The sequence below is a fragment of the Dendrobates tinctorius genome, unplaced genomic scaffold (assembly GCF_039654945.1).
Source record: "Dendrobates tinctorius isolate UK_male_01 unplaced genomic scaffold, ASM3965494v1 ptg000211l, whole genome shotgun sequence".
In the NCBI taxonomy this organism is placed as follows: Eukaryota; Metazoa; Chordata; class Amphibia; order Anura; family Dendrobatidae; genus Dendrobates; species Dendrobates tinctorius.
The window spans coordinates 26,048,965-26,193,143 of NW_027361878.1; the positions used below are offsets into that span (position 1 = coordinate 26,048,965).

Consider the following 144,179-nt stretch of genomic DNA (forward strand, 5'->3'; position numbering starts at 1 on the left):
TACAAAAAGCAGGTTTTGCTGAGTTTTTGCTGTGTTTTTGTTGCATTTTTATTGTCTCTTGTGCATGTTGATAAAGTCTAGTGGCGCAAAAAAAAAAAAAACAACCCGATTTAACTGATATCTGCATTTTTTGCTTCATTTTTGCACTTACCCATTGTTTCCTATTAGTGAAAAAATAAACACTGGAAATACGCAGAAAATAAAACCAATGTGTGTGCATGAGATTTCTGAAATCTCATAGTCTTTACTGGTACTGTAAAATGCAGGTTTAAAATTGGTATTATAAAAATGCTACATGTCAACATAGCCTTAGCATAGCTGTATACACCTCTCCTCTTCTTTACCAGCACACAGGGGCAACTCCATTCTGAACAAGACCATCCAAAAAAAAGGATTGTTAGCCGAGACTGTGATAGACTTCCTTTACAGCTTTGTCAGAAGTTCTGACCCTGCAAAACCGCTGACAGCACTAAATAGGAGGTGTTTAAAGCAGATTTTACAATGCAATGTACATGCATTATAATATAGATCACATGAGGCTGGTGTACTTACTGTACTTTGAAGATCATTGTAAGAATTGATATATTATCCTTAGTGAATATTGCTCTGCCTAATATTTAAATGCTTATTTAATATAAGGATGATGCAACCATTTTGACATGGAATTTAAAAGGAATCTGTCACCCTATTTTTCGCCTATCAGCTGCGGGCACTGACATCAGGGGCTTATCTACAGCATTCTGTAATGCTGTAGATAAGCCCCCAATGTAACCTGAAAGATAAGAAAAATGAGTTATATTATACTCACCCCGGGGTGTTCTGGGTCCGGTTTTGGTCCGATGGGTGTCACGGTCCGGTCCGGCGCCTCCCTTCTTCTAACTGTGACGTCCTCTTCTTTCCTTCCTGTCGTGGCTCCTGCGCAGGCGCACTGCTCTGCCCTGTTAAGGGCAGAGCAGATTCCTGCAGTGCGCAAGTGCCGGCAGAGGTCCGGTGCCTGCGCACTGCAGTATCCTGCTCTGCCCTCAACAGGGCAGAGCAGTGCGCCTGCGCAGGAGCCACGACAAGCAGTTCGTATGAGCAAATAAAATTGTTTCCACAATCAAAATTAAACCCCAATCACGACACCTCATTTTCCAATATCTCACGTATATATCTCTTTAATAAAAATCCATTTAAAAACTGGAAGTCAGTAATTAAACATATATCTTTATATACAGTAAGCAGTAAAAAAAAAGTGCTTTGGAAGGTAAAAGGGAAGGTGCATTCTGAGGACATAGCAGGATCAGGTATAAGGATCGATGGCACGTGGCTCTCACGTCACCAGGCGCAGCTTTCATGTTAGTTAGGTTTTTGCACTATTGATAGATGTGACTCGGTTTTGGCATTGTTTGCATCTAATGAGACCCTATGGGACAGAAAGCTTCACGTTTCTGAGAATACGTTGCAGGATTGTCTACAGTGCAATTATTGATAGCAGTATTTCATAAAAATCTGTTATGGACGTGTCAGCACCAGATAAGAGTTTTATGGTTGGTCACTAACATTAATGCCCTTTAATATACATCTACATCTTCTCTACTTCACTCTCTTAGAAAGCTTACACTGTGTCTGCCCCTGGTTACTTACACTATATGTACAAATGACATGACATGAGGCACGTTGGGGGTTTATTACTGCAGGACGTGGTGGGTTTGTGCTTCAGTAGTTACAATGGCGTTAAGACCTATGGCTCAGCCTAGAGCAGTATGGCAGGTGTAGGGGAATAAAACGGGAGTGTAGTCAGCAAAAAGCAGGGCTGGTAGCATGTCTGATCGACTTGCGGAGTTGTACCATAATAACCTTTCTGATATTGTGACATTGATTGCAGGTCGTTGTGTCGGCTCCATTCGTAGAAGGTACTTGTGTGACATCGGCTCAGAGTTACCTTACGCGGCTTTTACTGATAAGGTAACAATTAGTGATGAGCGAACGTGCTGGGATAAGGTGTTATCCGATCATGCTCGGGTGCCAACCAAGTGTCTTCTACGTGCTTGAATAATATGTTCGAGTCCCCATGACTCGCTGCATGTCTCGCGGCTGCAACACATGAAGGGATTGTCTAACAAACCGGCTATCCCTGCATGTGTTGTGGCTCTCGAATAGTCATGAGATATGCAGCCGCGAGAACTTGAACATATTATTCGAGCACGCCGAAAACAACAGGTTAGCACTCGAGCATGCTCAGATAACACCTTATCCCAGGATGTTCACTTATCACTAGTAACAATGAATGTTGGCAGATTTAATACTAAGTTCAGGTTATGGTTTCCGGATCTTTGTCTTAGTGTATTGGGAGACGTCTCTTAGTGAGCAGCTTCTAGCGATGACGTGGAGGACAGCGACTGGCTGCGAGGAAGGTTTCCAGCTTTCACAACTCTCCACTGGAAAATGCTTGCATCCTTCCCACCTAATGATATGAGGTAGCTATCACTGTGCGTGAAGCGGACGTTGGTTACATGACTTCCATGGCCAGAGTAGACATGGCTTGGTGCCTATTGGAGAAATATGCAAATTAATTACAGACGTTTTACATTATATTAGCAGCATATAACATCTACTATATAATTGTCTAATTCTGTCTGTCTGTAATGGAAATCCCGCCTTGCTGATTGGTCACGGCAGTTAGGCAGCGACCAATCAGCGACAGTTGCTTAGTCGCGGCAACACGGCCGCATTGCTTATTGTACAGGCACATTACAGCCGTTAAAGGCATCACTGCTGCGTCGCTCATTACACAGGCACAGTCCTGTACATATACTGGATTACAATACATTAGGTAACAGCAGAAAAGGGACTGCAGCTCTGGGTGTAACTGGAGTACAATACATTAGGTAAGATCTGAACAGTGACAGCAGCTCTGGGTGTAACAGGAGTATAATACATTAGGTAAGAGCAGAACTGTGACTGCAGCTATTGGTGTAACTGGACTACAATACATTAGGTAAAAGCAGAACAGTGACTGCAGCTCTGGGTGTAACTTACGTACAATACATTAGGTAACAGCAGAAAAGTGACTGCAGCTCTGGGTGTAACTGGAGTACAATACATTAGTTAAGATCTGAACAGTGACTGCAGCTCTGGCTGTAACAGGAGTATAATACATTAGGTAAGAGCAGAACGGTGACTGCAGCTATTGGTGTAACCGGACTACAATACATTAGGTAAAAGCAGAACAGTGACTGCAGCTCTGGGAGTAACTGGAGTACAATACATTAGATAACAGCAGAACAGTGACAGCAGCTCTGGGTGTAACTGGAGTACAATACATTAGGTAACAGCAGAACAGTGACTGCAGCTCTGGCTGTAACTGGAGTACAATACATTAGGTAACAGCAGAACAGTGACAGCAGCTCCAGGTGTAACAGGAGTATAATACACTAGATGGTGGCCCGATTCTATCGCATCGGGTATTCTAGAGTCTCTGTTAAAATAAAAAATAGTTATATACTCACCTTCCAACAGCCCCCGGACTCTGTCCCGCCTCTCACCATGCTCTCGGCATCTTCCGGTCCCAGTAATGCTCAGCAAGAAGGGCCGGAGATGACGTCACTCTCACGTGAGCAAGACGTCATCAGCGGTGTTTCGCGCAAAGCATTACTGGGACCGGAAGATGCCGGGAGCATGGAGAGGAGAGAAAGATTCCGGGGACAGTCGGAAGGTGAGTATATAACTATTTTTTATTTTAACAGAGACTTTAGAATACCCGATGCAATAGAATCGGGCCACCATCTAGTGTGCAATAATTGTGTTAGAATGTAAGTGCTATACATCACTCGGCTTCATACCTTAGGCTTATTACAAGGATAGCTAAAGAGGTGAACCTTGCAGAAATCATCTGCGACGGAGATCATGGTCATGCCATGGGAGCGGGAGAGAGCATTAATATCTGTCCCATCAGATCCTTCTGGCCAAACTCCTATTGAAAGAAAAAAAGTAAAATTTACGGTCCTCTGCTATACACCATTGGTATGTACAGTCTTCCTTACTGTTAGATCAGGTGGGCACCCCACAGTGCACCCCACAGTAGACACACAAATGTACCCAGTTAGCACTAAAGATCCTGGTGGCACCATGCACATATTAAAAAATGGTGTGAACGTGATCAATAGGCTGCAGGTCAGACACTGTGCATGTGTGTGACTGGCGCCCTAAACCAGCCTCATCCGCTGTCAGTGGAGAGATTAAAGGTTGAACACTACCTATACGACCCCTTTTTAAACTAAGTAGTCACCCACTTAAGATAAAAATAACACATACTCAACTCGTACCAGTTGTGCTCCAGGGCCTGTAGCGCCGGTGTCCATGATATCGTTATGCTACGTGAGCCCTGAAGCCAATCATTGGCCACTATTGGCCTGCTTCGCCCTCAGAAAAGTGGAAGGAATCTTTAGGAGAGTCCCGATACCGACAGTGCTGGAGATTATTTCTTATATTTATTTTACAGGGGGGGGGGGTTCTATTTAATTTAAAAAGGGGTAGTCCAAGTAGTGGCCTGATCCTTTGTGAGGTTTCTTGATTATGTTTTGCATATTCACCGTTCATACAAAAATAATGCATGCTCAAAAGATTTTAACATGCATGCGTATGGAGAGCATAGCCCCCAAACTGTCTGTGAAGTATATCATATGGTATATGCATATTGTGCTCCATGATGGATATATACATAACCCTGCTCCTTCTTAACCAGTCAATAGTGACTCCAGCATCTGATGAGTTTGACATAAAGAGAGATTTGAGAGTGGTACCTCATATTATGGCAAGCTTAAAGGGATGTGTATTATGGAAAAACCCTTTAAAACTCCAGAAAGATGTACAATTGACAAGGAGCCCATTGCTTTGAGTGAATACTTGTCTGCTCATCGAGAATATAAATTATATTGTCATGCATTAATCATTACTTACCAAAAACATGGTAGCCCAGTACACATGTGTATGTTGCCCACTCGCGATCTTTATTTTTATATCTGTTTCTAAGAAGTTTGCAGCCTCCGGTGATATCCCCTTGATAGGAATAAGTGATAGGCAGAAAAGGTAAGACAAAAAAAGTAAAATTAGAAAAAAAAGTTAAATATTATACTGTAGTATAAGTATGTGACAAGTGAAAGCATTCCCCAAAATTAGAAATTATTCTTTCTACAGAATATATTATTATATATAAAAAATTAGGAGGAATCTGTAAAAGTGTCAAATGACATTAGATGACAGGTGGCCAAGCCAAACAAATTATCAACTGAGCCTTGAGGCGTCACAGCTGCTCCCCATCAGCAGATATTGGGGGGGGGAATCATTGATCCTATGTCCCTGCTAGAGATAAGACCCCTCTGGCAGAGGCTTATTCCCCTCTCTCCATTGAACACATGTACACTGGGCCACGTATATCATATCAGGACGAATAGTTGTTGTCCACACTTATACATTACATTTTCTATATTGTGTATAAAAGTACCATAATGGCCCTAGATAATTGCTCAAGTTATAGAGAAGACTTCAGAAGTGTAGTCTAGGATTAAAAAATAATAAATATAGTATATACCATATATATATATATATATATATATATATATATATATTTTTATTAGCTGAAGAGCCCGGCGCTGCCCGGGCATAGTAACTAACTGTAGTTAGTTATAACAAATTATAATTATCCTCCATCCCATAGGCCCGTGCCCATATACCCATCATACATATCCTCCATCCCATAGTCAACCATTATGACATCATAATGAGCGGCAGGGCTTGCAACCTATGATGACATCAGCGTCGCCATGGCAACCATTATGACATCATAATGAGGGGCGGGGCTTGACACTTTTTCCCCCCATTATGTAGATAGGGGCAAAATTTTTGGTGAATTGGATCGCGCGGGGTTAAAATTTTGCCTCACAACATAGCTTGGGACGCTCTCGGGGTCCAGACGTGTGACTGTGCCAAATTTTGTGGCTGTAGCTGCGACGGTGCGGATGCCTATCCCAGACATACACACATACATACATACCCACCCACATTGAGCTTTATATCTAGGAATTAAAAAGAAAAACAAAATAAATATACACACATATATATATATATATATATATATATATGTATATTTATTTTGTTTTTCTTTTTAATTCCTAGACAACGCTTTTGAAGTCTTCTCTATAGCTTGAACACTTATCTGCTTGCCATCATTCATAGCAATATATCTTAAAAATGGCTGTGGGCAGCACAGTGGCTCAGTGGTTAGAACTGTAGCCTTGAAGTGCTGTGGGGTCCTGGGTTCAAATCCCACCAAGGACAACATCTGCAAGGAGTTTGTATGCTCTCTCAGTGTTTGCGTGGGTTTCATTCCAAAGACATACTGATAGGGAATTTAGATTGTGAGCCCCATCGGGGACAGTGATGATAATGTGTGCAAACTGTAAAGCGCTGCAGAATATGTTAGCGCTATATAACATAACTTATTATTATAAGCAACAAAGATTTCTCAATGCCCACACACTTTTCGATGCATTCACATTTTGGCACATTTTGTTTAGCACCAACATATTCCACAGCACTTTCTAATTGAGTGAGGACATGTACAGATAATAAAGACAATACAGAGTAACACATAGTTCACAAGTTACAGGAAGAGTGAGGTTCCTGCCCGCAAGCTGACAATCTATAAGGAAATTGGGGAGGGGGACACAATAGGTAGAACGCGCTTGTCATGTACGGTCCACCATCATTATAACAAATAAGGGTTTTCATATAAAGGTACATGATCCGGTCATTGGCCAGAAACTATCTAAGTGCAGTTACAGTGTGCAATTGGGTGCATGGGAGAGTTAGGTTTGTGAGTTGAGGTGATAGGCCTATCTAAACAGGTGTGTTTTTAAAGCACGCTTAAAAACATGGGGGCTTGGTATTAGCTGGATCTTTGGGGTACTGAATTCTAGGACACTGGTGCAGCACGAGAGAATTTTTGGAGATAGAGGTGCGAAGTTCGGATTATGAAGGATGTTAGTCTTAACCCCTTAACCCCCAAGGGTGGTTTGCACATTCATGACCGGGACAATTTTTACAATTCTGACCACTGTCCCTTTATGACGTAATAACTCTGAAACGCTTCCATGGATCCCGGTGATTCTGACAATGTTTTCTCGTGACATATTGTACTTCATGTTAGTGGTAAAATTTCATTCATATAACTTGCGTTTGTGAAAAAAACGGAAATTTGGTGAAAATTTTGAAAATTTCACGATTTTCCAACTTTGAATTTTTATGCCCTTAAATCACAAAAAACTTAATAACTAACATTTCCCACATGTTTACTTTACATCAGCACAATTTTTGAACCAAATTTTTTATTTGTTAGGAAGTTATAAGGGTTAAAAGTTGACCAGCGATTTCTCATTTTTGCAACACCATTTTATTTTTACGGACCACATCAAATTTGAAGACATTTTGAGGGGTCTATATGATAGTAAATACCCAAAAGTGACACCATTCTAAAAACTGCACCGCTTAAGGTGCTCAAAACCACATTCAAGAAGTTTATTAACCCTTCAGGTGCTTCACAGGAATTTTTTGAATGTTTAAAAAAAATGAACATTTAACTTTTTACACAAAAAAATTACTTCTGGTCCAATTTTTTTATTTTACCAAGGGTAACAAGAGAAATTGGACTGCAAAAGTTAGTGTGCAATTTGTCCTGAGTACGCTGATAGCTGATATGTGGGGGGAACCACTGTTTCGGCGCATGGCAGAGCTCAGAAGGGAAGGAGCGCCGTTTGACTTTTTCAGTGCAAAATTGGCTGAAATTCAGATCGAACGCCATGTCACGTTTGGAGAGCCCCTGATGTGCCTGAACAGTGGAAACCCCTCACAAGTGACCCCATTTTGGAAACTAGACCCCCAAGGAACTTATCTAGATATGTAGTGAGAACTTTGAACCCACAAGGGCTTCACAGAAGTTTATAACATACAGCCATACAATTAAAAGATCATATTTTTTCCACAAAAATGATCTTTTCACCCCCCAATTTTTATTTTCCCAAGGGTAACAGGACCCCCTAAAGTTATTGTGCAATTTGTCCTGAGTACGCCGATACCTCACATGTGGGGGTAAACCACTATTTGGGCACATGGCAGAGCTCGGAAGGGAAGCAGCGCCATTTGACTTTTTTGGCTGAAATTGAGATCGGACGCCATGTCGCTTTTGGAAAGCCCCTGATGTGCCTAAACTGTGGAAACCCCCCACAAGCGACACCATTTCGGAAACTAGACACCCCTAGGAACTTATCTAGATGTGTGGTGAGCACTTTGAAACCCAAAGTGCTTCATAGAAGTTTATAACGCCCAGGCGTGAAAAGAAAAAAAATCATATTTTTTCCACAAACATGATCTTTTAGTCCCCAATTTTTTTCTTTTCCCAAGGGTAAAAGGAGAAATTGGACCCCAAAAGTTGTTGTCCAATTTGTCCTGAGTACACTGATACCCCATACGTGGGAGAAAACTACTGTATGGGCACACGTTGGGGCTTGGAAGGGAAGTAGTTTTGGAATGCAGACTTTGATGGAATGGTCTGGGGGTGTCATGTCGCGTTTGGAGAGCTCCTGATGTGCCTAATCTGTTGAAACCACTACAAGTGACCCCATTTTGGAAACTAGACACCCCCAAGGAACTTATCTAGATGTGTGGTGAGCACTTTGAAACCCAAAGTGCTTCATAGAAGTTTATAACGCCCAGGCGTGAAAAGAAAAAAAATCATATTTTTTCCACAAACATGATCTTTTAGTCCCCAATTTTTTTCTTTTCCCAAGGGTAAAAGGAGAAATTGGACCCCAAAAGTTGTTGTCCAATTTGTCCTGAGTACACTGATACCCCATACGTGGGAGAAAACTACTGTATGGGCACACGTTGGGGCTTGGAAGGGAAGTAGTTTTGGAATGCAGACTTTGATGGAATGGTCTGGGGGTGTCATGTCGCGTTTGGAGAGCTCCTGATGTGCCTAATCTGTTGAAACCACTACAAGTGACCCCATTTTGGAAACTAGACACCCCCAAGGAACTTATTTAGATGTGTGGTGAGCACTTTGAACTCCCAAGTGCTTCATGGATGTTTATAACGTAGAGCCATAAAAAAAAAAAAAATCTTTTTTTTTTTCCACAAAAATGATATTTTTACCCCCCAAATTTTTATTTTCCCAAGGGTAACAGGAGAAATTGGACCCCAAAAGTTGTTGTGCAATTTGTCCTGAGTAGGCTGATACCCCATATGTGGGGGTAAAACACTGTTTGGGCGCATGGCAGAGCTTGGAAGGGAAGGAGCACCATTTGACTTTTTCAATGCAAAATTGGCTGGAATTGAGATCAGACGCCATGTTGCATTTGGAGAGCACCTTATGTGCCTAAACAGTGGAAACCCCCCAATTCTAACTCCAACCCTAACCCCAACACACCCCTAACCCTAATCTCATCCCTAACTCTAGCCCTAACCCTAGCCCTAATTGGAAAGTACCTTACGTGCCCAAACAGTGGAAACCCCCAATTCTAACTCTAACCCAAACCTCTAACCCTAATATCAACCCTAACCCTAGCCCTAACTCTAACGGGAAAATGGAAATAAATACATTTTTTTATATTTTATTATTTTTCCCCAACTAAGGGGGTGATAACGGGGGGTTTGATTTACTATTTATGGTGGGTTTTTATGTTTGGCGGCTGTCACACGCTAAAAGACGCTATTTATTGTAAAATAGTTTTTGCATCACCACATTTTGAGAGCTAAAATTTCTCCATATTTTGACCCACCGAGTCATGTGAGGTCTTATTTTTTGCGGGACGAGTTGACAGTTTTATTGGTATCATTTTTGGGCACGTGACATTTTTTGATCGCTTTTTATTCCGATTTTTGGGATGCAGAATGAACAAAAACCAGCATTTCAAGAATTTCTTTTGGGGGGGTGTGTTTACACCGTTCCACGTGTGGTAAAATTGATAAAGCGGTTTTATTCTTCAGGTCAGTACGATTACAGCGATACCTTATTTGTAATTTTTTTATGTTTTGGCGCTTTTATGCAATGAAAACAATTTTATATAAAAAATAATTATTTTTGCATCGCTTTATTCTGCGAGCTATAACGTTGTATGGCAGCTCGTTTTTTTGCGGGACAAGATGACGTTTTCAGCGGTACCATGGTTATTCATATCCGTCTTTTTGATTGTGCATTATTGCACTTTTTGTTCGGCGGTATGATGATAAAGCATTATTCTTTGCTTTGTTTTTTATTTTTTAAGGGGTTCACTAAAGGGGTAAACTAGTGGGACAGTTTTATAGGGCGGGTCGTTACAGACGCGGCAATGCTAAATATGTGTACTTTTATTGTTTGTTTTTTTATTTCCAAAAAATGAATTTATTAGGGATTATTTTTTTCTTTAATTTTTTTAATCCGGGGTCCTGCAGGGAAGGAGACAGTCGAAGCAGCGCAGCACATCGTGCTGCTCCGGTGGTCTCAGGGAAGCACGGAGGGAGCCCCCTACCTGCCGATGCTTCCCTAATCCCCCGGTACACTGCAATCATATTTGATCGCAGTGTGCCAGGGGTTAACGTGCCGGGGGTGGTCCGTGACCGCCCCTGAGACATAGTGCTGGGTGTCAGCTGTGATAATCAGTTGACACCCGGCCGCGATCAGCGGCGCTCCCCACGGGGGGGGGGGGTGCCGCTGATCGCTATGACATACTATCCCGCCCCCGGTCTTAGGGGCCCGGGTACCGTGGACGGGATAGTACGTCAGATGTCAGAAAGCGGTTAAGTCAGTTACAGATCGGAGGGCACGGGTAGGGTGATAGACAGAAATGAGGGCGGGGATATAAGGTGGTGCAGAACTGTTTGAGTGCTTTGTGGATGAGAGAAATGCGTTTATATTGGATTCTGTTGCAAATGGGTCACTAGTGTAATGGCTGGCACAGGATGAAGGTATCGGTGTAGCGGCTGGACAAAAATCCGATCCTGTTCCATCCGGTGTCTCCTCAAGCCTTTTTCTGGGTAGCTCCAAGAAAAACCCCTTGCGTCTTTATCAAGTGGCCCCTGAGGATGTATTGCTTCCCCTCTCAGCTTTTTTAGGTGATCGTCCACAGAAAGTGAGATATTCTTTTGAATATATTCTAATAGGGTATTTTTTCTCTACATTTGCCAATTGTTATGGTCCAGGCCAGGTTTTGTATCCTGTCTCCCTTTCCCGGTCTGATCATGTTAAGGGTTAACTTTTCTCTGCCTCGTTCTGGCGCCAGGCTGGCTATTTCTCTTCACTGTATCCTGCAGGCGGTGTCAGTTATAGTTTCTGCCTACAGCGTGAGTAGCTGACTCCGTGTATACCCCGATTTGTCCTATTGCTGTTGCTGACTTTGCCCGTGTGTTTTGTTCCCCTCATCCTGTCCCGACTCTGTGTTCCCCTTTCATGTTTTGGACTCTCTGGTATTTGACTTGGCTTGGACCCTGACCTGCTGTTTGTCTCTTGTCTTTAGTATATCTGCTCCTGACTGGTACTGACCCATTTGGCTTGGTTCAGACTCTGTTTGTTTATTCCTTTGGTACTGAGCTACAGACTATTATCGACTCGGCTTGTTTGACTATTCTGCTGCCACCTGCTGGTAGCCTCGCTGCTGCGCTGCAGGTCTATAATGATCTACGCCCCCCGGAAGAAGGCTAAGCGCCGAAACGCGCGTAGGGACCCGGCAGCACATTTTTATCCAGGTAAACTATGCCCCTATATTAGCTATTTGATTGCAGCACTTTACCTATTTGTATTTAGCACTACAGAGCTTTCGAATATTGCACACCAGCACTTTCCTTTCACTGCAGCACTTTCCATTTTTTATACACTTCCCCATGTTCTGACTATTGCACTGCAGCACTTTCCATTGCACTGCAGCACTTTCCATTGCACTGCAGCACTTTCAATAGTGTTGTGAATTTCAACAGTCATTTGCATTTTTTAGTGCTCTATATATGATTGCACTGCTGCACTTTTCATAGTTTTATTATAATATATTACATATTTTTTTACACCATTACACCATTTTTGTATGCTGCACATATTTTTTACTGGGTGGATTAATATATTGCACTATAGCACTTTATAGTATGTTTCTATAAAGTTAACTCTGAATTGTGGTGTGTTTTTGCAATTTCACTATAGTTTACATTTATGCACTATTAATTATGCAGTAAAATTCTGGTTCTATATATAAAATATATTAATTTTTGGGAGGAGTACTTTATTATTTATTAATTTTGGTGCTATTTATGGTATTGTACTGCTATGCTGTCAACTATTTAAAATTTCTTTGGGCTATATACAGTGGGGAAAAAAAGTATTTAGTCAGTCAGCAATAGTGCAAGTTCCACCACTTAAAAAGATGAGAGGCGTCTGTAATTTACATCATAGGTAGACCTCAACTATGGGAGACAAACTGAGAAAAAAAAAATCCAGAAAATCACATTGTCTGTTTTTTTTTCATTTTATTTGCATATTATGGTGGAAAATAAGTATTTGGTCAGAAACAAGCAATCAAGATTTCTGGCTCTCACAGACCTGTAACTTCTTCTTTAAGAGTCTCCTCTTTCCTCCACTCATTACCTGTAGTAATGGCACCTGTTTAAACTTGTCATCAGTATAAAAAGACACCTGTGCACACCCTCAAACAGTCTGACTCCAAACTCCACTATGGTGAAGACCAAAGAGCTGTCAAAGGACACCAGAAACAAAATTGTAGCCCTGCACCAGGCTGGGAAGACTGAATCTGCAATAGCCAACCAGCTTGGAGTGAAGAAATCAACTGTGGGAGCAATAATTAGAAAATGGAAGACATACAAGACCACTGATAATCTCCCTCGATCTGGTGCTCCACGCAAAATCCCACCCCGTGGGGTCAGAATGATCACAAGAACGGTGAGCAAAAATCCCAGAACCATGCGGGGGGACCTAGTGAATGAACTGCAGAGAGCTGGGACCAATGTAACAAGGCCTACCATAAGTAACACACTACGCCACCATGGACTCAGATCCTGCAGTGCCAGACGTGTCCCACTGCTTAAGCCTGTACATGTCCGGGCCCGTCTGAAGTTTGCTAGAGAGCATTTGGATGATCCAGAGGAGTTTTGGGAGAATGTCCTATGGTCTGATGAAACCAAACTGGAACTGTTTGGTAGAAACACAACTTGTCGTGTTTGGAGGAAAAAGAATACTGAGTTGCATCCATCAAACACCATACCTACTGTAAAGCATGGTGGTGGAAACATCATGCTTTGGGGCTGTTTTTCTGCAAAGGGGCCAGGACGACTGATCCGGGTACATGAAAGAATGAATGGGGCCATGTATCGTGAGATTTTGAGTGCAAACCTCCTTCCATCAGCAAGGGCATTGAAGATGAAATGTGGCTGGGTCTTTCAACATGACAATGATCCAAAGCACACCGCCAGGGCAACGAAGGAGTGGCTTCGTAAGAAGCATTTCAAGGTCCTGGAGTGGCCTAGCCAGTCTCCAGATCTCAACCCTATAGAAAACCTTTGGAGGGAGTTGAAAGTCCGTGTTGCCAAGCGAAAAGCCAAAAACATCACTGCTCTAGAGGAGATCTGCATGGAGGAATGGGCCAACATACCAACAACAGTGTGTGGCAACCTTGTGAAGACTTACAGAAAACGTTTGACCTCTGTCATTGCCAACAAAGGATATATCACAAAGTATTGAGATGAAATTTTGTTTCTGACCAAATACTTATTTTCCACCATAATATGCAAATAAAATGAAAAAAAAAAACCAGACAATGTGATTTTCTGGATTTTTTTTTCTCAGTTTGTCTCCCATAGTTGAGGTCTACCTATGATGTAAATTACAGACGCCTCTCATCTTTTTAAGTGGTGGAACTTGCACTATTGCTGACTGACTAAATACTTTTTTTCCCCACTGTACTTGGATATTTAAATTTTATAAAATTTTTTGTATATGTAATCAATAATAAAAATATTTATATACTATTTTTTATATTGTCTTCAATGCACAATTTTCTATAGCTTCTATTGCCATCTAGTGGAGCTTGCATCTACCTGCATAGCAGCAGCGTGACACCAATTATTTAGAGTGGGTGCGCCTCCTTTCTTCATATGAGTCCCTATGTATGGCTCCCATTAATCCTGCGCATGCAATTTTCAATATCTGTAAGCTTCTATTAAATAGTGATCTGGATATGCTTCCCCCGTTCTGTAAGGCGTGGGAAAGGGAGCTCCATCAAACCTTTACAAAAGAACAATGGTATGAATGTATCCATCACTCTCATAAATCTAATATAGCCACTAAAGCTCAGGAAGTTAGTTATAAAATAGTATCTAGATGGTATTGTGTTCCTTCGGTCTTGCATAAATGGTTCCCGGGAGTATACAACTTGTGCTGGCGATGTGGGGCCCATGTGGGTTCGATGTCGCATATATGGTGGGCGTGCCCGGCCTTGGTGGCCTTCTGGGAGGGTGTTCTTAAAGTAATTAAACAAATGACAGGGGTGTCAATCCCTAAAAGCCCGGAAGCAATTCTACTATTTATTGTTGTGAGTTCATTTTTCCCTTCACCATTGAGGTCTGATGAACTCCCTCCTCTAGTGAAGGAAGGTAGTGAGACTGATTACCAAACACCTGGGCAGCTGGATGATGACTGGGTGGCTGGAATTGAGGACTGAATATAAGGCTGCCGACGCCCTTCTTCCTGGCTGGTGATTTTCCTGCTGGATTCTTGGAGACCAGTCTGATTCCTGCATCTCAAAGCTAAGTTTTTCTGCTCTGCTTTGTACTCATCAGTTTTGTTTTTGTTTTGCCTTGTTTTTTGGGAGTTCTGCCATCCCCGGCCGGGGGTGAGCTGAATTCCATTTTTGTCTCTGATCTGTTGATATTTTGCTCTGTCTTCAGAATATACCTGAGTGCTGATATAGTCTTTTGAAGCCTAGCGACTTCAGGGCCTGTTTTTCCTATCAGTCGGTTGGCTCATTTTGATAGGGTTTTTGCGGATGGCAGACAGCAGCTTTCCTATCCTGTCCTATGTAGTTAGCTTGGGCCCCATCATTTGCTCAACCTATCTTTCTATCTGTGTTAGTGTTTTCATCTTGCTTCACCGTCATTATATGTTGGGGGCTGCTTATTGCTTTGGGGCCTGCTCTGGGGCAGTTTAGTTTTTCCCCTTTCTGTCTTTAGGCTATATAGTTCTGCGGCTGTGATCGAGGGGTCTAGAGCACCGTAGGAACCCCCTACGGCTACTGCTAGTTGTTGTGGATAGGTTCAGGGGTCTGCAATCCGATAGCTGCCAACCTCTCTGGTTTTTCTGGACTTAGCTGGTATTTTGTTTTTTCCTCCTTCGGTGACTCATCATAACAGAATCACCAGCCATACCGCAGATCCTAGGGTACTCAATAGCAGGAGAGAATTGTAAAAAAAAAAAAAAAAAAAAAAGTGTCAATTTTTTTTTTTTTTTTTGGTGTGCATATTTTTTCCTCTATATCTCTGAGGCTGTAGGGGAAATTTTTCTCTCAATGGAGATGAACCAATAGTCTGATCGTGTGGAGCAGCTCGCTGCTGAAGTGCGGGGAATTTCCGCCTATCTTGCTCATTCACATGCTGCTGAACCAAAGATTCCTACTCCTGATGTATTTTTGGGGGATCGGTCTGAATTCTTGAATTTCAAGAATAATTGTAAATTATTTTTTGCCTTGAAGCCTAACTCGTCGGGGAACTCCGCGCAGCAGGTTAAAATTGTCATCTCTTTGCTGTGCGGCGATCCCCAGGATTGGGCATTTTCTTTGAAACCTGATGATCCTATTCTGAATAATGTGAACGCATTTTTTCAAGCCTTGGGGTTGTTGTATGATGAACCTAATGCTATTGATCAGGCTGAAAAGACCCTGTTGGCATTAAGCCAGGGTCGGGATTCGGCAGAGTTGTACTGTCAAAAATTCCGAAAGTGGGCGGTCCTTACTACCTGGAATGATGGTGCCTTGGCAGCCCTCTTTCAGAAGGGTTTGTCAGAAACTGTAAAAGATACTATGGTGGGATTTCCTGTTCCCTCTGGTCTTGACGATTCTATGTCATTAGCCATTCAGGTGGATCGGCGTTTACATGAACGCAAAACTACACGAGAGATGTTACCACCTGTTGAACAAATGTCTGAATCTATGCAATGTGATAGAGTTTTTTCTAGGGCGCAATGTCAGGAGTTCAGAAGGCGTAATAAGCTGTGTTTTTTTTGTGGAGATGCCTCGCATATTATTTCTGTCTGCCCTAAACGAGAGAAACGTTGCACACACACGTTTTCTGTGGGTGGTGTTCAACCTAAGTTTCTTCTGGCAATTACTCTGATCTGCTCCCTGTCCACATTTTCCGCCAAGGCTTTTGTGGATTCAGGAGCAGCTCTGAACCTGATGGACTTGGATTTTGCTAAACGTTGTGGATTTTCTATGACACCTCTGCGGATGCCTATCCCTTTGAGGGGTATTGATGCTACTCCTTTGGCGAAGAATAAACCTCAGTTTTGGACCCAGGTGGTAAATGCGGGTCGCCCCAGACCATCAAGAAAATTGCAGATTTTTGGTGTTGCATAATCTGCATGATACTATTGTTCTGGGGTTTCCCTGGTTGCAAATCCATAATCCAGTTCTGGATTGGAAATCTTTGTCTGTGGTGAGTTGGGGTTGTCGGTGTGCCCTTAGTGATGCTCCTGTTTTCTCCACCTCTCCCCAGTCACATGATGTTCCTGACTATTTGGCTGACTTTTATGATGTATTTAGTGAGAATGAGTCTGCGCCTTTGCATCCTCATAGGAGTTATGACTGTGCTATTGAACTGAACCCGGGGTGTAAATTCCCCAAGGGTCGGCTTTTCAATTTATCTGTACCCGAGCACGAGGCTATGCGATCCTATATTAAGGAGGCATTGGAGAAGGGTCATATTAGACCATCCTCTTCACCCTTAGGTGCCGGGTTTTTTTTCGTGGCTAAAAAGGATGGTTCATTAAGGCCTTGTATTGACTATCGTGCCCTCAACAAAATTACTGTTAAATATCAGTATCCGTTACCCCTGATTTCTGATCTATTCTCCAGAGTTAAAGGTGCTTGCTGGTTTACCAAGCTTGACCTCAGGGGGCGTATAATCTTATTCGCATTAAGTATGGGGATGAATGGAAGACGGCGTTTAATACTCCGGAGGGACATTTTGAGTACCTGGTGATGCCTTTTGGGCTCACTAATGCCCCTTCTATCTTCCAGTGCTTCATGAACAATATATTCCGAGACTTTGTGGATAAATTTTTGATTATCTATCTGGATGATATTTTGATCTTCTCCAAGAATTGGGACTCTCATGTGGAACATGTTCGGACTGTGTTCCGGATTTTGAGGGAGAATTCCCTGTATGTCAAGGGATCGAAATGCCTTTTTGGGGTACAGAGGATTTCATTTTTGGGATTTATTTTGTCTCCGTCAACTATTGAAATGGACCCGGCCAAGGTACAGGCCATTTATGATTGGGTTCAGCCCACTTCTTTGAAGGCCCTGCAGAAGTTTTTGGGTTTTGCTAATTTTTATCGGAAATTTATAGCTAATTTTTCTGGTATTGCCAAGCCATTGACGGATTTGACTAGGAAGGGTGCTGATGTGCTGAATTGGTCTCCGGAGGCTGTTTCTTCCTTTCAGGAGCTGAAGCGAAGATTCACTTCTGCTCCGGTTTTGCGGCAACCTGATGTCTCACTCCCGTTTCAGGTGGACGTGGACGCTTCTGAGATTGGTGCAGGAGCGGTGTTGTCCCAAAAAGATCCTGTGACATCTAAAATGAATCCTTGTGATTTCTTTTCCTGAAAGTTCCCCACTATGATGTGGGGAATTGGGAACTGTTGGCCATGAAATGGGCATTTGAGGAGTGGAGACATTGGTTGGAGGGAGCCAAACACCAAGTCGTGGTCCTTACTGACCACAAGAATTTGATTTACCTGGAGTCGGCCAAGCGCTTGAATCCTAGACAGGCTAGGTGGGCCTTGTTTTTCACACGTTTTGATTTTGTGGTCTCTTTTCTTCCGGGCACTAAGAATGTCAAGGCAGACGCCCTCTCTAGGAGTTTCCTTGCTGATTCTCCTGTTGTGACTAAGCCTGCTACCATCTTAGGCGAGGGGGTTGTTCTTTCTGCCATCTCACCCGATTTGAGACGTGCTCTGGAAGAGTTTCAGGAGGACAAACCTGAGCGTTGTCCCAGTGGAAAGTTGTATGTTCCTGACCAGTGGAGGAAGAGAGTGATGTCTGAAGTTCATTGCTCTGCATTGGCTGGTCATCCAGGTATTTTTGGTACTAGAGATCTGGTGAGTCGATCTTTTTGGTGGCCCGCCTTGTCTCGTGATGTCAGGAATTTTGTGCAGTCCTGTGGGACTTGCTCCCGGTCTAAATCTTGTTCTCGCTCTAGTGGCTTGTTGATGCCTTTGTCGGTGCCCAGGAGGCCAGGGACCCATATTTCAATGGATTTTATCTCTGATATGCCTGTCTCTCAGAGAATGACTGTTATTTGGGTGATTTGTGATAGATTCTCTAAGATGGTCCATCTTGTACCACTCCCTAAGTTGCCATCTTCCTCTGAGTTGGTGCCCTTGTTTTTGCAACAGGTGGTTCGCTTGCACGGGATTCCTGAGAACATTGTATCTGACAGAGGAGTTCAGTTTGTGTCTAGATTTTGGAGGACTTTCTGTTCCAAGCTGGGAATTCAGTTGTCCTTCTCCTCTGCGTTTCACCCTTAGACCAATGGGCAGACGGAGAGAACAAACCAGACTTTGGAGTCGTATTTGAGATGTTTTATTTCTGCCGATCAGGATGATTGGGTTTCATTTTTGCCCTTGTCCGAATTTGCTTTAAATAATAGAGCTAGTTCTGCCACTTTGATGTCACCTTTTTTTTGTAACTTTGGTTTTCACCCTCAATTTTCTTCAGGGCAGGTGGAGCCTTCTGCCTGCCCAGGTGTTGACACTGTGGTGGAGAGAATGCACCAGATCTGGGACCAAGTAGTGGATAAGTTGTCTCTCTCCCAGGAAAAGGCCCAGCGGTTTTCCAACCAGCGTAGGACCGTTGGTCCCCAGTTTAAGGTGGGTGATATGGTTTGGTTGTCATCAAAAAATATCGCTATGAAGGTGGCTTCTCCTAAGTTTAAGCCTAGATTTATTGGACCTTACAAGATTTTGGAGATTATTAATCCGGTCTCTTTTCGGTTGGCTCTTCCTGTCACATTTAAAATTCATAATGTGTTTCATAAGTCCTTGTTGAAGTGGTTTGTTGAACCAGTAGTTCCTGTGGTGGCACCTCCTGACCCTATATTGGTTGAAGGTAACATGGAATATGAGGTAGAGAAGATACTGGATTCCCGTCTGGCTAGACGGAGACTCCAGTATTTGGTTAAGTGGAAGGGTTATGGTCAGGAGGATAATTCCTGGGTCTCTGCCTCTGATATTCATGCCGAAAGATTGGTGCGTGCCTTTCATCGGGCTCACCCGGATCGCCCTGGTGGCATGGATGAGGGTTCGGTGACCCCTCCTCAAGGGGGAGGTACTGTTGTGAGTTCATTTTTCCCTTCACCATTGAGGTCTGATGAACTCCCTCCTCTAGTGAAGGAAGGTAGTGAGACTGATTACCAAACACCTGGGCAGCTAGATGATGACTGGGTGGCTGGAATTGAGGACTGGATATAAGGCTGCCGACGCCCTTCTTCCTGGCTGGTGATTTTCCTGCTGGATTCTTGGAGACCAGTCTGATTCCTGCATCTCAAAGCTAAGTTTTTCTGCTCTGCTTTGTACTCATCAGTTTTGTTTTTGTTTTGCCTTGTTTTTTGGGAGTTCTGCCATCCCCGGCCGGGGGTGAGCTGAATTCCATTTTTGTCTCTGATCTGTTGATATTTTGCTCTGTCTTCAGAATATACCTGAGTGCTGATATAGTCTTTTGAAGCCTAGCGACTTCAGGGCCTGTTTTTCCTATCAGTCGGTTGGCTCATTTTGATAGGGTTTTTGCGGATGGCAGACAGCAGCTTTCCTATCCTGTCCTATGTAGTTAGGTTGAGCAAATGATGGGGCCCAAGCTATCTTTCTATCTGTGTTAGTGTTTTCATCTTGCTTCACCGTCATTATATGTTGGGGGCTGCCTATTGCTTTGGGGTCTGCTCTGGGGGAGTTTAGTTTTTCCCCTTTCTGTCTTTAGGCTATATAGTTCTCCGGCTGTGATCGAGGGGTCTAGGGCACCGTAGGAACCCCCCACGGCTACTGCTAGTTGTTGTGGATAGGTTCAGGGGTCTGCAATCCGATAGCTGCCAACCTCTCTTGTTTTTCTGGACTTAGCTGGTATTTTGTTTTTTCCTCCTTCGGTGACTCATCATAACAATTTATGTTTCCCATGCCTAAGAATGCTTTTAAGAAATCTTTATTGAGGCACCTTCTTCAGGCTGCTAAGGTGGTAATTTCACGACACTGGAAGTCCTTAGACCCGCGTTAACTAGAGGAATGGTTTGGGGAGGTGGCTAGAGTTCACCGAATGGAATCCCTGATAGCCCATAGACAAGTGGCTGCAAAATGGTATCATTGGGAATCCTTATCCTCATCGATGTACCAAAATATGCTAAGATAATTGCTATCTTATCCTCTTACGACATTTGATATGCCGGTATCATAGTTCATGCTCCATCTGCCTTAGTGATTTGTCCTCATGGTCCCTATAAACATTTCTTCTCTTTTCTCTTCTCCTTCTTGTTATTTAGTTTAACAGATTGTCAATTGTCTTTTGCAAACTACTGTTGATACCGTACAGAGATGTTTGTTTGTTTTCATGTTACTACAAAATTCTCTTTTTCAGTAGTTACTATACCTATGATGTGTTCTTTTGAACAGGCCCGGATTGGTAATATGCACAACCGGGCATTTTCCTGCTGGGCCGCTGTCATGTGGTCTGCGGGCGGCAGCACCCGCTCATCTGGCCGCTTGCCAGCTGATGCGGCCACTGGCCTGGCTGTTGTTCCTGCTGCCGGCCCTCTCTGCGGGCACAGCGGTTATAGTTTCCAAACCTCCTGGGATTTTTCTATCCCTCACTGCAGGGAGATAAGCCGCCACGCCCCCCCAACGTACCCCATTCTCGCCCTAGCATGAGACCTTCCTCCCCCCTACCCGCAGCCACTCACAGCGTCGCTTGCCTGCTCTCTTCTCTGTACACAGGACCTGTGATGAGGTCACAGGAGGGGAGGAGTCAGGGGTCACATGATCAGGAGTCTGTCTAGACCCCTGACTCCGCCCCTCCTGTGACCTCATCACAGGTCTTGTGCGCACAGCCCTGCCTCTTGGTGTCTGCAGGACTCTGCTGTGCTGGTTGTCATGGTGCTGGATGAGGTAAGTATGTGTGGGGTCAGGAGGGGTTTACAGGGTAGATGTAGCAGAGCTGTGTACGAGGTGTACGGAGCGGAGCCGGATGTGTACGGAGCGGAGCCGGATGTGTACGGAGCGGAGCCGGATGTGTACGGAGCGGAGCCGGATGTGTACGGAGCGGAGCCGGATGTGTACGAGGTGTACGGAGCGGAGCCGGATGTGTACGAGGTGTACGGAGCGGAGCCGGATGTGTACGAGGTGTACGGAGCGGAGCCGGATGTGTACGAGGTGTACGGAGCGGAGCCGGATGTGTACGAGGTGTACGGAGCGGAGCCGGATGTGTACGAGGTGTACGGAGCGGAGCCGGATGTGTACGAGGTGTACGGAGCGGAGCCGGATGTGTACGAGGTGTACGGAGCGGAGCCGGATGTGTACGAGGTGTACGGAGCGGAGCCGGATGTGTACGAGGTGTACGGAGCGGAGCCGGATGTGTACGAGGTGTACGGAGCGGAGCCGGATGTGTACGAGGTGTACGGAGCGGAGCCGGATGTGTACGAGGTGTACGGAGCGGAGCCGGATGTGTACGAGGTGTACGGAGCGGAGCCGGATGTGTACGAGGTGTACGGAGCGGAGCCGGATGTGTACGAGGTGTACGGAGCGGAGCAGGATGTGTACGAGGTGTACGGAGCGGAGCAGGATGTGTACGAGGTGTACGGAGCAGAGCTACGTGTACGAGGTGTACGGAGCGGAGCCGGATGTGTACGAGGTGTACGGAGTGGAGCCGTGTGTGTATGAGGTGTACGGAGCGGAGCCGCGTGTACGAGGTGTACGGAGCGGAGCCGTGTGTGTACGAGGTGTACGGAGCGGAGCCGGATGTGTATGAGGTGTACAGAGAGGAGCCGTGTGTGTATGAGGTGTACGGAACGGAGTCGCGTGTGTACGAGGTGTACGGAGAGGAGCCGCATGTGTACGAGGTGTACGGAGAGGAGCCGTGTGTGTACGAGGTGTACGGAGAGGAGCCGTGTGTGTACGAGGTGTACGGAGAGGAGCCGTGTGTGTACGAGGTGTACGGAGAGGAGCCGTGTGTGTACGAGGTGTACGGAGAGGAGCCGTGTGTGTACGAGGAGTACCGAGAGGAGCAGTGTGTGTACGGGATGTACGGAGCGGAGCCAAGTGTGTACGAAGCATACAAAGCGGGCTTTTCCCACGGACACAGGAGTACACGGCGGAGCCCCGAGGAGCATTTTAAAACTCACACATGACGTTCCACCGGAAGTGATGTGCTGGAAGCTGACCGGAAATGAGACAATTTCATGGGGAAATTGTGACGGAACTAGGAATGCTTCAGATCCATCACCATGTCCTCCTCCGACAGCGCAGACAGCAGGATCGCCTTGGAATCGGGGATGCCAGCCATGTGAGCGAATCATGATATGTCCTGCATCGGGAGGCTCAGGTGAGCACTACAATGGGAGCTGGGCTGCTATAGAATCTTTCTTTCTCATTCTCTGTTCTGTCTTTCCCTCATTTTCTTTCTCTCTCTCTGTTCTTTCTTTTTCTTTCCTCTCTTTCTTTCTCTCTGTTCTTTCTTTTCTTTACTTCTTTCTCTCTCTCTGTTTTCTTTTTTCTCTCTCTCTGTATTCTCTCTTCCTTAGTACCAGTCAGTGTGCCCACAGTACCAGCAAATGTGCCCATAATGCCAGCCTCTGTGCCCTCAGTACCAGTCAATGTGATCAGCAGTGCTAAATGGGTGCGGTTGGGCGTGGACATGGGTGTGACTGGTTGCAAAATGGATGTGGCCGGGGCGTGGCCTAAAATTTGCAGCGGCACGCTGCGCGCGCCGCAGTCTTTGTCCCTCTTTCCCTTCTTCAAAACTTGGGAGGTATGATAGGGGCGGCTATGACCAGGGAGTCTGGTTGCCCAATGGATAGCAGTTCTGCCAGGAATTCTGTCACCGTGCGTACAAAAGGGGACAGAGCTTTGGGAGGAGTACTGCAACTAAAAGCAATAAATAGGACTGAGCTGAAATACTGGGCACAGCTGTGACTACATGCTATAAAGTATAGTCGTGTTAATCTTCTCTCACTTCTTGTAACCTACAAGTGTACAAAGATATTATATAGTCGCCATGTGACTAGTGGGCCTGTGTAACTTCAAATGCCAGGGCTGAATTTTAGTCCCAGTCCGGCCCTGCTTTTGAACCTGTTGATATGTTTGCTTTTGTTGTGTTGTCATGGTTTGTTTGGCAAGTTGTTGGCTGGTGCGTCAGGGGTTAATGCTGTTGGCCTCTCTCTGGCTATGGGAGGGCTTTAAATAGCCTCAGTTGGGCTCCATTCCTTGTCAGTTATACTTCTGCCCTCGGCTGAGTTAGTTGACCCCCGTGTGCTTGTGCCTTGTGCATGCTTTTCGTATGATCTCCTGTTATTGACACGGTCTGTTTCCCCGTTTGGCATCTGTCTGTTGATTTGGTACCGCCTGTTGGTTTGCCTGGTTTCTGACTTCTGCTCCATTTTGACTGCACGTTTTGCCTGTTCACCTGATACCCAAGTTGCACTCCACGGTTTCTGACATTTGGCTTGAATCTGGCCCCTCTTCTGTATCTCGCACTTGTACCTTGTTGTCCTCCCAGTATTGACCTCGGCTCTCCTGACCTCTCTCTGCAGTCCTGCCAGTCCCCACAGCTCTCTGCTACCTCCTTCAGGAGTTCTGTGGCTGGTTCCGCCCCGGTTCCTCCCTCCCTCTGCGGTCACATGGCGCAGGTCCTGCACGCCGGTGGTCACGCTCCATCCCGGCAATCTCTCGGTGAGCTGCGAGCTCCGCCTGCCTAGCATCCTACTGGACACGTGTACTGACCGGAGTTCTATCATTAACGGTGTTCCTGATATGTGTATTATAAAACAACTAGATGGGGGCCCGATGCTATCGCATCAGGAGGGTGGTCGTCTGTGCTCTCTTCTTTGACCTGTCTACCCCATGTGCTATCCCCTTGTCAAGTTTCTGCGGTAACTTGGATAGCCGTCCTTTTCTTTGATGGTATATTCTTGGTATTATTTTGATGTTGGCGTTGATATTTGCTTTTAAAGGGGTTTTCCAACGAACGAAAGTTCATTTTAAAAATTGTCTGTCTCTGACCTTGTACGGAGCATACCACAGCTCTCGGGCGGGGGGGAAACAAAAGAAAACACTGACATTACAGCAGGGGATCACAAAGGATTCATTTTGTGAGGTAAAATATTGTTTAAAAAGTCAGTGAAATATTTTACCTCACAGAATGAATCCTCTGCGATCACCCGCTGTAATGTCAGTATTGTCTTTTGCTTCCTCCCCTCCCCAGGAGATGTGGTATGCTCTGTACACGGTCACACACAGACAATTTTTAAAATTAACTTTCAATCGTGGGAAAACCCCTTTAATGTGACTGGCTTCCTCTGCTTGTAGACATGTTGTGCATCTGCCGCCGGGATCAGCCGAATGATTCTCTGCGCCTGCGTGGAATTCACACAGGCGCAGTAAATCAGACCTCCGCCATCTTTGTGCAGACAGATAGCGGCGGTCACATTAAAACTGCGCATGCGCTCTTCGTGTACAAAGATGGCAGCGGTCAGTGAACCATTCGGCTGACCCCGGCAAGTTCGCGACGGTGTTCCGCTGGTGGTACCGCGCAAGAGGCTGCGTACGTCGTGTACAGTGTGTGGTGCGTATGGCATATACAGTGTGTGTGTGTGGTGAGTACGACGTATACAGTGTGTAAGTGTGTGGGTAGGTGTGTGTGGTGCGACGGTGTTCCGCTGGTGGTACCGCGCAAGAGGCTGGTACCACCAGCAGTTTCCATATTAAGACACCCATCACTTGGGTGTCCCAATATGGCGGTCTGTGAACTTCCTCCGCTTGGAATTCTGGGATACGGACACATCTGGACGGAACAGGATGTGAAGACATTACAAGGTAATTATATATTAGATAAAAATTTGAATAGGAAAAAAATCCGACCCTGGATGCCGCATTCAGGACGGATTGGGGAGAAGAGAGTTTGGTTATAGGGAGGTGGATCAGTAGAATGTTGCATTAGTCCACTCAAGAATGAATAACAGTGACAGTAAGAGTTTTTGCAGTTTCGAAGGTGAGAAAAGGTCAGATTCTGGAGATGTTGTTAAGATGCAGGTAACATGAGTGAATGATTGGATATAAGAAATATAGAAAAGTTAAATAAATAAATGATTCATTCTCATTAATTACTAAGCATTACCTTAAAAATAAAATCTAAATTAATTGTAAGATTCAAAAATGTGTTTCCGCTCTCAATACTCACAGTATAGGATCTCATAGTCTCCAGAGTTTGACATGATATAATTTCCATCTTTTGACCAATCCAAATGGGTTATAAAGCTGGAGTGCCCCTGTAGTGAGAAGATGAAAACCAAGTTCCATTTACCGTATTAATTTTATTGGTGGCTTTACTATGGTACTTTAACCCCTTCCTGACATCTGACGTACTATCCCGTCCATGGGACCCGGGCCCCTATGCCCATGGACAGAATAGTATGTCATAGCAATCAGCGGCGCTCACGGGGGAAGCGCCGCTGATCGCGGCCGGGTGTCAGCTGATTATCACAGCAGACGCCCGGCACTATGTGTCAGGGGCGGTCCGTGACCGCCCCCGGCAATTTAACCCCTGGCACACTGTGATCAAACACGATCACAGTGTACCGGGGGTTTAGGGAAGCATCGGCAGGGAGGGGGCTCCCTCCGTGCTTCCCTGAGACCCCCGCAGCAGCGCGATCTGCGGGGGACCCCTTCCCAGCAGGTCCCTGGATCCAATATGGCGGCGGGGACCTTCGGGGGCCTGCAGGGAGCCAGCTTCCTCACTGCCCGCAGAGTGCAGGCATGAGGAAGCCTGTGCAGCGCCGGTGTGAGATCGCTGATCTGTCACAGCGATCTGTGATATGACAGATCAGCGATCTCACACATGACAGTGATGTCCCCCTGGGACAGTGTAATAAAGTTAAAAAAAAAGTGTAAAATTAATTTATAAAAAAAAAAAAAAACGCTAAATAAACAAAAAAAAAAATTCCCTAATGAATTTATTTTTTTGTAAAAAAAAAACAAAAAACAATAAAAGTACACATATTTAGTATCGCCGCGTCCGTAACGACCCACCCTATAAAACTGTCCCATTAGTTAACCCCTTTAGCGAACCCCTTAAAAAATAAACATAAAAAACAAAGCAAAAATAATGATTTATTATCATACTGCCGAACAAAAAGTGCAATAACGCGCGATCAAAAAGACGGATATAAATATCCATGGTACCGCTGAAAACGTCATCTTGTCCTGCAAAAAACGAGCTGCCACACAGCGTCATCAGCAAAAAAATAAAAAGTTATAGCTCGCAGAATAAAGTGATGCAAAAATAATTTTTTTATATAAAATTGTTTTCATTGCATAAAACCGCCAAAACATAAAAAATGACATAAATGAGTTATCGCTGTAATCGTACTGACCCGAAGAATAAATCCGCTTTATCAATTTTACCGCACGCGGAATGGTGTAAACGCACACCCCAAAAGAAATTCATGAAATGCTGGTTTTTGTTCATTTTGCATCCCAAAAATCAGAATAAAAAGCGATCAAAAAATGTCACGTGCCCGAGAATGGTACCAATAAAAACACCAACTCATCCCGCAAATAATAAGACCTCATATGACTCGGTGGGTCAAAATATGGAAAAATTATAGCTCTCAAAATGTGGTGATGCAAAAACTATTTTTACAATAAAAAGCGTCTTATAGCGTGTGACAGCTGCCAAACATAAAAACCGCCATAAATAGTAAATCAAACCCCCCGTTATCACCCCCTTAGTTAGGGAAAAATAATAAAATTAAAAAAATGTATTTATTTCCATTTTCCCATTAGGGTTAGGGCTAGGGTTAGGGTTAGGGCTGAGATTAGGGTTAGGGGTGTGTTGGGGTTAGGGTTGGAGTTAGAATTGGGGGGTTCCACTATTTGCGCACATCAGGTGCTCTCCAAACACAACATGGCGTCTGATCTCAGTTCCAGCCAATTCTGCGTTGAAAAAGTCAAATGGTGCTCCTTCCCTTCCAAGCTCTGCCATGCGCCCAAACAGTGTTTTACCCCCACATATGGGGCATCAGCATACTCAGGACAAATTGCAACTTTTGGGGTCCAATTTCTCCTGTTACCCTTAGGAAAATAAAAAAATTGGGGGCAAAAATATCATTTTTGTGGAAAAAAAATATGATTTTTTTAATTTTCACGTCCGGTTGTTATAAATTTCTGTGAAGCACTTTGGGGTTCAAAGTGCTCACCACACATCTAGATAAGTTCCGTAGGGGGGGGGTCTAGTTTCCAAAATGGGGTCACTTGTGGGGAGTTTCAACAGTTTAGACACATCAGGGGCTCTCCAAAGGCAACATGACACCCGCAGACCATTCCATCAGAGTCTGCATTCCAAAACGTCACTACTTCCCTTCCGAGCCCCGACGTGTGCCCATACAGTAGTTTTCTCCCACATATGGGGTATCAGCGTACTCAAGACAATTTGGTCAACAACTTTTGGGGACCAATTTCTCCTGTTACCTTTGGGAAAATAAATAAATTGTGGACTAAAAGATCATGCTTGTGGAAAAAATATGATTTTTTTTGTTTCACTCCCGGGCGTTATAAACTTCTGTGAAACCCTTGGGGTTTCAAACTGCTCTCACCACACATCTAGATAAGTTCTTTGGGGGGTTTAGTTTCCAAAATGGTGTCATTTGTGGGGGGTTTCCACTGTTTAGACACATTAGGGGCCTTCCAAACGCAGCATGGAGTCCAATCCCAATTCCAGCCAAAAAAGTCAAATGGCGCTGCTTCCCTTCCGAGCTCTGCCATGCGCCCAAATAGTGGTTTACCCCCACATGTGGGGTATCGGCGTACTCAGGACAAATTGCACAATATATCTTTTAGGGTCCTGTTACCCTTGGGAAAGTAAAAATTGGGGGTGAAAACATCATTTTTGTGGAAAAAATATGATTTTTTAATTGTACCGCTGTCAGTATTCCGGGTTTTCTAAATCACCTTGTGAATGAATTTGCCCTTTGTCAAGATGGAGGTTGCTGTTCTTGTGTGCCCTACTTCCTGTTCATTTGTATAAAACCCGGCTCAGGTGCTGCCTTCCTTGCTGGAGTATTCTGCTTCCTTCAGCTGTGCTGTTTGTTTCTTAGTGTGCTTCTGCTGTGGCTCTGGACATTCCCTGTTCTCTGTAGGGAAAGCTGCACTCATCTTTGGAACTTAACCCTTGGTTCACTTTATCTGGTAAGAACTGTGTTCCTGAACTATGTGTTGTTCTTAACCCTTCACTCTCCCCAATGAGAGCAGTCGGAACTGTCACCAACCGTATGCTTTAATGTGAACCTGTTCCTGGACTCACCTGTGTTCACGCCGCTCCTGGGATCAACTTGTAAATCAGCTTTTGGACTGTCCTGTGCTTTTGCTCGTCTGGGATTTACCTATAGACTTGTTCTGGACTTCCCTGTGCTTGCTACATACCTGGATTGGACTCTCTCTGCATCACTACGTTGTGAACTGTTCCACGTCACCTGAGTGTTACACTCACCTTTGGATCACATGTTTATGAGGACTCTGTCTTAGGAACTTTACTGAATGGCTATATAGCTTTAGGACTTGTCATTTCAGGTTATCAGCATACTGTTTTTGGGTGTCACTGCTGTTATAAAAATACACTATTTGCACTAAAGTAACCCGCTTCTGTCTGATCATTGCCCCACGCTATCAGAATCCTCGAGTTCCTACAATAGTATTACAGGATACTCCAGCCTTAAAGAGGATTCTGTTGGGGCAATGTCACAGTCACAAGCAGATAAGATGTTTTCTATGATTAACTCCTTGCAGCAGGAGGTGGGGGCTATACAAAATAAGCTCAGAGTCCCGGTTGGACCACAATGCACAGGTGTTTGGACAGGCTCTTCAAGATCTACGTACCAGGACGGAAGTCCAGGAGGCGTTACCCACTGAGAATATACCGTCCCCCAGTATGCCCAAGTTGCCCCCATTCCGGTTTAATGGTGACCGAAGTCAATTTCGTGGGTTTGTTAATCAATGCATATTATTTTTTGATGTACATGCCTCTTACTACCGGTCTGATAGATCTAAGGTTTTATGTATTATTATGTTGGTGACATCACGGGCTTTGGCTTGGGCAAATCCTATGGTGAAAGTCATGATACCCGTCTAAATAATTTGGATGATTTTCTGACAACTATGGCGCAAATGTTCAACAATCCCAACCGCCGTGCCACTGCTGAATCTGCCCTGCTGTCATTACGCCAGGGGAAGAGCTCAGTCATAGAATATGTTACCGAATTTAAAAGGCTAGTGGTGGATACCAACTGGGACAACAATGCTTTATTGCCAATTTTTAGGAAAGGTTTATCCAGTGCAATGAAGGATGAGCTAGCTCGTTCCGAATCCCCACAGGAGTTAGAGTTGTTTTTACAACACTGTGTGCGTATTGACATTCGCCTAACTGAACGCAGACAAGAGAAATGGGCAGCTTTAAATCGCATTGCTAATTTTTCTCTTCCATCTAGAGAAACTACAGGCAAAAACCCGCGGGAGACTGAGGAGGTGCCTATGCAAGTGGACTCGCTACAAAGACGTGAGAATAATGAACGCTGGGAATACCGTTTCCGTGAACGATTATGTTTTTATTGCGGTCAATCAGACCATTTCCTCATTAATTGTCCCAAATGTCCCAGGCGACCTAACAAGGTGTTTGCGGCAGTAGGGGATTATGACAATACGGACGCTGAGTCTGAGGTTTCGGAGACCAGTCTACACCTAGACGCTGTGTTTCCCCCAACATTGATGTCGACTTCCCCTAAAGATCAAGGGGAAAAATATTCACATTGTTCTCTTCCTATTCAGATTCTGTGGGAAGGTCAGTGGATACCAAGTTCTGCCATGATAGACTCTGGAGCAGGTGGGAATTTCATGGATTCTTCTTTTGCCAGGAAACATGGTATAAGGACACAACTAAGAGCTTCGCCAGTCACCATGGAAACGGTGGATGGTTCTCCATCAACTTCTGGACCAGTAGACCGGGAAACGGTGATCCTGGAATGTAAGATGGAACCAGACCATCAGGAAACCCTTTCATTTATGCTACTATCTTCTCCTCATTTTCCTATAATTTTAGGAATTCCCTGGCTACGGTCGCAAAATCCAAACATCAATTGGGAAACCAAGGAGATATCCTTCCCCTCGAAGGGTAGTCCTACCATCTGTCCAACGGTCACGGTTCCAGTTACCCGGGACGTGGAAGAGGCAATACAGGTACCTACTCTCCCTCTGGTTAACCAGGAATTCGCGGATGTTTGTGACAAAAGGAAGGCAGACCAACTCCCACCACATAGACCATATGACTGCCCCATAGAATTGCTTCCAGGGGCAGCGATCCCTTTCGGCCATGTTTACCCGCTGGCAGCTCCAGAACTAAAAACATTACGAGAGTATATAGATGAAAACCTAGCCAAAGGGGTTTATCCGACCATCCTTTTCACCAGCGGGAACCCCATATTCTTTGTAAAGAAGAAAGATGGGACTCTAAGACCTTGCATTGACTACCGGGAGCTAAATAAGGTAACCATTCGTAACAGGTACCCGTTGCCCCCAATTCCTGAAATGTTGTAAAGAGTTCGTCAAGCCAAGGTGTTTACCAAATTAGACCTTCGTGGGGCATATAATTTACTCCGTATACGTCCCGGATACGAATGGAAGACGGCTTTTAGATGCCGGTATGGACATTTTTAATATTTAGTGATGCCATTCGGACTGTGTAACGCTCCTGCTGCTTTTCAACACTTAGCCAATGATATCTTCAGGGATTTATTGGACCATTATGTGGTAATTTACCTGGATGACATCTTAATTTTCTCTGATTCTCTACAGGAACATCAGGAACATGTCAAGACCGTGCACAGACGCTTAAGTGATAATCATTTTTACATTAAACTAGAAAAACGTGAGTTTCATTGCTCCGAAATTCAATTTCTGGGCTATATTATTTCTCCCCAGGGATAGAACATGCAATCCAGCAAGATCCAGGCGATCATAGACTGGCCGGTACCAGGAAACATCAAAAGAGGTACATCGATTTATTGGTTTTGCTAATTTTTATAGAAGTTTTATCCGGAATTTTTCGGAAATTGTCCGTCCCATCACTCACCTTACTAAGAAGGGGAAGAAGTTTGTATGGTCTTCGCAAGCCCAGGAAGCCTTTGACCGCCTCAAGGTTTGTTTTACACGGCTCCGATATTAATGCATCCGGATCCTGCACTGCCTTTCATCGTGGAGGTGGACGCTTCTGACTGTGCACTGGGAGCTATCCTCTCACAACAAACCGGAGACAAAGGTTTGCTGCACCCGTGTGCCTTCTTTTCGCGCAGGTTATCTTCTGCTGAACTAAATTATGACATTGCAGATAAGGAACTTTTGGCAATCATTTCCACCTTTAAAGAATGGAGACACCATTTGCAGGGAGCTACTCAACAAGTAGTAGTGCTTACAGATCATCGTAATTTGGAATTTCTTAAATCCGCCAGGTGTCTTTCTCCTCGACATGCTAGGTGGAGTTTGTTCTTGAACCAGTTTGATTTTATTATCTCGTACCGCCCAGGTTCACGTAATGGGAAGGTCGATGCATTATCCCGAATCCACACGGTGGACTCCGTGCCTGGGACCCCATCTAAGACCATCTTGTCTGATGCCAATTTCATAGGAGTGCTCCAGGACCGGGACTTGTGGGAGGAGATCAAGCTGGCCTATGACGGTGATGTATTTCTTGCTGCTCCACCTGACAACGTGAATCTTGTCTTTCAGAATGGTGTGTGCCTTAGAGATCGACGTATTTACGTCCCAGAGGCTGTGAGACTTCGAATCCTCAAATTGGTCCATGACTCCGTATTGGCTGGTCATAGGGGGGTACAGAAGACTCAGGAATTTTTAAGTCGTTTTTTCTGGTGGCCTACATGCTTAAAAGATGTGAATGAATATGTCCGCTCTTGTGAGGTTTGTGCCCAGTACAAAGTTCCTAGTGTTTCACTTACTGGTCTTCTCAAACCACTACCCGTACCATCTCGCCCTTGGGGGTCTATTTCGATGGACTTTATTGTGGAGTTACCCACCTCTGGCAGTAAAAACACTATTTTGGTGGTAGTGGACCATTTAACGAAGGCGGCCCATTTTATTCCTTGTATCGGTCTCCCCTCAGCTACAGAGACAGTGGATCTGGTTATCCAAAACGTTTTCCGGCTGCATGGGGTACCAGATGAGATCATCTCTGACAGGGGAATACAGTTTACCTCTAGGTTTTGGAAAGAATTTTGCTCTGCGCTCCACATTAATGTTTGCTTGTCTTCTGCATACCATCCTCAGACCAACGGGCAGACCGAACGTACCAATCAAACCTTGGAGCAATATCTATGCTGCTACGTCAGTCATTTGCAGGATGACTGGCTGAAGTTACTTCCTTTAGCGGAGTTTTCGTACAACAACTCACAGAACAGTTCCACGAAGGTAACTCCTTTTTTTGCCAATCTGGGATATCATCCAAATATTCTCCCTAGGTCTCCGGTTGTCTCTTCGGTACCGGCGGTTCAAGACAGAGTGGAGCTGTGGCAACGTAATCTTGAAGTTTTGAAGGACTCCCTGACTGTAGCACAGGAGCGTTACAAGAAGTCGGCTGATAGGTTCCGGAAACCAGCACCTTTGTAATAAGGTAGGAGACTCGGTTTGGTTGTCTACCAAGAATCTAAGGTTGGGTGTTCCTTCGCAGAAACTGGGACAGAAGTTCATCGGTCCATTCAAGATTACCGGGATTGTGAGCTCCGTTGCTTTTCGGCTGAAGCTACCACGAACTCTAAAGGTACACCCAGTATTTCATGTTTCTTTATTAAAACCGGTTTCTCCTAACAAGTTTCAGGGACGTATCGTACCTCCTCCTCCACCAGTGTTGGTTAATGGCGAAGATCAATTTGTGGTCCAGGACATTATTGATTCAAGACTTCATCGAAACCGACTTCAGTATCTAGTTAGATGGCAGGGTTACTCTCCTGAAGACGATTCCTGGGAACCAGTAAGTAACATCAATGCTCCCCTGAAGGTTGCTCAGTTTCATTGGAGATACCCAGACAAACCTGGTCCGGGATCGTCCTGAGGCCGTTTCTAGGGGGGAGTAATGTCAGTATTCCGGGTTTTCTAAATCACCTTGTGAATGAATTTGCCCTTTGTCAAGATGGAGGTTGCTGTTCTTGTGTGCCCTACTTCCTGTTCATTTGTATATAACCCGGCTCAGGTGCTGCCTTCCTTGCTGTAGTATTCTGCTTCCTTCAGCTGTGCTGTTTGTTTCTTAGTGTGCTTCTGCTGTGGCTCTGGACATTCCCTGTTCTCTGTAGGGAAAGCTGCACTCATCTTTGGAACTTAACCCTTGGTTCACTTTATCTGGTAAGAACTGTGTTCCTGAACTATGTGTTGTTCTTAACCCTTCACTCTCCCCAATGAGAGCAGTCGGAACTGTCACCAACCGTATGCTTTAATGTGAACCTGTTCCTGGACTCACCTGTGTTCACGCCGCTCCTGGGATCAACTTGTAAATCAGCTTTTGGACTGTCCTGTGCTTTTGCTCGTCTGGGATTTACCTATAGACTTGTTCTGGACTTCCCTGTGCTTGCTACATACCTGAATTAGACTCTCTCTGCATCACTACGTTGTGAACTGTGCCACGTCACCTGAGTGTTACACTCACCTTTGGATCACATGTTTATGAGAACTCTGTCTTAGGAACTTTACTGAATGGCTATATAGCTTTAGGACTTGTCTCATTTCAGGTTATCAGCATATTGTTTTTGGGTGTCACTGCGGTTATAAAAATAAACTACTTGCACTAAAGTAACCCGCTTCTGTCTGATCATTGCCCCACGCTATCAGAATCCTCGAGTTCCTACAATAGTATTACAACCGCTGTACGTTATAAACTTCTGTCAAGCCCTTGTGGGTTCAAAGTTCTCACCACATATCTAGATAAGTTCCTTGGGGCTCTAGTTTCCAAAATGGGGTCACTTGTGGTGGGGGGTTTCCACTGTTTAGGTACATCAGGGGCTCTCCAAACGTGACATGGCGTTCGATCTGAATTTCAGCCAATTTTGCATTGAAAAAGTCAAACGGCGCTCCTTCCCTTCTGAGCTCTGCCATGCGCGGAAACAGTTGTTCCCCCCCCAGATATCAGGTATCAGCGTACTCAGGAGAAATTGCACAATAACTTTTGCAGTCCAATTTCTCCTGTTACCCTTGGTAAAATAAAAAAAATTGGACCTGAAGTAATTTTTTTGTGAAAAAAAGTTAAATGTTCATTTTTTTTCAAACATTCAAAAAATTCCTGTGACGCACCTGAAGGGTTAATAAACTTCTTGAATGTGGTTTTGAGCACCTTGAGGGGTGCAGTTTTTAGAATGGTGTCACTTTTGGGTATTTTCTATTATTATAGACCCCTCAAAGTGACTTCAAATGTGGTGTGGTCCGTAAAAATAAAATGGTGTTGCAAAAATGAGAAATCGCTGGTCAGCTTTTAACCCTTATAACTTCCTAACAAAAAAAATTTTGGTTCCAAAATTGTGCTGATGTAAAGTAAACATGTGGGAAATGTTACTTAAGTTTTTTGTGTGCCGCATCTCTGTGATTTAAGGGCATAAAAATTCAAAGTTGGAAAATTGCAAAATTTTCAAAATGTTCGCCAAATTTCCGTTTTTTCACAAATAAACGCAAGTTATTTGAATGAAATTTTACCACTAACATGAAGTACAATATGTCACAAGAAAACAATGTCAGAATCACCGGGATCCATGGAAGCGTTTCAGAGTTATTAGGCTAGTTTCACACTAGCGTTTATGAGCGCAGCGACGGCCTGCGCATGGCCGCCGCTAAGCCCCGCCCCATGCCGCACCTCCGCCGGTAGCTCCACCTACCGGCGCATGACGCTGCATGCGTCCCCTATCTTTATCACTGAGGGGGCAGGCCGTGCGCAATATGCGTTTGGCAGCGCATGCGCCTTTTTGACGGTGCACCGGCGCAACCAAACTGCAGCAGGTTGCGTTTGGCGGGACTATCTTTATCCCTCACCTCGGGACAGTGGTCAGAATTGTAAAAATTGGCCCGGTCATGAACGTGCAAACCACCCTTGGTGGTAAAGGGGTTAACATAAAAGGATAATTAACAGTATCTGTATACTGTGGTGACCAGTATTAGATATCGAAGTGCCTCAAATTACAATATTAGTTTCTTTCTGACACTAGGGACCCCAACTGATCAGACAAAATCCGCTCAGCTGTAAACATTGAACGGAGTGGAAAAAAGTAGCTGTGGGCAGCACGGTGGCTCAGTGGATAGCACTGCAGCCTTGCAGCACTGGGGTCCTGGGTTCGAATCCCACCAAGGACAACATCTGCAAGGAGTTTGTATGCTCTCCCCATGTTTGCGTGGGTTTCCTCTGGGTACTCCAGTTTCCTCCCACACTCCAAAGACATACTGAAAGGGAATTTAGATTGTGAGCCCCATCGGGGACAGTGATGAAAATGTGTGCAAACTGTAAAGCGCTGTGGAATATGTTAGCACTATATAAAAAAAATAAAGAAGAGGAGAAGAAGTGTACAACTGCCGAGTACTGCAGTTTATCACCCATTAACTTGAATGGTAGCTGAGCTGCAGTATCCACGGACATTCACTACACAGTGTACGGAGCTATGGTGTTCGAGCTTTGTATATAGGGTGCTTCTGATGGCCATAGTTGATCGGTGAGGATGCCCTTTGTCGGACTCTCACCCAACTAATACTTATGGCCAATTCGTAGTCCCCAACTGTAATCTGAGGCCAACGTGGATTGAGGGACCGCTTTAACTTAATTCTAAAATAAGTGCCAATGGATATATCAAATTTGCATTGATAACAATGGATCAGAAAAGTGAAGGTTGAGAACTCACCATGCACTTTCCATATCGCGTGTAATGCTGCGCTCTCTCACACACGAAGGTCTCTCCTTCTCCTTCGGGGTTTTCTCCTTCTTCTTGGGAGCTATATTTTTCTTCTAAAGAGCTGTCGCGGGAATAATCCTTATGTTCTCTCTGGCCCGTGCTGTACATGTAGATGACATTATCATGGGAACCAACAGCCAGGAAACTCCCATCTATTGGAGAGAAAGACAGAATGATGAAAACCATGCAGAATGTAAGATGACAGAACAAGTATAAAGGCCCGTAAGCAAAGTGTTTTATGGTAAAATATACTTTCCACACCACAATTTTTAAAATCACATATAAATCAGTAGATTGAAAAATGTTGTTGGACATTTCAGGAAGATCATTGCAACAGGAGACAACTGTGGTCAATGGTTGCCCATGTTGTAGACTCTTTGGCTGGCCATTCACATGGGATAATTGACGTCTGGAGGTTCCAGCTATCTCACCAAACTCTCCCTTGAAACTTGAAAAATAGGCACTTGTGTCTTTACTCACCTGGAGAGTATCTGACCACAGAGAGTTGCTCATTCCCATCAGAGTGCACTGAGAGGATTTTGCTGGACTGCAGGTCCAGGACCAGCCACCTGCAAAGAATGGATATGTGATGGCAACATAGGTGAAAAAGGAGGTACAGGAGCCACAAATCAATGTGGGTATGAAAAGCGGCAAGTCAGTGCAGGACAGTGCACTTACTAGCATGTAGAACATATTCGTAGGAATTATAAGGAGAGAAGCAAGAGTGAAAAGATGATGTTATGGAGGAGGAAAGAAGGAACTGCAAAACAGAGGTCTATTCTTACTTTCCTGTGCTTAGACCCACACAAACTTCTCTTCCATTGGGATGGAAATCTGCACATAAACCAGGATCCTACGAGTAAGAAGCACTGTTTCACAGTAGGGCCATAAATATACACAAAAACTGTTCCCAAAAGACTATAAAATTACCTAATCCTATACTCCATTCAGCAACCCTATAGCAGAGAAAAACTTGGAAGTGGTTTTTCATGTTCACAATACTGGTGGCCTACCCTCAGGATATGACATGAATATCAGATCAGTAGGGGTGCACCTCTCAACTGTTTGGGAAGGCGGAGGTACTCACAGCCTTCTCTGCTGTATTTGGGAAGGCGGAGGTACTCACAGCCTTCTCTGCTGTATTTGGGAAGGCGGAGGTACTCACAGCCTTCTCTGCTGTATTTGGGAAGGCGGAGGTACTCACAGCCTTCTCTGCTGTATTTGGGAAGGCGGAGGTACTCACAGCCTTTTCTGCTGTATTTGGGAAGGCGGAGGTACTCACAGCCTTTTCTGCTGTATTTGGGAAGGCGGAGGTACTCACAGCCTTTTCTGCTCTATTTAGGAAGGAGGAGGTACTCACAGCCTTTTCTGCTCTATTTAGGAAGGCGGAGGTACTCACAGCCTTTTCTGTTGTATTTGGGAAGGCGGAGGTACTCACACAGCCTTCTCTGCTGTATTTGGGAAGGCGGAGGTACTCACAGCCTTTTCTGCTGTATTTGGGAAGGCGGAGGTACTCACAGCCTTTTCTGCTGTATTTGGGAAGGCGGAGGTACCCACAGCCTTTTCTGCTGTATTTGGGAAAGCGGAGGTACTCACAGCCTTTTCTGCTCTATTTGGGAAGGTGGAGGTACTCACAGCCTTTTCTGCTCTATTTGGGAAGGCGGAGGTACTCACAGCCTTTTCTGCTGTATTTAGGAAGGCGGAGGTACTCACAGCCTTCTCTGCTGTATTTGAGAAGGCGGAGGTACTCACAGCCTTTTCTGCTGTATTTGGGAAGGCAGAGGTACTCACAGCCTTTTCTGCTGTATTTGGGAAGGCAGAGGTACTCACAGCCTTTTCTGCTGTATTTGGGAAGGCAGAGGTACTCACAGCCTTTTCTGCTGTATTTGGGAAGGCAGAGGTACTCACAGCCTTTTCTGCTGTATTTGGGAAGGCAGAGGTACTCACAGCTTTTTCTGCTGTATTTGGGAAGGCGGAGGTACCCACAGCCTTTTCTGCTCTATTTGGGAAGGCGGAGGTACTCACAGCCTTTTCTGCTCTATTTGGGAAGGCAAGGTACTCACAGCCTTTTCTGTGCTATGTGGGAGGGCGGAGGTACTCACAGCCTTTTCTGTGCTATGTGGGAGGGCGGAGGTACTCAGCCTTTTCTGCTGTATTTGGGAAAGCGGAGGTACTCACAGCCTTTTCTGCTGTATTTGGGAAAGCGGAGGTACTCACAGCCTTTTCTGCTGTATTTGGGAAGGTGGAGGTACTCACAGCCTGTTCTGCTGTATTTGGGAAGGCGGAGGTACTCACAGCCTTTTCTGCTGTATTTGGGAAGGCAGAGGTACTCACAGCCTTTTCTGCTGTATTTGGGAAGGCAGAGGTACTCACAGCTTTTTCTGCTGTATTTGGGAAGGCGGAGGTACTCACAGCCTTTTCTGCTGTATTTGGGAAGGCGGAGGTACTCACAGCCTTTTCTGCTCTATTTGGGAAGGCAAGGTACTCACAGCCTTTTCTGTGCTATGTGGGAGGGCGGAGGTACTCACAGCCTTTTCTGTGCTATGTGGGAGGGCGCAGGTACTCAGCCTTTTCTGCTGTATTTGGGAAAGCGGAGGTACTCACAGCCTTTTCTGCTCTATTTGGGAAGGCGGAGGTACTCACAGCCTTTTCTGCTCTATTTGGGAAGGCGGAGGTACTCACAGCCTTTTCTGCTCTATTTGGGAAGGCGGAGGTACTCACAGCCTTTTCTGCTGTATTTGGGAAGGCGGAGGTACTCACAGCCTTTTCTGCTGTATTTGGGAAGGCGGAGGTACTCACAGCCTTTTCTGCTGTATTTGGGAAGGCGGAGGTACTCACAGCCTTTTCTGCTCTATTTGGGAAGGCGGAGGTACTCACAGCCTTTTCTGCTCTATTTGGGAAGGCGGAGGTACTCACAGGCTTTTCTGCTGTATTTGGGAAGGCGGAGGTACTCACAGCCTTTTCTGCTGTATTTGGGAAGGCGGAGGTACTCACAGCCTTTTCTGCTGTATTTGGGAAGGCGGAGGTACTCACAGCCTTTTCTGCTGTATTTGGGAAGGCGGAGGTACTCACAGCCTTTTCTGCTGTATTTGGGAAGGCGGAGGTACTCACAGCCTTTTCTGCTGTATTTGGGAAGGCGGAGGTACTCACAGCCTTTTCTGCTGTATTTGGGAAGGCGGAGGTACTCACAGCCTTTTCTGCTGTATTTGGGAAGGCGGAGGTACTCACAGCCTTTTCTGCTGTATTTGGGAAGGCGGAGGAACTCACAGCCTTTTCTGCTGTATTTGGGAAGGCGGAGGTACTCAGTCTTTTCTGCTCTATTTGGGAGGGCGGAGGAACTCACAGCCTTTTCTGTGCTACTGTATGTGGGAAGGCGGAGGTACTCAGTCTTTTCTGCTCTATTTGGGAGGGCGGAGGAACTCACAGCCTTTTCTGTGCTATGTGGGAAGGCGGAGGTACTCAGTCTTTTCTGCTCTATTTGGGAGGGCGGAGGAACTCACAGTCTTTTTTGCGCTATTTTGGAGGGCGGATGTATTCACAGTCTTTTCTGCGCTATTTGAGAGGGCGGAGGAACTCAGTCTTTTCTGCGCTATTTGGGAAGGCGGAGCTACTCACAGCCTTTTCAATGCTATTTGGGAGAGCAGAGGTACTCACAGCCTGTTCTGCGCTGTTTACCTACAAGCCATCTAGAGGCGCAGTGCAGGTAAACAGAATAACACAGGCCGAAAGTCACGGATCCCTCAAACAGTTGATCAGTGCTGGATCTCCACCAATTAAATATTGTGATAATGGAGAACTTTGTTAAACACTTACTGAACTTGATTTAGCTCATATCCACACCTACATGAGTTTTTGATCTTGCAGATTTTCTGTACCCATTAAGTAAAATAGGTCATTTGCATTTTTTAAAAATATGCAGCATAAAAAAAAAATCACCAAAAGCTCAATGTGGGAACGTAACGTAAAGGTGCTCACCCCTTTCACTGCTTTGATTCATAGAAAACCCTGTATAAGGGACCCCCCTTTACAATGTTTATATGACCTAATAGGGAGGATAGACAGGTATTGGCTTTATACGAGAAAACCCCTTATACAGTAATTGCACCATAATGTAACATTTCTATGACTCACCTCCAATATGCATGCCCAATTCAGAGTATGGTCATTGCCATTCCAAATACACAACTGCTTGTCATGGCCACAGGTCACAAAGATATTCTGAAATGGATGTGTAGCCAAACCCCACAATTCATCTGTGTGCCCCTGCAGAAAACAAGGCGACATGCAACAGAATGCATGAGTGCATCATATACTTTATGTATATATCTACAGTATATCTCATATTCCAGGCACAACGAAGGAAACATCAATAACGCAGTGCCCACAAGACTCACATAAGCTTTTCTTCTTATTTCTATTGGCAGACTTGCAGCCACGGGGACTCAAACTTTTTATTCAAGCACACCGAAGGCACTCTGTTGGCACCTGAGCATGCTCAGATAACACCTTATCCCAGCACGCTCGCTCATCACTAAAAGTAAAGCATTATTCACACTAGCATTGATGTCTCCATTCACTACTTTTCTCCTTTTAAGTTTTTTCTCTCCTTATGAGAAAGAATTACAGAAGAAGGGAACACAAACATTCACAAAAATCTGAAAAGGTATTTCCATTTCCCTTGGGATATGTTCCTGTTTTTTTCCTGGAAAATAACTGAAGGGCGAATGAGGCCTTTGGAGATAAGTGTGAAATGAACCTCCATTATTTACTTATTTTTACTAATTTATATAGCGCCATTAATTCAACAGCGCTTTACAGACATTATCGGCACTGTCCCCATTGGGGCTCACAATATAGACTCCCTATCAGTGTGTCTTTGGATTGTGGTGGGAAACCCACGCAAACACGGGGAGAACATACAGACTCCTTGCAGATGTATTCCTTGGGGGGGGGGGGGGGATTTGAACCCAGGACCCCAGTGATGCAAAGCAAAAGTGCTAACCCACTGAGCCACCGTGCTGCTGTATTTTTTCTGAACAGATAGAGCAGATCGTGCCCACTTTCTATGGGGGGAAATTTTGTTATGGATACGTGCATATTGCGTTCATGCAGTAGGTTTTCCCAGTGGACCACAAGCCCCCCCCATTCATGAAACAGCAGCAAAAAGAGGGGACTAGTGTGCGTCAGCTTACCATTTATTCAACAGTCTGCACTTTCGTATACAGGGGGTCACCACAAAAAAAAAAAAAAAGAAAGAAAAGCAAATACTGTGCAGTATACGGTCACTCTTGCTTGTTATGGGGGGCAAATTCTGCTCAGGGTAAGTGCACATTACACTCATGCACTCTGTTTTCCCATTGTACAGGTTAACAGTACCACAGGCTCCCATTCACCAAACAGAGGACAAAAAAATATCCTTTTGGCCTCCGTATGCATACCATTTATTCACAGCAGACCATTGCAAAAAGAAAAAAATAAATTAAATAAAATATGCTCTATGGTATAGGTTTGTTTTTTTTATAATGGGGCCCTCTAGTGGACAGATGCCCGGATTTTCATGAAGGTTGTGGCCACTGCCAGATGTCCACCCCTTGAACGAACATGCTGGACAGTAGGTGCAAACACACCTGTATGATGGGTGCAAATCCCTGTTCCAGAGACCCCTTCAGAAGGGCGTTCTTCGTTGTCCCGACCAGCAGTTCTCCCTCTATGCCCTCTGCAATGGATCGTACAGCCCCATACTGTTCAGGGATCTGAACGACAAATGGAGTAGAAAACACGATGAAGAAAAGCGACACCAAATTACATTTTTTCGTCCTCTTTGCATAATTGCTTACCTCGTATTCCTTCAGTTGGCTCAGGGTCTCACTCCATAACACCAAGCGCCTGTCCTTTCCTCCTGAACTGAGCACGTAACCTCCTCGCAGAGCGATAAGAGACGATACGCTGCCATCATGTGCACGGGTGTGACGTGATATCTGATATGTATCTGTGGGAAAAGACATAGGCGGAGAAAGAAGAAAACTCTCAACTATGTGATGAGTAACTGGTTGTATACAAGACAGAGGTGGCCATAACCTTAAAGGATATTCCCATCTGCAAGATCCTATCCCAAAATGTAATAGGTGTAGTAATAATAATAGAAAATACCTCCAATTAGAAATGTAGTATAGTTCTTCTGATTTGCCAAGTCGCTTACCCCATGTGCAGGGCATTCCAGTAGCTTAGGTATCCATGGTTACAACCACTCATATAGTGACAGTTAGTTGTTAGTGGTCATAACCTAGGATACCCAAGCTACTGGAATGCCCTGCACATGGGGTAAGCGACAAAGCAAATCAGAAGAACCATACTACAATTCTAATTGGAGTTATTTGCTGATATTATTACATCAACTACGTCATGGGATAGGATCTTGAAGATGCACAATTGGTACAAGTTTGAAGAATGAAATAAAAAATGTCCTGAGCATTGGAAATATTTCGGTCAGGTCCAACTGATCTTCATCGCATAGAGGTAACAATAGTTAACACCACTAAAAATTACACAATCCTAAAATAATTTCCTTATGTTATATCTCACCCTTTGCACCTTTGCCCAATGTCCGTGTGTCTGCGGCACTTCTGGCCCAGGTTAATATCTGTCCCTCCGAGTCTCCTGTAAGGACATCCCCGGTTCGGTCAAACAGCACGCACTGCACGTAGCGAGGCTTTTTATACTTCTATAAAAAGGGGCAGGAAAAAAAAAAAACAACAGACTGTACAGGAAATGATGTGGCAGAAGTAACAGCACGTCAATCAAAAAAGTGTGCACATCCCAGTCGTGAGAAGGACGTACGCAAGGGTGGACGTCTATAAGGACACACAGAATCTACAAACCAAATGAGCCCTAGATATGCGATTAATGGCCCATGTACATTGGCCAATTTCAGGCCAGTAACGAGTAATGTTCGGTCCCCATATACAGTGCAATGTATAAGAGAAGCTTTCTCATTTGTTTCATTATCTGATAGTACTATACACCACTCTGTTACAGTATCCGGTGCCTGAGTAGGGATCCAGTCCGAGACAGAGAAAAACTCGTCACTCGAAGGTCAGCAGTACAGCCGGGAGAATTTTTATTTAAGCCATCCAATTGCTATATTTGACATTTTGGTCCTAGATTCCGGACCTTCATTAGAAAGCAACGGACTGCCGTGGATGGGTAGTTCCAGAAGCAGCCCTGAGGAATTGCGACTACAGTCACACATGCAATGGCGCTTTTTCTTTCTGTAGCCATACCAGAAAAACACTGATGGTAAAAACGGACACACGGGCCGTACACTGATGGCACATGGATGGTAAAAACGGACACACGGCCATACACTGAAGGAACATGAATGGTAAAAACGGACACACGGCCATACACTGATGGCACAAGGATGGTAAAAATGGACACACGGCCATACACTGAAGGAACATGAATGGTAAAAACGGACACACGGCCGTACACTGATGGCACAAGGATGGTAAAAACGGACACAAGGCCGTACACTGATGGCACAAGGATGGTAAAAACGGACACACGGCCATACACTGATGGCACAAGGATGGTAAAAACGGACACACGGCCATACACTGATGGCACAAGGATGGTAAAAACGGACACACGGCCATACACTGATGGCACAAGGATGGTAAAAACGGACACACGGCTGTACACTGATGGCACAAGGATGGTAAAAATGGACACACGGGCCGTACACTGATGGCACACGGATGGTAAAAACGGACACACGGCCGTACACTGATGGCACAAGGATGGTAAAAACGGACACACGGCCGTACACTGATGGCACAAGGATGGTAAAAACGGACACACGGGCCGTACACTGATGGCAAATACAGACACACAGGCTGTACACTAGGGTGACCGGATCTCATATGGGGGGGAAAAAATGTCAGAATCTTGTTCGTCTGGACCCCACAAAACGATTCCCCTTTCCAGATATTGAGATAGCCAAAATTTGAGCTCGATCAAACGACGTTAACCCGTGCCGCTCGTCGCTCAAAGTTTGAAAAAATCCAAATTGAGGTATTTTAAGATTTAGGTATTTTGCATAGTCTGTTAGACTATAAAGAATGTGACAACAACATTGCAGAAATAGCCCTGACCAAATTTTCGAACCATTTGTGGTATTTGAATGCAGAGTTGGTGGGATTATCGTTTTTTGATCCCACCATTACAGACAATGAAAAGTTGTTAATGGCTAATAAATTGCTCAGTAGCACAGATGAACCATCAGAGCACGCTAACCTACATGAGTTGATAATTTTACATAGTTATCTAATCTATTCTAGAGCTTTGGTTAAAGTAGTTTTTGAAACGTCAGAATATAATGCTCGGAATTTGCTTACAACTTGCAGGACATATTGCTTTTGTTCTTCATCTTTTGTCAGAAGGTCGTTAAAGTCGGTTACTTCCTACCTCTTTTAATTTTTCTTTCCTAACTTTTGGATTTACAACCCTAGCGTGCTCTGATGGTTCATCTGTGCTACTGAGCAATTTATTAGCCATTAACAACTTTTCATTTTCTGTAATGGTGGGATCAAAAAACGATAATCCCACCAATTCTGCATTCAAATACCACAAATGGTTCGAAAATTTGGTCAGGGCTATTTCTGCAATGTTGTCACATTCTTTATAGTCTAACAGACTATGCAAAATACCTAAATCTTAAATTACCTCAATTTGGATTTTTTTAAACTTTGAGCGACGAGCGGCACGGGTTAACGTCGTTTGATCGAGCTCAAGTTTTGGCTATCTCAATATCTGGAAAGGGGAATCGTTTTGTGGGGTCCAGACGGACAAAATTCCGACATCGATTTTTTGCGGTCACCCTACTGTACACTCATGCCACACTGATGGTGAAAACGGACACATGGCAGTACACTGATAAAAGTGGACACACGGGCCGTACAGTGATGGCACACGGATGGTAAAAACAGACACATGGGCCGTGCACTGATGACACACTGATGGTAAAAATGGACAGGCAGGCTGTCCAGTTTTTTTAGATATCCCAGGTTAAAATAAACCAATTTAAGGCACTTACCCCAAAAATCCCCTGTTTCTTCGTGAGTGAAGCACCACTCCAGCTCCAGAAGTGAACATGTGACTTGCCTACAGTGACAATGTAAGAGTTGTCCACAGGGTTGAAAGCAACACAAAGCACCGGCTCATTCGTGCACTAGGAAAGAAACAGTAAAAGCAGAGTGAAAATCACAGATCTCATAAAGAAGCTGACGAGGAAAGTGAAAATTATCAGACTACTAAATAAGTGAAGAGGTGGTGGGGGCATCCAGTAAGGAAACTTGTCCGTGATTCTTCTGCACAGTCTCAGAGTGTTATTTAAGTGGTTGAATCTGTCTTACTTTTACAGATTTTTGTATGTGTGCTGTAGCCAAGACCGAAAATGCGAGTTTCCCTATTAAATAATGTTAAAGAGAATCTATCAGCATGTTTTTGCATATGGAAGTAGTGATATGTCGGTCTAGGTGCTTCTGTCCTTATAAAAACTACATTATTTTTGTCTCAGTTATAAGAAGTCTAGTAGAGAAACCATATGCAAATCAGGCTAGAAGTGCATTGGGGCGTGTCAGTGCACTTGAAAGACGCAGTCAATCTGCGCAAACACGCCCCCTGGGCACCTCCACTGTGACTTGCATATGGCGACCCTGCATACAGCAATAACAGATCCATCCCATTCCTTTGCAGCTTAAAATGCCTAAATATGTTGCTACCCAGTGACAGTGCACACAGGGGGTACAGTGGTAGAAAGCTACATAGAATAAAAACAAGCTGCAGACAGGTTTACAAGTGTTTGAACGTTTTCTATCCCAACATGATATTCACCTTTGTCTCTGCGATCTTGTTTCCTTTCACTGTATCCCAGATAGATAAGACATGGTCATTGCAGTCATCTATAACACCAAGGTATTGGCCAAAGTCCTGTGAGAAGATTACAAATACTTTGAGTATGGTTACGTGGTACAATGCTCGGCACATTCAAACTGCAAAGCAACAATTAGGGAACAGAAAAAAAGTATATAGAAGTCTACAAAGGGAAAGTGTCATCAGAAAATCACCTGTTGATTAAATAAGGTTTTATGTTAATTTGGTTTTTTTTACAAATTTTAGGGTTTGTTTTTTTTTAAATTTTCCATTTTACTATATTGAAAAAAAGTAAAGTCAGAAACGGTGCAGTTTTCACATCTTCAGCCTGACCTGCTCCAGCAACATCTGCCATTTTAACTCTACCTGTGGCAGTGGTGATGGAAGCATCACAACCAATATCTGTGGGCAGCGAAGACGTTGTCCTGCCAAAGAGTCTAGTATAGCTGGGACCTGTGATTCCATTCAACCAGGCTGAATGGGCATGTGCTGTCCAGCAGCTCAGCACATGTAATTGACTACCTGCTGTGGCCAATAGGACAGCACCACACCCTACTTCAACCTCCTACAGTGGCCAATAGGACAGCACCACACCCTACTTCATCCTCCTACAGTGGCCAATAGGACAGCACCACACCCTACTTCATCCTCCTACAGTGGCCAAGAGGACAGCACCACACCCTACTTCATCCTCCTACAGTGGCTAATAGGACCACCACACCCTACTTCATCCTCCTACAGTGGCCAATAGGACAGCACCACACCCTACTTCAACTCCCTGCACTGGCCAATAGAACAGCACCACACCCTACTTCAACTCCCTGCAGTGGCCAATAGGACAGCAACAAACACCACTTCAGTTCCCTGCAGTGGCCAATAGGACAGCAACACACCCTACTTCAACTCTCTGCAGTGACCACTTTTTTTTTAATTAATCTCATGGCATTTGACCCTGGCTAGTCTACGCATTTGTCTCCCGATTCTGACGACCCTGGTTCTGTCCCTCCAATTCCTAACCTGGCTAGTTAGACTACTCTTGGCTCCCTGTTCCAGTCAGCAGCTGCTCCATGGATGCAACCTCTTCCCAGTGAGTCTAGATTTCTGTATAGAGATTAAATTGTAATAGCCGGAATTTCTCTAGGATCTGCTACATGAAGTGTCTAGTACAAGGAAGCCTCAGACAGACTTTACAACTTGCCACTAGGCCCTATACTAGACTCACACTTCCTGTTCTGTACAGACAACTTTTCAGCAGCCTCATGATCATCACAGACAGGATTACAATGACAAATAACATGTTTATGCACAGGAGACAACATAGAATCTACAATGGTGATGTCACAGCTCACCTTCTCCACCTTCCCATCACGATGACCTTTCCCCAGATCAGAGCATGCTAAGATTAGAAGCTCAGAGGACTTATAAACACAATATAGAGTCTAGTTTACACAAGAAGTAGGAGTCTTAAAACAATGACATAGTGGCCAATATATGTTTCATGTGAAAAAAAAAATAATACATTTAGCATTAAAACGTGATTTAAACAAATTCGCAATTTTCTGATGACACATTTCCTTTTTTATCTAGTGGTATATTATTATGATTTTTTTTACATAAAACTTTCACAACTATCTTCCCTTAGGTTCGAGACTTCCTTTTGTTAACTGCAGTATTTGCACCCCGAAAAACAGGAGAAAAAACAAGAGTTTTAAAAAAAGTGTATCATTTCTTCTATATTTTGAACCAACTTCTGGCCTTCACTTACAAATGGTCTTATTTTAAGAGCAGAAGGTGAAAGCGGAAGGTTTTATAAAATCTATAGAATTCAGAAGGCATTTTATGTACTGAATCAAAGAGACTGCTGAATACGAACACTTGCCTGGGTGGAGAAAGAGAGACAACCCACACCTCTTTCAAAGAAGCCCAAACCAAGCTGATGTAATATCTGAAGTGATGATGAATCCCAAATAAACACCATGGGCTGCAAATAGAAAAAACAAATTATTGTTAAAAAACATTTTTCTTCAATGGAATCACGGCCCCGCGCGACTGGACACAGCGCCTCCAGCAGGGCGGATTTAGATGACACGCGTGACCCTAGATACACCGCCTCCAGTTGGGCGAATTTAAATAACAACACGTGCAGCTGGATACGCCGCCTCCAACAGGCGAATTTCGAAAATACACGTATGTCTGGAAACCCCGCCTCCAGTAAGGCAAATTTAAACAATAAAAGGGAAAACCTGGGTAACAATAACAATGGTGGCCCTGCGATAGGGAACGGGGAAGTGGAGACCTCCTGCACTCCCCCGAGTCAGTGCCTCTACACTCCTAACGTTCCCTAGGCCGGTTCTGCACCGGGCGCGATCAGGAACCTAAAAACCCTGACTCGCCCTGCACCTAAACCCTCACTAGTGAAGTGGACGGTGCGGAAACTAATCCCACCATTGCACTAAAACACACATAAGGAAAAGAGACAAAACAGGGAAACACCACTTAGCTTTGCTCTGTTGCTTACGCTCCCAGCAACAGAACCCACCAGCTGCGTGCATCTTTTCCTCCGACCGGATCCAACACCATAATGCAGCCTTGGAGCAAACAGAGTCCAGCACCTGCGTGCAGCTGTCCAGAAACAGAGTCCTGCATATGAGTCCAGCTTTCCAGCAAAAGAGTCCAGCATCTTGAGTCCAAGGTTACTTGTGCATTTTCTCTGTCATTTCCAACCTGGATCATGACAGTACCCTCCCCTTAATGAGGGGCCTCTGGACCCTCAAGACCGCTCCCCATTAGGGAACCACCTACAGCGGGGACGCCCAGATCTGGAGTTCACCCCCTGCCACTACCTGACACTTCAGGTTAATGACAAATGCACCGCTGGCATAGGCAATGTATGTTCAGAAGGCACCACACATCTCCAAAGCGCCAACCTGGGGAACGAGTTATGTAGGTGTATGTTCGGTATGAGCTGGTAAGACTCCGCAACACACTTCCACAAGATGTTTTTTGGTGGCCACCCATACATGCTCGTTCAAACACAGGTCCGGACCTGAACGTCCATTGCCACACAGTCGTTTGTCATAATTCGGTGAACTCATTCTGGGATCGACAACAGAGGCGTCCCCCTGTGTCACCACACTCACATCCCCGCTATTCACCAAGGGAAACACCACCCTCCAACCCTTTACACCACGAGGTCTGCACCTCCCAGGGTTGGCTAATGGCGAGGGTTGAGATTTGCCCCTACTCCCCCACAGCGCACCTGCTGCTCACACTGGAGAGGAAGGGGCCTGGGATATGGAGGAAAAATACACTCCCTGGTCGCCTTCCTCCACACGGCCAGGAGGGGGCGGCTTCTTCGGTGGTATGGAAGATTTGGCGTGAGCCCCACAGACTTTAACACCAGTCTGCTCACTCCCAGGACGTACCCCTTCACCTCGGGGAACCCCAGACAGCACCATGGGGACACCAACTCCACCCACCTGTCTGGGTGCGTCCACCTGTATGAACAAGTCCCGCTCCCCAGCAGCGACTCTAGGGGGCTTCATTGCCAGCCGCTATTTGATTTTCCGGTTGAGTCAGAGGGAAGGCCCCAGACCCTGATTTCTGCTGCTGGAACTGCTTACACACCATGCAGCTCCTCACTCACCTCAGTGAGGCCCAACAGCAAATGCTCACAGGTCTGAACATGGCCCGAGGCTCACCAGAAAAAAAAAAAAAAAAAAAAAAAAATTTATGGGTTAGTGATGTCACGGCCACGCGCGACTGGACACAGCGCCTCCAGCAGGGCGGATTTAGATGACACGCGTGACCCTGGATACACCGCCTCCAGAATTTAAATAATAACATGTGCAGCTGTCCAGAAACAGAGTCCCGCATATGAGTCCAGCTTTCCAGCAAAAGAGTCCAGCATCATGAGTGCAGCTCTACACCATAGCTGCCACTCCACCAAGCCATGCAAGAACTCCTTGCTGACACCATAGCTGCAACTCCACCAAGCCATGCCAGCCCTCCTCGCAGACACCATAGCTGCCACTCCAGGACTCTCACGGAGCTGCCCGGGACTCTCCTTCAGCTCCATCCTTCACCCAGGCTTGCTTGTAACTGAGGACCATCACCACCAGTGATTACCACACCTGACACTCTTTTATAGAGCAATCACACCTGTTTTATAATTACGTGCACAACTAATGTAACCAAAGTGCAATGACCCTAATGACCACCGGGGGGAAACTGGAAGTGAAACCACCACAGTGCAATGACCCTAATGGCCACCGGGGGGAAACTAGAACTGAAACACACAGCCAAAGGAAAAAAAAGGTTACTTGTGCATTTTCTCTGTCATATCCAACCTGTATCATGACAAATGGATTGCAGAGAGGGTAAGGTGCGTTCTGAGACCCTCTGCCTTGGACACCAACAGTGCTTGTCTGGGCATTGACCTGACAGTAACTGCTTTGCTCAGCGCAAATTATTTAAAAGGGTTGTCCACTATTTACCGTATATATTGATTGTCAAACCCCCACCGATCTTATATCGTTGACAATCAGCTGGCATGACCTGCGGTGGGTAGTTGCAAGCAGTGTGCGGATAGTCCGTACAGGGTCTTAGTGGCTGCTGTAGATCAGCTCTTATTCTCCTATCTTCTGTACCTGGCAGGAGTCACTAAAGAATCAATATAAAAATAGTGTTCCATTCCTTTACCTCTTTTAGAAGCCACTGCAAAAGATATATGGCAAGTACTTCTATAATACATGATCACACCAAGTTTTCCCAAGGAGTGAAACTTTAAGAAACTTTCCAAATTTAAAATGAATATTGTTTTTCTTTTTCATATAGATAGTTGTATCAATTCCCTCTTCACTAATTTCAGCCTTTTACAAGAAGGACAATCTAGGATTTGAGAAGGACATCATGGTCGGAAGAATAGAAGGAATAAGTCGAAGAAGAAGAACCAGTAATCCGATGGCTTGATACAATCAAGGTAATGGCGGAGAAAACCCTGGTGGACCTATTGATCTTCCTACAGAGCATTCCTCCATCAAGTCGCCATGGCTCGAGATCAAGCCGATGGCCTAATGTGGGCAATATGTTTATGCCCTCTAAGCAAATGGGGTGACTGTGAAAGGTACGTGCGCTTCTCACCTTACCGTCCTTGTCCACTCCAGCTGTTTGTCCAGAGGCCACTTTCACTCCATCCGGGTGGACGGCTAAACTATGTGTGATCAGCAATGGTGGAGAGAGCAAAAGATATGTGAGAGTTATGTACATTCCCTTATATTAGAAAAAATAAAAGTCAGTTGGGTTTTCCACTTTGCACAGTCTTTGTTTTCCCACAGATCTCCTGACCATAAGTTGATTACGGAATATCCTGCTATTAGGACCCCAAGTGATCTGCCATCTGTATTTTTTGCACTGAATATGAAGCAGTCCTGCACAGATTGGGAGTCCTGTGGCCAGTCTAGCATTGCAGTCCGTGTTCGGACAGATTTGTAGCCTTAAAGGAAAGCATCTTGTTTCTAATGATGCATGAAGTTGGCATTAAAACAGCTCTGCAGCATAGAGTTTGGGAGAAAAAAAAATGTAATAAATAATGTTAAAAAAAAAAAATCAGAACTTTTGCAATGCCTGCAGAATAATTAAATAATAATATTTTCTTTTTAAAAAACATTAAAACCTGATTTAAACAATAGGTCATTTTCTGACTGCGCACTCACAGACGGACCAATGTTTTTTTAATAGGACTGTTCAGACGAGGATTTGTCACATGGACCAAGTATCCTTGTGAAAATAAATCACAGCATTTAGTGGTCTCTTCTGTTTTTGCATGATCCGTAATGCATCTGTTTATGAATTCACTGCAATTGGTCTTGTAGTTTTTTTTATTAAATGTTGTCATAACAATATACAGAAAAAGTAAAAAAATATAAAAAAAATGTACCTACTAATAACACAGTTAACAATGCGGATGGCCTACTCATGTAAAATTTTCCAAATATTTTGGATAAATTGGACAGTTTTCATAGGCTCATCTGAACCCAAGTTTAAGCATATAAAAAAAATCCTATTTTCATCTAGAAAAACATTAGATAATTTTTATCTGCATTGTCATTCATATTCCATCGGTGCGTAATCAATATGTTGCTACATTTTTTGTAAACCACAGTATATATGTTATTGACTTCAATGCAGAAAGAAAACAAGAATAACCCATGTAAGAACACGGATTGCATTTTACACGGAATTTACCCAAAAATTATCGACCAGTGAAATCGTAAATGACTTTACTGATCAAACCTCTACAGTCAAAAGCAGAAATTCACCGACTTCACGCCTTCCCAAAAGGTCTCGTTCCCCCCGGACTTACCAACGAACGCAGTCCGTGTGCCGTAAAAAGTGGCGCTGAGTTCCACGGTTTACATCACAGATGACTATGACGCACGCGGTGAAATAGACAACTTCTCCGGACTGCAACATACGCAGATTGCATCGTGAATCACGGCCGCGACAACCATAACTATGGGTGCAGAAAGGGTTAAGGAGATCTCCTTAGTCAAAGTTTCGATAAAGATAAGGCGAGTGGACTACCCAAGTTACATGTACTATAAGTTCCAGAGTCACAAGCGTCTCTACAGTAAATTGTTCCAATTTGTTCTATCAACAAGTCATAGGATAGATTAGAACATGCTATTTTTATATTAAAAACAGTATTTTTTTCCTTTTTCTTTTAATTCCATGTATCTTTCAAAGCCTAAACAATTAAAAAAAAGTTATAAAAGATGGAATATATGCACAGCAAGTCGTTTTGACACTGCTGTGCTCATACTTTTTGATGTTTTTTTGTTGCGCTTTTTTGGCAGGTTCCAGATAGGATCTGCCTGAAAAAGACATTGTGTCTATATAACCTAAAGATGCCAATATACCCTGTATAGCAGTCAACCAACAGTCATCTTCCCTGACTCTCTCATACACATGAATGCTCAGATCAGCAGAGCGTTCATGAGCTCCCTATAGGGAATCGGTAGATTGAACTGAAACTTGCCTGATCCTTCTCTCCCCTGACATCATCTGTCGTGGGAGAGTCAGGAGGCTCCCATACACATGAGATTGTTTGCAGGTCGATCAATGCTTTGTCATATGAACAACATTTGTCACCAACACACAGAATATATGATAAATTGATGACCGCTGGGAATTCAACTGCTGAGACCCCACTAATCCAAAAAGAAAGGGAACAAAGTCCTCAGCGCTGTGTGAATAAGCTGGTATTGAGCATGTGTGACCACCCCACCTATAGAATGTGAATGGGCAGTGGTCGCACATGCTCAGTGGTTGCACATGCTCAGTGGTGCTTCCATTCATACTAGAATTTTAAGAACCTCCCATCTTGTGACCATTGGAGTTCCCAGTGATGAGACCGCCAGCAATCTTACATTTATTACCTGTGCAGTGAATAGGTGATACATGTCCTTTATGGAACAGCCCGTTTACGAGAAGAGACATGTTAACAGCAGCAGTAAGGTTTTATCAGGCATGTAGACTTAGTATAAGGATACACCCATTCTAACTGCAGCTTCTCACTCGGAAGTTCTGGCTTCTGGTCGTCATGGTTTTTTATGCAGGAAGGTATATACATTGTAATTGGTCGACCACGGAGAAAAACTTTAACGCTCATACCATCTATATAGGAATAGAAATCAATTATTAATATAATGTACAAGGTAATATAGCGCCATTATGGGAAGGTGTAATATAAACATAATCCCCTGTATTAGGATGATGTGGTAGGTCAAAATAAAAAAAATCATAAAGACAAAAATGACAATGGCATATAATATTAACTGGAAATCTGATGTTCCTCAAAACTCAAACTTCTACTATGCAAAAGTCAATATACAGTATTGGTAATCAAGAAAATAGGAGCTGATCTGCAGGACCCTGCAGCGGCTGCCACACATATGATATTGATAAATCTGATAAATTATCCTAAAGCTAAGCCATCAATATTATTAATCCAGACATCTCATTTCAAGATGAGGCAAATGATAGCATTTTGTAAAGCTAACACTCACCTATATTGTAATTTCCCCGTTTTGAGGAGGGGGGACCTGAAAGATATTTATATGACATATCAAAAAAAAAGGTACATCAGAATCAGTCCAAGGCAATAAATATACTTGTAGCGTGATATTTCTATGCTATTAACGACCACTAAAATATGATATTTTCTCAGCAGTGTCAACAAAACACTATTTAGTATTGTCTATGGAGGATACGAACAGGACAACCAACGTCAGCTAAAGAGGATGCAACTATCACTGCCGACAATAATTCAATATAGGACTTTAAGATTGTGATCTAGAAACAGACTTTCTGATATTTTCCTACAAAAATAGTTGGTTTACTAAAGCAAAACATTTTATTTCCTGCCACAGACACCGCTATTGTATCAGAATATCTCCAAGGCATACATTTCCATTTACCGTCTCTATTATATCCTTACCACTGAAAAGATTGGAAGTCGAGAGAACTTTCCTATCTAGTTTCTTACTCCTTTCTTTTGTGTCTCGGGGCAGTTTATCAGACGAACTGTTTCTGCGTAACCTACAAAAATACACGTTATGGTTAGAGTTCATCCGGTTATATATTTATACCCACATATTAGGATCAACTTCACACATCCAACATTAAAGGTCTATGTATGGACTGTAACGCAATGGTTCTGGATCTCCTGAGCCAAACGCAACATTTTCATAGTCCTAAAGACTCGTGGCCAATCCAGGCTTCTCGGCCTGCACTTGGACAATGAATATCAGACCAGTGAAAACCACCTACTAATGATGTACTGACAACTTTTCGATGTGCTATACTGCTGCCTTGCAGTGGTAAGAAAAATTGCAGCGAAGAAAAGGTACTAAAAAGAACAGGATAAAAACCAGAAATAAAGTGTACCTGTATCAGGTGTATGATTACGTAGTGGCTAAATTACCCATAAATAGGATATAGCTGAGAGTATAAATATATAAATCTTTATTAGTAAACATATGATAAAAGGTTTGAAAACTCGGAAGTAAAGCAGAGAAGGGTGGCAAGCAATGGAGCGGAGACGCTAATGCTTCACTTCAGCTCCAGACAAAGCTCTTCAGAGCGCCATTCTCAAGATCGTGGGGGTCCCAGCGGTTGGACACACTTTAAGGTTATGTGCACACGTATGCAGAAAATTCCTGACAAAAAAACGGACTCCTTCACAGAAGAACTAAATCAGCAATGCAAGTCTATTAAAAAAAAAAAAAATCAGACTGAACTTGGATGATTTTCACAGACCCCACCCGACCTTCATGTCCGAGAAAAATTCATGCCTGTCTGATCAAACTCCGATCAGATTAATCAGACCTTTTTTTCTGAAGTGGAGAAAACGGTCGTGTCACCCTATCCTAAGCAGGAACCGTTTGCAAACTGTACGGACACCGAAAAATGATGTTATCTATCATTCACCCTCATACAGATTGTATCCGTACATTTGAAAGGACCTTCAAATGAGAAGGAATCAAATTGTTATATGGTTTATTGGCACTAATTATCATCTATCTGCTTATGGGCTTTCTATCGGATTATTAGTAGTAAATTCATGATTGTGGACCCAAAAGAGCTGTGTAATAATCTCTTAGACCAAAAAGATTTTTAAAAAATCAAGGTAATCTGTGCCCAAACAAAGGAAAGAAAGCACCTTAAAAATGTATCAGAAAATTACCATTGTTTTTTGTTCATATTACAATTTGCACAAAAAAAAAATAAATCTTGCAATTTTCATACAGGCCACTAGGGCTATTCTAGACTAATATCTCCTGTTATTTACAGAAGATTTTTCTGCAGGATCATCACAGGTAAGAGTACAATGACAAGTAACTCCACTATACACAGCTGATTACACAGGATCCACAATAGGCAAGTCACAGCTGGTCCTGCTCCCCCTCCCTTCACAATGACCTTTGCACACACTCCTTAGATGCTTGAATACAAAAGAAAGGTTCCAAGTCGGACTATTGCTGCTAATGTACATGCAAATTTTCTGAAATATTAGGAAGTACAAGTTTAGAATAATCACAATGTCAATATCAAAACCACAAGATAGTGGATAGCCAACTATCTACAATATATGGTATGGAAACATTTACCAACATTATATTACTAGTACAAGGGGAAAGTCTTAGTTACTCACCGGTTAACGGTATTTTTCGGAGTCCATGACAGCACCACCTGAGAGAGGGGATCCGCCCTTTTAGGAACAGGAAACCTACAGATACAAAAAGGGTGGCACCTCTCCCACGCATCAGTTGGATTACAGAGCACAAGGGGACTTTCAAGGTTAATGCATGGTTTATGTACAGTATTCTTTACAATTACAAACTTTAATCACCAGTGAGCATATACAAGAGGAGACGTGCACACCCAAATTAAACTAAAGGGAGGGAATATACGGGTGCTGTCATGGACTCTGAAAAATACCGTTAACCGGTGAGTAACTAAGACTTTATTCGGTCGTCCATGACAGCACCACCTGAGAGATTTACAGAGAGTAATATCAGCTTTAGGGAGGGACTACAGCCTGCAGCACCCTTATACCAAAAGAGAGGTCTGTAGAAGCACCCAGGTCTAGCCTATAATGACTATAAAAGGTGCTCGGAGAGGACCAAGTAGCCGCCTTACATATCTGGTCAATGGAGACTTCTGATCTTTCGGCCCATGAGGTCGCCATGGCCCTGGTGGAATGCGTCCTCAGCTTCCCGGGTGGCGACCTGCCCTTTGAGGTGTATGCTATTGAAATCGCCTCTCTAATCCATCTGGCTAGTGTATTTTTTGATGCCCTACAACCTTTCCTGGGGCCTTGGTGAGAGATAAATAGGGCATTATCTTTCTTCCAGGGATCGGTGACTGTCAGATATTCTATGAGGCCTCTCCTGACATCCAGGGTGTGTAGTTTCTTTTCCTTCTCGTTAGTTGGATTAGGGAGGAAGGATGGGAGAACTATTTCCTGTGTCCTATGGAAACTAGAAACTACCTTCGGCAAGTATGCTGGATCAGGTCTAAGTATCACCCTATCCTCTTTGAACTGTAAATAAGGAGGACACCTAGATAAAGCCTGGATATCGCTTATTCTGCGGGCTGATGTTAGAGCCACCAGGAAGGCTACTTTGAGGGACAGGTTTTTTAGGGAAGCCGACGAGATAGGTTCGAATGGGGTTTCTGTCATAGCAGTGAGGACTAGGTTCAAGTCCCACGGCATGAATCTATCCTTCATTATTGGCCTGGATCTACCTGCCGCTTTAATGAACCTGCTTACCCAATAATTACCAGCGATGTTACAGCTAAAAAGGGCCCCCAGGGCTGACACTTGTACTTTAAGGGTACTGGTAGAGAGCCCCATGTCCAGACCTTTTTGTAGGAATTCTAATATCTGAAATATAGGTGCTGAATCCCCAGCGACTACTCCTGAGCTTTGGAGGAATTTTTTCCAAATTCTAACAAATTTTTGTGGTAATGATTTTCCTACTCTTGAGTAGGGTGTTAATTAAGTCTGAGGAGAAGCCCTTCTCTTCTAATAATGACCGTTCAAACTCCACGCCGTCAGATGTAGGCCAGCTACCTGAGGATGGAAGACTGGGCCCTGGGACAGGAGATCCGGGATGTCCGGCAGAACCCAAGGATCGGACACCGACATGGTCCTGAGGCATGAGAACCATGCTCTCCTGGGCCAAAATGGAGCGATAACTATAACCTTCGCTCTGTCTTTCCTGATTTTCCTCATCACCAGGGGTAGAAGAGATAGGGGAGGGAAGGCATAGGCTAGTCTGAAGTCCCACTTTATCAGGATGGCATCTACCGCCAGAGGATTCTCTCTGGGATTTAGGGAGCAGAATTGTTTCAATTTCCTGTTGTCTCTGGTGGCGAAGAGGTCTACCTCTGGATATCCCCACTTTTGAACAATCAGATTGAATATGGAGGTGTTTAGGGACCATTCCCCTTGCTTTAGCTGATTGCGGCTTAAAAAGTCTGCCGTGATGTTGTCTCTTCCTTTTATATGCAACGCTATTAAAGATAGAAAGTATTGTTCTGCTAGTTGGAACAACCGCTCTGCTACAATCATCAGGGGTCTGGAACGGGTCCCGCCTTGGTGATTGATATATGCCACGGTGACCTGATTGTCGGAGAACACCCGTACGTGATGGCCCTGTAGATACACAAGGAGCTTTTTAGCCGTCTGCTCTACTGCTGTCAATTCTTTTAGGTTAGATGACATTCCTAACTGATGATGTTGCCATTGGTCCTGGACTAACATTTCACCCATATGAGCTCCCCAACCGGAAGGACTAGCATCCGTGGTGACTACGCGTGTTACGTTATACTCCCAGGGCACCCCTTTAGACAAATTATCCTTGTCCAACCACCACTCTAGGGACTCCCTTGTGTTACGGGACAAGGTTAGCTGACCCTCCAAGTAACCCCCAAGGACCTTTTGATGTAATAAGACCTCGCCCTGTAGTTTCCTTGCATGAAACTGGGCCCACTGGACTGCCGGGATACAGGCCGAGAGAGAGCCTAGAAGGGACATGGCTTTCCTGAGGGACATAGTGGGGTTATTGGAGGCGTTCAGGATCTGATAATGGAGGCGAACAAGCTTCTCCGGAGGCAGACGGCATTCCTGTTTTTCAGAATCTAGGGTTAGGCCCAAGAACTGTTGGACTTTCATTGGTTGCAACCGAGATTTTTTGACGGTCAGCAACCATCCTAACCGTTCTAGGGAAGACATTGCTTTTTGTAGATGTTGTAAACAATGACTCGCCGTTTTGCCTACAATAAGAAAATCGTCCAGGTAGGGGATCACCAGAATGTCTGATTCACGTAGATGGGCCATGACCTCCGCTATCACCTTAGTAAACACTCGGGGAGCGACTGCCACTCCAAAGGGGAGGGCCGCATATTGGAAATGTCGAATTGACCCATCCAACTGAACCGCCACTCTGAGAAACCGCTGATGGCCTGCATGGATGGGTATATGGTAGTATGCGTCTTTTAAATCTAACACCACCATAAAGCAGTTTTGGAACAGCAATTTTATTGCAGATTTAATTGTTTCCATTTTAAACGGATGTATGACCAGAAACTTGTTGAGGGCCTTAAGGTTTATTATTGTCCTAAAGGAGCTGTCTGGCTTGCGGACCAGGAACAGAGGGGAGTAGAATCCTTTCCCCCATTCTCCCTCTGGGACCTCTATTAGGACTTTCTTGGCGCACAGGTCATGAACCTCGGCCTCCAGGGCACCTTGTTCTGAAGCAGAAGACCTGAGTGGGGTGATTTTAAATTGATCAAGGGGGACCCTAGAAAACTCTAGTCGTAGTCCCACGGCTATTATCCCCAATATCCAGCTGCTATTAGAGATCAGAGACCAGGATGGGTAGAAGGCAGCTAGTCTCCCTCCTACCGGGGCAACTAGTCATTGGGGCGGCTTTTTCGTATCCCGAGCTGGACCTTCCTGGCGCCCCCCTCCAAACATGAATCCTGTACCTTTCCTTATCTTCTCATCCCATCTGCCCTGATCTCTGGACGGCCTTCTCCGGAAAAAACCTATCCTGGTAAAAGGGCGTCTGTAAGAGGGGTTCGGGAGACTGGGAAATTTCTTTGTCATCTCCAGCTTTCTCTAACAATTCGTCCAAGACGGGGCCGAATAGGTACTCCCCCTCGCAAGGAATGGAACAGAGACGGGACTGGGCTTGAATATCTCCCGGCCAGCATTTTAACCAGAGCGCTCTTCGCGCTGCATTAGATAGACCCGCGGCTTTAGCCGCCATTCTTGCAGAGTCTGCTGAAGCGCCGGCTAAAAACGCCGCGGCATTCTGAATGATCGGCAAACTTTTCCGAATAGATGTTCTTGAAGCTCCGTCTTTTAGCTCGGAATCCAGCTGATCTAGCCAGACCATCATGGATCTGGCTGTACAGGTAGCAGCTACTGCTGGTCTTAATGCGCCTGCTGACATCTCCCATGTCCCTTTAAGAAAAGAATCTGCTTTTTTATCTAGCGGGTCTTTCAAGGAGGCCATATCGTCAAATGTTATGGCGGATTTTTTAGACGCTTTGGCTACTGCTGCGTCTAGTTTCGGGGCTTTATCCCATCTGTTTACTACCGGGTTATCAAAGGGGTATCTCCGCTTAAAGGCTGGTGGCATGGTGCCCCTTTTTTCCGGTCTCTTCCATTCTCTGTCAATTAGGCTCTGGACCTTATCGTTTAATGGAAAAGCTCTGCGTTTTTTGGGGTCTAGACCCCCGAACATTATGTCCTGTGCCGAGAGTTCCAGTTTTTTGTCCGCTACCCCCATGGTGGACCGTATTGCTTTCACTAATTTGTCCATCTGGTCTAAGGGGAAGCAGAACCGGCTAGAGTCTTCATCCGAGGAAGACGACGAGGAGGCCGAGGAGTTGTCACCTTTCCTAGGGGCGACTGAGGCCTCCGAGCCTGAACCACTAGTCTCTCTTCTCCTAGACGGTTCACTTTGCGTTAAGAGTTTCATTTCTGCCCTGATCATCTCTCTCAGGTTTGAAGTGAAGTCAGGTGTCTCTTCCGCTACCTGCATAAACGGGGGAGAGTATAAGGGCCTGACCATCTACCCCTGGACTCCCTGTCTTTATTAACCCCTACCGTCTGCCGTATGCATGGCTGGCATAACTTTTTAGGGTGGCCATCTGGTAGGGGGAACTACAGAGGGCACATTCCCTGTGCTTCTGTTTTCCCGTAGCTTTCTTCCCCTGCAAAAAACATAAGGGAACACTGCATCAGGGTACATTCACGGAGATCTCTTACCCATGCAGATAAAGCAGGTACCGGATCACGGAGGGAGGCAGGGGGATCCTTTCTGGAGGAACTTTCACGGCTTTGGTCGCTAGTTCGTCTCTGCTTCTTCTGCTGGCCACTCGTATGCGGTTTTGTCGTGGCCTGTTTTGCGGGCGCTCCTGCGCCTCGCCCTGCTGGTGTAAGGGGGCTTCCGTCGTATCCATCGCTGGGGCCTCCGGAAGCACCCCAGCGGCGTCCCCATCTGCCTTATATGGCCTCCTGGTGTCCGGGTCAGCAGGTATTCGGCCATAGCACCACCCACCCGGGATCCTTGGCACTCCCTCCTCCATGCTCCGGCCCCCCCCCGCAGCCGCCGCGCGACCCCTGGACCGGCGTGCACCCGCGGCGCGAGTCGGAGGCCGGCCGGCACTCGACTTCCGGTATCGGTGCTTTCGCTCCGCCCCTTCCGCCGCATCACTTCCGCCGGTCACCAGAGCCCTGCGGGAGCGCGCGCGAAGGAGCCGCGCAGCGCCCCTGCACGGGATGCCTCCTAGCCCCACGCGCACGCCGCCATGACCGCCGCCAGGGGCCAGTATCGACCGGGAGGACCGGGCCTGGGGGAGCGCAGCAGGAACCCGGGGCATACATACCAGGTGCCGGCGTTTTCGGAGACGGCATCCACCGGACCCCTGCTCCACCTGCTTCGTCCACTGCCGTGGTGACCTACCCGGCCCCACCGTGGCGCTTCCAGGGACCCCGCACTGACTGAGGTAGGAGACCCCCTCGCTACCTGGGTCGGTCAGCCGGCCTGGGTATTCAATCCATGACGGACGATCTGTAGAGAGTCCTGTCCTCTAGGAACAGGAAACCAACTGATGCGTGGGAGAGATGCCACCCTTTTTGTATCTGTAGGTTTCCTGTTCCTAAAAGGGCGGATCCCCTCTCTCAGGTGGTGCTGTCATGGACGACCGAATAAAGTGGAGGAATTGCCCAAATCAATTAATCAGGATTAAGCTTTTTTTTATTTTTCTTTTAAAAAAAAAGGTCTCTAGGAAGGAATACAGTAATCTGGCTGGTGGTTTTGGAAAACCCTCATTTTTTTTTTTAATTTAAATTAATATTGCATTAGTTTATTCACATTCATTCCACAAGTAACACAGAAGAAACAGTCCATACAAAACCCCAAGTGACAAATCAGCAGAAAGTTAACATTCAGAAATATTCAAACTATTCTTGCACCAAAAGACCACTGTTGTTCAGCTGTGCCATGAGCAACTCCTTCTAATAAAGGGACAATTGTTTTATTATGTCTTCAAGCATTTAGTCTGTGATTTTATGGTTACTGTGTGCGATACAAAATGCCTCAAGAGTTCCCAAAAATTAAAATACTAATGAAAAAGAATGCAGAGCAGCCATGTGAAGAAACATGCCATTTTCTGATGATATTCTTTTAAAAGGGATTGTCTGCTGAGAATAGCAGTACCGACAACACAAGTACTGCGCAACAGCTCACATGAGCCACTGAGAATAGCAGTACCGACAACACAAGTACTGCGCAACAGATCACATGAGCCACTGAGAATAGCAGTACCGACAACACAAGTACTGCGCAACAGATCACATGAGCCACTGAGAATAGCAGTACCGACAACACAAGTACTGAGCAACAGATCACATGAGCCACTGAGAATAGCAGTACCGACAACACAAGTACTGCGCAACAGATCACATGAGCCACTGAGAATAGCAGTACCGACAACACAAGTACTGAGCAACAGATCACATGAGCCACTGAGAATAGCAGCACCGACAACACAAGTACTGCGCAACATATCACATGAGCCACTGAGAATAGCAGCACCGACAACACAAGTACTGCGCAACATATCACATGAGCCACTGAGAATAGCAGCACCGACAACACAAGTACTGAGCAACAAATCACATGAGCCACTGAGAATAGCAGCACCGACAACACAAGTACTGCGCAACATATCACATGAGCCACTGAGAATAGCAGCACCGACAACACAAGTACTGCGCAACAAATCACATGAGCCACTGAGAATAGCAGCTCCGACAACACAAGTACTGAGCAACAGATCACATGAGCCACTGAGAATAGCAGTACCGACAACACAAGTACTGCGCAACAGATCACATGAGCCACTGAGAATAGCAGTACCGACAACACAAGTACTGCGCAACAGATCACATGAGCCACTGAGAATAGCAGTACCGACAACACAAGTACTGAGCAACAGATCACATGAGCCACTGAGAATAGCAGCACCGACAACACAAGTACTGCGCAACATATCACATGAGCCACTGAGAATAGCAGCACCGACAACACAAGTACTGCGCAACATATCACATGAGCCACTGAGAATAGCAGCACCGACAACACAAGTACTGAGCAACAAATCACATGAGCCACTGAGAATAGCAGCACCGACAACACAAGTACTGCGCAACATATCACATGAGCCACTGAGAATAGCAGCACCGACAACACAAGTACTGCGCAACAAATCACATGAGCCACTGAGAATAGCAGCTCCGACAACACAAGTACTGAGCAACAGATCACATGAGCCACTGAGAATAGCAGTACCGACAACACACGTACTGCGCAACAGATCACATGAGCCACTGAGAATAGCAGTACCGACAACACAAGTACTGAGCAACAGATCACATGAGCCACTGAGAATAGCAGTACCGACAACACAAGTACTGAGCAACAGATCACATGAGCCACCGAGAATAGCAGTACCGACAACACAAGTACTGCACAACAGATCACATGAGCCACTGAGAATAGCAGTACCGACAACACAAGTACTGAGCAACAGATCACATGAGCCACTGAGAATAGCAGTACCGACAACACAAGTACTGCGCAACAGATCACATGAGCCACTGAGAATAGCAGTACCGACAACACAAGTACTGCGCAACAGATCACATGAGCCACTGAGAATAGCAGTACCGACAACACAAGTACTGCGCAACAGATCACATGAGCCACTGAGAATAGCAGCACCGACAACACAAGTACTGAGCAACAGATCACATGAGCCACCGAGAATAGCAGCACCGACAACACAAGTACAGAGCAACAGATCACATGAGCCACCGAGAATAGCAGCACCGACAACACAAGTACTGAGCAACAGATCACATGAGCCACCGAGAATAGCAGTACCGACAACACAAGTACTGAGCAACAGATCACATGAGCCACTGAGAATAGCAGTACCGACAACACAAGTACTGAGCAACAGATCACATGAGCCACCGAGAATAGCAGTACCGACAACACAAGTACTGAGCAACAGATCACATGAGCCACTGAGAATAGCAGTACCGACAACACAAGTACTGAGCAACAGATCACATGAGCCACTGAGAATAGCAGTACCGACAACACAAGTACTGAGCAACAGATCACATGAGCCACTGAGAACAGCAGCACCGACAACACAAGTACTGAGCAACAGATCACATGAGCCACTGAGAATAGCAGTACCGACAACACAAGTACTGAGCAACAGATCACATGAGCCACTGAGAACAGCAGCACCGACAACACAAGTACTGAGCAACAGATCACATGAGCCACTGAGAATAGCAGTACCGACAGTGGGAGGCGAGTATTGACCTTTTTTATTTCATGAGGTCACACTGGGGGGGATTAGGCAAGCCAAGAGCAATTTTTCAATGCATTATTTTTTTTTGTTTAATCATGTTAGGGATGTAGTATCTTTTTTATTTCAGGTCATCGAAATGCTTAATAGTTCGACTCGGTGGGGAGACTTAAAGTGCACTCTCCTAAAACATGAATCACATTGGATTTTTATGTTAAATACTTCTGTCCCAGCAGTGTGGAATAACCGCATATAACTGATTTCATCTTACACTATTGATTAACTGTTGTTTGTTCTCAATAGTCCAACCATTTATTTGTATTTTTTTTCTTTTTTAATGGATTTGCTATTTAATTAGTCATCAGATGTGAGTGGGAGGCGTTTATGATGTGGTGAGGGTATTTACGGTATTCACCTTGTACCTCACTATAGTCTGTCTGTCATGAGTAAGGATTACCATCCGAAACACGTTGATTAGAACGTGTTCTCCATTCACCATGAATTTGTAGTGTTACACATCTGTCCCGGATATCCCGGCCTCTGCTCCCTTCTCCTGGGACCACTGTCCTCTGTTGTGCTCCATGTCAGGTTTTGCAGGTCGTCCGGCGTGGATCCATGACATCATCTCCCTAGACTAATTTAAGGTCCATTGACATACACCTGTGTCTTGGGATTGAGACTCTAAACTTCTGTTTGGTGTTCTCCACCATCTGTGCATACTGTCCTTTACTTGCTTCCATCACTGTTGAGTAACACTTCATCCGTCCAGCTACTCCTTAGTTTCCTGAGGTTGCCAAGTCCTCGCATCCCACATGCTTTCCTGCAGCAATGCCGAGGGACAATGTGCCCACTCGGACTTGTGACTTAGAAGAGCCACCTCACCTGGTGAGCCAGACACATAGTGTGCACTTTTTATACAGTGGCTGTTTTTGTGGAATTTTCTTAATAAATAAGTCTTTTATTAATAATTGCTCTACTTTTTGTGTTTATAGTTCGTATGCAGGGCCGATATTAGGGGTAGGCAGACCAGGCAGCTGCCTAGGGCCCCTGCTCCCCCAGGGGCCCCCAGCTAGCGGCACATCACGTAGCCGCTGTGAGGCCCCTGTGAGGCAGGGGTCCCGCCTGCCCCCAGCGCTGACTCCCCCCGCCGCATTGAACTATACCATTACCGGCGAGTGCCGGTACAGTTCGAAGCAATGATGGAGGAGAGAGCGTCAGCTGACGCTCCCTCTCCCATCATTCCCCGCTTTGCGTCTGACACAGCCGGGGCGCGATGACGTCATCACGCACTCACGGTGTACCAGGCAGTGGAGGAGACAGGAGCCGGGAGCAGCGTGGGCATGAGGAGAAGGTGAGGATGTGTTGTTTTTTTTAATATATCAGTGTGAGTACTGGACTTTGAGGCCATTCGGTGGGCGGGGCGGCTATATACTATGCTGGGCTATATAGCATGCTGGGCTATATACCATGTGGTGCTTGGCTATATACTATGCTGGGCTATATACCATGCTGGTATAAGATTTGTTGTTAATAACTTGGTGGTGTGACGCTAGACACTACTAAAGGTCAAGCTGTGAGGCTTGTGTAGTCAAGAGGTCTGGGATCAGATAACAAGAGTGGTCATCATATACAGTACATAGGGGTAAGGCAAAAGATGTAGTCAGGCCACAGTCCAGGTCAGAATTCCAAGGTCAGAGGGTGTCAAGACAAAAAAGAGTAATACAAACAGGTAGTCAATAGGCAAATCCAGGGTCCGGAAACTGAAAATCGGATTGTCTCAATTCCAAGCTCAAAGCACAGTGGACAAACCACAAAGCTGAAATCTACGACTGGCAGCTATCGGGACAGACAGCTTAGTTAAGTAGCTGGGTAATCCCTTGGAACAGGGAACACCTGAAGGAAGCTCAGCACCTCCCAGTACCAAATTAAAGCCTAGCTGTCAGCTCAGCACACCCCTGCCATAGATTGGACATCTGTCCAAGATACACCGAGTGGTGGAATCGTGAAAGGTAGGAAACCACCACAGGATACCTTCAGATAAACTCGTGGAGTCCATGCAACAGGTCAGAGCTGTTGTGATGCCACAAAGTGGACCTACACAATATTATTAGGCAGGGGTTACATGTCATGGCTCATCGGTGTATGGTTCATGATGTCAGGAACTCGGATTGAGAGACTTGATGCAAGCTTTATCTAATTGAAATATTTCGAAGAATGTATCCACCATGTTGAAATACACGTGCATCATAATGGTATTTTTTTGTTGTTCAACAGTAATGTCCAGAATTGACCGACAGAGAAATACAGAACTTTTGCTGTTGTACTGCACACCCCAGCTATACTGCTGTTATACTTATCAGGCCGGGGTCAGACTTGCGAGAAACTCACACGAGTCTCTCGTGTCAATACCCGGCACTGCCGCCGGCACTTGGGACCGGAGTGTGCGGCTGCATAGAAATACATGCACCCGCACGCTCCTGTCAGAGTGCCGGCGGCAGTGCCGGGTATTGACACGAGAGACTCGTGTGAGTTTCTCGCAAGTCTGACCACGGCCTTACTCCGTCCTACTCTCAACTTGCTATAAATCAGCTAGGGATATATAAGTTCACAATCCTTGGATTTGATCAAGGCCAAGAGAGAGTCCTTATCAGTCCAGTATATGTCGCATCATAGATTTGTTTACAAATGACGTCAATGACTGGTTAATGATTGACTGTGATGGTGTAACACATTTTATTCCATACTGGACAGCAAAGTGTGTTCACATTGGCACCGGCTAAAATACAAACTATTTTTCTGGGGACAATGATGGACGGGCTCTTTTATGGGAAGTTAATTCTCCGAATAGACTGTTGTACGGAAATTTTAAACCAGATGTTGTTTCAAGTGTTAACTTAGGAATAGATTCTGGCATGCAATGGTGGAGCGGCTCCTGGGAACCGAGCGTACCGTAACCACATTTGATGATTTGCAGATGTACCACAAATGCTGAACACCCCATAAATAACAAGCCAGAAATTCTGACCTATTTATATCACAGTTATGTAAAAAACAAGAGCCTCACAATATTAGGGGGGTATTGTCATCTACAGGATCCTATCCCATTATGTAGTAGGTGTAACAATAATAATATTAGCAAATACCTCCAATTAGAAATGTGGTATAGTTTTTCTGATTCACTATGTCTCTTTCCACATGTGCAGGCATTGCATGTATCCATAGTTACGACTACTAGCCACTAGCTGTCACTATTTGAGTAATCATAACCATGGATACCTAAGGTCTTGCAATGCCTGCAAATGAGGAAACAGATATAGTGAATCAGAAGAACTATACTACATTTCTAATTGGAGGTATTTGCTAATATTATTACACCTACTACATATTGGGATAGTGTCCAGGAGATGGGAATATCCCTTTAACTCAATCTTTCTTCAGTACAGCCGATTCACAGCAGTCGGTACATTCTCTCCAGTATCAAGAAAATCACTGATGGTATAAACGGGCACTTTAACCAAACACTCATGAAAATCGTAAAAAATGGACGGTTTGAATGAGGCCTAAGGGTATGTGGATGAGGCGACCTCTTTTATGCGCAAGTGAACCTGCCATGTTCTCCAAGAGAAAGATGCTTCAGGACCACGTTGGAGATTTTTGCCCTGAAGCATCTTTTTTGCTTTTTTTTATGGTCACTTCCTGAGTCTTTTCTATTATTTTTTTTTAGTGTTTTTTTCCCCACTGTGTTTGGGTCATCTTTTGAATTGGAGCTTTTCACCCACTTTTCCTTTTTTTTTTTTTTTTTCCCAACCCCTTCAGGACCTATGATGTATATACATGGCATACGTCGTGTCCCGGCATTTGATGCGGGTTCCGGCGCTGAGTCGCATTTTTTCCGGCATATGACAGCTGATTTGATTTGGCTGGCATTCATAGCAGATGATGATTTTTGCTACACATAGCAGCAGCACAAGTGATCAGAAGATCACAACTTCAGGTCTCTTAAGGAGACTATTGAAGCAAGTGAGAAAAAAAAAAAAAGTTTTAAAAAATATAAAAGTTCAAATCACCCTCCTTTTGCCTCCTTCAAAGTAATACAATAAATAAAAAATACACATATTTGCTATCACTGCCAGATCTATCAAAATATAAACTTAATTAATCTGATTGGTAAATGGAATAATGCGAAAAAAAAAATCAAAATGCCAGAAATACGATTTTTTTGGTCGCCGCAGCATTGCAATAGCATGCAATAAGAGGAGATCAAAACATCAGGTCTACTCCAAAATGGTATCAACAAAAACGTCAGCTCGGCTCTCCAGAAAAATAGGCCCTCACCTAGCTCCAGATCCCAAAAAATGGAGAAGCTATGGGTCTCGGAAAACTTTGCCATTTTTTTTTTTTTTTTTTTTTTACAAACCTTGGATATTTTTTCACTTCTTAAATAAAGAACCTAGACATGAATGGCATCTGCAAACTCGTAATAACCTCGATAATCATAATGACAGCTGTGGAATTTCACTTTATATTTTTGCAATTTCTCCACACTTGGAATTTTTTTTCCCGTTTTTCGGTAGACTATATGGTAAGATCAATGGTGTCATTAAAAAGCACAACACGTCCCGCAAAAAAAAAAAAAAAAAACAAGCCCTCACACGGCCATAATGATGGAAAAATGGAAAAAAAGTTATGGCTCTGGGGAAGGGCAGTTTCACAGTGTCTCCGGTACGTGTAGTGACAGTTTTCTCACGTACCGGAGACACTGACACACAGATACATTCTAATGAATGTGTCTATGCACATGTCAGCGTGTTTTCACGGACCGTGTGTCCGTATGCAAAACACGCTGACATGTCCGTTTTTGTGCAACAGCACGGATCACACGGACCCATACAAGTCAATGGGTCCGTGTAAACACGTACCGCACACGGATGCTGTCCGTGTGCCATTCGTGTGCGTTTTTAAAAGTCAAAGGGTTAACACTGAAAATAATTTTTCAAAACCACGGACACGGACGGTATACGTATGCACACTGATAGCTCCGGTACAGGTTTTTCCAGTACCGGAATTATCTGGACGTGTGAAACTGCCCGAAGAAGAGGTGCAAAAAACGGAAAGTCACAAGGTGGTGAAGGGGATTAAATTATTATTTCACAAATGAATAATATGCAAAAAAAAAAAAAACCCTGTTTGGGAGAGAACAGAAATCGCGGCGCCCTAAGTGCGTAAACACAATATTGTAGTCTTTAAAGGGTGCACAATTTTATGCACTCACCTGATGGAAGACTAACATAGCTTTAGATTGTGTATCCTCAAAAATCCTTACTTCTGGGATACTTCCCAGAAGACAAGGCTTGCAGCTTGCCTCGGGTGGATCCAAGTGAAAGGCTCACACAGGATGAGTAAATCAAGAAAGGCACATCCAGCCCATGAACGGCAGCGCTTCCCAGGACTCACATCCAAAGATGATATTTCATATTTTTTTATTTCATGGGTTAAAAAACAAGAGAGACACTGTATCCGAAACGCGTTGTATCTCCTTCATCAGGTATCATAAAAACACAGTACATATCCTAAAGTACCCTTAGTGTTACAGCCCCTTGTATTCCTTTTAAGCGCATCAAGTACTTTCTCAAGACTCAGCAATTCAGCGCTTGCCATCAACTTCTTTGTTATTTCATGGATGACATGCAGAAGTCTGGACTCCCCTACTGTGTAGGAAACTGGAATTAAGGCCACTTTCAATAAAATGCTTTATACAAAGATAAAGAGCCAGCATCATCTGTAAACAATTACCTTCTTTAGTCAGTTATTTGCTGTGCATCACCAGTTTGGGTCCCTGCCCAGAATTAAGATGCTGCCTGAGCCGACGTGAGGAGGCTTGCTGCCAGCTCTGACCTCTGCTCGGCACTGACAGATCCTAGGGGTTAGTAGACAACAAATGTGTATTTCTCCCAACTAGTGATGAGCGATCGTGCTCGGATAAGGTGTTATCTGAGCATGCTCGGGTGCTAACCGAATGACTTCGGCGTGCTCGAATACTATGTCCCCGGACCTCTTGACTACCATCGCGGCTTGTCCGTGAGTAGTGACTAGCGTCACACTCTTGCTCCTCCTATCCTATCCTTACTATCTTGTCTCAATCAAAATGGAGAAATTAATAGTAAATGCTGATAAAGGTGATCAGTCATTAGCTCCTACTTCTCACAACAGGTAATAAGGAATGTTAGTGCTCAGTCTTCAGTCATTTACCAGCCAAAAAAATGGAAGCATTTTTACAAAACTTGCAGATCGACAAACCGGTTTATGTAAGTGGTAATGAGAAGCTGTCATCCTAAGACATGCTAAACAATGGGAGACGGGGAAGGGAGAGTCAGCTTACCACCTGGTGCAGCAAAGTCCTGCTGTACACGCACGGAAGAGCCCGGGATCCGGCTGGAGGAATGCACAAGAAGAAGAAATCCAGCGTGTTCACAGGTAAGCAATGAAAGTCCAGTATTTATTGAAAAAAACAATTCTTAAAAAAAAAAAAAAAACATGTTGACATGCGGCTTTGGCCATGGTGCAAACAACCGACGCGTTTCGGCTCAACGGAACCTTAATCATGGTTGTGGCTCAATGTGAATGGAGCTGTATATATACACAAATCCTACTGAACCACAATGACACGCTGCTCACAAGGGCTCACATAGATTGCCCTGCGCATATAAATAGTATAATACGCTCAAAGAATAAGCACACAAAAACACTTAAACATGGAAATGTAAATGCCTTTAACGTTGAACATATGTAAAACCATGTAGGGATTATGGACCCCCCCCCCCCCAAAAAAAAATAAAAAAAATAATGTTATTTATTTTTGTTGAGCCGAAACGCGTCGGTTGTTCGCACCATGGCCAAAGCCGCATGTCAACATGTTTTTTTAAGAATTGATTTTTCAATAAATACTGGACTTTCATTTCTTACCTGTGAACACGCTGGATTTCTTCTTCTTGTGTCAGTAAGATAGTACCTAAAAACCGTAAAGTACTGCAGGGTAGGGCAGAGAAACTTATTTCCAAACTGATGACCGATCAACAAATTTTTATTATTGTTCACAACACTGGTTGGGCATATTGGGCCACAACACTGATTGGCAGATTTCTGTGTACACTGTGCATAGGCAGAAAGCTGCAAATTAGTGGTGGGGGTTTAGAGTAAATGGAACAAGAAGACTACGTCACACATGACACCTAGTCCCGTAGTGATGATATCCTAAACACTGATTTTATTGAAACAACACCACCCAGTTGGAATGGGGGTCTCTGCCCCTATATCATGCCACTCTCTGATTAAATAACAATTTAATTATCCTCGCATACAGGGTGGTCGGGTCCGATGGGCGTTATTGGTCTTGATCCAGCACCTCCTCTCTTCTTGCGATCGCCGTCCTCCTGCCCTGCTTCAAGTGGATGACGCGTTCTATGTCATCCACACAATGGCGTCCATCATGCTCCTGCGCAGGCATAACTATTGCTCTGTGGCCTTTTCCTGAGCATGCGCACTGCAGTACCTTGCTCTACCCTCGGGGAGGCGCTATACAGCTATTCATAGCCACTGTCAGAGCATTGGACAACCATGATGAGTGCAACCTACAGCTCTAGTATCTTGTGTCCAAAATATGTTCCTAAAAAAAATATGAAAGACTCACTAGTCCTTATGACTATCCTTTCCTTCCAAGAAAATATGAAGAGGCTTTTAATGGTGTTCACAACAAGAGGACAGGAAAATAAGCCTCTCGCTATTACTACAGAGAGGAACTGTTGTCTGGAAACCTAAAGAAGAGTAATAAATCCAGAATTAAATTATGCAAATGGCACTGCTCTACACTGGGCTAATTTAATGGCGGTTTCCATACTTCTGCACAAAATGTGACATAAGACTTTATATTTAACTAGCTGAAGAGCCCGGCGTTGCCCGGGCATAGTAACTAACTGTGGTCAGCTATAACAAATTATAATGAATATATTGCACATAAAAACATTTCACATCATATATTCAACGCTACAGATTTGCAACACAAATTAACTAAACAATTACCCAAGTATTGATAGTATTTTATTTAACTCATTCAGGAGCCTTTTGATAAACAACATGTGTATCTGTGTATCTAACCTTATCCTGTGTGATAATGTCTGCTGAGCTGTGTACCTAATCCTCTCCTGAGTGATACCGACTGCTGAGTTGTGTATCTAATCCTATCCTGTGTTATACTGTCTGCTGAGCCGTGTATCTGTTCCTATCCTGTGTGATACTGTGTGCTGAGCTGTGTATCAAATCCTCTCCTGAGTGATACTGACTGTTGAGCTGTGTATCTATTCCTATCCTGTGTGATACTGTGTGCTGAGCTGTGTATCAAATCCTCTCCTGAGTGATACTGACTGTTGAGCTGTGTATCTATTCCTATCCTGTGTTATACTGTCTGCTGAGCTGTGTATCTAATCCTATCCTGTGTGATACTGACTGCTGAGCTGTGTATCTAACCCTATCCTGTGTGATAATGTCTGCTGAGCTGTGTATCTAATCCTCTCCTGAGTGATACAGACTGCTGAGCTGTGTATCTAATCCTATCCTGTTATACTGTCTGCTGAGCCGTGTATCTAATCCTCTCCTGTGTGATACCGTCTGCTGAGCCGTGTATCTAATCCTCTCCTGTGTGATACCGTCTGCTGAGCCGTGTATCTAATCCTCTCCTGAGTGATACCGACTGCTGAGCCGTGTATCTAATCCTCTCCTGAGTGATACCGACTGCTGAGCCGTGTATCTAATCCTATCCTGTGTGATACAGTCTGCTGAGCTGTGTATCTAATCCTATCCTGTGATACCGTCTGCTGAGCTGTGTATCTAATCCTATCCTGTGTGATACCGTCTGCTGAGCGGTGTATCTAATCCTATCCTGTGTGATACCGTCTGCTGAGCCGTGTATCTAATCCTCTCCTGAGTGATACTGACTGCTGAGCCGTGTATCTAATCCTCTCCTGAGTGATACTGACTGCTGAGCCGTGTATCTAATCCTATCTTGTGTGATACAGTCTGCTGAGCTGTGTATCTAATTCTGTCCAGTGTGATACTGTCTCCTGAGCTGTGTATATAATCCTATCTTGTGTGATACTGACTGCTGAGCCGTGTACCTAATCCTATTCTGTGTGATGAGCTGTGTATCTAATTCTGTCCAGTGTGATACTGTCTCCTGAGCTGTGTATATAATCCTATCTTGTGTGATACTGACTGCTGAGCCGTGTACCTAATCCTATTCTGTGTGATAGGATTAGATACACAGCTCAGCAGACTATCCTGTGTGTTACTGTCTGCTGAGCTGTATATCTAATCCTATCCTGTGTGTTATGTCTGCTGAGCTGTGTATCTAATCCTATCCTGTGTGATACAGTCTGCTAAACCGCGTATCTAATCATATGCTGTGTAATACTGACTGCTGAGCTGTGTATCTAATCCTCTCCTGTGTGATACTGACTGCTGGGCCTTGTATCTAATCCTATCCTGTGTTATACTGTCTGCTGAGCTGTGTATCTAATCCTATCCTGTGTGATACAGTCTGCTGAGCTGTGTATCTAATTCTGTCCAGTGTGATACTGTCTCCTGAGCTGTGTATCTAATCCTATCCTCTGTGATACTGTCTGCTGAGCTGTGTATCTAATCCTATTCTGTGTGATACTGGACTGTGTATCTAATCCTATCCTGTGTGATACTGGGCTCCCCCTGCAGTCTGTGTCAGAGGGTAGTCTGTGTTGGCACGGTAATAAATTGTGCTATTTCCAGCTTTACAGAAGGACGATAACACCATAGAAATGATAAGAATAAGGTTAAGTTCACACAGGGCATTTTTGCTGCGTTTTTTTCATGTTTTTTTTTTTTTAATGATTATTTTCAGCTGCTTTATCAATTACCGGCAAAGCCTATGAGATTTCAGAAATCTCATGCACACACATTGGTTTTTTGTGTGATCAGGATTTTGTGCTTTGCTGCGTTTTTTTTGGACATAGAGCATGTCACTTCTTTCAGTGTTTTTCACCCATTGACTTGAATGGGTGCACCAAAAACGCTGCAATCACGCACCAAAAACGCAGGTGTCATTAATTGCAGCAGCAGCTTTTGCTGCAGAAAAGTCATGGACATTAGCATGGACAAAGACAAATAAAAAAACCGAACCAAAAATGTATCAAAAAACATACCTAAACCTGCATTTTTGCAGCAGCTTCTTTCCTGCCAAGGAGATCACAGGTTTTGCTGCAGAAAAAAAAAAAGCAGCAAAAAGTCCTGTGTGAACTTATCCTAATGGGCCTCAGTTACCAGAACTGTCTACAAGGAAAACTGTTGCTCATAGCAACCAATCACAGCTCAGCTTTCATCTTTTAAACAGCTCTCGTGAAATGAAAGATGCTTAGTGATTGGTTGCTATGTGGAGTGGGCGTGGCTAATACACACACACATATACACTCATTTTTATATACATAGATATTCTGGAATGTTTACACTCATTGAACTCTATACATGAAATTAGTTAATTTTCTCTGCAGACAAGCAAATCCTATAGTAAAATTACAGAAGCAGAGACTTATGTTACTTGCAGGAAATATAAAAGGTTGGTACACCACATGTACAAAAGTACTGGGACACCTTTATTTTAATCATGGAATACAAACATTTTTCCATTCCATCCTTTTACAGAGTGGTGTCGCAGTTCCCCTGGTATTAACATTATCACATAAACGGTGCATCCGGATCTTCATGGCTTGAGTTTCCATGGCCAAGCAGCTACATGCAGCCTTACATCACCAAGCACCATGCCATGCCTCAGATGGAGTGGTGTAAAACCGCCACCACTGCACTGTGGAGCAGTGGAAACATGTGCTGTGCAGTGACTGACCACATTTCTCTGTCTGGCACCTAATAGACGAGTCTGGGTTTGGTGAATCCCACGAGAATGCTACGTGCCTGCGCATTGTGCCCACTGTACAGTTTTTTTTTTTGGGGGGGGGGGGGAGAGATAACAACATAGGGTTGTTTTTCAGAGGTCAGCTACTTTGCTCCAGGGATGCGAAAGCTGAATGATTCAACTACCAAAGCATTTTTGACATTTGTAGCTTCCACTTGTGATGCTGAATCACCTCTCACAGACAAGCCGTGAGTCAGGGTAGTCAAAGAGTCCGAGGTCAGGAGCCAGGAGGGTACGTCATAAACAGAGGGAAGCGACAAAGTCATAGTCAGGTCACAGTCTGGGGTCAGAATTGCATGGTCAGAGTGCATAAAGGCAAAAGGGGTAATACAAATAGGTAGTCAATAGGCAAATCCAGGGTCCGAAAACAGAAGATCAGAATGTCTGAATTCAGAGCACAGAGAACACACCGCACTGAGCAGCAAACTACGACTGACAGCTTTGCTTAGCAGCTGGGTAATCACTTGGAACAGGGAACACCTGAAGGAAGCTCAGCACCTCTCAGTCTCAGTTCAGCTTAGCTGTCAATCAAAATGCCAACAGCTCAGCACACCCCTGCACTAGATTGGACAAATGAGCTGTCAATCACTGCGTCCAAGATACACTGACCGGTGGAGTCGTGACACCACTTTTGTGGGAACAGTTAGGGGTAGGCATGTGTCTGTTCCCCATGACTGTGCCCGGTGCACAAGGTCCACAAAGGCATTGTTGAGGTCAGGGCTCTGTGCGTGGAAGAACACGACTGGCAGCACAGAGCCCTAACCTCAACACCGTATAACATTTTTAGGGGGAAATAGACCGGAAATTGATAGCTCGGCCATCTCCCCCAACAACAGTGTTACTGAGGTCGGACACTTTTTTGGATGAAGGGGCAAAAACTTATACATGCTAGCACCAAAACCTTGTAAAAAGTCTTCCCAGAAGAGCAAAAGGTGTTATAGTTGCAAGGGGAATGACTCCATATTAATGTTTATGGACTTAGAATGGGAGGTTAGTGTAGGTGTCCCAATGCTTTTGCCTGTATACTGCATTTCCTACCACGAATGGTATTCTGATTATATTCCCAACTCCAACCAATATTAGTGAATAGCAAAACTCTGAAATGCTTATCTCCTCAGACTGTATCTAGAAGGTCTGGTGGCATCAGGTATACGTGCCCTTCCCCTTCTGCACCGTGACAGCATTCAGCATTGCCATACACAAAGCATGGCCTGTGCCACTTACAGATCTTCATATTGTGCCAAAGAAACATAGAAAGCCTTGCCAACTTCACTATGTAGCGCCAGTAAAACGAGGACAAACCCTTTTCCTTTTTTTAAGTCCCCCTGAGACCAATTACTGCCTTCCGTACTCATGAACAGATTTCTGTAATGTTCCAGCTCCAGGTATAAATCGTAGCTTCAGCTTATATATACAGTGGGTTTGAGGGAAGCTAATTTAGGATAAGGGTGGAAGAATCCCAAGCAGCCATTAATGAGCCAGCAGTTCACCTTTGGCGTATTTTGCCCGGAATGCGACAAACGCCTTCTGTCCACGTGGACCGACATAACGAGAACAAGATTTCTGGACAAAGCTCATAGTTACACGTTATTCCACCCTGGACAGCAGGGAAGGATCTTGGAAAGTATTACCATCTCCTTTGCTGATCTTATTCAATTCTCCCTCACTTGGAAACCTCTGGACTGTTCTGATAATTCCACCATCTAAGATGATGTGAGAAAATGCTTTAGGAGACCAACATGTGGGAAGATCTACCAACATGTGGGAAGATCTACTAACACAGACGACGAGCACTGTCCAAACAGCTCTGAAGGACCAGTGGTATGTGGTAATGCCTCATCCAGAATAGGAATGGGGGTCCCAAAGTCCCCTGTGTGAATGGAGCATAACTGAGCATGTGTGACCATTGCGTAATGGAAAAATGGTCGCACGCGCTCATCAATGAATGTTTCGCAAAAGGGACTTTATGCCCCCTTATTCTCAGGATTTGCAGGGGTCTCAGCAGCTGCATCATTTATTACCTATCCTGTGGGTAGGGGACAAATACTGTTTATGGTACACCCCCAAAAAAGTTTAAAGAAAAAAAAACCTCCTGCACCGGCATAGTTCCAGCGATATCGACAGTGGGTCTCCCCAGTGTGATCTTGTTAGGTCACATGAGCACTGCAGCTAATCAGTGGCCACTAATGGGCTACTTCGCTCACTCTTCCCTCTGATGAAATTCAGACATCCAGGGGAGGTGAGAGAGATGCGGCCCATTAGCAGCTGCCGAATTGCTGCAAGGCACACAAAACATAATACTGTTGTGCAAGTGCCAGGAGCAACACAGTGCCGGTAATGCTGTACCTTTGTCTGTGCAGGGAGTCTAACGCTGAAGAACCTGAACCACAAATCCATGGCCACATCTGTACACGGACTCCTCTATCATACCAATCATGGATCTTGTAAAACTGAAAGCCATGATGGCAGCGTGCACCTAGTTGGATATAATTATGTACTGCACTTACAGATCCCTCTTTTTCAGTCTCAGTGGCGTCACACCGCATCCAATGGCCGCTCCCTCTTCTTGCGTTGGACTTTGGGAAACCTTTTCCACCTCTTCAGAGTCAGCAATTCCATCAGCAGATTCTCCATTGATGGAGTCATTCTCACACGCTACTGTCCCATCCACTGGATCTAGACCATCTTTGGGGTCTTTATCAACCAAAGACCACTCTGTTTGTGTTCCAACAGTACAAAGTACGCAACTATAATCCTGAGCTCTTTCCACTGGCACACTGCAAAAGAAAGGAATAGTTAATCATAAGGTATAATTCTGAGCCAATGTGCCATCTTATTTGTTAGTCATAGCAGGTCATGTTCTCAGCTTCCTTTTAAGATCAGTAAATTTCCAAACCTATCTATCTCATTATGTGTGCGGCACTGAGCCAACTTTTGTCACGTTCTTGACTATAGTCAATGACACATTTTGCATGTTTTTGGGGTTGATCACCGGCACATTTACATGGGCATCTCGCCATTTGTCGTCTTGTCTAAATGGATGTTTCGTCCTGAAGAAATGTTCAACTTCTTGTAAGGTATCATGTATTTAATCTTAGTTTAATTGATTAAATGTTGAAGGGAAATAATGTCTATTGTTACTATAAACATAGAAGTAATTTAGATTGCAATGGTTAGCACTGCTGCCAGGGGGCTCGAGTTCATATATAACAAAATTCGACAGATGTTGTCCTTGGTATGTTCTCCCCTTATGTGTGGGTTTCCTCCAATTTCCATCCACATTTCAAATGATTATTGATATAGCGAATTTAGTTTGTGAGCTCCAATGGGGACAGACTCAGTGAATGATGACGTCAGTACAGCATTGTGGAATATGTCAGCATTATACAAGCAAGTAAAATAAAGAAACATATAAAAAAAACATCCCTGGGGGCCATCATATTGGAAACAAACCCTGTCTTCTTGCATTGTCTGTATGCACAGTACAGCAGGGCGTGTAAGCACTATTGTGGCTCCATAAATGGAGGACAATGGTCAAAGAAATGTCAATAGACTATTACATCCTCTACAAAGAAATGGAGTAGAGACTCTGACAGCAAAGAGTGGCAGAAGAGATGCAAACAAAGTCTTTCTTAAGTATAGCGCATATCCTGACCTCGGCTGATGCTGTCTGAGTCTGCACAGAAAAGCCGAAGAGTGGGCTGCACAGAACAGGAGAGAGCTATATGGACAGACACCTAATATATGTGTTTTGACTTCTTACAACTTTTCTTTAATTCTATTATCCAGAGTTCAGACAGATATGTTAGTCCAATATTATTATAATGATTGCACAGAGTACGCCTATACTTTTATGTTTTTATTGCAATGTGTTCTATAGTACAAGAACTGTGTTTATATTATATATGCACTAATCTACAAGGGTGTAATCAACATATACAGTGGGGGAAATAAGTATTTGATCCTTTGCTGATTTTGTAAGTTTGCCCACTGACAAAGACATAGGCAGTCTATAATTTTAAGGGTAGGTTAATTTTAACATTGAGAAATAGAATATCAAAAATAAAGTCCAGAAATATATTTGCATTTTGCAGTGAGAAATAAGTATTTGATCCCTCTGGCAAACAAGACTTAATACTTGGTGGCAAAACCCTTGTTGGCAAGCCCAGCAGTCAGACGTGTTTTGTAGTTGATGATGAGGTTTGTGCACATGTCAGGAGGAATTTTGCTCCACTCCACTTTGCAGAATATCTCTAAATCATTAAGATTTTCAGGCTGTTGCTTGACAACTCGGAGCTTCAATTACCTCCATAAGTTTTCTAGGGGATTAAGGTCAGGAGACTGGATAGGCCACGCCACGACATTAATGTGCTTCTTTCTGAGCCACTCCTTTGTTGCCTTAGTTGTATGTTTTGGGTCATTGTCTTGCTGGAAGACCCAGCCATGACCCATTTTTAATGTCCTGGTGGAGGGAAGGAGGTTGTCACTCAGGATTTTATGGTACATGGCTCCATCCATTCTCCCGTTGTTGCGGTGAAGTAGTCCTGTGCCCTAAGCAGAGAAATACCCCCAAAACCTAATGTTTCCATCTCCATGCTTGACAGTGGGGACGGTGCTCTTTGGTCATAGACAGAATTTCTCTCGAGTTCATCAACTCAAGTTGAGTTAACGCCAAAGAGCGCTAACATATTCCACAGCGCTTTACAATTTGCACACATTTTCATCACTGTCCCCGATGGGGCTCACAATCTAAATTCCCTATCAGTATGTCTTTGGAGTGTGGGAGGAAACCGGAGAACCTCCACGCAAACACGGGGAGAACATACAAACTCCTTGCAGATGTTGTCCTTGGTGGGATACGAACCCAGGACTGTTGGGGCTAACCACTGAGCCACCATGCTGCCCCAACATTCACTTTGTGTTTCTTCCATTTTCTTACTATTGCATCAACAATTGTCTCCTTCTCACCCAGCATCTTACTTATGGTTTTGTAGGCCATTCCAGCTTTGTGCAGGTCTATGATCTTGCCCCTGACATCCTTATAAAGCTCTTTGGTCTTGCCCATGTTGTAGGGGTTAGAGTCAGAATAATTGAGTCTGTGGAGTCTTTTAGAGCCAGAACTCTTAATGGTTGGTAGGGGGATCAAATACTTATTTCTCACTGCAAAATGCAAATAAATATATATAATTTATACAATGTGATTTTTCTGGATTTTATTTTTTATATTCTGTCTCTCAATGTTAAAATTAACCTACCCTTAAAATTACAGACTGTTCATGCCTTTGTCAGTGGGCAAACTTACAAATTCAGCAAGGTATCAAATACTTATTTCCCCCACTGTATGTGCCTAGCATTGGTGATGTGAAACCCGGAGCAAAAACTGTAGCACTGGTTTATTTAATCGGCCTGGATTTTGGGTCCGGATTTTAGGAGTAGCTGGAAGAGATGGGTGGGACTGGCTGCTTCCATTTCTCCAATTCAGGTCTGGCAGCTGATATAAAAGGGCTGCTGAGCTGCTCCATAGTGGTCTGGGAAGAGAGGTAGAAACAGCTCTTAGATTTGGGCTCTGTGTGTGAAGGAGAAAAGATTTCTGGTGTTGTTTAAGCTCTGCCAGAGTCCTAAGACCTGAGATATCTAAACGGGTAAGCCGGTCTGATCCTGTGTATGAACGGTTTTCTTAGGTTATACCTTTTGTGCCGAGAACAGGCTATTTGTGTTCGTTTGCTTGAAGTTTATGGACTTTTTATTAAATCCTGCTGTGTGATCAAGACATTATGTGCCAAGAGTGAGTGAATCTCTGCAATATATATATATAAAATGTTTATCTATATATTTATATATTGAAATAGATAGAAGTATGGACATAGCACGTACTGTAAGTATATATACAAAGTGACTAAAACTGCAATCTAGTGCACTTTTAAGTTGGCATTTCTAGTTCTGTCTAGCAGAGAAATATGATAACATCCAATGTTTATGCCGCTGGCTGCACTTAGAGAACTGGGAAACTGTGCACATTTTTTTCTTTTTTTTAATCCAACTTCTTGGACACTTGCTAAAGCCTCTTATTTGGGCATTTGGATAGAAAAACATGTGCTAACAACTCCCTTTCACAATTCTGTATTTAAAGGTCTCGAGCATAAAACAATAAGACAAGATGCATCCGAAAGACGTGACGTCAGCATATTGGTACCTGATAGCTTTTGCTGGTGCAGTGACATTACTGACAGGCTGTACAACAGAGGAATCACCTGCAAAAGTGAAAACACTCCGTCAGTAATGATATTTATTACCAGGCATAAAAGATACAAGCTCCGCAGTATACTGTTCGGTTTGCCTCGAAACGCGTCACTGATTTTCCAATGACGAGAAACCGTTCTTAAATAACTTCTCATCTGTGAAGTTCTTCTTGAAGAACCTGTAGGATTCTCCTTAAAGTGTCATCTTTCCAAACTTTACAACTGGTGAAATCTGCCTGTGAACCTTGGGAGTGGGATACGCTCTGGGACACCGAGCATCATCTGCTAAATTCTCCATCATTTCCCCTTTTTGGATGTTCTCGAAAGAAAGTGGTCTCTGTCCTCTTATCTCAAAAAAGATGTCAGATATGAGTGGCTGAATTTACCTATGCGGTATTCACTTGCTCCGTAAAGTGCCAGTGTAAATATGGTGTCTACCGCTATATGGTCACTTCATGGAGAGATTACGGGTCTTTGAATAGTAGTCTTGTATTCCCTCACAGTATGGTGATCATGTGTGGTCAAGGTGTGGAGGTATTATCTGGCTCTTGTATAGCGGTAATACATTGGTAACGATATTACGGTACCCAGGGCAGGACTGGCCATCTGGCAAATGCCAGAAGGGCCTGTCTGGTCGTGGGCCACCTTGTCTGCTATGTAGTTAACAGAATCAGTGTTCTCAAGACACCCATACTGTTATGAGATGTGACGGAGCACAAATTCACTGACTCAGTCACTTACCCCAGCAGTCCACCGGTATCATTAGAAATATTCGTCTGGTAGTAAATCTTGATTTCCTCCATCCAGGGTAATATATCCCATCTGGTGCTCGGGGATGGGCCTATGTGATTTCAAATGCCAGGGCTGAATTTCAGCCCCAGTCCGTACCTGACGGTACCCAAGACTCCACTGAGCACTGGCAGCCACATCCTCTGCTGCGGCTGCCATTGCTGTACAGTACAGCAAACCTTGCTGTGAAAAGGATGCAGCTGCCAGTATTCGGACTGAAATCAGTCTGGTTTTCTTTTCTAGAGAGAGAACACTAGGAGCCTTTCTTGCAGAAAGATGGATGTCACATCCTCTCTTCACCTTGCTTTATGGTGAATTTTTTTCAAGCCCCCAATTAAAATCCTGTGTACATCCCTTTGTTAGGACGGCGGAACACGCTTAAAAAAATATAAAGCGTGTTCGCCGCCCGGGGTCCATCGTGCGGCAGGTGTGGAAACCGCTGCTAGAGAGGCAAAACACTTAAAGGATAATGTGCACAGGGTTCAGAATCACCCAAGTGCAACCAAGCAGTCTCTGCTTTAGGCTCACAGAGCTGCACAGGAAAACAATAGAAAAGGTACGCTGAGCCTGTTAAGTGCACAGGATCACAGCGGCACACATACGGTAGTCAGGGACCGGAGTGGTTTGGTAATGTCACTACAACCGCACAGACTTTCCGTAAATGGAGGTGTGCACGGCATCGCAACTGCGAACGCCAAAACGGACTGCAACCGCAATATAGCAGGCGCAAAGTAGGACGCTGTCTGCTGCAACAGATGGAGCTTGAGCGCGCTGGCGCTAGCGCTGCTACTGGCTGACCCAATCACTCACACACTCGTAATAACCAAGGAAGGGGATATTTAATGAGTCAGTCACCAGTCCAAGCATCCATCATCAAACACACAGCAGCAAGTATAGAAAATACTAGAGCATGGCGGAACAGCCATGCGCACTTTTTATAGCGTACGGGACCTTCCGGAAATGTCCAGAGCAGGACCTGAGCACCTGACTCCTGAACTCCAAAGAGAGCTCGTCCCGTGAGCATGCTCAGAAGCAGGGAAAAGGACTTAGCCTCTGGAGACAAATGTGAGAATCTGGGTCTCGGCATAGACATAGAAGGACCCAGATTCCTAACACCCTGAGGATGAATACAATAAAGTAAAGCACTTGACCTTCCAGATGATGGAGACTGGGGTGGGGTGGATTGGGGAGGCCTTGCTATGACCACTTGGACGGTAGACCAAGTTAAGGCTTAATGCCAGAGGAGAAAGAGCCAGTGGTATCTTGAGCATTATAAATAAAAATCAATGTTTATTTTTAAATAGTTAGTAATAGTAACACATCTAAATAACAATACACAGGTGCCAGTGAAAAAAATGCAGAGAGGAAAACTATCCCGAAGTGCCCCGTTACCTCTCACACAAATTCGAAACATATGACATGTTTATCATGATCACAGTAAGCCAGAGCAGTGAATGTTAGATCAGAAAAAATAACAGCAAAGGTGACGCTGACCAGACCGAGCTTTTAGTATTATCAAGTGAATCAAAAGCTCAGGATGGAATAGAGCAAATTGTCAGGCATTGGGAATTTTGTGCTTTAATAAGTTAAGGCTTACTGGCAAAATTGGGGTAGGGTAGCACCCATAAGTAAGGTTTGGACTGCTGTGACTACTGAAGAGGTTGGGTGGGTTATATGACTACTAAGCATGTGTGTGGGGATCTGCTGTGACTACATGGAAGGTGTGTAGGCTGCTGTGACTTTTCAACTAGAGAATAGGTGGAGAAAATGCAGGAAAATTTGTAAGGCTATGTCAATATTACCTGGTAGTAGTGGGACAGAGAGCTGCACCATAACAAGACTACATGTAGATACATAAGGTTTTTGTCATGGTTTTATGGCAATTGTGCATCAGAGTGATAAAACTGCAGCAAAAATAAGACCCCCACCCTCAGCAGTAATGCTGGCTCACTTTTGGAGTTGGCTTCTAGATCTAGCAAAAATGTGTTTAGGCCTAATTTAAACTTTAAAGAAAACTTGTCACCAGGTCAAAAGTGTCCAGATGTTTGCTCTTGTTTTATTCCTGCTGCTCCCTTGATTATTCTACTTTTTTTTTTTTTTCCTTTTTAAAATCCACCATATGGTCACAGAGATATGGAATTTTATTTAGTGCTTCTTTTTATTGTCTTTACAAGGGGGTGGTGCTTATAAGGTAATAATGCAGGGCTGCCCAAAGATACGCCCCAGAGGATCCGGTGAGCCACGCCCCAGAGGATCCGGTGAGCCACACTCCCTTTTAAAGACTATAATAAGCAGCATGACCAAAGCTTGACAGCTTCATATATTTTTATGAAGCTGTCACACTCGAGTCAGGAGATGTGCGGCCAGTCAGTGCATTGCGATCAGACGTCCGACCGATTATCACGGACATCTGAAAGAGCCCTAAAGCTGAGTTTATACACAGACTCCTGACCAATGTCAAATTATCGGCAGCTCATCTCCTGATTACATGTGGCAATGTGCTGCCAATAATGATAATTTTTAAGCCAGCCTAAAAATTATTGCACCTGAGGAATGAGCGTTTTCCTCATTCATTGGCCTATGACTGCCGTCTGTTTAGACAAGCCAATTGTTTTTAACAAGCGTTCCTCTATCTCCTCCAATTGGCTTTTTCTAAACTCTCCACTTCAATAAGAGGTTCTGCAGCAGTGTGTATACATTAAAATGAGTACATTTTTACTTACAAAAGTGTCCAGTAGAGAACTGAGACTCCAGGTTTCGGATCCTTTGGAGGACATCACATAAGGCTGACTTCAGTAACGTGACTTCTTCCTCCTGTGCCTGGAGACGGAGCTCCCATCCTGCTGGTGGGCACTCATCTGTGGGATAGGAAACGGTGGATGACCTGGCTGTGGCTGTTAGCTGCTGGCACACGGTTCTGCTGAACACCTCTGTATTATACAGGTTGCCACCTGCATCCAGCCTCACATTCCTGTCCTCCACATGCACCTCTTACCATGTTATTGTTTCACAATATGCTCAACTTTCACACTGAGAATCTAATTAACACACCCTCCTCCGCAATGTCTGGAGACGTCCACACCCCATATCTATCCCAATAATGCACTCTGTACCCTGACCACACACAGCTCTGTGCCAGCTTTACTCTTCCACTTCATTATTTTAAATCTTGCAAAGAGAAAATAAACTTATGCTATAAAAATAACAATAGTTTCAAATGTTTTATAAAGTCAGCGATTAACCGTTTAACTCACCTTTTAAAGAGAATCAGGCAGGTATTTGCCAACTAATCTGAGAGCAGCATAATATAGGAGCAGAGACCCTGATTCCAGTGATGTGTCACTTACTGGGCGGAAAGAACAAAAATCACTGTTTTATTAGCAGGAAATTATCACTAGAGGACCAGTCCTGCATATTCATGAGCTTTGTATAACCTCGCCTACACTACTGATTGGCAGCTTCCTGTGTATGCTGTGCATAGGCAGAAAGCTGCCAATGAGAGGTGTGAACGGGGTTATACAGGGATCAGAATTCATAGAACTGCAGATAAAACAGTGGATTTTATCAAAATGGCAACAAGCAGACCTAAGTGATACATCGTTGGAATCAGGGGCTCAATCCCTACATCATGCTGCTCCCAGACGGTGCTACAAAACCTGCTGCCAGATTCCCTTTAACAAACATAAATACAATCTCACCATACTTGTATATTTTACAGATATATTCTGAAATTAGAGACCTGGCATATTGGGAAAATGCCACTTAGCACCTTATGATCATGGGCGCTTTCAAGAAATTTTGCATAAAATAAAAAAGGTAAGGGTTTTGTAAAAAAAAGAAACTGTTCATGTGTGTGGCCCAATATCTAGCCAAAGAGAACCTGAGAAGAACACCAATTAAATGTTACATTTAAGATGTGCAGAATACGGAAGTCTCCATGTAAACAAACTTTGTCACCGAGGCAACAAATATACTGATTAGTGTTTCTCACTGATAAAACACATACTCATTATAATCTATGGGGCTGTTCACATGTCCATGGTTTTTTTGAGGACCGAGTCACTTGTACTAGTCTGTCACAGACAATGCATGGAAAATAACAGTGTGAACACACTCTCTAATAGAACAGTAACATTTAAAAACAGACCAAGTTTCATCACTGGTGAGAAATAAAAAATCCTCCTATCAATCACAAAAACTGAATTCTTGCTTAAAACTGCTTGAACTGCTGCAAACATGAAGCAACATTTGGCATTAGTACGTCAGCGCCTTTTTGAAAATTGGGTGGAACTGGAATTAGACGCAGGGTGCCCATGCCCACCAGACAAATTACGGTAACCCTAATTTACGGCACAAAAGTGGCATAATCAGATATGTACGACCACCTCTGGCTGGTATAACATTAATGGCGGAGGTGCATGGCAGCTGCATCTTCCTTCATTAAAGGGGTTGTTCAGGACTATTATATTATTTTTACTATGAGCCTAAAAAATAACAAGCCGGTTACTGCTAACAGAGGTGTCTACCTGCCTTGTTCTACCTGGTGCCGGCACAGAGTGATCACTGACCGCTCCTGACGGCGATTCAGCTGCCCCACGTAAACAGAGCAGCTCTTCTTCCAGGCTGCTCTGTCGATAGGGTGTGACTGTCGTCATCATGCTGATTGACACCCTGCTCCCCGCAGTTAGGCAGCGGGGATCTGGCTGTCAATCAGCATGACGTCAGCAGAGCAGAGTGGAAGAGAAGACGCTGCTCTGTCAACGTAATCTGTTGAATCACTGGCAGAAGCGATCCATGACAACTGTGCTCTAGCAGAGATCGCCGCTGGTCCCCACAGGCAGGTAGCTAGCAACAAAATGTTTCAAGAGCCAAATAAAACACCAACGTATACTTGAAAAACATGTTTTTGCCCATCTGAAAAAAATAAGAAATAAAAATAGCGGCATTGTGTGAATCCTGCCCTACGGGTATGTGAGTTTGTGGGGGGGGGGGGGGGGGGGGTTTAGGGGTTCAAAAACTTTCTAGTGTAAATTGCTTCAGTACAAGATTATTCTTTGGGCTATATTCACACTGAAGTTTTTGAGGAGGTTCTCTGCTGAGCGAATAGTTTCCAAAATCATCCTAAAAAAAACCTAAAGTCTTGAAAAATGCCTTCAACTAACATCTATGGAATTATGGTTTGCAGAGTTTTTTTTAGGAGGTTTTTTTTAAATATTTTATTATTTTTATCCATCCGGCATTTTTTCAAAATCTGAAGTAGGACATTAAAAAAAACCCTCAAAAATACTAATATAAGGACAGCAAAGAGGTTTTGCAATAGCACTTAATAGGAAGAGTTTTTCAATTTTTATTTTTTTTTTTTCAGGCTTTTTTTCTGGCCGGAAACCTCTGCATGCGGCCTGATACATAAGTGGCAGCTCCTGCTGCTACTAATACTAACTACAAAGTGGACCCAGAGTTCTGCATGTTCTAAGAGGACAAAGTTGCAGAAAGTTTTCAGAAGTTTAAAAAAAACTTTGTAATAAGTTATTGGACTCCAGAACTCCCAGGGCAGGGGCTGTGTGGGCATGTTGGGAGTTGTAGTGTCACATTTGGGGGGGGGGGGTGTAGCACAGAGCACATGACAGTGAGGAGGATTGCGGCTTCCTCTCTGCACTCACCTGCAGTCTGCTCCTCCTCCATGCCAAGTATGTGCCCGGACCGAGCAGGGGACAGTCACCCCGGGCAGCTCCTGCCGCCTTCTCCTCGGTGCTTGTCACTCGTCCCGCAGACTCTGCCCCTGTCTCTGCTGCGTGCTCTCTTCTCTCCCCCGCACTCTCTGTTCCTCCCTCCTCAGCAGCAGCAGAGACAGTCTGTGTCAGGCCGTCGGTGACTGTCCCTCCCTCAGGAAGCGCGTCTCACTTCCCCATAAAAGAGACGGGCACTGATAGCCAGAGAGGGGGGCAAACTACAGGCTGAGAGTGCTGGAGACCGCAAACATGGCTCAGGGAGGACACTCGGCTCAGAGGAGCCCGCAATCACCCGCCATTTGTAAGCGCCGTGGAAGATCATTGGTTGCCATGGGAAACACCTCAGCTTTCTGTCAGAAGTGGCGCAGACAGAGAGGCTCCTGTGTGCCTCCAAAAAAAGTCACTTGGCTGAAGCTCCTGTGTGCCAACTTCATAAATCATAGTCCTAAAATATCACTTATTATTCCTAAAACACAACTGACTGAAACATGTCCTCCGGCCCCGAACGCTAAGGAGCCCTATGTATTAGGATTGTATTTTCCAGGTGGACTACTCTAAAACTCACCGGAAAACGCGCCCCCCTCCCAAATAATAAACGCTGAAAAGAATGAACACATTTCTATGTAAAAATGACTCGCTATTCACATGGTCAGGCTTTTGAGCGTCGTTTACCTACGTCAGGTTACCAAGGACTCTAAAAGATGTCGCCTGACCGTTCACCCGGCATTGCTACACTGAACCAATCCAAGGGGCTGCACTCAGAATCTGAGGCTGTGTGCACACGCTGCGGATTCGGCTGCGTTTCCGCAGTGGTTTTGGCCGCTGCGGACCCGCAGCAGTTTTAGCTGCGGTGTACAATACCATTCAAATGAATGCACAAAAAAACCGCTGTGTAGATGTTGCGGAATAATCCGTGCAGATTTGCTGCGGTTTTGAAACCGCAGAAAGAAGTGACATGTCAATTCTTTCTGCGGAATCCGCAGCGGGTTCCTATCTCCACCATTGTGGAGATGGTGAATCCGCAGGACCAAACCGCAGGCAAAACCGCAGATAATCCGCAGGTCTTTTGACCTGCGGATTAACTGCGGTTTTTGCAAAATCCGTGCGGATTATTCCGCAGCGTCTGCACACACCCTAAGGGGTATTATTACCTTGTGTGTGACATGTTGAAAGTATAGACAAGAAATGTGTTAGAGGTAGAAACTCTACCTACAAGCAGAGGCGTACACAGAAATCATGGGGCCCCATAGTAAAAGCTCTAGTTGTGCTCCCCCCTCCCCCCCCCCCCCCCAAAAAAAAAAGAAAAAAATCTTAACTATTCGGCAGTGTCACAGAAGAGCATATCCCATGACTTTTCAGTCCTTACAAAGTCACTTTCCTCCTATATAGTCCTCCATACAGTATTATGGGCACCACATAGTCCTCCATACAGTATAGCGGATACCACATAGTCCTCCATACAGTATAGCGGATACCACATAGTCCTCCATACAGTATAGCGGATACCACATAGTCCTCCATACAGTATAGCGGATACCACATAGTCCTCCATACAGTATTATAGGTAAGGCTGGTTTCACACTAGCGTTTTTTAGCGCTGCGCTCCGTGCGCGTCCATGCGCCCCTATCTTTAACATGGGGGTGCATGGTCTAGCGTATGCACGCGTTTGTATGCGTTTTCGTGCGCATGCATTTTTTGTAGTGTGCGCATAGGCCACATAGGGCTCTACACAGTATAATGGGCCCTGTCCTGTTTTTGCTATTTTATCTAGAAAAGTGTTTACATATTTATTCAGTTTTAATAGTAATATTAAAAGTTATTTTGTTAGATTTTTTTTGTTCTCTGGTAGTTTACCCCATATTGCTCCATACAGTATAATGGGCCCCATATATTGCTCCATACAGTATAATGAGCCCCATATATTGCTCCATACAGTATAATGAGCCCCATATATTGCTCCATACAGTATAATGAGCCCCATATATTGCTCCATACAATATAATGGGCCTTATATTGCCCACACAGTATGAGCCCCATATATTTCTGAATACAGTATAATGGGCCCCCTATATTGCTCCATACAGTATAATGGGCCCCCTATATTGCTCCATACAGTATAATGGGCCCCCTATATTGCTCCATACAGAAAAAAATAATCAAATACCTACCTCTCCCCGTCCACCCCCCCCCCCCCCCCCTCTCAGGTCTCCTCAGCATTTCCTGATCCTCTGCACTGCTTGGCACAGAACGCTCGCTGTAGCAACATTATTGCATTCTCTGTGCTGAGACGTCACAGAGCTCAGATGCAGAGAATGAATATCGGGAAATGCAGTGTCAGCAGATGCTCCCTCCCCATCATTATTTTAAATTGTATCTGCATCCAGGATGCCGAAACAGTTGAAAATTAAAGTATGATGCAGGGGGGTCGAAGTGTGCGGCGCTGGAACCGGACCCCTGACTCATGGGCCCCATAGCGGCGGCGTAGTCTGCAGCCATTGGCTGTACGCCATTGTTTACAGGACTCTTACCTCCAAAAATCAGCACTCTAATGGTATGCAAAAACTCCTGGTAGGGAATTTAGATTCTGATTCCCATTGGCGACAACAATGATAATGTAAAGTGCTGTGGAGTACGATAGCGCTATATAAGAAAAGCATAATAATAATGTTGATACTGAGTGTTTTTTAATAGCATTTAGAATAAGATTTTGCTCTTAAATCCGTATCAAATACTGTTTAAATAAGTTTCTTACTGCTTTTAATGTGAAAGCTCCTTTAGTGCACAGTGCTGTTGTTTTTACGTTATTTTAAACTTTTTGCAGTGAAACTAATAGGAAGCTTTTTAAAAGAGTACTTGAAGCATTTTATATGGTGACATGTTTCTATTATACTTTTCCTCTGATCTGTAGCATAGCTACCGGGGGGGGGGGGGGGGGGGGGCAGAGGGTGCGGCCGCCCCGGGCCCTGCACTCTGAGGGGGCCCACCCAGAGCTATGTTACTTTTAACCCATAGCTATGTTCCTTTTAACTAAGTGGCGTCCTGTGCACTGAGATGTGCGACACTTCAGAAGACAAGCTGGCGCTGCGGAGACCAGAGCAGCGGAGGAATGGGGAGGAGAGTTGAGTATTGTATTTTATTGTTTTTTTATAACACTGTGTGCAGAAAAATCTGTAATGAGGGCCATGAGGGTGTTATATCAGGGCCAGCGTTAGTGGCAGACCAGGCATCTGCCTAGGGCCTCCGCTCCCCCATGGGCCCCCAGCTAGTGGCACATCATGCAGCCGTTATGGGGCCCGTGAGGCAGGGGGGCCTGCCTGCCCCCAGTGTCGACTCCCCCAGCCGCCACCACATTGAAATATACCGGTGTCTGTGGAGCCATACTTATGGAGGGAGATGTAGGCTCTGCTATATACTATGCTGCGGGCTGTGCTATATACTATGCGGACTGTGCTATATACTATGTGGGTTGTGTTATATACTATGTGGGCTGCATTATACTGTATCGAGGACTATGGGGAATACATTATACTATACATTATACTATATGAAGAACTATGGGGTGCATTATACTGTATCGAGGACTATGGGGAATACATTATACTATATGAAGAACTATGGGGTGCATTATACCATGGGATGTGAATTGTACTACATGGATGACTATGGCGGTGCATTATGCTATATGGAGCACTGAGTAGTGTATTATACTAGGTGAAGGACTGAGCAGTGTATTTTCATATATGCAGGACTATGGGGAGTGTATCTTAATATTTGGAGGACCGAAATGCTTCTGTGTGATATGCAATATGTTAGCATTTGGGGCCCCATTTTAAACTTTGCCTAGAGCTCCACTTTGCCTAAAACCGGCCCTGGGTTTTATTATACTGTATAGACAATTGGGGGGTTCTTTATACATGAGGGGGGGATGCTTTATACTACATGGACCATGGGGGGATGTATTATACTGTATAGACAATAAGGGGGGGTGCTTTATACATGAGGGGGGACGTTTTATATTGCATGGTTCATGGAGGGGGGTGCTTTATACTGTATGGACCATGGGGGGATGTATTATGCTGTATGGACCATGGGGGGATGCAATGACCTGTGTGGACCATGGGGGGATGCATTATGCTGTATGGACCGGGGGGATGCATTATGCTGTATGGACCATGTGGGAATACATTATGCTGGGAGGACCGGGGATGGGACTCCTTATACTGTATGGACCATGGGGGGGATGCATTATGCTGTATGGACCATGGGCGGTTGCGTTAACTTGTGTGAACCATGGGGGGATGCATTATGTTGTATGGACCATGGGGGGATGCATTAATCTGTGTGGACAATGGGGGGATGCATTATGCTCTATGGACCAGAGGGAATGCATTATGCTGTATGCACCATGGGTGGATGCATTATGCTGTATGGACCATGGGGGATGCATTATGCTGTATGGACCATGGAGGGGTGCATTATGCTGTGAGGACCAAGGGGGATGCATTATGCTGTATGGACCATGGGGTGCATTATACTATATGGGACATGGGGTGCATTATGCTGTATAGACTATGTGGGGCTATTAAAATATTTGGAGGCTTACAGGGGAGTCTTTAAACTGTATGCACAAACTTTCACACTGTATAATAGTTTAGAGTCCATCACAATGTGTGGGGGCAATATACAGTGTGGATAGGTATGGGGCCGTTATACTACATGGAGGGCTGTGTGGAAGTTACAGTTGTTGTCACCATACTTTTCCGTGACAGTTGCGGGGTGGGGTACAGTAGGGTCATCATGCTGTACGTGTAGAGGGTACTGTGGAGGAATTCATTATGGGAGTATCTTAGTGTTTGTGGGGCACTTTTGTTGACATTATACTTTACAAATGCAATGAAAGGGAAATCTAGGGCTTCAGTAGCAGGAAAATTATAGGGCACACAGTAGGTGCAGTAATAGGGACCCTTATGGCAGCTGTGGCTCAGCATTGGGCTATCAGCAGGATGAGGAGGTTGTGGATAAATGGAGATGGTGCAGGAAATGTGAGAAGTCAGATGTGTCTTTGTTGTAATCTCTGCAGGTTAGTCCTGGCTGGAGAATTCGTCAAGTCGGTCTGGGCCAGATGGAAAAGACGGGAACGACTCCACCAGAAATAACGTCCTCTGTAAGTCATCATCTATAACTGTGCTGTAGTCTTATATGTTTTGCAGGCCTGGTATCTACCATTGTCACCATATGGCACCATAATAATCGGCTTAATGTCATCTTCCAATAGCAAGGTGACATTATCCCATTCTTATTAACCCATTCTCCACTGCTATGGGGCAATGGGAATAGAGAGGCTTAGTGTCAGAAAAGGCGCATCTTATAGATGCACCTTTTCTGGAGTGTCTGGGGCAGATTTTTGTAGCCGGGAGGCAAAAACAATGGTCCCTCTCAAGGCTGTGAATATCTGCCCTCACTCACTGGCTTTCCCTCTCTGGTTGCGAATTTACCGCAGAAGTCCACGCAATTATTTTCAACGACTTAACCCCTTCATTTAACACCTAGATGTCCCAAATTTTACACACAAACCCTAATCTAATTATTAGTCAAAGACGTATATAAAAAAAAAATTAAATGGTTTACTGTATGTAAACCATGTATCCTGGAGATGAACTAATGAGCGTAGGAAAGTTCATCTCCGGTCAGCCAGGGAGGCTGCGCAGAGATGAACTAATTCATTCTGGCAGTGGTTTACAGCGGGCTGGTCGCATTAGCGCTGGTCGCATTAGCACCGGTCCCGTTGTAAACCAGTTAACCCTTTCTGATGGATTGCTTTTTTGTTTTATTTTTGTTACATGTCCATGGTTTTTTTATGGATCAGCAGAGGAATAAATTTGGTCAAAAACTTGTTGTCTTTATTTCATTAAAATAATTTTTAATAAGAGTCTGTGTGTGTTTTTTAACCGTTTAACAGTCTAGGGTTAATAATGAACAGGTGTCTTATTAACGCCTCCATTATTAATTGGCTTAACCCCTTCCTGACATCAGATGTACCATCCCATCCATGGGACCCGGGCCCCTATGCCCAGGGACGGGATAGTACATCTCAGCGATAAGCGGCGCCCACGTGGTGAGCGCCGCTGATCGCAGCCGGGTGTCAGCTAATTATCACAGCTGACACCCGGCACAATGTGTCAGGGGCGGTCACGGACCGCCCCCGACACGTTAACCCCTTGCACTCCGCGATCAAACATGATCGCGGTGTACAGGGGGTTAAAGGGAAGCATCGGCAGGGAGGGGGCTCCCTCCGTGCTTCCCTGAGCCCCCCACGGCAGCGCAATGTGCAGCGCTGCTGTGGGGGCCTCCTTCCCTGCAGGCCCCCGAATCCAAGATGGCGACGGGGGTCTGCAGGGAGCCGGCTTCCTCAGTGCCTGCAAAGCGCAGGCATGAGGAAGTCTGCAGCAGTGCCTGTGACAGATCGCTAATCTGTCACAGTGATCTGTGAGGTGACAGATCAGCGATCTGTCACAGGATAGTAATGTCCCACCTGGGACTATGTAATAAAGTTAAAAAAAAGTGTTAAAATAATTTTAAAAAATCGCCAATTAGAAAAAAAAAAAATTCCCCCAATAAATCCATTTTTTGGAAATAAAAAAAACAAAAAAACAATAAAAGTACACATATTAGGTATCGCCGCGTCCGTAACGATCCACCCTATAAAACTGTCCCATTAGTTAATCCCTTTAGTGAACCCCTTAAAAAATAAAATCATTATTTTTTGCTTCGTTTTTTATTTTATCATACCGCCAAACAAAAAGTGCAATAACGCGCAATCAAAAAGACGCATATAAATATCCATGGTACCGCTGAAAAAGTCATCTTGTCCCGCAAAAAATGAGCCACCACACAGCAACATCAGCAAAAAATTAAAAAAGTTATAGCTCGCAGAATAAAGCGATGCAAAAATAATTATTTTTTATATAAAAGTTTTCATTGCATAAAACCGACAAAACATAAAAAAAAGACCTAAATGAGGTATCGCTGTAACCGTACTGACCCGAAGAATAAAACCGCTTTATCAATTTTACCGCACCCGGAATGGTGTAAACGCACCCCCCAAAAGAAATTCATGAAACGCTGGTTTTGTTCATGCTGTGTCCCAAAAATCGGAATAAAAAGCGATCAAAAAATGTCACGTGCCTGAAAATGGTACCAATAAAAACGTCAACTCGTCCTGCAAAAAATAAGACCTCACATGACTCGGTGGGTCAAAATACGGAAAAATTATAGCTCTCAATATGTGGTGATGCAAAAACTATTTTTACAATAAAAAGCGTCTTTTAGCGTATGACAGCTGCCAAATATAAAACCGCCATAAATTAGTAAATAAAACCCCCCGCTATCACCCCCTTAGTAAGGGAAAAATAATAAAATTAAAAGAAAATGTATTTATTTCCATTTTCCCGTTAGGGTTAGGGCTGAGATTAGGGTTAGGGGTGTGTTGGGGTCCAATTTCTCCTGTTACCGTTAAGAAAATAAAAAATTGTGGGCAAAAATATAATTTTTGTGGAAAAAAAATGATTTTTTTATTTTCACGCCCAGGCGTTATAAACTTCTGTGAAGCACTTGGGGGTTCAAAGTGCTCACCACACATCTAGATAAGTTCCTTGGGGGGTCTAGTTTCCAAAATGGGGTCACTTGTAGGGGGTTTCCACTGTTTAGGTACATCAGGGGCTCTCCAAACTTGACATGGCGTCCTATCTGAATGCCAGCCAATTTTGCATTGAAAAAGTCAAACGGCGCTCCTTCCCTTCTGAGCTCTACCATGCGCCGAAACAGTGGTCCCCCCCCCCCCCCCCCAGATATCAGGTATCGGCGTACTCAGGACAAATTGCACAATAACTTTTGCAGTCCAATTTCTCTTGTTACCCTTGGTAAAATAAAAAAATTGAACCTGAAGTATTTCTTTTATGAAAAAAAGTTAGATGTTCATTTTTTTTTAAATATTCAAAAAATTCCTGTGACGCACCTAAAGGGTTAATAAACTTCTTGAATGTGGTTTTGAGCACCTTAAGGGGTGAAATTTTTAGAATGGTGTCACTTTTGGGTATTTTCTATCATATAGACCTCTCAAAGTGGCTTCAAATGTGATGTGGTCCATAAAAATAAAATGGTGTTGCAAAAATGAGAAATCGCTGGTCAATTTTTAACCCTTATAACTTCCTAACAAAAAAAAAATGTTGGTTCCCAAATTGTGCTGATGTAAAGTAAACATGTGGGAAATGTTATTTATTAAGTTTTTTTGTGTGCCATATCTCTGTGATTTAAGGGCATAAAAATTCAAAGTTGGAAAATCGCGAAATTTTCAAAATTTTCGCCAAATTTCCATTTTTTTCACAAACACAAGTTATTTGAATGAAATTTTACCACTAACATGAAGTACAATGTGTCACGAGAAAACAATGTCAGAATCACCGGGATCCATGGAAGCGTTTCAGAGTTATTACCTCATAAAGGGACAGTGGTCAGAATTGTAAAAATTGGCCCGGTCATGAATGTGCAAACCACCCTTGGGGGTGAAGGGGTTAATGTCACCTTCCAATAGCAAGGAGACATTAACCCATTAGCCACCGCTACAGGGCAATGGGAATAGAAAGGGTAAGTGCCAGAAAAGGCGCATCTTATAGATGCACCTTTTCTGGGGTGTCTGGGGGCAAATTTTTGTAGCTGGGGGGGGGCAAAAAGAATGGTCCCTCTCAATGCTATTAATATCTGCCCTCACTCACTGGTTTTCCCTCTCTGGTTGCGAATTTACCGCTGGAGGCCACACAATTTTTTTTCAATGAATTAACCCCGTAATTTAACACCTAGATGTCCCAAAATTTACACACAAACCCTAATCTTATTATTAGTCAAAGACTTATAAAAAGAAAATTAAATGGTTTACTGTATGTTAACCATGTGTCATTTCATGTCAGGTTTTTTTATTGATTTTCCAGAAGCCGGCAATTGAATTAGCGGCTATTCTGAAATGTAGAACTCTATAATATATATTTGTATGTATTCTATGTATCTATATCTATTCTTTATTAAACATGTTAGTGTGATTTTACTGTATCGCAAAATGAATTGCCGACTTTTGTTAAGGGACACTGGTGCGTATTTCTTGCAAGTCACACGTGTGGTCCGTGTGTAATCCGTATTTTTCTTGCACCCATAGACTTGCATTGGCGTATTTTGCCCATAATACGATGAAAATCGTAGCATGCTGCAATTTGTCTCGGCGAGTAAACTATGGACGAGAAATATACGGCTGATGGGAGCTGCCCCATAGAGAAACACTGGTCCGTGTGCAATGCGTGGTTTGTACGCCTCTCATCCGTATTTCTCTCTAGTGTGACGCCGGCATTAGGGTGCGCCACCATAGTTATAATCAGGGTTTCATGGTTAGGGGCCCACTCAGACATTTCACCCCCACCCCCCCGAACCAAACGCCTAGCTAGACCTCTGCCTCTGACTGTTCCACTCCTGGTTTCGGCTTCCAAATACTGATGGAGAATACAGACCAAATACTGATCATGTGAACGAGGCCTAATTCACATGCAGCTTTCTATAGCCAAATTGATTATGACCGACACCCCATTCTTCTGATGTGTGCGGCAATCAGAGGCGCTTACACGGTGCACGATTAGTACTTGCTTGCTCCTCAGCTGCTGCCACTGCTCTTCTGTATATGGCCGTTCATATATAGATAGCCTATTGGACAAACATTTTTCTTTCCATATGGATGGGGGCCACACAAAATGGCATCTTGGGCTGCATGTGTCACCAGGGTCACAGGTTGTGCACTCTGGTGATAAACCTTACCTATACCTCCTGAGGAAGCAGTGAAACACATGACTATGTTTATGTTCTAGATTAGTAACAAGATAGACACAACCGAAGGAAAATAATAACAAATGAAAAAAATGCACCAATCTTCATATAATGAATTAATTAAATTAAATCAAATAGTGCATATATTCAATTTCTTAAAACCAATCAATCCTCCTTATGTCACAGAATTTGAATGGAGACCATTCGATTCTTTAGTGTGAACAGGCCACTATGTATGGACAATTCAATTATATAAACAAAAGGACTAAATATGTATATAAAAAAAATAGTCTTTAATAAGTCAGATTTAGGCAATCATAAAAATGTGCAAGAAAAAAGTGCCAAAGACATACCAAACATTAATACAAAGTCATAGCATACCTATATACAATAATTCATGAGATCCGTCAGATAAATAATATACAACGATATCGTACATAACATAATCTATCTCAGCATCACGCACATATACACATAAGATGTGCATAGATTATAAACGGTGATATATATAAACATAAGGGAATCAATCCACTACCATGTATCACAACAAGGTGATTCCACCCACCATTGGGTTATAAAAATTATATAAATCCATATCAATAATGTGCCATAGTGATAAAATCACATAACAAACCAGTGTATAACCGTTTAGTAATATTCAATAATATGTGAGCCGATAAGACATATGTTACATACCCGTGGTATAATGACAGCCTCAAAAGGTAATGCCCGGCACTCCCCGACACGCGTTTCGGAACTGGCGTCCTTCGTCAGGGGGGTAACACTGCTTAATGCCCCAGTTTAAATAGGGAAATACCAGGTGAACAATTAATGACCGGACGCCACTGGCGCATGCGCGGCAGGAACAACCCGGAAGTCCATGCACAGACCGGCGTCATGTGACCTGACGCATCAGGGAAAACCCTGCGCGTCATACACATAGAGACGCCCACTGTCATGGCACCGGGAGCACATACCGCGCATGCGCACACGTCCGATCATGAAAACACCCGCAGTGATCACTCCGTAACCAAATATCTATACGGAGATACGCTCAATAATTTGAATGCTTGTGTGAGTAAAGTGTAAATAGAAAAAAAGAAAATAGAAAAAAAGTGCGATGAAAATAATATAATAGTAATTAAAGGTAATGTATATAACAATAAGAATTAAATATAATAAGTGACAGTGCCTAAAAAATAAGTAAAAAGAAATGTATATATTAAGAATTATATAAAAATAAAATACACAATAAACAAAAAAAGGGAGAAGGGTGAATATCGTTACAGTGCATAATTATATCTATACCACCATAATAATCTATGCATTACAATATATCAAAAGTCATATATCAGACATGACAAAAACTCACCACACTTATTAAAATCACAAACTTCAGATAAATGCATAATATATTTAAGTAGCATTCACAAAACAATCATCATGATATAAATAACACTTCTGTTGGTATTGGAAAATCATCTTGATCCTTCTCAAACTCATCTTGCGAACTTTCCAAACAATGTACCAACAAAGTCTCGATCACATTGTTCCTCTAAAACAAAAATAAAATATATATTAAAACAGTACATAAAAAGCAGAACATAAAAAGCACAGGGTAAACACATATACGGATACCATTTGTGAAAATTCACCCTCATAGAGAGAGAATTCGCACAAAAAGAAAGAAAGAAACCAGTTATAAAAATGGGACAAAAGACATATGCTCATTAAGACCAAATGGGGACACAGAGTTTAATGTCCAAATCCACTTGGTCTCAAGTTTGGCTAGGGATACACTGACATTCCCTCCTCTCATTGTGGGTCTGATCATATCAATCCCTCTTACTTTCAACAATGAAGCATCACACTTATGATGCAACTTGAAGTGTTTGGGCAAAGTCTTAAGTAATGAAATATCCTGAATGTCTCTTGCTGCCAAAATCCCAAGGACATGTTCACGTACTCTAACTTTAAGCTGCCGGGTCGTCATACCCACATAAATAAGTGAACAAGGACATGTTGCATAATATATTACTGCTTTGGACAAGCAATTAATAGTGTTTGATCTCAAAAGATTGAGATCCATTCACATTGCTAAAGCTTTGTGAATTGATGATATTGGGACACGCTACGCAATGTCCACATGATCTACAGCCCAACTGATATTTAAATCTAGAGAGAAATGTTGTACTCTGTTCCCCAACATAATGACTCTTCACTATACCATCTCTTAGATTCTGCGACCTTCTAAAAGTAATTCATGGAGTCGTTCCAATGTATTCAGAAAGAATAGGATCAGCTTGTAAAATTGACCAATATTTCTTAAGACAGTTTCGCAATGCGTCTGCCTGTCCAGTATACTGGGTAATAAAACGGACAGTTTTATTTGATTTTGGACTCTGATTGTTGTAAAGGGCATTATGTCTTGTAGTATGTTTTGCCCTATTATACGCTCTTTTTATAGAGCGTCTACTGTATCCTCTCTCTACAAATCGAATTTTTAATTCATCCGACTGCCTTTCAAAGTCTTGGTCATCTGAACATATCCTTCGTAGACGTAAAAACTGACCTATCGGAATCGAATTAATCAACGCTGGTGGATGTGATGAGGAAGCCTGCAATACAGAATTAACCGCTGTGGATTTCCTAAATAAATCCGTTTGGAGACAATTATATTCGTCTCTTTTCACTTTAACATCTAAGAACTCCACTGAATCCTGATTATGGTGGAATGTCAGCTTGATATTCAAATTATTCAAATTTAACTCATTAAATACTCTTCGGTATTCTTCTTTATCACAAGATTATATTAAATTCATTATTGATTTGTTGGATTTTACTTTGACTCACAATTTTTTTTATTTTTAAGGGGTCCTTCTACCTACAGCTCCAGGGAACAGCTATGGGGGCCTCTTTTGCGCCTGCCTATGCCAATCTGTTCCTGGGGCTGTGGGAGAGGGACCTCTTCCTGTCAGACCGGCTGCCGTCAATGGAGCGTGTCCCCTTTTGGGCGCGCTACATTGACGATATCTTTTTTGTCTGGCAGGATAATTTTGAAGCACTGTATAAGTTTATTAATGAGTTAAATTTGAATATCAAGCTGACATTCCACCATAATCAGGATTCAGTGGAGTTCTTAGATGTTAAAGTGAAAAGAGACGAATATAATTGTCTCCAAACGGATTTATTTAGGAAATCCACAGCGGTTAATTCTGTATTGCAGGCTTCCTCATCACATCCACCAGCGTTGATTAATTCGATTCCGATAGGTCAGTTTTTACGTCTACGAAGGATATGTTCAGATGACCAAGACTTTGAAAGGCAGTCGGATGAATTAAAAATTCGATTTGTAGAGAGAGGATACAGTAGACGCTCTATAAAAAGAGCGTATAATAGGGCAAAACATACTACAAGACATAATGCCCTTTACAACAATCAGAGTCCAAAATCAAATAAAACTGTCCGTTTTATTACCCAGTATACTGGACAGGCAGACGCATTGCGAAACTGTCTTAAGAAATATTGGTCAATTTTACAAGCTGATCCTATTCTTTCTGAATACATTGGAACGACTCCATGTATTACTTTTAGAAGGTCACAGAATCTAAGAGATGGTATAGTGAAGAGTCATTATGTTGGGGAACAGAGTACAACATTTCTCTCTAGATTTAAATCTCAGTTGGGCTGTAGATCATGTGGACATTGCGTAGCGTGTCCCAATATCATCAATTCACAAAGCTTTAGCAATGCGAATGGATCTCAATCTTTTGAGATCAAACACTCTATTAATTGCTTGTCCAAAGCAGTAATATATTACGCAACATGTCCTTGTTCACTTATTTATGTGGGTATGACGACCCGGCAGCTTAAAGTTAGAGTACGTGAACATGTCCTTGGGATTTTGGCAGCAAGAGACATTCAGGATATTTCATTACTTAAGACTTTGCCCAAACACTTCAAGTTGCATCATAAGTGTGATGCTTCATTGTTGAAAGTAAGAGGGATTGATATGATCAGACCCACAATGAGAGGAGGGAATGTCAGTGTATCCCTAGCCAAACTTGAGACCAAGTGGATTTGGACATTAAACTCTGTGTCCCCATTTGGTCTTAATGAGCATATGTCTTTTGTCCCATTTTTATAACTGGTTTCTTTCTTTCTTTTTGTGCGAATTCTCTCTCTATGAGGGTGAATTTTCACAAATGGTATCCGTATATGTGTTACCCTGTGCTTTTTATGTTCTGCTTTTTATGTACTGTTTTAGTATATATTTTATTTTTGTTTTAGAGGAACAATGTGATCGAGACTTTGTTGGTACATTGTTTGGAAAGTTCGCAAGATGAGTTTGAGAAGGATCAAAATGATTTTCCAATACCAACAGAAGTGTTATTTATATCATGATTGTTTTGTGAATGCTACTTAAATATATTATGTATTGATCTGAAGTTTGTGATTTTAATAAGTGTGGTGAGTTTGTTTGTCATGTCTGATATATGACTTTTGATATATTGTAATGCATAGATTATTATGGTGGTATAGATATAATTATGCACTGTAACGATATTCACCCTTCTCCCTTTTTTTGTTTATTGTGTATTTTATTTTTATATAATTCTTAATATATACATTTCTTTTTACTTATTTTTTAGGCACTGTCACTTATTATATTTAATTCTTATTGTTATATACATTACCTTTTAATTACTATTATATTATTTTCATCGCACTTTTTTTCTATTTTCTTTTTTTCTATTTTCACTTTACTCACACTAGCATTCAAGTTATTGAGCGTATCTCCGTATAGATATTTGGTTACGGAGTGATCACTGCGGGTGTTTTCATGATCGGACGTGTGCGCATGCGCGGTATGTGCTCCTGGTGCCATGACAGTGGGTGTCTCTATGTGTATGACGCGCGGGGTTTTCCCTGACGCGTCAGGTCACATGACGCCGGTCTGTGCATGGACTTCCGGGTTGTTCCTGCCGCGCATGCGCCAGTGGCGTCCGGTCATTAATTGTTCACCTGGTATTTCCCTATTTAAACTGGGGCATTAAGCAGTATGTCACCCCCCTGACGAAGGACGCCAGTTCCGAAACGCGCGTCGGGGAGTGCCGGGCATTACCTTTTGAGGCTGTCATTATACCACGGGTATGTAACATATGTCTTATCGGCTCACATATTATTGAATATTACTAAACGGTTATACACTGGTTTGCTATGTGATTTTATCACTATGGCACATTATTGATATGGATTTATATAATTTTTATAACCCAATGGTGGGTGGAATCACCTTGTTGTGATACATGGTAGTGGATTGATTCCCTTATGTTTATATATATCACCGTTTATAATCTATGCACATCTTATGTGTATATGTGCGTGATGCTGAGATAGATTATGTTATGTACGATATCGTTGTATATTATTTATCTGACGGATCTCATGAATTATTGTATATAGGTATGCTATGACTTTGTATTAATGTTTGGTATGTCTTTGGCACTTTTTTTCTTGCACATTTTTATGATTGCCTAAATCTGACTTATTAAAGACTATATTTTTTATATACATATTTAGTCCTTTTGTTTATATAATTGAATTGTCCATACATAGTGGCCTGTTCACGCTATGTTTATGTTCTGCAGTGCTCAAATTCAGTCTGATAAAAAAACAACAAGCGTCTGTGCATGAGATTTCTGAAATCTCATCGCTTTTGCTGGCTGTGTAAAACGCAGCTTCTTTTCTGCAGTAAAAATAAAGAAGCAAACGCTGCAAAAAACGCTACCTTCCCACGGTGGCTATTTGATGAGTCAGACTTTCTGCTGCGTTTCTGTATTTATTAGATAAATGAGATTACTTGAGGTTTTTTTTTAATCTTTTTGGTATATCATGTTTGTTTTGGCACATGTGCTATCCATTCTTTCTATGATAGATCATGGACCCATTACAATAAATGCATCTTTTTTTTTTTTTATTGACTGAGTAGTGGAATAACATTGCCTGGTCAGATGAATCCACATTTCAGCTACAACGTGCCGATGGGGTGGGGGGGTTGTGGGGAGGACAGAATTTGGGCCAAACTACGTCACTTAAAGGGCTCTAACAGTCGGCTGTGCAGGTAGAGTAATGGTCTGTGGAATGTTGTCTTGGCACGTGCTCGGACCTCTAAGGGTATATGCACACGTTGCGGATTCTGCTGCATTGTTCAGTACCTTTATAGTCAATGGAAATTGAAAAGCACAGTGCATATGCTGCGGATTTTTCCACTCGGATTTGCTGCGGTTTTAAATACGCAGCATGTCAATTCTTTGTGTGGAATCTGCAGCAGTTTGACACCTGCTCCATTACCAGGTGTCAAACCGCAGGGGAAAACCCGCAGGCTAATCTGCACTAAATCCGCAGGTAAAACGCAGGTCATTTGACCTGTGAATTTACCTGCGGATTTAGCTAAATCTGTGTGGAAAAATCCGCAGCAGAATCCGCAACGTGTGGACATGCCCTAATACCTGTGGATAGATATTGTGACACTAGCACCTACCTAACCATAGTGGCTGACCAAGTTCACTGCTTAACGGCAGCTGTTCAAACTCTCTGAAAGTCAATGAGACTATATTAAACACACTCCAATCATTGATTTATATATTTTTTTTTTCCATACTCCTCTGTATAGGAATTAACATTTTTAATACTTTTGTGTTTATTAAAAACAAGATACAAATGTATTCTAGAAGTAATACCTTTTATTGGTGGCAGAAATTAAAAATGCATACAAAAATTACATTTAAACGTTTCTGAATATAATAAACTTTTTTTAAAAAAAGGTCTGTGTGTAGGAGGGCACAGCGTGACTCTGGGAAATGGTAATGATACTGCTTCGGAAATATTCCAGGCAGATCTTTATTGTGGGAGTGCAGTGTATTTATTGGCATTTCTAACATTTTTCCTGGAGACACATTTAGCATATACTGACAATTAACAGAATAACTGTGAGCTGCCCGAACCATCTGACTTCAGGGAGATAAGTTGTGTTTTCCTGTCACAAGATAATGTTGTGGACAAAAACTCTTCTGCACGGTTTATTCTTGCCAGTTTGCATGAGCGTCGTATAGAGAATCATTCTAAGGGCTCATTCAGATGTCCGTGGATTTGGGTCCGATCTCGCACCGCTAATGCACGGACTGGTCGTGGGTCTCCTGATCCGAGCGTTACAGCTGCGTAGAAATATATGAAGCTGTCAAAAGAGCTGCGGCCAAGTCCGTGCATTAGCGGTGCGAGATCGGTATGCGCCCTAACGGAGATATAACATAACATAATTTCAAGTATATTAGTTAATCGTCCCATTCTGCCTGGCACGGGCACGTCTGTACTAGTGCTGCATGCATTTGTTCAGGGAATGTGAGAAGGAAACAACCAATGGCTAGACACCTGTGGTGACAGCTTATCAAAGTAGTGAAGGATCGGGCATGTCGAAATCCAACTGTCCAATCCAGCTCCTACATATACGATCGGAAGAGACTCAGCAGATTTCCATGCGCATTAGTCTGATTTGCTTATCATACTTGACAAGTGGCTGCCAGTCACCTCTGACACTAAGGACCGTGCAAAGAAAACTCAACCTGGCATCATGTCTCCACTTGTCTGCCAGACTCCATAGGCCAAAAATTATTTGTTAAAGTAATTTTCTTGTCCTCGCTCTCTACCTCACTTGCTTGTTTCTAGGGGTCAGTGCTCTCCTGCTTGATTGAGAGTTTGGAAACAAGGTATCATCATGTCACTGGCCTGAACTGTGCACCTGACCCTTCGATGCTGCAAGAAGACGCGGCTTTACCTCTTCAACATCAGAGCAATGATGGGGGGGATGGATCAAGGTGTTCCAACCGCTACAGAGAAGCACCTACAAGTAGGGATGAGCGGACCCATGGAAGGTCAGGTTGTAGTACCCGACCCGAACTTTATTACAAAGTTTGGTTCAGGTACCACAACTATAGCCGAACTAGAAAGAAAACCCAAACCCCCATTAAAAAGAATGGGGACCAAAACTTTTGAGCTGTAAAATTCTCTCTCAACAGACGACTGGCAGAAGTCTGTGTTTGGCGTCTAGCACTGGACACTAACGATCCGGTACGAACACCAAACTTTTAAGTTCGGGTTCACTCATCTCTACTTATAGACCCTATAGAAAAGATCTTGTAAGCACTTCGACAATGGCCTAGGAGACCGACCACATCTAATAGACTGCAGTGGTGGCTGGTAACCTAGGCAATGAGCAATAATGTTAATGTTCTTGAGAATGGACATGATATTTTTAATAACAAGTAGATAGATAAATTGCTTGCTTTCACAAACACTTTGCAATTTTAACTCTTTAGGATGGTGAGAAAATCCCTCTAAAATACCAGAATCTGCAGAGAGAAAACCTAAAGTTCAACCTTTTTACTTCCCCAGCATCAAGCAAACTAAACAGGCTTCGTAGTACATTGTTTGTTTTTGTTGTTGCTGCCAGTTTCCTCCACCCCTTATGCCATTTTTATTATGATAAATTCTTTTCAGTACCTGTCCGCAGGTCAGGTTGGCACATGCAAAGGAAACATATGTGACACATATTTCTTCACTTTAGCGAAAGTGGTTTAAAACAAGACGCCTAGTGTTCGCTTCAAGGACTTCTACAGTACTTGTTATAATAAGTCACAGCCCTAATAAATTCTTCAGAACTCATTAAATTCATGTTACCATAGCTTCTACCCTATGTAAGATCGACCAAACAGCCATGAATGTGATTGTTATATTTGCCTAAGATACTGAATTGAGTATGTCCCTGGACTTATTAAGACCTCTGAAACCACTCGGAAGGGTGGTGAATGCCCCCCTCTCTAGTGGCATCACATAACAAAATATTTTCTATGACACAGTATAAGAAGCATGTGGTTCCTGGTAGCTCACTGTGGGAGGGTATCCGAGTTTGGGACCAGAAATTTATATTAAAAAAAAAAAAAAAAAAAAAAAGATACTTTTTCAAGGCTCTGTATTTTTGAACTTTTTCACTTTTTTTTGTTCAAGTTCTACCCATAAATTTAAATTTATTATATTGGGATTTTATGTGATTTAGAAAAACTAAATAGCAAGTATTTTGAAGTGTAAAGGTAATGATGGTTTTCTAACCCCAAGTTAATACTTTATGAAACCTACAATGATCCATAGAAATAAGCCAAAAAGGCAATATTTAAAAAAAAAAAAAAAAAAAGTCAAATTTTATTATATAACTTCAAAAATATTAGACAACATATAATGATAAAATATGGATTGGATCAATGATGAAGACACAAAAAGGCAACATGTGGGGACAAAGAGAAAATAGTACAAAAGGGTAGCAGAATATTGGAAAAAATGAGGATAGAAGGCAAGTTTAACGGAACCAATAATAAGAATGAATGGATACTCATTTCCAGTATATAGTTGCGGTGGTGAGTTGAAGGGTTTGATGAAATCTTGCCAAGACTTGATGTTAACATTTTCGGTTCCAGATCTATGAATATTATAGGAATCGGGGATCATCACACTATTTTTTTTTTGCAACTTTTATGTGACAACATGCACGAGAAAAAATGGACTTATTATGATTTATTTATATAGCACCATTGATTCCATGGTGCTGTACATGAGAAGGGGTCACATACAAATTACAGATATCACTTACAGTAAATAAACTAACAATGGCAGACTGATATAAAGGGGAGAGAGGACCCTGCCCTTTCGGGCTTACATTCTACAGGATGGTGGGGAAGGAGACAGTAGGTTGGTGGGTTGCAGCAGTTCCGGTGTTGGTTGAGGTGATATCTCCGGTAGTGGTGAGGAGGCAGCGGGGTCATTGCCGGCTGTAAGCTTTTTTTTGAAGAGATGGGTTTTCAGGTTCCATCTGAAGGATCTGAATGTGGTTGATAGTCGGACATGTTGGGGCAAAGAATTCCAGAGAATGGGGGCTATTCGGGAGAAGTCGTGGAGGCGGTTGGATGAGGAGCGAATAAGTGTGGAGGAGAGAAGGAGATCTAGGGAGGACCGGAGATTACGTGAGGGAAGGTATCGGGAGATTAGTTCAGAGACATATGGCGGAGACAGGTTATAGATGGCCTTGTAGGTCAGTATTAGTAATTTGAACTGGATACGCTGAGGGAATTGGAGCCAGTAAAGAGATTTGCAGAGGGGAGAAGCGGAGGAGTAGCGAGGAGAGAGATGAATTAGTCGGGCAGCAGAGTTAAGGATGGACTGGAGAGGTGCGAGGGTGTTAGCAGGGAGGCCACAGAAAAGGATGTTGCAGTAGTCAAGGCGGAAGATGATGAGGGCATGCACAAGCATTTTTGTAGATTGAGGGTTGAGGAAGGGACGGATTCTGGAAATATTTTTGAGCTGTAGGCGACAGGAGGTAGAAAGAGCTTAGATGTGCAGTTTGAAGGACAGGGCAGAGTCAAGGGTTACTCCGAGGCAGTGGACTTCAGGTACGGGGGAAAGCGTGATGTCATTAATTGTGATAGATCAGGTAAGGAAGATCTGTGAGATGGGGGGGAAAGATGATTAATTCAGATTTGTCCACATTGAGTTTGAGGAAGCGAGAGGAGAAGGAGGATATGGCTGATAGACACTCCAGGATTCTGGAGAGCAGAGAGGGGACGTCTGAGCCAGAGAGGTAGATCTGAGTGTCGTCAGCATACAGGTGGTACTGGAATCCATGGGACTCTGTGTTGCCCCAGGCCAAGTGTATAGATTGAGAATAGTAGGGGTCCTAGAACAGAGCCTTGGGAGACTCCAACAGAGAGAGGGTGCGATGAGGAGGTAGTGTGGGAGCGGGAGACTCTAAATGTGCGGTTGGAAAGGTATGAGGAGATCCAGGATAGGGCGAGGTCTTTGATGCCAAAGGAGGAGAGGATCTGTAGTAGGAGGCAGTGGTCAACTGTGTCGAAAGCAGAGGACAGGTCTAGAAGATTATGATCAGACTTTGATCAGAGAGTGGCACGAGTGTCATCCTATTTTCTTGTACATGGAGAAATTAAAAGAAAACAATTTATCCATTTTCTCCTTTCTGACAGTGAAGTAAAATCAGACCACATTCAGATATCATGTGAATGGGGTCCGATTTTTTTTGTTTTTATTTTTCTTTTTTTGCGTGCCCATTGACTTGTAATGCAGACTTTGACCCTCTATCCGACTCTTGGATCAAAAGCGGAAATGTCTCCACGATTTTCTGTGGTCCTCTCGATCCGTGAAAAATCTTGAACATGTGAATGACCCCATAGACTATCACATGTATGAGTGCCATCCGTGAAAATCGGACCGGTGAATAAAACCTGTTTCACATGTTGTATTGTTGTATCTTAATTCGGGAGCCGCTTTTATACACGGATGCTAATTCAGGGGTCTTATCCCATTGGATTATCTGATTTAACAGCCTTCACATCAGTTATAATTAAGTAGATTGTTGTATTAATGAATCATAGGGACTTCCCTAAGTGACTGTCCTGGTGAAGTGCAGCAGTGAAAGTGACGGAGGAAATGGCAATCACAGGGTGTGGTAGTTATGGGAGTGAAATAAGCAAGCTGCTAACAGGGTCATTATGGTATTAGAGAGCTGGCATCTGTTAACAAGATTGCGTCCCTGCTAATAATCGGGGAGGAGATACCTGTCAGACAAGCTGGATGGTTATAATAGGATGACTATAGGATGAAAGACATATAATGGCTGCATGAATGCACAGTAAAGTCTAATGCAAATATTATACTATTCTGCAGTATCAAAGCGCTCATCGACATATTTGTCATTAGTCGCCATATCATTGCTCATGACACAAAGGAACAAGCAAGACAGCTGCTCACGGACAGAAAGTAAATGTCAGCCCATTGTTTAATTGCAACTTTTTTCCCATTTGGTTTATCCAACAATGTCAAAGCTTGATCCATAGCATTAAAATAGTTGACAGCGGATTGTAGCCTAAAGTTCAACTTATGGCAACTAAGTGGTCGTCCATCCAATAGTCCATCAAATTGTAATCCCAATACCCAAAAATACTGGGAATCTCTTGCCTTCAAAATGATGGCTGTTGCTGAATTAAAACCTTGGAAATCCTGTACTTTCCAGGAAATACTGGTTATTCGAAGATTATGGACGTGTGATGGAAACATGGACAGGTCACTAACAAAGAGACAGCAGGGCAGGAGGAGAGAGCACTAATAAGCCATTGTCAGAAAAAAAAAAAAGAAAACAGCTGAGTGCTGGATTATGGATAGACTAATCCGATTCTCTCAACCTCGAACTCTCTCTGCTCCCTTGTTTGGACACTAGGAACCTGTGGGTGATTGTCTCTATCACCCCCTAAAACAAGGGGTAATACAAAGGGGCTCTTTAAACCCCTTTTCCAGATCCCATTTTTTTAGGATGGCCCTCTTCAAGACCAAATTTACCTTCCAGAAGCGGGTGAAACTAGCCCAAACTCTATGGCTTCTATCATGGGTCAGTGTTCTGATAGGGTGTGTGAGCTTTGGATTGGGGATCTTCCTAAAGGTACAGCTATTGATACACAACGAAGTGATGGACAACACTGTGGCCCATGCTGTTCCCAACACGGTTCTAACAGCTGGACTTGTGGGAGCCATTCTTGGTCTGATGACAGGGAAAATGAGTCAAGATTCACTTGATCTGGCCAAATACCCACGCTGGAAGACTTCTTTGATACCTTATTTTCTTATATCCATCCTGAGTTGTTTGCTTTGTCTGGCGGCTTTATTCCTCAGTGTTGTAATGAGGGGAAGTCTGGAGGAATCTCTGAAGATCGGTTTGAGAAATGGGATCAGGTTCTACAAGGACACCGATACTCCGGGCCGCTGCTACCAGAAGAGGACAATGGACAAATTGCAAATGGACTTCCAATGCTGTGGAAACAACCACTACAAAGATTGGTTTGAGGTGCAATGGATCAGCAATCGCTACCTGGACTTCTCCTCCAAAGAAGTAAAAGAGTGAGTGACGCTATTAATAAAGTTATCATTTAATATGATTAATGTTGTGTTGACCTGAGGCTGCATTTGCCCCCCAAATATTGACTTTTTCTCCTGCAGGAACTATGAGGAGTCAGGGTTACCAACTCTCCAGAGATTCCAGGACACTACACAAAAAATAGGACACTTTTTTTTGCCCAATCCGTTAAAAAAAAAAAAAAAGGAAGACTTCCATGATTTTATTGAAGCCGAAGAAATGTATATAGAATTGTTTTTTTTCTTACTGTAATTATCATCATTTTGCAGGTCACAGTGAACGCAGCTAATGTCGCCATATCAGCATTACGGGCTGTAGACATGTATCACTGCTATTCATAATAATTTCTTATGGTTTTCCAAAAATTGTCTATCCATGAATTTGTGGGCCAGAAAATAAAAATAAAAATAAAAAGTCAACCCTGGTAAGTGAGTTATTGACTAGGTTTAAACTTTTTTAGCTCATATTTACATGCAGAGCCGTTAGGGAAAAAAAAGTAAATATTCATTATCAGTAAAAGCTATAAAGTTATAATAAAATATTGTAATCTGTAAGTGCTGAGCAGAACATGAATTTAGGCCTCATTCTGACTTCCGATTTTTAATTTTTTCCTTGTGCATGAAAAAAAACAACTGAATTTTCATCAATGTTTGATCAGCATGTCCATTTGTAACATCAATGATAAATAAATTACAAAGCTTCTCCTACTGATTGCTATAACTTGGACAAATGCTATCTGATGTTTTATTGGATAGCACTCAGCCCAATGTTGTTCTATGGTGCAGCGCAGATCTGCGATATTTTTTTTTTTTTTAAAAAACATCGGACTGCACTCCGGTGATATTTGACGTCTTATCTAATGAGCTCCTCCTATTGATTAGTAACTGTATCTTTCCCACTTATATTTCCCTATTTTATGAAACCTGTAACCACATTTTACTTTCAGGTTCCTTATTTTACTGTTCATCTCCTAAGGAGGGCCGGTTGCCAGAAAGCTCAAGTCTGCTTTGTCTGGCGGCCCTGGGAATGTAAACTCAGTCCTTCTATTTCAATATACTGTATGTTAGAGGTGAAAGACTATGGCATATTTCACTGCATGTCAATAGGATAACTATGTCTGTTACTAAAATTTGCAAATGAGGAAGTGGAAAAATGGCTACCCCTGCTATCCGGCAGAGATGCCCTTTTGTGCAATTACTCAATATTTGTAGACTGATACTATAGGAACTAATGCAGAAATCGAACCCGCTTACATCATTTGCTTCCATTTTATATTGTCCCCTCATTTCTATCTTCATTGTGCAGCCGCATTAAGAGCAATGTGGATGGCAGATACCTGATGGACGGCGTCCCATTTAGCTGTTGTAACCCGAACTCTCCCAGACCTTGTATCCAAATGCAGATCACCAATAACTCAGCCCACTACAGCTACAACTATCAATCGGATGAACTGAACATTTGGGTGAAGGGCTGCCGTGAAGTCCTGTTGAGCTACTACACTGGAATTATGGCCACAAATGGGGCAGCTGTCACTTTATATTTCCTTATTCAGGTAAGGAAAATGATTTTCAGTACCATATACCAATATAGAAAAGAAAAAAAAAACTTCTCATAGTTAAAAGGGCTCTCTGGGAAAAAGAGGAATACTAGAGAACAAAAGGAAAAAACATAAATTCCTACATACTTTTAATTAGCAATTCACACTCGTTTTGTAAGGTAGGGTAAACACTAGAGGATGAAAATGGACGCCGTCTCGTTCCAGTGAAAAAAAATGTGTTGTTAGGAAAAGTGCGTGTGAGCATGTTCAGTAGGAAGCTCTGCCTCCTTCCTTCATGTGATAGGCTCCCAGTGAATATTCGGATCTAATACTGGTGATCCCAGGGGTTCTGAGGTAAGAAGAGGCTGCTCACACTGCTTTCCACCCTGTATATTTGATCTAATACTGGCGATATCAGGTATGCTGAGATAAGAAGAGGCTGCTCACACCGCTGTTAAACCTGTCTATCTGATCTAATACTGGAGATACCAGGAGTGCTGAGGTAAGAAGAGGCTGCTCACACTGCTGTTAAACCTGTCTATCTAAAATAATACTGGATATAAACAAGGAGGTGAAGGTTAACTCTAGGTCACAGCATCTGCTCTGCATTCAGAAAATCATGGCAAACAGCAGTGTGAGCAGCCTCTTGTTACCTCAGCACCCCTGGTATCTCCAGTATGATATCAGACAGGGTGGACAGCAGTGTGAGTGGCCTCTTCTTACCTCAGCACTAATAGACCAGAATATTCACTGGCATCACATCTTCCTACAAATGGGTAGTGATTACCTCCGTAGTCAAAACAAGTGTGATTTTCTACATGAAGGTATTTAGGAATCTATTTATACTGGCATTTCCTTTTTGTTATGTTTTTGTTTTCTATTCCCGGATAACTCCTTGAAATACATTCCCAAATGATTATATACAATTTCAGATTATAATGTAAACAAGATTGTGTTGTGTAACAGTAAATTAAAAGCCGAAAATAGAAGGGACCACTTTTTTTTTTTTAATTTTAAGATCTTTTTCTGTTTTACTTTTCCTGAATAAAGTATCACTATTTACTTTTAAAGTTTTCAGTGCTCATAGATGACACTGATTTAACTCTTCGGTTGGGGCTAGGCAGCGATTTTGAGACTCCACATTCAAAACTCACAGTATGGCAGTGCCACATTCTTAGCATAAGGAAATAAAATGGGGTCACTTTGCAACTTGCAAGTTGCCACATCCACAATATAACCCCCCCCCCCCCCCCCCAAAAAAAAATAAAAAAAAATCCTAGATTTCTTGTGACTTCACGTTCATTATGTTGCATTGGTAGCATTATCATACTACGATTTTAGGCCTTGTGGATCATGATGTGGACAAAGACGTTGCATATCACCATCCACAGATGTATTAATATCATCTAACTGGGAGCCACAACGTAAGGCTGGAGTCACACTAACCTGCGCAAAATACGGTCAGTATATTACATGCGTAATACGGATGACAGACCCCTAAACAGTGCTCCGTATGTCATCCGTAATCAAGGTGTGGTCGCGTATTTTGCGCATGTCAGCATCCGTATGTAATCCGTATGGCGAGATTTTCTCGCAGCCTTGCAAAATGGACATATAATGGAGCCCTATGACAGGGTTTCTAAAAGACACCGGGTGCGTATTTCTCGCAAGTCACATGTGTGGTCCGTGTGTAATCCGTATTTTGGGCGCACCCATAGACTTGCATTGGCGTACTACGGGCGTAGTATGCTGACAATCGCAGCATGCTGCGAGTGGCATGCAGCGTAGGATACTGAGGAGAAATATACGGCTGGTGCGAGGGACCCCATAGAGAATAATTTGTCTGTGTCTAATGCGTGCTTTTTGCGCCTCTCACTCTCCCGTATTCCTCGCCAGTGTGACCCCGGCCTAATTGTGCATTCAGGCTGCCCTAATATTAGTGCGAGAATCGAATTTCATCATATTGTATCTCAATGCTCGGACTGGCCGTCGGCTCTCCTGACCTGGGCGTAATAGCCTGTGTCTCTACGCAGCTGTCAGGATAGCCGACGGCCAGTCCGAGGATCGCAATACAATTCAATCAAGCCACCAGGATGGTAACCAGTTCCCTATTATTCTCCTTTACAGCTGCAGCATCATGCAGAAAAAGAATTTGAAAGGCTCTAATCCCAAACCACCTCCAGAAAGTAACACCCCCAAGAGGGTTTATGATGACCGCTGTGGTATGTTAATCAAGCCAGTATGGCTGCTTCTTGATAACAGCTGTATACAGGTTTAGGAACGTAGCCTTCAAAGTTCTTTTTCCTGATGATGCCACACATCCCAGAAAGGAAACAATAATTGGGAACCAGTTAGCATCCTGCATAATTGATGGTGGGTTGGAACCCTAATCCCTGATGGCAGGTTACCTTTATAGGTGCAGGACCCGTGTTCTGTTAGTCAGGCAAGGCAGGCCATCAAGGATAGATGTCATCTGTCTAGTGTGAGGTTCCTGATAAACAACTCCCCATATGTCAACTTCCCGCACCTCTGTCAACATGGTTTTTTCAGTTTGAGTGCAGTCACATATTGATTACCCGCTTGTTGCTAAATGTCTCAATGGTCATATAAAAGGACGACTTTATAGCGCTTTGCTGAGATCACACACTTCGGGTTACTTGGCAGCATTGATAAAAAGCTTACTGTGATTGAGCAATCTCCCCCTCGACTATAACGTCTGCAGAAACCACATCCTGTATATTTAGGACTTTGTCCGAAAATCCTTTTTATCAAAAATCTGAACTGTAAAACACAGTTTATTAATTGCATGGCTGTGTAAACCATAGAAAAAAGGTTTTGTTCATATAAGACCTCATTCAGATGTCTTTAAACATGTACCATTATAGTCTATGGCAGGGTTCCCCAACTCCAGTCCTCAAGGCCCACCAACAGATCATGTTTTCAGGATTTCCTTAGTATTCCTCCGGTGATAATTGCTTCACCTGTGCAATACAAAGGAAATCCTGAAAACATGATCTGTTGGTGGGCCTTGAGGACTGGAGTTGGGGAACCCTGGTCTATGGGACTGGTCTTAGCCTACGTCTGCAAAAAAAAAAAAAAAAAAAAACTATGTTCACACGTTGCGTGTTTTTTTTCTGGAGACAAAACCTTGGTAGAAAAGAAGCTGCTTACAAAAAGCAGGTTTTGATGTTTTTTTTTTTTTTCCCTGAGTATTTGCTGCATTTTTTTGTCAGGTACATTTGTCTCTTTTGCATGCTGATAAAATTTAGTGCCCCCTTAAAAAAAAAAAAAAAAAAAAAAAAAAAGTGATGCAACCTTCCTTAGGTTTTTGCACCAAAAAACGCAGAAAAACCCGATACCTGCATTTTCTGCTGCGTTTTTTTTTTTTTTTGCACTTACTCATTGCTTTCTATGGGTGAAAAAAATGCTGCAAAAACGCTGAAAGAAGTGACATGCCACTCCAGTGTGTGCAAGAGATCTCGTGAAATTCCCTGCGCTTTATTCACATGCATCAGTATTTTTGATCAGTATTTCATAAGTATTTGTATGCAAAGCCAAGAGTGTCTCCAAAACACAGATCAGCTGTCAATCTATCAATTATAGTTTTTCTCCATGAGTTCCCCTCCTGATTTTGGCTTACAAACACTGATGACAAATGGTGAAGTGTGAATGATCTGGAAATCTATGGAGTGTTGCTGCTATGGTTTTTCGAAAGCAAGAAACCAAACTTTGGAAGAATGCTTATTAAATAAATTGCTTCCTATATATAACCCTTTAAGGGCGCATCCGCATGCTGCTGACTACGTGGCCGAATTTCCACCCATCTGCAACAAGCCAATGACTGTACGATTTTGGCTTCACAATCGAGCGGGATGGGTAGAGATTTTGGTCACATGGCAAGCTGCAGCAAAACGTGGCAGATAAGAACTTGCAGATTGTGGTGACTGCAGAGGGAGCAGGAAAATAGGAGCGTTAATGGAACACTCATGGCGAGAATTCTGGAGGGAATTTTTCAAGATGGCGGTTTTATACGCCAGTAAAATGCACCAAATTCATTAAGAGGCCGCACCAACGACTTTTCAGAAAGTTGGAGGAGCTGGTTTAAAAAAAAAAGTGTGCCTCCTTTTATTTCTAATGATCGTTTTCTGCCATTGAGTGCTCGATGAATTACAACTAGTGATGAACGACCGTGCTGGGATAAGGTGTTGTCTGAGCATGCTCGGGTGCTAAACGAGTGTTTTCGGCGTACTCGAAAAATATGTTCGAGTTCCCACAGCTGTTCGGCTGTCACAACACATGCAGGGATTTCCTGTTTTGTTAGGCAATTACTGCATGTGTTGGAGCTGTCGAATATTTTTTTTTCTTTTTCTTGTGCCCATGAACCGGGTATGATAGTCAGAGCAATCTAATTGGTGCTTGCCACATGCTTTATCATCTGCTAACAAAAAAAAATTAATGAAACTAGCTCCTAGAAAACTTTTATGCCCCTCTATACATGAAGCATAGAGCGCAGCATTGCACAAGGGATGGTGTGGTGTTAGTATAGCTTTAAATTAGCAAGGAATTCTCAATAAAGCACAGAGCACTTGGCTTTCCCAGGACTTGGAGACTTCACCCGCCAGGCATTAGCTCTACTTTTCCTCTATAACAATACATGGCATATATCCAGACTGCAGATACCTTCATGGAGCAGAATTGTGAGGACACGGTGTACAGATCAATTGACGACTGCTGTGTTTGGCCGGTCACAGGCATAAATGTGCAGTACACGTTCCAACAGTTTAGGTTTATTACAATTAGTCATGGCTGTACATGGATACTGGGAGAAATGCAGAATATTGCTGTGCAGGCTCCCAGCTAGAAATCCCAGGTAAAACAAATAGCGGTATATTACCATGATGGTACAAATGTAATTATTATACTCACTTATAGCGCCATCATATTCCACAGCACTTCACAGACATCATCATCACTGTCCCCATTGGGACTCACAATCTACATTCCCTATCAGTATGTCTTTGGAATGTGGAAGGAAACCCACGGGGAGAACATACAAACTCCTTGCAGATATTGTCCTTGGTGGGATTTGATCCCAGGACCCCAGCGCTGCAAAGCAACAGTGCTACCCACTGAGCTGCCCAAATGTATAATACCCTATTGTCTGAATTGGTGTGTAGTATACACTGAACATTATTGCATGAGAAATGTTACTTAGAGTAACTAAATATTTGCAAAAAGAAAATAAGTATATAGATATATTTTGTCTTTAATTCTTTGCAGATTGGTGGGAGACTGGTCACAAGACATCCAAAACCTATTGCCCAAAACCCCTGAGCGGCGCCCTTCTCAAGGGTCTATTAAGTGATCAATGCTCGTCTCAGGGCCACAGTCCTTAGCAAGCTGCAGGCAATTAAAGAAACAAAAAAAAAATATACATACAAACATATATACACACACATATTACCCTGTGTCTATGGATTATTTCTCTTTCTTTCAGGGATCTGTCCTAATAAGCATGCGGTTCCTCCAGACATCCATGGATAAGATTACCGGTGCGGAGGATGTGGAGACTGATTCGGAAGGATATCTTCTGGAGAAAGGATTAGGGGAAACCATCAATAGTGGTCTGGAAAAAACTAAAGCACTCTTCAAGTCGTCCAGTTCGGCGGAGGCAGGAGGTGGAGAGGCCGCACCCAGCTAAATGGAGCGGGGAGGTGTAGACGGCCCAGAGGTTGTATAGGCTGTAGAGATAACGCAGGTCTGTTTGTATAATGACTAGTGATGAGCGAGTATACGCATTACTTGAAATTTCTAGAGCATGCTCTGGTGATCTCCGAGTATTCGGATATGCTAGGAGACTTAGTTTCTGTCTCCGTGGCGGTGTGATTTGTGGCTGCTAGACAGCCTGAATACATGTGGGGACTTCCTAACAAACAGGCAATCCCCACATGTATTCAGGCTGTCTAGCAGCCACAAATCATGCAGCTATGGCGACACAAACTAAATCTCCGAATACATCCACATACTTGGAGAACATCCGAGCATGCTGGGGAAATTTCAAGTAACGAGTATACTCACTCATCACTAATAATGACCCTATATACGGAAGACCCAACGCCCTTTATGTATGTAAGGCCACTGAGATGAGGTACGTAAAGTATAATCTTAGAAGGAGAGTTGGGGGTAAACCTAAACCCAACCTGTAGCTTCTGAAACGTAGAGACAAAAATACAATAAAAAAAATGCAATGCAGGGTCTTGTGCTGTGGGAGGGTTTGATAACCACACGTAGGGAGAATGAGGGAGATTTTCTCTGCAAACCTTTATCATTATCTCCTCTATAAAATATGTTCATGTAGCATCAAAAAGAAAAATCATGTAAAATGGAATGTGCGCACCTGACCTTAAACGCATAGCATGCACAACGCAAATAAAGAAAAGCCACAAGATTATATATTGTAAAATGTTTATTCGCTGCGTGAACCCACAAATGACGACGTCACGTACATGGCCTAAAATAAAAGCTCTCTGAATAAATTAAGAGATATTTGTACAAAAAGTAACATGGAACAAAGCATCTAAATAACAATATTACATGCACAAGCAGATGTCCTCCTTTTATACCAATGGATAAACCCCTAGAGGGAGGTCTATGGAGATGATCCACCGGATAGGTGAGAATTACAAGATTGGAGTGTGGATCACACTGCTGGGATCAAACCGATCTCACAGCTGTAACACCGTGGCCTGCAGGAGTTGAATGGAGCAGTTGGTCACATATGTGGCTATGATAGCTGAGGTGGGGTCACATAATTGGGGTAATCAGAAACAAACAAATTACTATTTTACTGTAAGTGTATGTGCAAACGTTGCCGATTTGGCCCTGCGGATCCGCAGCGGATTTGGCCCTGTGGATCCGCAGCAGTTTTCCATGAGCTGTACAGTACCATGTAAACCTATAAAAACAAACCGCTGTGTACATGCTGCGGAAAATTCCACGCAGAAACGCAGCGGTTTGTTTTCCGCAGCATGTCAATTCTTTGTGCAGATTCCACAGCATTTTTACATCTCTTCCATTATAGAGGACCCCACTCAAGTGCCATCTGTGCATTATCCGCTTTTTACTGACTGATTGATAGGAGCTTGATCATTGTTTCGTAAAGCAAAAGTTAAGAAAAAAAAAAACCTGATGAAACTGACGAGAATCACTGATGAAACTCTTCTTGTATGTGGAAAAAAAAAAAAAAAATGGAATTCTGAATGAGGCCTTACCTCATTCACACATCAGTGAAATCAGTTCATGTCTGGACCGGCTGCAGGTCTCCTGACCCAAACTCTGCCATCTCATAGGCATAGAAAAGGATGTGGAGTTTTTTTTCAGGAGACCTGCGGCCAGTCCGGACATCACGCTATGTTGTCTGTATATGGACCAGTTGAGGCTTGAACCATATTTCCATCTGATGGGGATGGATAACCCACAGTAGTGTTCCGAAACAGATAGAGATATATATATATCTAAAAAAAAAAAAAATTATATATATATCGACTGGAGGGACCACATGGTTTTTTTTTTCTGTCGTCATCGTCAAGATTTCTATATAGAATTTGACCCGCCACTTAGGATAAATCATGACAAAGTTCCAATCCCTTAATTCTCAGCAAAATCTAATATGTGTATACTTTGAGTCCATGTCTCTAAACAGTTCCTGGTACAACAATACCGATTGTGAAAAAACACATTAAATGATTTGTTTGACCGTGATATGAAAAATAGCAAGTAACATTTACGAAAACTGCTCAGTAGTGATGAGCGAGCATGCTCGGAGACTGCGTTCTCGGAGCGTGCTAGTGCTTGAAAAATATGCTTGAGTCCCCAAGGTTGCATGTCTCGCAGCTGTTCAACAGCCGCTACACATGCAGGGATTGGTTATCAAACAGGCAATTGATGCATGTGTGGCTGTTGTCAAATAGCCACGAGACTCAAACTTTTTTTTTCCCCGAGCACGCCGAAGACACTGGGTTAAGCACGAGCATGCTCGGATAACACCTTACCCCAGCACACTCGCTCATCACTACTACTGTCAGTAGGGAATGCCCCAAAAGCTAAATCTGATGGACAGCCATGGGTGTCATTCTCCAGATATGACGGACCCGGGTTTTGAGCGAGGAATAGTTTTAATTAAATACTATACTCTTCTCTAGTAGATGTTTTCCCCCAGTAGCGGCAGCGAGCACGTGAATTACATCATTCATGTGACTATTGCAGTCAATCACCGGTCACAGCAGTGTTGTAGCACCGTCCAGCACATGACCGCTGCGTCCAGTCAGTGAGTGGCAGCTAGAAGTAAGCAGAGCCCAGCAGGGATAGGAGAAGCAATAATAACTATTATTTTATAAGTTAACCCATTTTATGCACTGGTCTAAACTTGCATAGATTTTGTAAAACCCCTTACATACTGTATTCGCTGGTAATGTGGTTTTACTGAATTGTCACACTCTTAATCACAGGAGTGCAGGCTGCTTCCATTCTTTGGCAGAAAAATGGAAATTAAAGGGTTAATCCCATCTTCATGGATGGATATTGTCAGATAGTGTTTGTAAAAAAAAAAAAAAAAAAAAAACCCTTTCGCAATTTACTGCTTAGTAAAATTTGCATCTGTGCTTGAGATAGTAACACTTTTCAGCTTGTTACCTAGGAGACCGACCACCACTGCGGTCTAACTTGCGCTGAAGCTGGTTGGATTACACACTTTACCGATTCTGGCCAGCTTGAAAACAGTGCTTAGAAGGTGCAAAGAATTAAGCACTATGTGGTTTCTGCTGTCTAGCAGCGGTGGTTGGTCTCCAAGACAACAATCTGTAAACAAAAGAACAGAAGAAAAAGTGTTAATATCAAGAATGGATGAAAGATTTAATAAGCAGAAAGCTTGTATTTACAAGCACTATCAGACAATACCCAATCTGTGAAGATGGAAACGAGCCCTTTAATTAGAAGTTGAATGTTAATGCTTGTACGCAGTCACAATCCAACCAAGCTGCAATGCCCATTCCCTAAGAGCACACGCACAAGGCCATATTGAGGCTTAGGCCGGGGTCAGACATGCGAGAAACTCATACGAGTCTCACACATCAATACCCGGCACTGCCGCCGGCACTCTGGACCGGAGTGTGCAGCTGCATAGAAATACATGACGCCGCACGCTCCTGTCCGAGTGGCGTCAGCAGTGCCGGGTATTGGTATGAGAGACTCGTGCGAGTTCCTCGCATTTCTGACCCCGGTCTTAGATTCATCTGCAGATACTCAACCATAAAATTAAAGTCCGCCTCCCTAGAAGATGAAGAGTAGCGCAGAGATTTTAATAGGAAAGACCCTGCATGTATGATTTCTATACATACGATTTCAGATATTAGAGCATCTGATGAAATGAATGATCACAAAAGGGCCCAGAAATAATTCATCTTCCCCATTACAGCGACAGCTGTGCATATGGCATAAAACAGTCATGTTTGTGCTCGCATTACACAAGGATTTTAGGGTCCGATCCCTTCCCCTGCTTCTCCAGTAGGTCTTCTTGCTTGAGTTTGGGTTTTTCAGTTCGTGTGTGCCACACCCAGATCTGTAAAAACAAAAAGTATATGTCATACACATGTTATTAGGAGTGACAGGTAGCAGGCAGGAATGTGCTTTATGTCCATATACCGGGGCTACTCTGCTGCCACACATGAATCTAATATAGCAAATTACACTGCTCAGGTATACTGGGCACAGCATCCGAGCTCTGGGCAGAGGCTCCCGGTGTTGGACCTGACGCAACACCCGAGCTCCGGTACTGGCTCCTGGTATTAGACCGGGCGCAACATCTGAGCTCTGGCAGAGGCTCCTGGCGTTGGTCCAGGCACAACATCCGAGCTCCGGCAGAGACGCAACATCTGAGCTCCAGTACAGGCTCCTAGCATTGGACCGGGCGCGACATCAGAGCCCTGGCAAAGGCTCCTAGCATTGGACCGGGCGCGACATCAGAGCCCTGGCAAAGGCTCCTAGCATTGGACCGGGCGCGACATCAGAGCCCTGGCAAAGGCTCCTAGCATTGGACCGGGCGCGACATCAGAGCCCTGGCAAAGGCTCCTAGCATTGGACAGGGCGAGACATCCGAGCCCAGTACAGGCTCCTAGTATTGGACCGGATGCGACATCCGAGCCCTGGCAAAGGCTCCTAGCATTGGACCAGGCGTGATATCCGAGCCCTGGCAAAGGCTCCTAGCATTGGACCGGGCGCGACATCCGAGCCCCAGTACAGGCCCCTAGTATTGGACCGGATGCGACATCCGAGCCCTGGCAAAGGCTCCTAGCATTGGACCAGGCGTGATATCCGTGCCCTGGCAAAGGCTCCTAGCATTGGACAGGGCGTGACATCCGAGCCCTGGCCAAGGCTCCTAGCATTGGACTGGGCGCGACATCCGAGCCCTGGCCAAGGCTCCTAGCATTGGACTGGGCGCGACATCCGAGCCCTGGCCAAGGCTCCTAGCATTGGACTGGGCGCCATAACCCATTTTCTAGACACGCTCACTTCTGGTATGTTTGGTGTAATTACTGTGGTGCGACGTCCCATCCCTCTACTCACGATCGGCGCCGTCATGTGACTTCACGGGCATAACATCTTGTTGCGATATGGCATAAATGGGCAAAACCTTTGTGAATAATACAATTTTGTAACAATTTCTTAATTACAGTGCCTTGCGAAAGTATTCAGCCCCCTGGAACTTTTCAGCCTTTTCCCACATATCATGCTTCAAACATAAAGATACCAAATGTAAATTTTTGGTGAAGAATCAACAACAAGTGGGACACAATTGTGAAGTTGAACGGAATGTATTGGTTATGTTAAATTTTTGTGAAAATTCAAAAACTGAAAAGTGGGCCGTGCAGTATTATTCGGCCCCTTTACTTTCAATGCAGCAAACTCCCTTCAGAAGTTCATTGTGGATCTCTGAATGATCCAATGTTGTCCTAAATGACTAATGATTATAAATATAATCCACCTGTGTGTAATCAAGTCTCCGTATAAATGCACCTGCTCTGTGATAGTCTCAGGGTTCTGTTTGATGCACAGAGAGCATCATGAAGACCAAAAAACACAACAGGCAGGTCCGTGATACTGTTGTTGTGGAGAAGTTTAAAGCAGGATTTGGATACAAAATGATTTCCAAAACTTTAAACATCCCAAGAAGCACTGTGCAAGCAATCATATTGAAATGGAAGGAGTATCATACCACTGCAAATCCACAAAGACCCGGCTGTCCCTCTAAACTTTCATCTCAAACAAGGAGAAGACTGATCAGAGATGCAGCCAAGAGGCCCATGATCACTCTGGATGAACTGCAGAGATCTACAGCTGAGGTGGGATAGTCTGTCCATAGGACAACTCTACACAAATCTGGCCTTTATGGAAGAGTGGCAAGAAGAAAGCCATTTCTCAAAGATATCCAAGATATCCATAAAAGCGTTGTTTAAAGTTTGCAACAAGCCACCTGGGAGACACACCAAACATGTGGAAGAAGGTACTCTGGTCAGATTAAACCAATATAGAACTTTTGCCAACAATGCCAAACAATTTGTTTGGCGTAAAGGCAACACACCATCCCCACTGTCAAACATGGTGGTGGCAGCATGATGGTTTTGGCCTGCTTTTCTTCAGCAGGGACAGGGAAGATGGCTAAAATTGATGGGAAGATGGATGGAGCCAAATACAGGACCATTCTTGAAGAAAACCTGTTGGAGTCTGCAAAGACCTGAGACTGGGACAGAGATTTGTCTTCCAACAAGACAATGATCCTAAACATAAAGCAAAATCTACAATGGAATGGTTCACAAATAAACGTATCCAGGTGTTAGAATGGCCAAGTCACTGTCCAGACCTGAATCCAATCGAGAATCTGTGGAAAGAGCTGAAAACTGCTGTTCACAAACGATCTCCATCCAACCTCACTGAGCTCGAGCTGTTTGCCAAGGAAGAGCGGGCAAGAATTTCAGTCTCTCGATGTACAAAACTGATAGAGACATACCCCAAGCGACTTGCAGCTGTAATCGCAGCAAAAGGTGGCGCAACAAAGTATTAAGTTAAAGGGGCTGAATAATATTGCACGCCCCACTTTTCAGTTTTTGAATTTCCACAAAAATGTAAAATAACCAATAAATTTTGTTCAACTTCACAATTGTGTCCCACTTGTTGTTGATTCTTCACCACAAATTTACATTTGGTATCTTTATGTTTGAAGCATGATATGTGGGAAAAGGTTGAAAAGTTCCAGGGGGCCGAATACTTTCGCAAGGCACTGTATTTTTAGTCTTTGTGCTGAATGACACAAACACATAGGGCCCCGATTCATCATTTGCAATTTATTAAAGTTATTTATTTTTTGTCTTGAGGTATTCGCTGAGGGTTATTTTGCAATAGATTTTTCAAAATCTTCAAAGACCACAGACTTTCTATTAAGCTCATACGCCTTGGCTCCAGCGATCAGTGCGGGACTCCCCTGTTCTCTAGCTGCTCCTGATAACAGTGAAATGGCGGAAGTTTCATTAGTTGAGCACCTATTGCAGCTTCGTTTAGGCTGGCCTCACACCTTGTGGTCACTGTGCAGTACTTGCTGCAGTTGTCCAAAAGTGCTCCAAAGCCACAGCACTTTTGTGTCAAGTGCAAAAAACAAGACAAAAAAAACAAAACACCACAACCATAAACAATGAATCCTGCCTTATAGCAGGAGAAATTCCATGACGTGCATCAATTTGATGACCATGAATGGCTCTATTTGAGATCTAGTGCTTCCTAGTGAAGGGCCAGAAGTGCTATGGTTTCAGGAAGAAAAGCTGCAGAGGCTTCATTTTTTGATAGTGTGGATACCAAGGATCATGTCCTTTCCAAAGATGGTATATTGAATATGTTTCTGATGCCTTATAAGCTAAGGACATGCATGATCCGAGTATGGACCACAGTGAGAACTGGCCATGGGTCTCATGACCGGAAACAGCAGCCTCATTTATGCTTATAACACTGCTGAGTTCAGGGAAGGAGACCGGCGACCAGTCCGTACTCGGATCGCAAATGTGGAATGTGTGAAATCGTCCTATATGTGCACATTTGAAGAGAAGCGACCAAGACAATTTATCACATGGGGTACAAATCTGTATCAGGAGCATAGCAATTGTAAGCACAGATACAAACCTTAGTGCAATTATCCGCTTTGGGCTCCAATTCCCCGACAGTCACCAGTGGTCCTAGAAGGCTGCTCTCCAAAAAACCTCTCTCTGCATTTGGGTCAAACTGTGCCTTTGGGTGATTCAGAAGTAGTGCCAAAGACACAGCAAATCCAGCCATGTCTATGGGAAATGGTCTGTGTGTCTTCCAGGCTGTATGAAAGCTCACTACTTTGCCTCCAGAGACCAAAGGACCTTCATAACGAAGCCCTCCAACAAGCCCGACTGGCCAGACAGATACTTTTTGTGTGTTACGCATCTATAGAACAGAAAAGAAAAAAAACAAAACAAAAAAAAAACCAAACATTTCCTCTGTGTCCTCTCATTTTAAAAAAGTTTGTATGTAGTAGAGATGAGCGGGACTCCGGCCCACCGATCACATCTGTAGTCTACAGCTGCCAGTAAGGAACTCTGCAAACCTCCTGGTCACCGGCATCCTTGGTGACTCGGTTAGTTGGCTCGATGCAGCATTTTGTGCAGTGAGGACATTGTGCTGGCCCAAGAAATCAGGAGAGGCAGCAGGGATTCTGGCAGATAGGAAAGTTTGCAGGACTCACGTCAGGCGGCCGCTAGACCAGGGTCCTGCAGATCAACCCTGCTCATCCCTAGCATGCAGTCATTTTCTAGTTCTGCAGAGGTGAGAGGTAAAGGAAGATCCACTGGTAGAATAGAATTTTACCACCTGAAGGACAAGTCTCAGCCTGATGGCTACAGGCTCTCCGTACATTTGTGCTGGTATTTTACTACAGTTGGGATAACGCATGGATGGTTATGCTTACACCAGGAGATTTGTGCTGTATACACACTGCTTAATAATGCTGAATGTAACCATTCCTCTATGAGATTTGCCAGCATAGAATAAGATTACAGTTTCTTTTTTTGCCATTAAATACATTTATCACCCTTATACAGAATGAATGCAGGATCACTAGCATCACCGATTCCAAGAATGGGGAATCCAATGTGCCCAGTGTGAATTGCGCAGTTGTATGCATGTGTGACCCCTGCTCTATTCACTTCTATGGGAATAGGGGAGATCGCAGTTTTGTCAGTCCCATAAAAATGAATGGAACTGTGATCACAATGAGAGAATTTACACTGCATTCACATAGGTGACTTTGGGAATCCTCTTCTTCCTCTTGAAGGGGTTGGGGGCAGGGGCTCCAGCGATCGCACACACACTCCATCCTTTGTATAGGTGACAAATGTATTTAGTGGGAAAACCTTATAACAATGTCCTACGAATATGAAATAAATGTATGTATTTTACATAAATATCATCAACTGATTGTCAGCACAAAATGACTGTTCAAACGAAACACAGGTGATCGGTGCTCACTTGGTGTGGATGAGAAGGTCATTGTTCCTTCCTACCCATTTGTTTTACATTTACACCCTCTTCTTCTTTGATTGACAGCTGTGGTTTTACAGGATAGTAGAGATTGATGCAAAACAAGTAGGTGGGAATGTGCACTGACCAGCTGGGCCACGCCAAGGGTGCACCAAGCGCCTGTGCTTGGTTTGAGTAGTAATTGTGCACTCACAAAATTGCATTAACTGGGGTCATGGTAACCAATAATTATTAATAATCAACATTATTAATTTCACCTGCCAATAGTTGCAATATGATGCTGTAAACCTATAATAAATATATATATATATATATATATATATATATATATATATATATATTATATATACACACACACACACACACACAATATCAGGCGACGATGCCTTCAAACATCCTGCAAATGATGAAAAGTAGTGGGACACAACTCACCTCCTGAAAGATCTTAATACTGTAAGTGTTGTCATCATCAGCAAAGTAAACGACCCCACGGTCCTTGGGTGATCTGTTCTCACGCAACCAATGTAAAGCCTCATTTCGCTGTTCCACACCACGTGGTTTCAACCAGTTGGGATCAGAGTCCTTCAATTTCATTGCTGGTGGTGTCTGCACATGGAGGTGAGTGTATTGCAAGTCGCTCTGGGCCAGCAGATCGGACACTAAACTAGTGCGCTGCGCTGAGTCTTCCACCACAATCCAGTGAAGAGCAGGGACGAGAAGTAATGTTTGGGATAGGCGAGTAAGTTCAGCCCGCTGATGAGGTCTGACCAGGACAAAAAGAACGTAACTTATGTATCCGCTGCTATGCAAATGTCACTATGTACAGGTCAGTCTTTGTCTAGACTTGTGTAATGGCAGATAAAATGGGTATAAAACTTATGAAAACTGCACTGATGACCCATTTTAAGATCACCTCTCCTAGTCCTGGAAGTGTCAATTCTGCAGTCATCAGGAGACTGCTTACTCCTCCTATTTGTGTCAGCACGTAAAGAAGCAGGACACTGAGTTTGGCTCTGTTTAACAGCAAAGTCAATCTTCTTCACCATCACAACTGATGCAGAGTCACAGAAGGAGGCTTGCTTAATACACTTGTAATGCTAGCAGGCAAAGCCTGCAAGTCTGAACGCTTCTGTAGATTGACAGCTTTTTTTTTTTTTTAAAACATGAGTTTGTACACCGGAAAAGCTCGACAAAAGATTCAAGAAACCTAACAGACCCAGGGACTGAAGAGTCACATTGATAAACCATTGTGACGCCAGGTCATATGTTTAAGGTGCAATGATATGGGTGAAGGAAACCCTCTACACCTGGTCTGTACTCAGTTTTCCAAGTCATAGATTGAAAAATTAAACAACTTACCTTGTATGTGTTGGGGTTACTACGTATATAACAGGCATGTTTTCCCCACCACGATGGTGCGGGGCTTCCCTCCTGTGAACGTTATTGCCAGGGTTTATCTGACGTGTACAGTCACATTGCTGACCTGCAAGCAATCACAGTACAAAGGACCAGACGTAAAGGCAATTCACTTGGCATATCTAAAAGACTAATCACACAACTCAGCCATAAAAAAAAAAAAACAATGGGATAGGTAGTCAATCTGAGCTCAGTGGGGTATGACCATTGGCACATCCATCAATCACCTACTATTTGCTGGGGCAGGGTCCAGATACAAGCAGAGAGTGGAGAGAAACACAGAAGTGCAGTACATCGTTTAGTGGCTTCTGCCAGATACGGCAGGCTATCTCCCAATCTATATTGGTTTCTGCAGGATCAGATATCAACAAATCAATAGGTTTGCCACATATAAAGACCCAATCCTAAAGATAGATCATCAATATGCAGTCTCAGACAGCACCTTTAAAGATAATCTGGCACCAAGTTTTTGCTACCTCATTTGAGAGCAGCAGGATGTAGGGAAAGAGACCCTGATTCCAGTTATGCATCACTTAGTTGTTTACTTGATGCAGAGGCTGTGATACAATAAGAATTTTTAGATGTAGCAGAGCATAAGCCCCAGTCTCACATAGCGAGATTGCTGAAGCGTCACCGATTTTGTGACGCAACAGCGATCTCGCCACGTGTGACACGCAGCGGCGATCGGCCCTCCCGCTGGATATCACTGATCGTGCTTGAATGTCCTGGGGCCTTTTTTTTCATTGTCGGCGTCCCGCTGGCCAGCGCGCCTCGCCGTGTTTGACGCCGACGAGCGACTTCGTTGGCGACGCAGAACTTAGGGACGCAGGCAGGAATCGTCAGAAAAGCTGCTGTGTGACAAGGTACCAGTGACCGCCGGATCGTTGCTGCGTCGCTGAAGAGATCTGCCTGTTTGGCAGCTTTCTAGCGACCATTTAGTGACGCACCAGCGATCCTTACAGGTCGCATTGTTGTCAGGATCGCTGGTGCGTTGCTAAGTGGAACAGGACCCTTACAAAGCTAACCCACATCCCTGATTAGCAGTTTTCTGTGTACATTGCATATTGACAGTAAGCTGCTAATCAGTGCTGGGGGTGGGAGTTTTGGGGGCAGTTGGTCCAGCAGTGATAATCTGCTGATAGAACACTCATTGTATTGAAACAACAGCATACAACCTAATAAGTGACTCATCATGTCTCAGCCCCACCTCTGAATACATAGCAAAAATCTGCCCACAGATTCCTTTTAAATGGGTTTTCTAGTTTCAAAAAAACCCTGTTCTCCAGCTGCAGTTTTTTTTTTAAACAAGCTCTTTTTTGCTCACCCTTCCTGGGTCCAGTGAGGAGTCTCCACCACTGCTTCTGGTAACTTATTGACTGCAGCGTCAACGTCACATCAACACCACCCCAGCCAGGCAGTAATGTCAGTCCATCAACTGGAGCTCAACCATTGGCTGCAGTGCTGTTGAAGTGACATCAGCACTGCAGGGAAATAAGGCTCCAGGAGACACAACATTGGACCCGGGGAGGGGGAGTAAAGAGGGGTTTCTTTTTCTAACTGCATCAAGGGGAGTTTTCTTACACTGGAAAAACGCCTCTGAGTGATAAGTCACCATTACACTTTCTAGTTCTAGCACAATTATGGCTGATTGCCTGGGTGGGACGTAGTTTTGCGGCTTTGGGTATAAAATGCAGGTCAGGTCATTACGTACCGAGCTGCAGTAACGCGTACAGGAGCCCGGTGCTGGACACCACGAAATACACCAGAAAGACGTTCCTCAGCTTCAGCCTCATGGTAGAAAGAAGAAATCAGACGGGAACATCTGCAGGGAGAACAGCAGTCATCTATAACGTCTAGTAATAACACGGGGCATGAGAGGAACTACAACTCCCAGAAGACATTCCCAGCTATGCAATGCATACACCGCAGGATAATAGGGAGGGCATAGAATACACTGTAAACAGCTCCTTACTCACATTATTCGTGTTGTCATCAAAGCCAGGGCTGAACGCGACGAGCTGACCGTTCACCGAGCGCCATCACTCCCCAGCACTGAGCACCGGCAAGGTAGCGTCTAGTTTGGAGTTGAATTCTTGTGGGGGGAGGAGTGATTTGTTGAAGTCATGACGTCATCGGAAGGGGCGGGACCTCCTCAGTCCGGCGCGGTAGCGTCTTCTCTTCCTGCCTTTGCTGTCAGAACACGCCCCCCTGTATGACACGCCCCCAGAAATGACATCACACCTGGAAGGAGCCCATACAGTCTAGCAGCTACCTTGGATTTAGCCTCTACCATTGCTTAACGACGGACAGGCTGGCTCCTAGCAACTGCTACTGCTGTAGTTATGCCCGATGATGGTGGGGGCACCTGCACCGACCACCGGGACCCGAGCTGAGGGAGCAGAAGACGGTGCAAGCGGGGGGGGCTGTGTGTATATGGTATATGTGTATACGGTGTATGTGTATACGGTATATGTGTGTGTATACGGTGTGTGTGCATATGGTATATGTGTGTATACGATATATGTGTGTGTATATGGGTGTATGTGTATACAGTATATGTGTGTGTATACGGTGTATGTGTATACGGTATATGTGTGTGTATACGGTATATGTGTGTGTATACGGTATATGTATATATGTGTGTGTGTATGTATACGGTATATGTATGTGTGTATGTATATGGTGTGTGTTTTCTTCACACATACCGCTTAGAAATATTACTAAAAAGTTCTATCTTCGTCTCATCGGACCAGAGAAACGTATTTCTCATAGTCTGGGAGTCCTTCATGTGTTTTTTTTAGCAATCTCTATGCAGGCTTTCATATGTCTTGCACTGAGGAGAGGCTTCCATCAGGCCATTCTGCCATAAAGGCAGGGGGGGACCTACCGCCTGTGCAGCTGTTCATTGCAGGGCCACAAGGTGACAGGGGGCCCCTCCAGCACCGCATGGCTAATTATTCAATGCAAATTAGCCATGTGGAGCGCGAGCACTGCAGAGCCAGCAAGGAGGAGAGGAGAGCAGCCCTGAGGGCTGAGGTGAGATCATCAGCCAGCAGTGTTAGTGCTGCTCTGCTGTGTGGGGGAGGAGGAGGCAGACTGTCGCTCACACTGGCTGCCCTGTGGCGCTGGCCAGATGATGGCTGCAGTTTAGCCGCAGGTCAGTGTATGATGTCACTGTCTGAGTCTGTGTGAGTCACTACTGTGTCCCTGCCCATAGCAGCAGCAGCTCAGGCGGAGTGCAGACACTGTGAGTGGAGTGGACAGTGTGGATCCTCTGGCTCTGGGACTCTGGCCTGCCCTGCCTGCTCCAGGTAACAGTACCAGAGCTGAGCAGGACTGAGGGACTGGGACCAAGGAGGCAGGCATGAATTTGGGGGGCTCATGGGGTGGGGGAGAACTGAAGCATGGCAGGCATGATTTTGGGGGAGAACTGAAGCATGATGGCCTGCCTGCACATGAATGGGGGGGCCCTGGCCTGGGGAAAAGCATGGCCTTGGCTGCTCACGAATGGCGGGGCCCCTGGGGAGAAGCATGGCTGCTCATGAATGAGGGGGCCCCTGGCCTGGGGAGAAGCATGGCCTTGGCTGCTCACGAATGGCAGGGCCCCTGGAGAGAAGCATGGCTGCTCATGAATGGGGGGGGCCCAATAGTGCGGCATTATCACCCCCATCATTCCTGCTTTGCACAATAGTGCAGTATAATCATCACAGCCATCATTGCTGCTTGCACAATAGTGCGGTATAAGCATCACACCCATCATTGTTGCTTTGCACAATACTGCGGTATAATCACCCCCATCATTGCTGGTTTGCACAATAGTGCCGTATAATCATCACCCTTGTCACTGCTGGTTTGTACAATAGTGCTGTGTAATCATGACCCCCATCATTGCTGCATGGCACAATAGTGCAGTAAAATCATCACACCCATCATTGCTGCTTTGCACAATAGTGCGGTATAATCATGACCCCCATCATTGCTGCATGGCACTAGAGTGCGGATTAATCATCACCCCATCATTGCTGCTTTGCACAATATTGCGTTATAATCATCACCCCCATCATTGCTGCTTTGCACAATAGTGCGGTATAATCATCACAGCCATCATTGCTGCTTTGCACAATAGTGCGGTATAATCATCACCCCCAGCATTGCCACCTGGCACTACAGTGCCATGCAATCATCACCCCCATCATTGCTGCCTGGCACTATAGTGCCGTATTATCTCCCCCAGCATTGGTGCCTGGCACTATAGTGCCGTATAATCATCACCCCCATCGTTGCTGCATGGCACAATAGAGTGGTATAATCATGACCCCCATCATTGCTGCAAGGCACAGTAGTGCTGTATAATCATCACCCTTGTCACTCCTGGTTTACACAATAGTGCGGACTAATCATCACCCCCATCATTGCTGCTTTGCACAATATTGCGTTATAATCATCCCCCCATCATTGCCGCTTTGCACAATAGTGCGGTATAATCATCACCCCCAGCATTGCCACCTGGCACTACAGTGCCATGCGATCATCACCCCCAGCATTGCTGCCTGGCATTATAGTGTGGTATTATCATCCCAGCATTGGTGCCTGGCAATATGGTGCAGTAATATCAGCCCCAGCATTGCTGCCTGGCACTATAGTGCCGTATTATCATCAGCCCCAGCATTGCAACCTGGCACTATAGTGCGGTATAATCATAACACCCATCATTTCTGCATGGCACAATAGTGCGGTATAATCATGACCCCCATCATTGCTGCATGGCACAATAGTGCGGTATAATCATCACCTCCATCATTGCTGATTTGCACAATAGTGCGGTATAATCATGACCCCCATCATTGCTGCATGGCACAATAGTGCGGTATAATCATCACCCCCATTATTGCTGCTTTGCACAATAGTGCAGTATAATCATCACCCCCATCATTGCTGCTTTGCACAATAGTGCGGTCTCATCATCACGCCCAGCATTGCCGCCTGGCATTATAGTGCCGTATTATCATCAACCCCATCATTGCCACCTGGCAGTATAGTGCCGTATAATCATCACCCCCAGCATTGCCACCTGGCACTATAGTGCCGTATTTTCATCACCCTCAGCATTGCCACCAGGCACTATAGTGCCGTATTATCATCACCCCCAGCATTGCCACCTGGCACTATAGTGCCGTATTATCATCACCCCCAGCATTGCCACCTGGCACTATAGTGCCGTATTATCATCACCCCCAGCATTGCCGCCTGGCACTATAGTGCCGTATTATCACCCCCAGTATTGCCACCTGGCACTACTAAGCTATATTACCATCACCCCCAGCATTGCCGCCTGGCACTATAGTGCCGTATTATCATCACCCCCAGCATTGCCACCTGGCACTACAAAGCTGTATTACCATCACGCCAAGCATTGCCGCCTGGCACTATAGTGCCCTATTATCATCACCCCCAGCATTGCCGCCTGGCACTACAGTGCCGTATTATCATCACCCCCAGCATTGCCGCCTGGCACTATAGTGCCGTATTATCATCACCCCAAGCATTGCCGCCTAGCACTATAGTGCCGTATTATCATCACCCCAAGCATTGCCGCCTGGAACTACAGTGCCGTATTATCGTTACCCCCAGCATTGCTGCCTGGCACTACAGTGCTGTATTATCATCACCCCCAGCATTGCTGCCTGGCACTACAGTGCCGTATTATCACCCCCAGCATTGCCAACTGGCACTACAGTGCTGTATTATCATCACCCCAAGCATTGCCGCCTGGCACTATAGTGCTGTATTATCATCACCCCAAGCATTGCCGCCTGGTACTATAGTGCCGTATTATCATCACCCCCAGCATTGCCGCCTGGCACTATAGTGTCGTATTGTCATCACCCCCCAGCATTGCCGCCTGGCACTATAGTGCCGTATTATCATCACCCCCAGCACTGCCGCCTGGCACTATAGTGTCGTATTATCATCATCCCCAGCATTGCCGCCTGGCACTATAGTGCCGTAATATCATCACCCCCAGCATTGCCACCTGGCACTATAGTGCAGTATTATCACCCCCAGCATTGGTGTCTGCCACTACAGTGCCGTATTATCATTACTCCCAGCATTGCCGCCTGGCACTATAGTGCCGTATTATCATCACCCCCAGCATTACCGCCTGGCACTACAGTGCCGAAATATCATCACCTCCAGCATTGCCGCCTGGCATAAAAGTGCTGAATTATCATCACCCCCAGCATTGGTGCCTGGCACTATAGTGCTGTATTATCATCACCCCCAGCATTGTCACCTGGCACTACAGTGCCGAAATATCACCTCCAGCATTGCCGCCTGGCACTATAGTGCCGTATTATCATTACTCCCAGCATTGCCGCCTGGCACTATAGTGCTGTATTATCATCACCCCCAGCATTGTCACCTGGCACTACAGTGCCGAAATATCACCTCCAGCATTGCCGCCTGGCACTACAGTGCTGTATTATCATCACCCCCAGCATTGTCACCTGGCACTACAGTGCCGAAATATCACCTCCAGCATTGCCGCCTGGCACTATAGTGCCGTATTATCATCACCCCCAGCGTTGCCACCTGGCACTACAGTGCTGTATTATCATCACCCCAAGCATTGCCGCCTGGCACTATAGTGCCGTATTATCATCACCCCCAGCATTGCCACCTGGCACTACAGTGCTGTATTATCATCACCCCTAGCATTGCCGCCTGGCACTACAGTGCCGTATTATTATAACCCCAGCATTGCCGCCTGGCACTATAGTGCCGTATTATCATAACCCCCAGCATTGCCGCCGGGCACTACAGTGCCGTATTATCATTAACCCCAGCATTGCCGCCTGGCACTATAGTGCAGTATTATCATCACCCCTAGCATTGCTGCCTTGCACTACAGTGCCGTATTATCATCACCCCAAAAATTGCCGCCTTGCACTATAGTGCCGTATTATCATCACCCCCAGCAATGCCGCCTGGCATAAAAGTGCCTTATTTTCATCACCCCAAGCATTGCCGCCTGGCACTATAGTGTCATATTATCATCACCCCCAGCATTGTCACCTGGCACTATAGTGCCGTATTATCATCACCCCAAACATTGCCGCCTGGCACTATAGTGCCGTTTTATCATCACCCCCAGCAATGCCGCCTGGCATAAAAGTGCCTTATTATCATCACCCCCAGCATTGTCACCTGGCACTACAGTGCCGAATTATCATCACCCCCAGCATTGCCGCCTGGCACTATACTGCCGTATTATCATCACCCCCAGCATTGCCAACTGGCACTACAGTGCTGTATTATCATCACCCCAAGCATTGCCGCCTGGCACTATAGTGCCGTATGATCATCACCCCCAGCATTGCCCCCTGGCACTATAGTGCTGTATTATCACCTCCAGCATTGCCGCCTGGCACTATAGTGCCGTATTATCATCACCCCCAGCATTGCCGCCTGGCACTATAGTGCTGTATTATCATCACCCCAAGCATTGCCGCCTGGCACTATAGTGCCGTATTGTCATCACCCCCCAGCATTGCCGCCTGGCCCTATAGTGCCGTATTATCATCACCCCCAGCATTGCCGCCTGGCAGAAGAGTGCTGAATTATCATCACCCCCAGCATTGTCACCTGGCACTACAGTGCCGAAATATCACCTCCAGCATTGCCGCCTGGCACTATAGTGCCGTATTATCATCATCCCCCAGCATTGCCACCTGGCACTACAGTGCTGTATTATCATCACCCCAAGCATTGCCGCCTGGCCCTATAGTGCCATATTAACATCACCCCCAGCATTGCCACCTGGGACTACATTGCCGTATTATCATCACCCCAAGCATTGCCGCCTGGCACTATAGTGCCGTATTATCATCACCCCCAGCAATGCCGCCTGCACTATAGTGCCGTATTATCATCACCCCCAGCAATGCCGCCTGGCATAAAAGTGCCGTATTTTTATCACCCCAAGCATTGCCGCCTGGCACTATAGTGCCGTATTATCATCACCCCCAGCATTGCCACCTGGCACTACAGTGCTGTATGATCATCACCCCCAGCATTGCCGCCTGGCACTATAGTGCCGTATTATCATCACCCCCAGCATTGCCGCCTGGCACTATAGTGCCGTATTATCATCACCCCCAGCATTGCCACCTGGCACTACAGTGCTGTATTATCATCACCCCTAGCATTGCCGCCTGGCACTACAGTGCCGTATTATCATAACCCCAGCATTGCCGCCTGGCACTATAGTGCCGTATTATCATCACCCCCAGCATTGCCGCCTGGCACTATAGTGCTGTATTATCATCACCCCCAGCATTGCCGCCGGGCACTACAGTGCCATATTATCATTAACCCCAGCATTGCCGCCTGGAACTATAGTGCCGTATTATCATCACCCCCAGCATTGCCGCCTGGCACTATAGTGCTGTATTATCATCACCCCCAGCATTGCTGCCTGGCACTACAGTGCCGTATTATCATCACCCCAAAAATTGCCGCCTTGCACTATAGTGCCGTATTATCATCACCCCCAGCAATGCCGCCTGGCATAAAAGTGCCTTATTTTCATCACCCCAAGCATTGCCGCCTGGCACTATAGTGTCATATTATCATCACCCCCAGCATTGTCACCTGTCACTATAGTGCCGTATTATCATCACCCCAAACATTGCCGCCTGGCACTATAGTGCCGTTTTATCATCACCCCCAGCAATGCCGCCTGGCATAAAAGTGCCTTATTATCATCACCCCCAGCATTGGTGCCTGGCACTATAGTGCTGTTTTATCCTTACCCCCAGCAATGTCACCTGGCACTACAGTGCCGAATTATCATCACCCCAAGCATTGCCGCCTGGCACTATAGTGCCGTATTATCATCACCCCAAACATTGCCGCCTAGCACTATAGTGCCGTTTTATCATCACCCCCAGCAATGCCGCCTGGCATAAAAGTGCCTTATTATCATCACCCCCAGCATTGGTGCCTGGCACTATAGTGCTGTTTTATCCTTACCCCCAGCATTGTTACCTGGCACTACAGTGCCGAATTATCATCACCCCCAGCATTGCCGCCTGGCACTATAGTGCCGTATTATCATCACCCCCAGCATTGCCAACTGGTGCTATAGTGCTGTATTATCATCACCCCAAGCATTGCCGCCTGGAACTATAGTGCCGTATGATCATCACCCCCAGCATTGCCGCCTGGCACTATAGTGCCGTATTATCACCTCCAGCATTGCTGCCTGGCACTATAGTGCCGTATTATCATCACCCCCAGCATTGCCGCCTGGCACTATAGTGCTGTATTATCATCACCCCAAGCATTGCCGCCTGGCACTATAGTGCCGTATTGTCATCACCCCCCAGCATTGCCGCCTGGCCCTATAGTGCCGTATTATCATCACCCCCAGCATTGCCGCCTGGCACTTCAGTGCCGTATTATCATCACCCCAAGCATTGCCGCCTGGCCCTATAGTGCCGTATTAACATCACCCCCAGCATTGCCACCTGGGACTACATTGCCGTATTATCATCACCCCAAGCATTGCCGCCTGGCACTATAGTGCCGTATTATCATCACCCCCAGCAATGCCGCCTGCACTATAGTGCCGTATTATCATCACCCCCAGCAATGCCGCCTGGCACTATAGTGCCGTATTATCATCACCCCAAGCATTGCCGCCTGGCACTATAGTGTCGTATTATCATCACCCCCAGCATTGTCACCTGGCACTATAGTGCCGTATTATCATCACCCCCAGCAATGCCGCCTGGCACTATAGTGCCGTATTATCATCACCCCAAGCATTGCCGCCTGGCACTATAGTGTCGTATTATCATCACCCCCAGCATTGTCACCTGGCACTATAGTGCCGTATTATCATCACCCCCAGCAATGCCGCCTGGCAGAAGAGTGCTGAATTATCATCACCCCCAGCATTGGTGCCTGGCACTATAGTGCTGTATTATCATCACCCCCAGCATTGTCACCTGGCACTACAGTGCCGAAATATCACCTCCACCATTGCCGCCTGGCACTATAGTGCCGTATTATCATCACCCCCAGCATTGCCACCTGGCACTACAGTGCTGTATTATCATCACCCCAAGCATTGCCGCCTGGCACTATAGTGCCGTATTATCATCACCCCCAGCATTGCCGCCTGGCACTACAGTGCCGTATTATCATTACCCCCAGCATTGCCTCCTGACACTATAGTGCCGTATTATCATCACCCCAAGCATTGCCGCCTGGCACTATAGTGCCGTATTATCATCACCCCCAGCATTGCCGCCTGGCACTACATTGCCGTATTATCATCACCCCAAGCATTGCCGCCTGGCACTATAGTGTCGTATTGTCATCACCCCCAGCATTGCCGCCTGGCACTATAGTGCCGTATTATCATCATCCCCAGCATTGCAGCCTGACACTATAGTGTCGTATTATCATCATCCCCAGCATTGCCGCCTGGCACTATAGTGTCGTATTATCATCACCCCAATTATTACCGCCTGGCACTATAGTGCCGTAATATCATCACCCCCAGCATTGCCGCCTGGCACTATAGTGCCGTATTATCACCCCCAGCATTGGTGCCTGGCACTATAGTGCCGTATTATCACCCCCAGCATTGGTGCCTGGCACTACAGTGCCATATTATCATTACCCCCAGCATTGCCGCCTGGCACTATAGTGCCGTATTATCATCACCCCCAGCATTACCGCCTGGCACTATAGTGCCGTATTATCATCACCCCCAGCATTGCCGCCTGGCACTATAGTGCCGTATTATCATCACCCCCAGCATTGCCGCCTGGCACTATAGTGCCGTATTATCATCACCCCAAGCATTGCCGCCTGGCACTACAAAGCTGTATTATCATCACACCAAGCATTGCCGCCTGGCACTATAGTGCCGTATTGTCATCACCCCCAGCATTGCAGCCTGACACTATAGTGCCGTATTATCATCACCCCCAGCATTGGTGCCTGGCACTATAGTGCCGTATTATCATCAACCCAAGCATTGCCGCCTGGTACTATAGTGCCGTTTGTCATCACCCCCAGCATTGCCGCCTGGCACTATAGTGTCATATTATCATCACTCCCAGCATTTTTGCCTGGCACTATAGTGCCGTATTATCACCCCCAGCATTGCAGCCTGACACTATAGTGTCATATTATCATCACTCCCAGCATTTTTGCCTGGCACTATAGTGCCGTATTATCATCACCCCAATTATTACCGCCTGGCACTATAGTGCCGTAATATCATCACCCCCAGCATTGCCGCCTGGCACTATAGTGCCGTATTATCATCACCCCCAGCATTGGTGCCTGGCACTATAGTGCCGTATTATCATCAACCCAAGCATTGCCGCCTGGCACTATAGTGCCGTATTATCATCACACCCAGCATTGCCGCCTGGCATTATAGTGCCGTATTATCATCACCCTCAGCATTGCCGCCTGGCACTATAGTGCCGTATTATCATCACCCCCAGCATTGCCGCCTGGCACTATAGTGCCGTATTATCATCACCCCAAGCATTGCCGCCTGGCACTATAGTGTCGTATTGTCATCACCCCCCAGCATTGCCGCCTGGCACTATAGTGCCGTATTATCATCACCCCCAGCATTGCCGCCTGGCACTATAGTGCCGTATTATCATCCCCATCATTGCAGCCTGACACTATAGTGTCGTATTATCATCATCCCCAGCATTGCCGCCTGTCACTATAGTGTCATATTATCATCACCTCAATTATTACCGCCTGGCACTATAGTGCCGTAATTTCATCACCCCCAGCATTGCCGCCTGGCACTATAGTGCCGTATTATCATCAACCCAAGCATTGCCGCCTGTCACTATAGTGCCGTATTATCATCACCCCCAGCATTGCCGCCTGGCACTATAGTGCCGTAGTATCATCACCCCCAACATAGCCGCCTGGCACTTCAGTGCCGTATTATCATCTCCCCAAGCATTGCCGCCTGGCACTATAGTGCCGTATTAACATCACCCCCAGCATTGCCGCCTGGCACTACATTGCCGTATTATCATCTCCCCAAGCATTGCCGCCTGGCACTATAGTGCCGTATTAACATCACCCCCAGCATTGCCGCCTGGCACTATAGTGTCGTATTGTCATCACCCCCCAGCATTGCCGCCTGGCCCTATAGTGCCGTATTATCATCACCCCCAGCATTGCCGCCTGGCACTATAGTGCCGTATTAACATCACCCCCAGCATTGCCACCTGGGACTACATTGCCGTATTATCGTCACCCCAAGCCTTGCCGCCTGACACTATAGTGCTGTATTATCATCACCCCAAGCATTGCCGCCTGGCACTACAGTGCTGTATTATCATCACCCCCAGCATTGCCGCCTGGCACTATAGTGTCGTATTATCATCACCCCCAGCATTGTCACCTGGCACTATAGTGCCGTATTATCACCCCCAGCAATGCCGCCTGGCACTACAGTGCCGTATTATCATCACCCCAAGCATTGCCGCCTGGCACTATAGTGCTGTATTATCATCACCCCCAGCATTGCCGCCTGGCACTATAGTGTCCTATTATCATCACCCCCAGCATTGTCACCTGGCACTATAGTGCCGTATTATCACCCCCAGCAATGCCGCCTGGCACTACAGTGCCGTATTATCATCACCCCAAGCATTGCCGCCTGGCACTATAGTGCTGTATTATCATCACCCCCAGCATTGCCGCCTGGCACTATAGTGTCGTATTATCATCACCCCCAGCATTGTCACCTGGCACTATAGTGCCGTATTATCATCACCCCAAGCATTGCCGCCTGGCACTATAGTGCTGTATTATCATCACCCCCAGCATTGCCGCCTGGCACTATAGTGTCGTATTATCATCACCCCCAGCATTGCCGCCTGGCACTAAAGTGTCGTATTATCATCACCCCCTGCAATGCCGCCTGGCAGAAAAGTGCTGAATTATCAACACCCCCAGCATTGGTGCCTGGCACTATAGTGCTGTATTTTCATCACCCCCAGTATTGTCACCTGGCACTACAGTGCCGAAATATCTCCTCCAGCAATGCCGCCTGGCATAAAAGTGCCTTATTATCATCACCCCCAGCATTGGTGCCTGGCACTATAGTGTTGTTTTATCCTTACCCCCAGCATTGTTACCTGGCACTACAGTGCCGAATTATCATCACCCCCAGCATTGCCGCCTGGCACTATAGTGCCGTATTATCATCACCCCCAGCATTGCCAACTGGCGCTACAGTGCTGTATTATCATCACCCCAAGCATTGCCGCCTGGAACTATAGTGCCGTATGATCATCACCCCCAGCATTGCCGCCTGGCACTATAGTGCCGTATTATCACCTCCAGCATTGCCGCCTGGCACTATAGTGCCGTATTATCATCACCCCCAGCATTGCCACCTGGCACTATAGTGCTGTATTATCATCACCCCAAGCATTGCCGCCTGGCACGATATTGCCGTATTATCATCACCCCCAGCATTGCCACCTGGCACTATACTGCCGTATTATCATCACCCCCAGCATTGCCGCCTGGCACTACAGTGCCGTATTATCATCACCCCAAGCATTGCCGCCTGGCACTATAGTGTCGTATTATCATCACCCCCAGCATTGGCACCTGGCACTATACTGCCTTATTATCATCACCCCCAGCATTGCCGCCTGGCACTACAGTGCCGTATTATCATCACCCCAAGCATTGCCGCCTGGCACTATAGTGCTGTATTATCATCACCCCTAGCAATGCCGCCTGGCAATACAGTGCCGTATTATCATCACCCCCAGCATTGCCGCCTGGCACTACAGTGCCGTATTATCATCACCCCCAGCAATGCCGCCTGGCACTACAGTGCCGTATTATCATCAACCCAAGCATTGCCGCCTGCGTATTATCATCACCCCCAGCATTGCCGCCTGGCACTACAGTGCCGTATTATCATCACCCCAAGCATTGCCGCCTGGCACTATAGTGCCGTATTATCATCACCCCCAGCATTGGTGCCTGGCACTACAGTGCCGTATTATCATCACCCCAAGCATTGCCGCCTGGCACTATAGTGCCGTATTATCATCACCCCCAGCATTGGTGCCTGGCACTACAGTGCCGTATTATCATCACCCCAAGCATTGCCGCCTGGCACTACAGTGCCGTATTATCATCACCCCCAGCATTGGTGCCTGGCACTATAGTGCTGTATTTTCATCACCCCCAGCATTGTCACCTGGCACTACAGTGCCGAAATATCACCTCCAGCAATGCCGCCTGGCATAAAAGTGCCTTATTATCATCACCCCCAGCATTGGTGCCTGGCACTATAGTGTTGTTTTATCCTTACCCCCAGCATTGTTACCTGGCACTATAGTGCCGTATTATCATCACCCCCAGCATTGCCAACTGGCGCTACAGTGCTGTATTATCATCACCCCAAGCATTGCCGCCTGGAACTATAGTGCCATATGATCATCACCCCCAGCATTGCCGCCTGGCACTATAGTGCCGTATTATCACCTCCAGCATTGCCGCCTGGCACTATAGTGCTGTATTATCATCACCCCCAGCATTGCCGCCTGGCACTATAGTGCTGTATTATCATCACCCCAAGCACTGCCGCCTGGCACTATAGTGCCATATTGTCATCACCCCCCAGCATTGCCGCCTGGCCCTATAGTGCCGTATTATCATCACCCCCAGCATTGCCGCCTGGCACTTCAGTGCCGTATTATCATCACCCCAAGCATTGCCGCCTGGCCCTATAGTGCCGTATTAACATCACCCCCAGCATTGCCACCTGGGACTACATTGCCGTATTATCATCACCCCAAGCATTGCCGCCTGGCACTATAGTGCCGTATTATCATCACCCCCCAGCAATGCCGCCTGCACTATAGTGCCGTATTATCATCACCCCCAGCAATGCCGCCTGGCACTATAGTGCCGTATTATCACCCCAAGCATTGCCTCCTGGCACTATAGTGCCGTATTATCATCACCCCCAGCAATGCC

At 44.4% G+C, this 144,179-nt stretch overlaps 3 protein-coding genes and 1 long non-coding RNA gene across 4 annotated transcripts; 2 read left to right on the forward strand and 2 right to left on the reverse strand.

The window, feature by feature from the left end:
- Positions 1–1,141: 1,141 nt before the first annotated feature.
- EML3 (EMAP like 3) lies at positions 1,142–88,958 on the reverse strand. Its single transcript, XM_073554656.1, has 23 exons — positions 88,596–88,958; positions 85,659–85,793; positions 82,101–82,158; positions 78,415–78,684; positions 54,944–55,044; positions 54,513–54,548; positions 53,997–54,120; positions 52,808–52,957; positions 51,586–51,655; positions 48,323–48,424; positions 46,405–46,500; positions 45,605–45,739; positions 43,093–43,231; positions 42,348–42,499; positions 42,138–42,263; positions 40,642–40,773; positions 37,296–37,363; positions 36,991–37,079; positions 36,460–36,662; positions 25,719–25,806; positions 4,942–5,040; positions 3,825–3,955; positions 1,142–2,531 (listed from the first exon to the last, which is right to left on the reverse strand). Exons 1-23 carry the CDS (start codon positions 88,615–88,617, stop codon positions 2,343–2,345), a joined length of 2,715 nt encoding a protein of 904 aa, XP_073410757.1. The 5' UTR covers positions 88,618–88,958; the 3' UTR covers positions 1,142–2,342.
- On the forward strand, positions 81,400–82,368 carry LOC141058406 (uncharacterized). The gene is made up of 2 exons (XR_012222156.1): positions 81,400–81,549; positions 82,038–82,368. It is a non-coding gene; the product is annotated as an uncharacterized lncRNA (long non-coding RNA).
- Positions 88,959–110,674: 21,716 nt separating the features above from the next.
- On the forward strand, positions 110,675–118,962 carry LOC141058405 (RDS/peripherin-like protein xRDS35). Its single transcript, XM_073554657.1, has 3 exons — positions 110,675–111,534; positions 112,856–113,102; positions 118,585–118,962. The coding sequence occupies exons 1-3, from the start codon at positions 110,954–110,956 to the stop codon at positions 118,786–118,788; spliced, it is 1,032 nt and encodes a 343-aa protein (XP_073410758.1). The 5' UTR covers positions 110,675–110,953; the 3' UTR covers positions 118,789–118,962.
- Positions 118,963–119,535: 573 nt separating this feature from the next.
- Positions 119,536–131,258, reverse strand: B3GAT3 (beta-1,3-glucuronyltransferase 3). Its single transcript, XM_073554658.1, has 6 exons — positions 131,084–131,258; positions 130,819–130,929; positions 129,051–129,174; positions 128,124–128,454; positions 126,309–126,599; positions 119,536–122,703 (listed from the first exon to the last, which is right to left on the reverse strand). The coding sequence occupies exons 2-6, from the start codon at positions 130,898–130,900 to the stop codon at positions 122,605–122,607; spliced, it is 927 nt and encodes a 308-aa protein (XP_073410759.1). The 5' UTR covers positions 130,901–130,929; positions 131,084–131,258; the 3' UTR covers positions 119,536–122,604.
- Positions 131,259–144,179: the final 12,921 nt, after the last annotated feature.

Coding starts and splice junctions, on each gene's coding strand:
- EML3 (XM_073554656.1), bottom strand. CDS start 88,617: ATGGAGGAGGAGCAGACTGCAG. Junction 45,740..46,404: donor ACAAGATCGCAGAGACAAAG/GTGAATATCATG, acceptor TTTCTTTCCTAG/TGCACGAATGAGCCGGTGCT. Junction 36,663..36,990: donor TGTGGTCAGATACTCTCCAG/GTGAGTAAAGAC, acceptor TCTCTCCAATAG/ATGGGAGTTTCCTGGCTGTT.
- B3GAT3 (XM_073554658.1), bottom strand. CDS start 130,900: ATGAGGCTGAAGCTGAGGAACGTCTTTCTGGTGTATTTCGTGGTGTCC. Junction 128,455..129,050: donor GTAACCCCAACACATACAAG/GTAAGTTGTTTA, acceptor TGTCCTGGTCAG/ACCTCATCAGCGGGCTGAAC. Junction 126,600..128,123: donor GTATTAAGATCTTTCAGGAG/GTGAGTTGTGTC, acceptor TCTGTTCTATAG/ATGCGTAACACACAAAAAGT.
- LOC141058405 (XM_073554657.1), top strand. CDS start 110,954: ATGGCCCTCTTCAAGACCAAATTTACCTTCCAGAAGCGGGTGAAACTA. Junction 111,535..112,855: donor TCCTCCAAAGAAGTAAAAGA/GTGAGTGACGCT, acceptor TTCATTGTGCAG/CCGCATTAAGAGCAATGTGG. Junction 113,103..118,584: donor CTTTATATTTCCTTATTCAG/GTAAGGAAAATG, acceptor TCTTTCTTTCAG/GGATCTGTCCTAATAAGCAT.